Source organism: Scyliorhinus torazame, unplaced genomic scaffold (assembly GCF_047496885.1).
Source record: "Scyliorhinus torazame isolate Kashiwa2021f unplaced genomic scaffold, sScyTor2.1 scaffold_715, whole genome shotgun sequence".
NCBI lineage: Eukaryota > Metazoa > Chordata > Chondrichthyes > Carcharhiniformes > Scyliorhinidae > Scyliorhinus > Scyliorhinus torazame.
Window position 1 is genome coordinate 1 of NW_027308442.1, and position 105,000 is coordinate 105,000.

The window sequence follows — 105,000 nt, forward strand, 5'->3', positions numbered from 1 at the left end:
GGCTCTGTAGGTTACATTGAAAATCTAAGCCCAGCAAGGTGGGGGCACAGAGTTGGGGAAGGACGTTAAGTTTGTAGTTTTTGAATTCCCTCCCCTGTACCGTTAGGGTAACTATGCAGAATCCCTGGATCTGTACGGAGTGGGATCCTGCAGCTAGGCAAATCTTTTGTGCGCTGGGGAAGGTAGTTAAGGAACAGCGTCTTACCGTGTCGGGATGTATAAAACTTTCCGTGCTCCCGGAGTCGACTAGGCATGGCGTCTCGTGGCCGTTAATTAGGACCGTTGTCGTCGTCGTCTGGAGAGTCCGGGGCCGAGCCTGATCGAGTGTAACCGAAGCGAGCCGTGGTTGTAGTAGTGGGGTGAGGTCCGTTGTTGCGGTCCAAGATGGCGTCGGGGATGGACAAAATGGCCACCCCCATACATCGCCCGTGGCTGAGGGGTCACAAGATGGCGTTGGGGGTGGACAAAATGGCCGCACCCATGCGTCGTACAGGTCGGGGGCGGTCCAAGATGGCGGGGCCCCTCCTCCTCTCGTGGTGGTCGGGACCCAAAATGGCGGCGTCTGCGGGTTGCACATGGTGTGCTGGGGGGTCTGGGGGGCGCTAGGACCGCGCGGAATTCCTGCATTGCGAGCGCCCGGGCGCGGGCGCTAGGACCGCGCGGAGTTCCTTGACTGCGAGCGCCAGGGCCGCGGGCGCTAGGACCGCGCGGAGCTCCCTCGCCGGGGACAGCGGTGGTCGGGGCCCAGGCCGGCGGGCCAGTACCGCGAGCGCTGGGACCGTGAGGAGCTCCCTCGCCGGGGACAGCGGTGATCGGGGTCCAGGTAAGTTGCGCCGGCGGGTCAGGCGTAGGGCGCAGGACGGGGGTGAGGGCCCAGGTCGGTGGCGCCGGCGGGTCAGGCGTGGGGCGCGGGACGGGGGTGAGGGCCCAGGTCGGCGGCGCCGGCGGGTCAGTCGTGGGGCCGCGAGCGCTGGGACCGCGCGGAACTCCCTCGCCGGGGACAGCGGTGGTCGGGGCCCAGGCCGGCGGGTCAGGCGTGGGGCGCGGGACGGGGGTGAGGGCCCAGGTCGGCGGCGCCGGCGGGTCAGTCGTGGGGCCGCAAGCGCTGGGACCGTGCGGAGCTCCCTCGCCGGGGACAGCGGTGATCGGGGTCCAAGTAGGTGGCGCCGGCGGGTCAGGCGTGGGGCGCGGGACGGGGGTGAGGGTGGCGTTCGGGATGCGAAAAACCCCCTCCTCTCCGTGGAGAGTGTTGGCCGGCACCCAAATCGGGAGCGCCGGCGGCGGGTCGTACATGGACTGCGGGGAGGGGGGTTGGGGAGCGTAGGCGGCGTGCAGGGCTCCCAGTTCTCCCGGGACCGCGGTGGTCAGGACCCAAAATGGCGGCGCCTGCGGGTCGCACATGGCGTGCTGGGGGGGTTGGGACGCATAGGCTGCCTGTAGGGCTCCCTGTTCTCCCGGGACGGCGGCGACCACGCGGGATCGGCACACCACCGCATAGTGGCCCTTTTTCCCGCAGCTTTTGCAGATGGCTGCGCGGGCCGGACAGCGTTGTCGGGGGTGCTTCGCCTGGCCGCAGAAATAACAGCGGGCGCCCCCGGTGCGACTCGGCGTTTGGACTGCGCAAGCCTGTGGGGTGTCCGTAGGGGGGGTAGGGGGGTTGCCGCGGCGGGTAGGTACGGGGCCCAATGGCCTGCCGCGCGGTCGGGGCCGTAGGCGCGGGTATTACGCGCGGCTACGTCCAGCGAGGCTGCCAGGGCCCGTGCCTCTGAGAGTCCTAGCGACTCTTTTTCTAGAAGTCTTTGGCGGATTTGGGAGGATTGCATACCTGCCACAAAAGCATCGTGCATTAACATGTCCGTATGTTCATTTGCATTCACCGACGGGCAGCTGCAGGCTCTTCCCAAAATCAGCAGCGCGGCGTAGAACTCGTCCATCGATTCTCCGGGAGCTTGCCGTCTTGTCGCGAGCTGGTAGCGAGCGTAGATTTGGTTAACTGGGCGAACGTAGAGACTTCTCAGTGCTGTGAACGCCGTCTGGAAATCGTGGGTGTCTTCAATGAGGGTGAAAATCTCCGTGCTCACCCTCGAGTGCAGGACCTGCAGTTTTTGTTCATCTGAGACTCGGCCTGTAGTCGATGTGATGTAGGCCTCAAAGCAAGTCTGCCAGTGTTTGAAGGCTGCTGCCGCATTCACTGCGTGGGGGCTGATCCTCAGGCATTCTGGAATGATCCTGAGCTCCATAGTCCTTTTTAGGCACGCTTAATAAATTGTGGCGCACAAAGACTCCGTGAGACGAATAGAGTGAAGTCGATGAGGCTTTATTAAGCGTGTCTGTTCCCCAGCAGCCTGATAGTAAACTGGCCTGCGGGGGAAGGCACCGGCTTCTTATACTTCGCCTTCAGGGCGGAGTATGAGGTCAACGGCCAACCAGGACCCGGGATCTGTCAGCCAATGACATTAGGGCTTCCAGTCCCACATGACCCCCAATACATACTACCACACCTTGCACATTTTAATAACCTCTTGAATGCCTTGAATGAACCTGCCTCCAGCATCCTTCCAGGCAGAGCATTCCAGACCCGACCCACTCGCTGTGAGAAAAAACATTTTCTCAGATCACATTTGCTTCCCCTCCCACTTCCTCGCTCATGCCAACTCCCAAACATCCACTGCCCAGGCAGACAGTGACGTTGTGGGGAGGCAGTGGCATAGAGGTATTGTCACTGGACTAGTAAACCAGAGATCCAAAGTACTGTTCTGGGGACCCAGGTTCGTATCCCAGCACTGCAGATGGTGATATTTGAACTCAATAAAAATCCGGAATTAAAAGATGACCATGAAACAATTGCCGATTGTTGTAAAAACCCATCTGGTTTACTAATGTCCTTTAGGGGTGGAAATCTGCCGTCCTTACCTGGTCTGGCCGACATGTGACTCTTACTCCAGACCCACAGCAATTTGGTTGACGTTGACGTTTCACTGCGCCCTCAATGACAATTAGGGATGGGCAATAAATGCTGGCACAGCTTGTGATGCCCACATCCCATGAACGAATAAAAAGAAAACTTCCGCTTTTGGCCAACATTGCTTGAGTTTCAAATTCTTATCCACGTGTTCAAATCATTCCAAGGCCACACTCCTCTCTATTTTTGTGACCACTTGTAGCTTGACCATCTTCCAAGACCTTTGCACATCACCAATCCTGGCTTCCTGCGCATCTTCAATTCTCATTGTTCCACCACTGCTGGCTGTGGCTCCAGCTGCCTCAACAGTAACCATAGAATCCCAATGTGCAGAAGGAGGCCATTCAGCCCATCAGGTCTGCACCAACCCTCTGAAGAGCACCCTACCGAGGTCCACTCCCCAACCCCATCCCCGCAACCCCACCTAACCGGCACATCCCTGGACACTATGGGACAATTTTAGAATGGCCAATCCTCCTAACCTGCACAACCCCTGGAATCCCCATCCAAACCTTTTGTCCCCACTAAGCCTGTACAGTAATGGGTTAATAGTTACGTTAATGAGACTATGATATGAACGATGCACAGGTGACATCAAGATTCAGATAACCAAAAAGCACCAAGAGAGCAGGTTGCAGAATAGTCTGTGTCTCAGAAACTATGTGCTTCTCCTGAAGTCTTTGTAAATAGTTCTAAATGAATAGTTTCAAGAAAAGCTATATCCTGGCAGTAGCTTAAGCAAAGTCACATCAAGGCATGGTAAGATATCAAAGCATGGCAACAGTAAAACCCCATTGAGACACAGGGATAACGTGAAACATGCTGGCAGCATTGGCGGTCACGGTTTAAAGAAACTGAGGCCAGAGATCGGTAACCCAGGGGTGAAGAGCTTGGAACAGATTGACTTTGGAGAGCATGAAGATCAAAACTGAAAAAGTATTGTGATGACGGGAATGAGAAACATGAACAATGTCAACAGCTGCTGAACAGCCACTACCTCTTCCTACACCTTTCCCACACACAGAGGGTCTGCAGAAAGGGCAACAATGAGCGTTGGAAGTGACTTCATGGCCCGGGAAGACTTGATCCAGTACGTATTCCCAACTTGGGAGGACTGTCACCAAAAAGCCAATGAAAAATCCTGACAAAACTGCCAATGAAGGAGAGAGCCATTGCACTTATGACAAAATGTTCCACGTGCAGCAGCAGCAAAACAAAACTGCCACGAACGTTGCCCATCAGGGGCAGCCAAACCCTTTCCCCTCGGCAGAATCAGATATTTTAGCAGTTTTGTGGATAGTTCTGACCGCAGCAGTTGTTAGTTGTTGATCATAGCAAATCCCAGAGAATAATGTGGCTAACGGGCCATACCTTCTTTTTGTATTCTGAAAACAAGATTTAAACAACACAACGAGCTACAAAGCAAAGCCGAGTAGAATCTCTGGCGGCAGCGCGCCCCTCCCCAATGAACTCAATGCATTCTATGATTGTTTCGAACAGAAACCAACAAATCGTTATCAACTGCCCCAACTGTTGCTCTCTTTATTTGGTTCTAAATATGGCGGTCAATATGGTCGCCTTCCTTAATCCTAAATATCTTTGCTTTAGAGTCGCCAGATATATTTCGATACCGCCACAAGGTTCAAACTCGAATACTGAACAAAGAGCCGATACACCAGTTAGTTAGTTCAAAGTCAATGGTATTTATTGACATACACAGCAATATTTACTCATGCACAAAATACTACAGACTAAACTATCTCTAATGCTAACGCCTATATTTAGCTTCGGGTGCCCACTCAGTCAGAGGAACAATGGCCGCTGTTCGGATCTGAGGCTGCTGGGGTCAAAGTGGTACAAGGGAACAGCTAAGGCCATCCGCCTGGTAGTGAGCGTTGACCTTGGACTTACTTGCTTCTGGTGTAGCTGATGGAAGGGTCTCTCCGCTTTGAGAGCCGATTCCAAGAGAGCGATTCTCTCCTGGGGCCTTCTTCTTATACTTGAATGGGCTTCGCGCGCTTTTGGGTGGGCCTTGAACTTGGCCCCAATCAATTGGGCCGTATCTTGATCACTCGTATTGATTTTGACCAAAAAAGGGGTGGGTGCCCTGATGGCTGAGTGTGTCCTAGGTGGCCATTGGCCTGGCTTTGTTTGTGCTTTCGGTTTGGGGAACAGGCGTCGCGAGGTCTGGAGCCAGATCGGTTACTTGAGTATCTCCCCTTTGTTCCCGGAGATGGGCCATCAATATGCTAATAGACCTACAGTTTCAGTCTCGTCTGGGAGCTGCGGTCCCAATACACGTGCCTGATTGTTTTCTTAACATTGTCTATAGTTCCCTGCAATCTTTGCAAACATCCATTTTATATTCTGGAAGTGGCCATCCCAGATGGCTACACTCCCTCCTTGTGATCCTCAACACGAAGCGTGAAGGATCAAAATACTGCGTCTTCTTTGTTCTCCTTCCAAGTCGGGCACCCATAAGCACTGGCAGGCTCTACACTGCTCTGTCCTATGAATTGAAACTTTTACCTAAATTATTTTATGTACATACATTATAAAATTCTACGGGGCGCTATGACATTCAGGCATGCATTACAAAATTAAAAAAAACTGGAACCTCTAACTGTCCTTAACTAAACTATACTCAATCAATCAAAATAATTTACAACATTTTAAACTGTACAATAGCAGCAACACAGGTCTCTCAGGCTTGGCATTCAAGCACAGAGTTTTACATTTCTTTATTAGAGTGTTATGGGCGAGGTGTTTTCAGAACCCCAAAATGTATCATGGAGTTCAACCAACCTCTCCCTTTAATGTATTTGTTGCTTTTCCTAGCACACGGCTTGTCCCCTAGGTGTGATATTACAATTATGGACACGTGGGTTTTTAAACACAAAACACTGTTTATTCCATGAACTCAACTTAACATCTTAAATAAACATTGGATCTCTTAACACCCCTTACTTCAAAGATAACTGAAAAAATATTGCAACAGTAAATAATTCCTTAAAATGTTCCTTCAAACTTCCAAGAGACTTAACACCTTTAAACAAAATCACATCAGGTTAAGGCTTTTCTTTAAATCACCCAAATGATCCAGAGATGGTCTTTTATGGCAGACATCACAGCAAATCCAGGTCACTGCAAAACACAGACACTCACAAGCTCTTTTCAAACTAACTGCAGCTCTCTGGAAACACAGACACACACCAGCTCTTTTTCAAAACTACCAAAACTAAACTGCAAAACTAAACTGCAAAATGGCCGACCTGAGCTGAGCTCCACCCACTCTATGACATCACTGTTTTCTTAAAGGTACATTGCTTAAACATCCAGTTCTTAAAGGCACTCTCGCATGACAAGTGCAAAACAAACACACACAAAAAACCGTGTGTACTTCAATTCACTTAAAGGGGTTGGGGGGGTTTGTTGAAGTTTGAAAATAGGGGATCTGAAGGTGTATACCGGGGTGCAGGAGGCTTTCCTTAGCCATTTCCTGAGTCTCAGGGTCTGAACGACACTGCAGAGTATCGCAATTACTAGCAGTGTTTCCACAACGTAGGACAGGGAATACCAAGTTATGAACTTATCACACCAGGTCTGTGTATCGGTTACTATCTCGGGGTACAGTGCATGGCAGGGGTGGGAAACATTCATGGCCTGTGTGGTAGGGGTCAGGGGGTTAGCGTCCGCGCGCAACTGGAGGGATCCCGCTAAGATCCAACTGTAGAGCATGATGGTTGTCTTCATCTTTTCTTCTTTCTTTCTTCCTCTTGAGGCTTCCGTGGTTCCGGAGTTCTATGGACACAAACAATTTCTGTTATTATCTAGTTTCAGATCTTGTATGTCTGTCCTTTATTGTCAATTACCAGTTATAATTGGTCACCATCTGTGACTCACTCATTTTTTTTTTTAAACCAAATATTTAGGACAAGACATCCGAGAAAAATACTGACACAGTGCGGGCTGTCTCGCAGCCTGTGCGATCTACCATCCCAGTGTTTGAGGATGTAAATAGCATCTGGAAGCAACCTAAGGGTAGCCGTAAACAAAGAAAAGAGTTTTGAACTAAAAGTGCCAAAATGGGGTGTGTATGGGCCGTGGAGGTTAAGAATGGGTGGAATCCCCGGGTAGGACGGTGACCAGTGCCATATGTGCTCTACCCGAGCATAGCTGACCAGATGGGGGTCCTCAGGCAGGGCGGGGACCAGTGCCGGTTCTCCACTGCCTGAGCGACCGGCAAGAACGGTAAGAATTTGTGGTCGTCGTGGGGGTTGCATTTGTTGCTAACTTCTACCTTCAAAGCAGAAGAGCAGTTATGATCGGTTTGTCTGTGGACAAACTAGTTTCATTAACTGCCAGTGGGCATTAAAAGAGTGGTGGCATGGGGCCATGAAAACATTAAGTGGACCAACAACATTTAACATTCACAGTAACAAACAAACATACATAACAAATATGGTGCAGGTTCCATCAGAAAGGACACCGTAACTCTCCATCAGTTCCTTTTTATCATCATCTGGACACCTCATTGCTCAATAGCGAACAGAGTCACAAAGGGATTCATTTGGTGGGAGTCAGACTCTATGTCATCATCTTCTCCTGGCTGCCATACCCCTGGCTGGAGTAGGTTTGCTAAAGCTATGTGGGGCAAATTGGGGTCCATCTCATCATTCCGGATGTGCCTGAACAAATTGTCTCGGTGCCAGAATTTTGTATCGAGGGTGGAGCTGCTAGGGGTCAATCCATAATCGTCGGGCGGTGGGTCTGGATCAGGGGCTTTAATGTACGTTATCTCGAAGGGGTCGCTGTAATCATGTTCGGAATCACTGGGAGTGGGGCCTGGTGCAGGGGTGTAATCGTAGCGTGGTGTGTTGGGGGCTGTCGCTACCGCTATCGCTGTTGGTTGAAGGAAGGGAGAGGCAGAGTCGTGCCTCTGGGGGTGGAGTCGAAGTTGTGTCTGAAGACGGGTTGGACAGATTGGGGGAGGGTAGGAATACATCGTTCGTGGGCGGGGCTTGCTCATCTGCTGCTGCAAGTGAAATGTGGTGTGAATAGTTATTCTGCGAGGCATAAGGTGGTTTATGTGGGACCACACAGACTTGCCATTCGGATAGGTGATCTTGTATACAGAGTGGCTGACTTTAACAGAGATGAAGTACGGTTGGAAAATTTTGGGGAAAGGAATGAACTGGGGTCGTATAGGGATAGCATAACTTGCTGCCCTACTACAAACTCGGTGCCGTGTACTGTTTTATCAAAGCAAACTTTGCTTTGTTTCTTGCGGGTTCCAAGCCTGACGGCTGCTGCAAGCTGGGCTGCTTTCACATTTTCAATTAGCTGTTGTACTGCTTTCTCATGCGTGAGGGCTGTGACTGTGGGGCTGGCCAAATCCAGTCCTAACAAATATTCTGTCCCTTTCACGGGGCGTCCGGTCATGAAGGTGTGGGAGGTGTATCCTCTGGACGTGGATGCTGTGTTTCGAATGAACATTAATGCAAATGGGAGAACTGTGTCCGAGGTGCTGTTGTGTTGTTGCACCATTTTTCTGAGGGTCGCTTTTAAAGTTCTGTTCATTCTTTCTGCTATGCCGCTTGATTGGGGGTGGTATGCAATATGGAACTTTTGTTTTATGCTGAAAATTGTAAGGACGTTTTTCATCACTTGTCCTGTAAAATGTAAGCCTTGACTGGACTCCATGATGCGTGGGAGTCCCCATCTTGTAAAGATGTGCTGAGTGAGGATTTTAGCTGTCGTTTTGGCAGTGTTTGTTCTGGATGGAAACGCTTCCACCCATTTTGTGAAGGTGTCGATGACGACCAACACATACTTGAAACCATTCCTGCAGGGGGGGTAGGGGTCCTATATAGTCAATTGGCAAGTTCGTCCAGGGGCCATTAACGGGGCGGGTGTGACTTAGCTGAGCTTTTCTTGCATATATGTCCGGATTGTTCTGGGCACAGATTAAGCAATTTTCGATGTAATGTGTGACATTGGATTTTAAATCAGGCCACCAGCAGAGAGGTCTGAGGTGGGCGAGGGTGGGTTCAATGCCCTGGTGTCCATGGTTGTCATGGAACTGACAAATAATTTGATTCCGGTCCTGGCTCAGGACAACATAAATGCCGTCTTTTAAAATCGCACCATCATGTGTGGTTAACGTGTGTTTAAACTCATCATAAGGGGCTGGGAAGTTGCTTTTAAAACTTCCCTGAGCTGTGTGTCTTCTTATTGGGCCTGTGCTAAATCTTGAATGTTGGTCTGTGAGACCTGAACTGCGTGTACTAGTGCGCTTTCGGGAGGGTTCCAAAAGTGACCATGTCTGGAACCTGCCTTTGCGAGGGGGGCTGCTTTAACAGTACCGGGGGTGGGGGGGGGGGGGGGGGGGGGAAAGAACGATGATGACTACGAACTTTGATGATTTCTATCTTTGGCCGTTTTCAGAATATGCTGGAGTAATGGGGCTGAGGGTAGGGGCTTTCCGTCTGCGGAAACAAATCCTCTAGTTGCCCACAGGGGTAGGAATTTGGTTAAACTGTTGCAGACATATAGACTATCAGAATATATGTCGGCTGGGGTCGGAAACGAGTCAGGGTGATCTACAATATAAGCTATGGCTGCCTGCGAGCCTAAATGTCCTGCCAATTTTAACGAAATCTCTTCTAGGGCACATCCCTGCGTGTCCTCTACATAAATACCGTAACCGGTAATTCTTTTCCCGTTTAGGAATGTGGAGGAGCCATCCACATAGATTCTAAGGGGTGTGCATGTGTCTGTGGGCTGGGATCTCTGGGGTGTAGTACCTGCTTTTGGGGGAGCTGACTTTGGTACAAAGGGTCCTGTATTATGCTTAGTGGATATTATTTCACACTCACGTGGGGTGCCTGCATATTGTAAATTGTCAGCGAGGAAAGTGTGGGTTTTTGTCTTCTTAACTGTTATGTCCCATCCCTGTAAAAGAAGGGTCCAACGGGCCGCGCGGACCTGGCTGACTGTGCCATCCTTAAGTCTACCATCAGGTAGGAGTTATGTGGAGTGTGTTCAGTGAGAATGGTGATGGGATTGAGTCCTGTAATGTCGGCAAAGTGTTGTACTGCCCAAAAAACCTCGAGCAGGTGCCTTTCGCAGGCAGAAAATTCTTGCTCGACTGGATCTAATACACGTGAGGCGTATGCCACAGGGCCAAATCGATCATGTCATTCTTGGAGGAGCACAGCCGAAAGGGTTCAGTCGGTAGTTGCAACCTCAATTGCGTACGGGGAAAGTGGATCTGGGACCTGTAGTGCGGGGACTGTGCTGAGGGCTCTTTTTAAAGCATCCACGGCATCCGTGTGCTGTGGAAGCCATTCCCAAGGTGGCTGCTTCTTGAGAAGTTCGGATAGGGGCGCTGCTTTTGTGGCAAAACCGTCGATATGGTTTCTGCAGTAGCCAACCAGTCCTAGAAACGACCGGAGGGCTGTGACATTATGGGGCAGGGGTAATTTGATGATCGAGTCAATTCTTTTCTGCTCGATCTTGCATTTGCCATGCGTGATTACTGATCACTTTTTCCTTCAGAATCTGGGCCTTCTTGGGGTTTACTTTACAGCCAATTTGTTGTAGAAGTCCTAAAAGTTTGGCGAGAAGCAAAATGTGCTCTCCCTTTGTGTCCGTCTGTAGTAGCAGATCATCTACATATTGGACCAAACAATCGGGTCGGGAAAATTTTGCTAATCTATTTGCCAGCTGTCGGTGGAAAATGAAAGGGGAGTTGTGGAAGCCTTGTGGAAGGCACGTCCACGTATACTGCTGTCCCTGGAATGTGAATGCGAATTTATATTGGAACGGTCCAATGGAATGGACCAAAAGCCGTTGCTAATGTCCAAAACCGAAATTTTGTTTGACTGTAGTCCCTGTATGAGCATGGCTATGGTGGGGGCAGCTACTGGGGTTACTTTGTTCAGTTCCCGGTAATCAATGGTCAGTCGCCATGATCCATCGGGTTTCCTGACGGGCCAAATCGGTGCATTATTCGTGGAGGCTACGGATCGGAGTACGCCTTGATCAAGCAAACTCTATCACTTTTGATATTTCTCCCTCTGCATCTTTGGGAAAACTGTACTGCTTTTGGGGTCTGGGGTTGGGACCTGTAATATTCACCAAGCCAGCAATCTTGCCACAGTCGTGCTTGTGCTGTGCAAATGCTGCTTTGTGTTGCTGCAGGACTGCCCTAACTTGTTTGTCCTGACTAATGGCTCGGGGATCGAACCAGAAGTCTCCTACTGCGCTGATTTGATTTTCATACTCTCCAACTGTGAGCGTGGCGGGGGCTCGTGCTGCCTTTGCCATTCTCCACACACATATATTCACTGGATCGAATGAGAGGTTGTGGGAGCTCATAAAGTCAATTCCTAAAATCTGTTCAGCTGTCTGGGGTAGATCGGCCAGAACTACGGGGTGTTTTGTTTAAATGTTCCCTATCTGGATTGCTACAGGGGCTGTGATGTGTCCCTGCTCTAAATGCCCTGTAAAACCGCTGAGTGTAATGGTGTCAGTGGTGGGCCACGTGTCTCGCTGAAACATCGTGGAGGAATTGAGCGTGGGGCGGGCCCTCCTGTGTCCCAAAGGAATTCTACGGGTTGTCCCTGGACTGTGCCTGCCACTACCTGTCTACCGGACTTGTCCCAAAGGGTGTCGCAGACCCAAGCTGGGGAGTCCGATCACCGTCAGTCGGTGCCGTTCATATCTGCGTTCTCAGAACGGGCGCTAACGCTGTGAATTGGCTTTGCCCTATTCTTATTTAGGGTGCATGTCTGCTGGTTTTTCTGCTACTTCTGGGGCGCATTGCATTCTCTTGCATAGTGTCCCAATTGTCCACAATTATAACACTCCTGGGATTTGGTTTGCTGTGGGCTGCTCCTTCCTCATTTACCCATGCGGGGTTCTGGTGCGTCCTAACTGGATGCATGTCTGCCTGCTCTTCCTCTGCTTTAACAAACGTGGTTTTGCCTTGGATGGACGGTTCAAGTGCGGGACAATCTTTTCAAAACCCATTTCTCGTTGTGGGTCTCGTCAGAGGGGTCGTAATTTGCGCAAGTTCTCTGTCCTGCCTCTGTTGCATGAGAGACTAGGATGCGGATCCATTTGGCCATATTATCTGGGGACAAATGGGCGCGGGCTAACTCTCCAAATACTGCCATGAAATGTATCCACAAGCGTCCTGCAAACGCTGTGGGGTGCTCAGTTTTCTTTTGCCTACACTTATTTAGGCCTTCCACGGGGTCTCCTTTGTTATAGCCGATTGCGTCTAGGATCGCTGTATGCATTCCTTGGTGTGTGCCTCCTCCTACATTTTATGGGTCGAGAAGGGCTGCCACGACTGAAGGGTCGAGGCTCAAAACAGTGAGCTTCACTTGCTCCTTTTCATCCAGGCCGTACATGGTCACCTGCTGTTTTACTCGAGCAAAGAACTGGTGGGGGTCCGATGTGGGTAGAAACGGTGTTATTTTATCACACGCATCCCATAATTGAGTGGCGGTTCGCGGGGTAGTGTAGAGGAAATCTGGGTCTCCTTCTGTTGTGGCCCTGCGCGGTATGGTTACTGGGTTCATTGGGGTGTGCACTGCCTGTGAAGTTGGGGTTTGGGGCGCTTTTCGTTTCTGGCGTTTGTCCTGTGTGCATGTGCCATGTACATATCTGTGGGCAGTCTCGTTTAACTCCTGCCAATCGGGGCCGTTTCCTTGGTCTAATTGGGGCCCAAACGTGCTGTGGAACCCATTCTGAACAGAAAGCAGAGATTGCAATTCTGCAATTTGCTTCCGGCACTTTGCGTGATCTACCGAGCTCAGCCTTTGTTCCGTTGTGCAAGTGTGGAGTGCTCGTAGGCCTCCTTTTAAGTCGTTGCAGTGTTTCTGTAACTGCTCGACCTGTTGTTCAGGTTTCTGTCTTACCAACACCGTGCGTTGCGTGTCTTGGTAGGCTTTGTCATATTGGGACTGAAAGCTGCTCAAATGGGCGAGTCAAGATTGGTGTGCCCGCTTGGCATCCTCCACCTCCTTGTCCCTCGCCGCTAACTGCTCTCTCAGTTCCTTGTTCTCTCTCTCATATCCACTTACATCTCCTTCACTATTCATCTCTCTCTCCTCAATCTCTCTACGGAGCGTCCTAACGACCTCCTCTGTGCCCCGCAATTGTGCCAAGCAGAACACGATTGATATTGGCTTGCAAGCTTTCCCTAAGCTCTTCCTATGGATCTGTCAGGTTCTCCCACCAAGTATGCCCTCTACTTCCGGGACCTGTTTCTTCATTCGCGCAGAATTCACTCCAAAGGGGCCATCCTTTCCCTTTGAGATATTTTCTGATCTCTTCTTCCCATACGGGACACTGTCCCACTCTATTGGTCACTGCAACCTCGAATACTTGGGGGTTCATAAGGCGTTCCATTGCCTTCATTGCCATTTCTCTCTCTATCTCTGTGATCTCTACCGAATTTGGAACAGGGGGTGATAAAGTGGTGATGGAACACGGGTACGGCTTACGCTAATTTCCGGCCTACAAAACTCCCGACAGTTTTACGCGACAAAATCTCTCAGGTTTACCTTATATCCCTATTAGTACGCATGCAAATAACACACTTCCGAATCATGGAGGTTTGATCAGTATTGTTCTTACACTTGTGGTTTTCTGTTTCCAATTGGATTCCAATTGAAATTTGGGTTCTCTTGGAGTGACTAGGCCACTTCTAGGTCGAGTCCCGTCAGAGGTCGCCAGTAAATGTTGCTCTCTTTATTTGGTTCTAAATATGGCGGTCCATATGGTCACCTTCCTTAATCCTAATTACCTTTGCTTTAGAGCCGCCAGGTATCTTTCAGGTATCAACGTTCAAACCCGAATACTGATCAAAGAGCCGATACACCAGTTAGTTAGTTCAAAGTCAATACTATTTATTTACATACACAGAAATATCTACTCATGCACGAAATACTACAGACTAAACTATCTCTAATGCTAAAGCCTATACTTAGCTTCTGGTGCCCACTCAGTCAGAGGAACAATGGCCGTTGTTCGGATCTGAGGCTGCTGGGGACGAAGTGGTACAAGGGAACAGTTAAGGTCGTCCGTCTGGTAGCGAGCATTGACCTTGGACTTACCTGCTTCTGGTGCAGCTGGTGGAAGGGTCTCTCCGCTTTGAGAGCCGATTCCAAGAGAGCGATTCTCTCCTGGGGCCTTCTTCTTATACCTGAAAGGGCTTCGCGCGCTTTTGGGCGGGCCTTTAACTTGGCCCCAATCAATTGGGCCGTATCTTGATCACTCGTATTGATCTTGACCAATAAACGGCTGGCTGCCCTGATGGCTGGGCGTGTCCTAGGTGGCTATTGGCCTGGTTTTGTTTGTGCTTTCGGTTTGGGGAACTGGCGCCGCGAGGTCTGGAGCCAGATCGGTTACTTGAGTATCTCCCCTTTGTTCCCGGAGATGGGCCATCAATATGCTAATAGACCTACAATTTCAGTCTTGTCTGGGAGCTGCGGTCCCAATACACGTACAGGCTCTGTGCCGGTTTGTTTTCTTAGCATTGCCTATAGTTCCCTGCAATCTTTGCAAACATCCATTTTGTATTCTGGAAGTGGCCATCCCAGATGGCTACACAACAGCCTTGGACACACCCACCCATCACAGCTTCCAAACTCAGATCGGCCTTCTTGAAAGTGAACCCTTGGAACCCTTCGAAAGCGACGGGTCCTGACATTGTCATTGGTCGTGCACTCAGATCCTGCGCAGACCAATTGGCGGATGTGCGCGCAGACATCTACAACCTCTCCCTACTCTGTTCCATGGTTCACACCTGCGTCAAGAGCACCACCATCATATCAGTGCCAAAGATGAGCCAGGCAATGTGCCTCAATGACTACCATTCAGTGGCCTTGACATCTATCTTGGCAGCACGGTAGCATTGAGGATAGCACAATTGCTTCACAGCTCCAGGGTCCCAGGTTCGATTCCAGCTTGGGTCACTGTCTGTGCGGAGTCTGCACATCCTCCCCGTCTGTGCGTGGGTTTCCTCCGGGTGCTCCGGTTTCCTCCCACAGTCCAAAGATGTGCAGGTTAGGTGGATTGGCCTTGATAAATTGCCCTTAGTGTCCAAAATTGCCCTGAGTGTTGGGTGGGGTTACTGGGTTATGGGGATAGGGTGGAGGTGTTGACCTTGGGTAGAGTGCTCTTTCCAAGAGCTGGTGCAGACTCAATGGGCCAAATAGCCTCCTTCTGCACTGTAAATTCGATGATATATCATTATGAAGTGCTTCAAGAAGTTGGTCATGAGACACATCAACTCCATACAGCCAGAAATTGATCCACTGCAATTCACATACCTCAACAACCGATCCACAGCAGATGCCATCTCCCTGGCCCTACACTCTACCCTGGAGCATCTCAACAACAATGGCTCCTACGTCAGACTCCTATTTCTTGATTACAACTCTGCCTTCAACATCATAATCCCAGCGAGCTCATATCAAAGCTCCAAAACCTAGGACTTGGCTCCTCCCTCTGCAACTGGATCCTTGACATCCTGACCCATAGACCACAATCAGTAAGGATAAACAACAACCACCTCCTCCACGATAATCCTCAATATTGGGGCCCCTCAAGGCTGCGTATTTAGCCTCCTACTATACTATACACACGAAGCGTGGCAAAATTCGGCTCCAACTCCACCTATAGGTTTGCTAATGACACGACTGTAGTGGGTCGGATCTCAAACAACAATGAGTCAGAGTATAGGAGGGAGATAGAGAAACTAGTGGCATGTGCAACGACAACAACCTCTCCCTCAATGTCAGCAAAACTAAGGAGCTGGTCATTGACTTCAAGAAGCAAAGAGTAGTACACACCCATTTCTATCAATGGTGCCAAAGTGGAGATGGTTGACAGCTCCAAACTCCGAGGAGTGCACATCACCAACGATCCGTCCTGGCCCACCCACGTCGACGCAACGACCAAGAAAGCACAACAGGGCCAATACTTCCTCAGGAAACTAATGAAATTCAGCATATCTATATTGACTCTTACCAATTTTTACATATGCACGACAGAAAGCTTCCTGGGGGCTGGTTTAGAACACTGGGCTAAATCGCTGCCTTGTAATGCAGAATAAGGCAACAGCGCGAGTTCAATTCCCGTACCGGCCTCCTCGAACAGGCGCCGGAATGTGGCGACTACGGGCTTTTCGCAGTAACAGGGGCTGGTTTCGCACACTGGGCTAAATCGCTGGCTTTTAAAGCAGACCAAGGCAGGCCAGCAGCACGGTTCGATTCCTGTACCAGCCTCCCCGAACAGGCGGCGGAATGTGGCGACTGAGGGCTTTTCACAGTAACTTCATTGAAGCCTACTTGTGACAATAAGCGATTATTATTATTATTATCTGGCTGCATCATAGTCTGGTATGGCAACTGCTTGGCCCAAGAATGTAAGAAACTTCAGGGAGTTGTGAACAGAGCCCAGTACAACATGCGAACCCCCCTCCCATTATTCAATGACTCCATCTACACCTCCCGCTGCTTGGGGAAAGCGGGCAGTGTAATCAAAGATCCCTCCCACCCGGCTTACTCACTCTTCAAACTTCTTCCATCGGGCAGGAGATTCAGAAGTCTGAGAACATGCATGAACAGACTCAAAAACAGCTTCTTCCCCACTGTCACCAGACTCCTAAATGACCCTCTTATGGACTGACCTCATTAACACTACACCCTGTATGCTTCATCCGATGCCAGTGCTTATGTAGTTACATTGTATATGTTGTGTTGCCCTATTATGTATTTTCTTTTCTTCCCTTTTCTTCCCATGTACTTGATCTGTTGAGCTGCTCGCAGAAAAATACTTTTCACTGTACCTCGATACACGTGACAATAAACAAATCCATCCATCTGTCTGGACTGAATGCCGAACAGTAAGTTTCACTGCACCTCTGTACACATGACAAAAGAACAAAGAAGAACAAACAAAAGTACAGCACTGGAACAGGCCCTTTGGCCATCCAAGCCTGTGCCCATCATGGTGCCCTTACTTTAAAAAAAAAACTTCTGACCTGACTCGGTCCGTATCCCTATTCATGCATCCATCCAGATGCCTCTTAAATTATGCTAATGTGCCTGCTTCCATCACATCCTCTGGCAGCACGTTCCAGGCACCCACCACTCTGCATGAAAAACTTACCCCACACATCTCCCTTAAACTTTCCCCCTTTCACCTTGAACCTGTGGCCCCTTGTAATTGACACTTCCACCCTTAGTAAAAGCCTCTTTACTGTCCACCCTGTCTAGGCCTCTCATAATTTGTAGATCTCTATCAGGTCTTCCCTTGGCCTCTGTCTTTCCAGTGAAAACTATCCTAGTTTATTCAACCTCTCCTCATAGCCAACACCTTTGAAACCAGGTAACATCCTGGTGAATCTTCTTTGCACTCGCTCCAAAGCTTTCGCATCCTTCTGTTAATGTGGTGACCAGAACTGCACGCAATACTCCAAATGCGGCCTATTCAAGGTTTTATATAGCAACAACATGATTTCCCAAATCTTGTACTCAATGCCCTGGCTGATGAATGCAAGCATGCCATAAGCCTTCTTAATCACTTTGGCCACCTGTGTTGCCACTTTTCGGGAACAGTGGATCTGCACGCCCAGATCCCTCTGTATGTTATGTTGATGTTCCTAAGGGTTCTGCCATTTACAGCATAATTCATACCTAGATTTAATCCTCCAAAACGCATCACCAATCCTCCAAAATGCATTACCTCGCATTTGTCCGGATTAATCTCCATCTGCCATTTCTGTGCCCCAAGTCTCCAATCTATCTAAATCCTGTTGTATCCTCTGACAATCCTCAGCATTCTCAGCAACTCCGCCAATCTTCGTGTCACCCGCGAACTTACTAATCAGACCACCCACATTTTTCTCCAGATTATTTATATGTACAACAAACAACAGAGGTCCTATCACTGGTCCTCGCGGAACACCACTCGCTACAGATCTCCATTCAGAAAAACACCCTATCACTACTGGGAACAGACGAAGCCTGTGTGGAATATAAGGAAAGTAGGAAGGAACTTAAGCAAGGAGTCAGGAGGGCTAGAAGGGGTCACGAAAAGTCATTGGCAAATAGGGTTAAGGAAAATCCCAAGGCTTTTTACACGTACATAAAAAACAAGAGGGTAGCCAGGGAAAGGGTTGGCCCACTGAAGGATAGGCAAGGGAATCTATGTGTGGAGCCAGAGGAAATGGGTGAGGTACTAAATGAATACTTTGCATCAGTATTCACCAAAGAGAAGAAATTGGTAGATGTTGAGTCTGGAGAAGGGTGTGGAGATAGCCTGGGTCACATTGAGATCCAAAAAGACGAGGTGTTGGGTGTCTTAAAACATATTAAGGTAGATAAGTCCCCAGGGCCTGATGGAATCTACCCCAGAATACTGAAGGAGGCTGGAGGGGAAATTGCTGAGGCCTTGACAGAAATCTTTGGATCCCCACTGTCTTCAGGTGATGTCCGGGAGGACTGGAGAATAGCCAATGTTGTTCCTCTGTTTAAGAAGGGTAGCAAGGATAATCCAGGGAACTACAGGCCAGTGAGCCTTACTTCAGTGGTAGGGAAATTACTGGAGAGAATTCTTAGAGACAGTAGATCCTGTCTCTAAGAATTCTCTCCAGTAATTTCCCTACCACTGACTACCTATTTGGAAGCAAATGGACGTATTAGTGAGAGGCAGCATGGTTTTGTGAAGGGGAAGTTATGTCTCACTAACTTGTTAGAGTTTTTCGAGGAGGTCACTAAGATGATTGATGCAGGTAGGGCAGTGGATGTTGTCTATATGGACTTCAGTAAGGCCTTTGACAAGGTCCCTAATGGTAGACTAGTACAAAAGGTGAAGTCACACGGGATCAGGGGTGAGCTGGCAAGGTGGATACAGAACTGGCTAGGTCATAGAAGGCAGAGAGTAGCAATGGAAGGATGCTTTTCTAATTGGAGGGCTGTGACCAGTGGTGTTCCACAGGGATCAGTGCTGGGACCTTTGCTGTTTGTAGTATATATAAATGATTTGGAGGAAAATGTAACTGGTCTGATTAGTAAGTTTGCAGACGACACAAAGGTTGGTGGAATTGCGGATAGCGATGAGGACTGTCAGAGGATACAGCAGGATTTATATTGGAGACTTGGGCGAAGAGATGGCAGATGGAGTTTAATCTGGACAAATGTGAAGTAATGCATTTTGGAATGTCTAATGCAGGTAGGGAATATACAGTGAATGGTAGAACCCTCAAGAGTATTGAAAGTCAAAGAGATCCAGGAGTACAGGTCCACAGGTCACTGAAAGGGGCAATACAGGTGGAGAAGGTAGTCAAGAAGACATACGGCATGCTTGCCTTCATTGGCCGGGGCATTGAGTATAAGAATTGGCAAGTCATGTTGCAGCTGTATAGAACCTTAATTAGGCCACACTTGGAGTATAGTGTTCAATTCTGGTCGCCACACTACCAGAAGGATGTGGAGGCTTTCGAGAGGGTGCAGAAGGGATTTACCAGAATGTTGCCTGGTATGGAGGGCATTAGCTATGAGGAGCGGTTGAATAAACTCGGTTTGTTCTCACTGGAATGAAGGATGTTGAGGGGCGACCTGATAGAGGTCTACAAAATTATGAGGGGCATAGACAGAGTGGATAGTCAGAGGCTTTTCCCCGGGGTAGAGGGGTCAATTACTAGGGGGCATAGGTTTAAGGTGAGAGGGGCAAGGATTAGAGTAGATGTACGAGGCAAGTTTTTTTACACAGAGGGTAGTGGGTGCCTGGAACTTGCTACCGGAGGAGGTGGTGGAAGCAGGGACAATAGTGACATTTAAGGGGCATCTTGACAAATACATGAATAGGATGGGAATAGAGGGATACGGACCCAGGAAGTGTAGAAGATTGTAGTTTAGTCGGGCAGCATGGTCGGCATGGGCTTGGAGGGCCTGTTCCTGTGCTGTACATTTCTTTGTTCTTTGTACTTTCTGTCTTCTATAACCAAGCCAGTCCACCTCGAATCCCATGTGATTTTAGTTTTTGTACCAGTCTGCCATTTAGCATCGTGTCAAACGCCTTACTAAAGTCCATATAAGTTACATCCACAGCCTTCCCTCAATAATTTTCTTCGTCACTTCTTCAAAAACTCAATCAAGCTTGTGAGACATGACCTTCCCCAAACAAAACCATGCTGCCTGTCGTTAACTAGTCCATTTTTCACCAATTGTGCATACATTCTGTCCCACAGTACCTTTTCCAAAAGCTTCGCACCACCGATGTCAGACTCACCGGACGATAATTTGCTGGATTGTCCCGGCTTCCTTTCTTTCTTTTAAAAAAAAATTAAATTTAGAGCACCCAATTATATATTTTTCCAATTAAGGTGCAATTTCGGGTGGCCAATCCACCTAAGCTGCATATCTTTTGGGTTGTGGGAGTGAACCGCACGCAGACACCGGAAGAATGTGTAAACTCCACACGGAGTGACCCAGGGCCGTGATTTGAACCCAGGTCCTCAGTGCTGTAGTCCCAGTGCTAACCATTGCGCCATGTGCCGCCCTTCATGGGGCTGGTTTAGCACAAGGCAAAATAGCTGGCTCTGAAAGCAGACCAAGGCAGGCCAGCAGCATGGTTCGATTCCCATACCAGCCTCCCCGAACAGGCGCCGGAATGTGGCGACTGGGGGCTTTTCACAGTAACTTCATTTGAAGCTTACTTGTGACAATAAGCGATTTTCATTTCATTTCCCGCTTCCTTTCTTAAACAAGGGACTAACATTGGCTATTCATCAGTACTCTGGAACCTCACCTGTGGTCAAAGAGAACATGAAGATATCTTTCCCCTTGCCTCCCGCAGTAACCTGGGATAGATCCCATCTGGCCCCAGGGCCCTGTCTACCTAAATGCAATTTAGGATACTCAACAATTCCTCCTTTGATATATTGATGCTCTCAAGAGAGTTCACGCACCTATCCCTGACCTCAACATCCGTCATGTCCTGCTCCCTGGTGAATACTGATACAAAGTACTCATTAAGGATCTCACCCACTTCCTGTGGTTCCACTCATAACCTCCCTCCATTGACCTTAAGTGCGCCTACTCTTTCTCTTGCTACCCTCTTGTTCCTAATATATGCACAAAACGCCTTGGGATTCTCCTTGACCATGTTTACTAAAGACATTTCATGGCCCCTTTTAGCACTCCTAATTCCACGTTTAAGTTCTTTCCTACTTTCACTGTACTCCTCAAGGGCTTCGTCAGACAATAAATCTAAATGTAACAAGACGAAAGTGTACTGACCTCAGCAGAACAAAGTCCAGTAACACTTCTAGGATATTAAAAATTAAAATTGGGAACCTGAATTGTAGCTCCAGTATACAGGAGGTTGAGAGTAGTGAGGTCATGAATAAGGTTTCAAAGTTGCAGGAGTGTACCGGCAGGCAGGAAGGTGGTTAAAAGTGTGTCTTCTTCAATGCCTGGAGCATCCGGAATAAGGTGGGTGAACTTGCGGCATGGGTTGATACCTGGGACTTCGATATTGTAGCCATTTTGGAGACATTGATAGAGCAGGGACAGGAATGGTTGTTGCAGGTGCCGGGGTTTAGATATTTCAGTAAGCTCAGGGAAGGTGGTAAAAGAGGGGGAGGGGTGTCATTGTTAGTCAAGGATAGTATTGCGCTGGCAGAAAGGACGTTTGATGAGGACTCGTCTACTGAGGTTGTATGAGCTGAGGTTAGAAACAGGAAAGGAGAGGTCACCCTGTTAGGGGTTTTCTATAGGCCTCCGAAAAGTTCCAGAGATGTCGTGGAAAGGATTGCAAAGATGATTCTGGATAGGAGCGAAAGCAACAGGGTAGTTGTTATGGGGGACATTAACTTTACAAATATTGACTGGAAACGCTATAGTTCGAGTACTTTAGATGGGTCTGTTTTTGTCCAATGTGTGCAGGAGGATTTCCTGACACAGTATGTAGATAGGCCAACGTGAGGCGAGGCCTTATTGGATTTGGTACTAATGAACTAGGACAGGTATTAGATTTGGAGGTAGGTGAGTACTTTGATGATACTGACCACAATTCGATTACGTTTACTTTAGTGATGGAAAGGGATAGGTACATACACCGCAGGGCAAGAGTTATATCTGGGGGAAAGGCAATTATGATGCGATGAGGCAAGACTGAGGATGCATCAGATGGAGAGGAAAACTGCAGGGGATGGGCACAATGGAAATGTGGAGCTTGTTCAAGGAACAGCTACTGCGTGTCCTTGATAAGTCTGTACCTGTCAGGCAGGGAGGAAGTGGTCGAGCGAGGGAACCGTGGTTTACTAAAGCAGTCAAAACACTTGTCAAGAGGAAGAAGGAGGCTTATGTAAAGATGAGACATGAAGGTTCAGTTAGGGCGCTCAAGAGTTACAAGTTAGCTAGGAAGGACCTAAAGAGAGCTAAGAAGAGCCAGGAAGGGGCATGAGAAGTCTTTGGCACGTAGGATCAAGGATAACCCTAAAGCTCTCTATAGATAGGCCAGGAATAAAAGAATGACTAGGGTAAGACTAGGGCCAGTCAAGGACAGTAGTGGGAAGTTGTGCGTGGAGCCCGAGGAGATAGGAGAGGTGCTAAATGAATATTTTTCGTCAGTATTCACACAGGAAAAAGACAATGTTGTCAAGGAGAATACTGAGATTCAGGGTACTAGACTAGAAGGGCTTGAGGTTCATAAGGAGGAGTTGTTAGCAATTCTGGAAAGTGTGAAAATAGATAACTCCCCAGGGCCGGATGGGATTTATCCTAGGATCCTCTGGGAAGCTAGGGAGGAGATTGCTGAGCCTTTGGCTTTGATCTTTCAGTCATCTTTGTCTACAGGAATAGTGCCAGAAGACTGGAGGATAGCAAATGTTGTCCCCTTGTTCAAGAAGGGGAGTAGAGACAACCCCGGTAACTATAGACCAGTGAGCCGTACTTCTGTTGTGGGCAAAGTCTTGGAAACGTTTATAAGAGATAGGATGCATAATCATCTGCAAAGGAATAATTTGATTAGAGATAGTCAACACGGTTTTGTGAAGGGTAGGTTGTGCCTCACAAACCTTATTGAGTTCTTTGAGAAGGTGACCAAACAGGTGGATGAGGGTAAAGCAGTTGATGTGGTGTATATGGATTTCAGTAAAGCATTTGATAAGGTTCCCCAGGGTAGGTTACTGCAGAAACTACAGAGGCATGGGATTCAGGGTGATTTCGCAGTTTGGATCAGAAACTGGCAAGCTGGAAGACAAAGGGTGGTGGTTGATGGGAGTCCAGTTACTAGTGGTGTACCACAAGGATCTGTTTTGGGGCCACTGCTGTTTGTCATTTTTATAAATGACTTGGAGGAGGGCGTAGAAGGATGGGTGAGTAAATTTGCAGATGACACTAAAGTCGGGGGAATTGTGGACAGTGCGGAAGGATGTTACAAGTTACAGAGGGACATAGATAAGCTGCAACGCTGGGCTGAGAGGTGTCAAATGGCGTTTAATGCAGAAAAGTGTGAGGTGATTCATTTTGGAAGGAATAACAGGAAGACAGAGTACTGGGCTAATGGTAACATTCTTGGTAGTGTGGATGAGCAGAGAGATCTCGGTGTCCATGTACATAGATCCCTGAAAGTTGCCACCCAGGTTGAGAGGGTTGTTAAGAAGGCGTACGGTGTGTTAGCTTTTGGAGTATTGCGTGCAATTCTGGTCGCCGCATTATAGGAAGGATGTGGAAGCATTGAAAAGGGTGCCAAGGAGATTTACCAGAGTGTTGCCTGGTATGGAGGGAAGATCTTATGAGGGAAGGCTGAGGGACTTGAGGCTGTTTTCATCAGAGAGAAGGTGAAGAGGTGACTTAATTGAGGCATACAAGATGATCAGAGGATTAGATAGGGTGGACAGTGAGAGCCTTTTTCCTCGGATGGTGATGTCTAGCACGAGGGGACAAAGCTTTAAATTGAGGGGAGATAGATATAGGACAAATGTCAGAGGTAGGTTCTTTACGGAGAGTAGTAAGGGCGTGGAATGCCCTGCCTGCAACAGTAGTGGACTCGCCAACCTAAGGGCATTCAAATGGTCATTGGATAGACATATGGACGATAAGGGAATAGTGTAGATGGGCTTTAGAGTGGTTTCACAGGTCGGCGCAACATTGAGGGCCAAAGGGCCTGTACTGCGCTGTAATGTTCTATGTTCTATTAACAGGAAGGAAGCTTAAGCACACAAGGTCAGTTACAGTTAAAATTAGTCATACAAAAGATGCTCCCTGAAAGATTCTCTACTTGGTCAGACCCACAGGTAAACACCTTCCAGGCTGCACACCCTTGTATGTGTTCCAATGATATTACCCAATAACACTGCTGTCACTTAAATAAAAGTATACCACAGGATCTCTCAAACTTTCTTCCACCCAGCTGTGGCAATTCAAGAACATCCGAAACAAGGCTCCTTTTAACAGCCTCATGCTTTTCTAGCTTGACTGGATAACTGATTCAAATGTTACCTTTCAGCCCGGAAATGTTTCCTGGAGACTGTTTCACATAGCCCACCCCAAATCAGCCCAACATCTCTCCTTACATTTCCCTTACCCCTTTTCTCTTCAATTCCTTTGTTTTCAAAACTCATTCAAACTTAAAAACTTTTCCATAATCTAAAAATCTTTCATGTCTTTCTTAGTGCCCCCAATTTTGAGGTCAAATAAACCGTAATAATCTTCCCTTGTTCACTTGGGAAACGTGTGCAAGCTGTAAAAGCCACTGATTCCCCTTGAAATTTAAGGGCCACAAATAGGACCCCATCTATCCCATAATGCAAATTCCTAGACTTTATTTGTCGACTTATAAAATCTCTGATTGTAGTCTCGTTACAAATGCATGCATTTGACACCTATACCTCTTCTCATCTCTCAATTCGTCAGACAAGCTGACTCTATTATAGGAGCTGGTTTAGCACAGTGGGCTAAACAATTGGCATGTAATGCAGAACAAGGCAGCAGTGTGGGTTCAATTCCCATACCGGCCGCCCCGAACAGGTGCTGAAATGTGCCGACTAGGGGCTTTTCACAGTAACTTCATTGAAGCCTATTTGTGACAATAAGCGATTATTAACCTTTCCCCAGATTAATTGAATCATTTACACAGCCACAGTCTTCTTTATTGAATAAGACAATATTCACCAAAAATATTTTTAAAAATACCATCCCTGTCACAAGATCCAAAACACAATTCAAGGGAAGAAATCCAACCCAGGTTCGCAACCATTTTGAGATCCAAGAAATAGCAGATACACCTTTCCAACCTGATGGTTCCGAGGAGAAATCAAAGAGGCTGGTAAACAGTTCTGGTCATTAGAGTTCAAAGTCCAAGGATACAGAAACGAATTTAGTTGGGACATCAGAGTAGGAGTCTCCTTCTTATCTGACAAATTGGCTTCAGAACTGGCTTGAGGTAGTAAAAATCCAATCATTTGAATTGATGCTGCAAGGGCCAGGAGACATAGATCTCAAAGTGAAGGGTCAGTTTCATACAGCCCTTAGACATGAGGATAAAGAAAATAATGAACCCCTTTATATTTTACAGAACCAATAAATTCCGCTGCTTAGTAGGTTAGTGTGTTTTAAGACTTTGTCTCCAACAGAATCTCGATGAGGTATCAATCGAGGACAGCAACGCAATGTTCAAGGATGAATCTCCACTGTTGGTTGAAGGACTGACAGACTCCAGTTCCACTTGAAGTTCAGTCTGAGTTACTCATATTTTTTATGCAATGGGGCGTGGTCATCCAAATCCTGAAGATTTCTCTCAAGTCAGTTTTTCATTGAATGGATTTGTGGTCAGGTGACCCATGAACTCCAGGATTGCAACAGAATATACAGATTCACCACTCTCTGGGTGAAGAAATTTCTCACCTCAGTCCTAAAAGGTTATCCTCAAACTATGGTACCTAGTTCTGCACTCCCCCACCACTGGGAATATTATTTCTGAATCCACCCTGCCTAATCCTGTTAGAATTTCATAAAGGTTTCTTGGAGGTCCCCTCTCATTTTTCTAAACTCCAATTAATATATTCCAAACCCACTTAGTCTCTCCTCATTTGACTGTTCTGCCATCCCAGGTATCAGCCTAGTCAACCTTCACACCACTCCCACCATAGCAAGAGGGGCAGCACAGTAGTTAGTGCTAGGGTCACAGGTTTGATTCCTGCTTGGGTCACTTGTCTGTGCGGAGTCTGCACGTTCTCTCCGTGTCTGCGTGGGCTTCATCAGGGTGCTTCAGTTTCCTCCCACAAGTCCCAAAAGGTGCGTTTCTTAGGTGAACTGGATATTCTGAATTCTCCCTCAGTTTACCCGAACAGGCGCCGGATTGTGGCAACTAGGGGATTGTTACGATAAATTCACTGCCGTGTTAATGTAAGCCTACTTGTGACAATAAAGATTATATTATAATAATTATTATTATACCAGTGTGGCTGAAGTGATATGCACATAAAGCAAGGGCAAGTGAAGTGCTTGACGATTGCACACACCTGTTGGCTGTAAGAGTCGTGCACTCCCATTGCATCCAATCAATCCGAAATATCTTTTGCTTTAAATCACTTGAAGTTGATTACAGTTCTATGAACGATTGAGCATTTTCCGAAATGTATGAAATATTCACCATGTATTCAATCTTATTCAAGGGTCATAGTTAGTGAACAAGCCAAATTTCAATCTTGTGGCCCACTGACTAGATTAGATTTAGATTTGTCATGTGTACCGAGGTACAGTGAAAAGTATTGTTCGGTGTACAGTCAAGGAGATTGTTATAAACATTAAAAAATCCGGACAATGTAAATATATAGACATCAGATATCGGCTGAAGCATACGGAGTATAGTGCAAACAACAGTAGAGAAGATGCATAGAGATCAGTTCAGTCCATAATAGGAGTCTGGTATCAGCAGGAAAGAAGCTGTTTATCAATTGTTACTGCGTTTTCTCAGACTTTTGCATCTTGTGCCCAATGGAAAAGGTTGGAGGTTGGAAGGTCTTCACCATTGTCTTCACGGTGGAAGACACAGTGGGATGCCAGAGCTCCAGGAGAACCAGGGGGCAGAGGTAAGTGCAGTGACCATTACCATGGAGAAGGTTCTGGGGAAACTGAAAGGTCTGAAGGTGGATAAGTCACCTGGACCGGATGGACAGCACCACACGGTCCTAAAAGAGATAGCTGAGGAAATTGTGGAGGCATTAGTGATGATCTTTCAGGAATCATTCGAGGCAGGAAGGGTCCCAGAGGACTGGAAGGTGGCGAATGTAACACCACTGTTTAAGGGGGGCAGAAGACGGGAAATTATCGGCCGGTTAGCCTGACTTCGATCATTGGTAAGATTTTAGAGTCTGTTATTAAAGATGAGATCGCGAAGCACTTGGAAGTGCATGGTAAAATAGGACTGAGTCAGCATGGCTTTGTCAAAGGGAGGTCGTGTCTGAGTTCTTTGAGGAAGTAACAAGGAAGTTAGACAAAGGAGAAACCAGTGGACGTGATTTATTTAGATTTCCAGGTCTTTGACAAGGTGCCACATAGGAGACTATTGAATAAGTTAAGAGCTCATGGTGTTCAGGGTAAGATCCTGGCATGGATAGAGGATTGGCTGACTGGCAGAACGCAGAGAGTGGGGATAAAGGAGTCTTTTTCAGGATGGCAGCCAGTGACTAGCGGTGTGCCTCAGGGGTCTGTGCTGGGACCACAACTTTTTACAATATACATTAATGATCTGGAAGAAGGTACTGAAGGCACTATTGCTAAGTTTGCAGATGATACAAAGGTCCAAAGAGGGATAGGTAGTATTGAGGAAGCAAGGGGGCTGCAGAAGGACTTGGAAAAGCTAGGAGAGTGGGCAATGAAGTGGCCAATGAAATACAATGTGGAAAAGTGAGAGGTTATGCACTTTGGAAGGAAGAATCTCGGCATAGACTATTTTCTAAATGGGGAAGTGCTTCGGAAAGCAGAAGCACAGAGGAACATGGGAGTCCTTGCTCACGATTCTCTTAAAAAGTTAATGTGCAAATTCAGTCAGCAGTTAAGGCAGCAAATGCAATGTTAGCATTCATGTCAAGAGGGCTAGAATACAAGGCCAGGGATGTACTTCTGAGGCTGTATAAGGCTCTGGTCAGACCCATTTGGAGTATTCTGAGCAGTTTTGGGCCCCATATCCAAGGGAGGATGTGCTGGCCTTGGAAAGGGTCCAGAGGAGGTTCACAAGAATGATCGCTGGAATGAAGAACTTGTCGCATGAGGAACGTTTGAGGACTCGGTCTGTACTCGTTGGAGTTTAGAAGGATGAGAGGGGATCTTATTGAAACGTGCAAGATACTGCGAGGCCTGGATAGAGTGGACGTGGAGAGGATGTTTCCAATTGTAGAAAAAACTAGAACCAGGAGTTCACCATCTCAGATTAAAGGGACCATCCTTTAAAACGGAGATGAGGAGGAATTTCTTCAGCCAGAGGGTGGTGAATCTGTGGAACTCTTTGCCGCAGAAGGCTGTGCAGGCCAATTCACAGGTCTTTAAGACAGAGATAGATAGGTTCTTGATCAATAAGGGGATCAGGGGTTATGGGAAGAAGGCAGGAGAATGGGGATGAGAAAATATCAGCCATGATTGAATGGCGGAGCAGACTCGATGGGCCAAGTGGCCTAATTCTGCTCCAACGTCCTCTGCAAGAAAGAATAACCCAGGTGGGAGGGGTCTTTGATTATGCTGCCCACTTTCCCAAGTCAACAGGTGTAGACATAGTCAATGGATGGGAGGTAGGTTCGCGTTATGGACTGAGCTGTGTGCACAACTCTCTGTAATTTCTCACCATTGTCGGTCGGCTCTCAAACAACAATGAGTCAGAGTACAGGAGGGAGTTGGAGAACCTAGTGGCGTGGTATAACGACAATGAACTCTCCCTCAATGTAAGCAAAACTAAGGAGCTGTCATCGACTTAAGAAAATGACGTGTTGTACGCACCCTTGTCTCCATCAATGGTGTCAAGATGGAGATGGTTGACAGCTTCAAATTCCTAGGTGTGCACATCAACAATCTGTCCTGGTCCACCCACGTCAACGCTATGACCAAGAAAATACAACAGCATTTGTACTTGCTCAGGAAACTAAGAAGATTTCTTCCCAATTTTTACAGATGAACCATAGAAAGCATCCTATCTGGCTGCATCACAGCCTGGTATGGCAACTGCTCGGCCCAGACCTTCTTCCCACTTGCTCGTGATAGTGAATGTTCAATGGTGGTGTTCTCAGCAAACTTCTAGAAGTGTAGGTTGCCCATCACTGCCATAGGGGGAATTCAACAAAAGTTCACAAGACTTGTTTCAGGGATGGCAGGACTGTCTTATGATCAGAGGTCGGTCAAACTGGGCCTGTATTCTATGGAATTTTGAAGATTGAGGTGATCTCACTGAAACCTACAAAATACTTAAGGAATAGATGTTCCTTTGGTTGGGGACCAGGGAACACTACTTCAAAATAAATGAACATGTCATTTAGGACAAAGATGAGAAGTTTCTTTATAAGACGATTGTGAATCTTTGGCATTCGCTGCCCCAGAGAGCTGTGGAAGCCGAGTAATTTGTATGTTTAAGGCAGAGATTGATAGTTAAGAGTTATGGAGAAAAAGCAGTGCGTCCAATCAGCCATAATGTTATTGAGTGGCAGAGCAGGCCAGATAGGCTGAATGGCATACTCCTTATGTTCCTATCTGTGCTGAAATGGTCTAGACACAGCAGAATGCCATCCAAAGTTGTGTGAAGCACATCGGCACGACAACCTCGCAAACAAATTTACATTTAACAGCCCATCTGTCAGCTTAATCCAAATTGCTTTTACTCATTAAAATAGATTAGGAACCTACCTGGTAAACGGCCTCCGCAATCTCCACAGACAGCAATAAAGTTGAAAAACAGCCGTGTTGTGCTGTTGCTCAATGTAAACACACAGGTATTTCTCGAGTTCTGTCCAAAATCGATTATTGGCCAAATCATGAAAAGTGGCGTTTTTTTTTTTTTTAAGTAGGGCAAGGGGACAGGCCCCGAGTTTATTTTAGCTATGTCTACCTCATACGCTGCAAGAAAGGATGTCCTGAAATGTGGTACATTGGCAAGAACATGCAGACGCTGCGACAATGGATGAACGGACATCGCACGACAATCGCCAGGCAGGAATGTTCCCTTCAAGTCGGGGAACACTTCAGCAGTCAAGGGCATTCAGCCTCTGATCTTCGGCCTGGGCTTTCGCAATCCTACCAACTGTCCTGGCTTGAGACAATTTACACCTCTTCAAGCTGTGATTATCCCTCTCTCCAGTTGCTCCGTCTGGATCTGTAGACTTAATTACCTGCAAAGACTCGCATTCAAAGTATCGTATTGCATCTTTGACTCTGTCATTATATATATATATATATATATATGTTTCTGGAACCCACCTCTTCATTCACCTGAGGAAGGAGCTGTGCTCCGAAAGCTAGTGATTCGAAACAAACCTGTTGGACATTAACCTGGTGTTGCAAGACTTCATACTGTGCTCACTCCAGTCCAACGCCGGCATCTCCTCATCATATTTTAGCTGGACCAGAGACTGAATGCTGGGCTGTTGGCATTAATCTAATGCAGACACTACCATGAGATGTTAAACCAAGGCTTGCATGTGCACCCACAAGTAGATGTACAAAACACTTCTTGGAAGAACAGCAGGGAAAGTATTCTCCAATGTCCTGGCCAATATTTATTTTGCAAATCAAAACAGATCATCAGGTTATCACACTGCTATTTGTGGGAACTTGCTGGGTGTAAAGTTCCACAATAGTCACACATTTGAAAGTATACCTTTTGCTGTAAAGTTTTTTGGGCTATTCCAAGTTTCTCTATATAAATGATCTTCTTTCTTTACACAAAACAGAGTAATAACTGGAGTCACTATTTTAATTAATTGTTGAGATTCTGTTGGCTACTGGATCAAATCTGTAGCTTCCAGCATTCAAAACCAAGTGAAATTGTAAGTTTAAAAAAGTCCCATCATTAAAAATATTGTACAGCCTGCATTGTGGTTTTGGATAGGGCAGATGATTGGCTGTTAATCTGCTTCAATAGCCCAGAACAATGAAACAACTTGTATTATATACAATTCCCTTTCATAACCACGGCATCCCAAATCAGGGAATCAATTACTTCTTAAATATTGTCAATCAGCACCAGTGTATAAAATTCTGCAAACATCAATTAGATGAATTAGTGATATGATTGAGGAATGAATGCTGGCCAGGACACCGTCAGAATTTGTTCCTCTTCAAAACACACACCTGAAAGATAAATGGAGTGTTGCTTTAGCTTTTCTTTTAAAGTTGCTTTCTAATGATGCACCATTCCACCACCGCCAACCCATCTTGAGTGGGAACTGACCTCTGGATATAGAAGCAAATGTGCATTGCTAATGGAGTCAGGTTGACACTCTCGGAATTAGAGCTCCGGCGAACAAACATGTACAGTGGCTAAAACTTGGACCCTCTCTGGTTTGTATTGCCTGGGAAAATGTCTTCCAAACAGAGGCATGTGGCAGAGAATCTACGCTGTCAAATTAGGAGCAAACTTGCATTTGGTGAATAAAATAAATCTCCACAGATACAATTCAATATTTTATTGAATATTTTAGACTTGTATGAAGTCACAATGCTGCAATGCACCAATTATTGCAAGGAGCGCATCCCCAGCATAACCAACCCAAATAGATTGATAATGAAGATTAATACAGTTTTACACCGTATGACAAAGAAAATGTAATCCTCCGCAGTCCGGTTTACACAAACCTCCCTTCATAAAATAAATTTTAAAATGTAAATTGTTAACTGCACAATCCTGAAAAAATTATATACATAATTATCAATTTATGTATTTTGATTCAAGATAAAGATGTTTACAGTGGCAGAATGAGGCAGACACAAGAGGAATGGGTAGAGTAATGTGATCCTTTCCAACAGTTCACACCATCTTTAGGTCAGTTCATTTAAAGCTGTGTTCTGTGCAAAGGCTCTTGGTGGCAAAGCACAGTCACAGGTATTGCACTTAGAGGGGCACATCACAAACTCTACCAAATATGTTTATTAAATACACAGTTTACAAACAGGGCATCGGGCATCTTAAAAACACTGAATCAAGATACGTTGTAAGAGGGGAAAGGCTACTTCCAGTATAAAAAGCACCGTCCTACCCTATTAAAACAAATAATAATTCCTGGGATGTGGACATTTGTTCCCAATCCTTAATTCCCCTCAAGGCCGAGGTGAGCTACCTGCTTGAATACAGCCAAATGGTTTGCCAGGCCATTTCAGGGGCTCTTAAGGTTCAGCCACAAAGTAGGAAAGATAGATAGATAGATTTCCTTTCCGAAAGCATGTTACTGAATCAGATAGGCTTTTACAACAAGCCATCAGTTTCATGGTGACTATTCCTAGCATTTTGTTCCAGGTTTATTTCACTGGATGAAATTCACCAGCTGCTTTAATGGAATTTAAGCCATTTGCTAGCCCAGTAACGTAACCACTGTTACCATACCTCCATCCTCTCCCCAGCTCCACCCCAAAGCATGTACATCTCCTGCTGTAAAGTAATAAATTTAGTAACTCTTCTCCAAGCGCTTCAGTTCTCCCTGCCCATAAGTCTGATGGAAACCCAGCCAGACAGTGCCACCTTAACAGGGGACGTGTCCTTTCTCACTGGACTGAGTTCTAATGCTAAAGGCCCCTAATCAGGAAAAGTTGACACCAGTTTGACTACCAAACCCATCGGCTCACACCAACTTGTCCAAGTTACAATGTTTTTGCATCATGAATCATTACAGACTGTGCCCACAGCCATCAAAATATCTGCCCCTGCTTGAACCCACAGGAATCATCAGGAGCAAACAGTTTTATTACATGCCCACAATACAGGTACTTTTTAAAAGAACCATTTAGGCTAGTGCTCATCCCAATTTCATATTTTGATCCTGAAAAGAGCGAGCTCATGATTAAACATTTTAAGCATAACACATATATACATAGTTCATGGGTAAAAAGTGCATTTATAAAAATTCATAGTCACTCGGGTGTGAAAAATCTACCGGGAAACTTGCATGGCATAAAGAATGTGCACTTCGAAATGTGACATGCCCAACGCAAGAAAGTAAGTTTGTAATCCAGGTAGGACTGCATAGCAATAAATGGTTGTGTACTGTGTAAGGCATATTATAGCTTCAGTTACTGAGCAGTCTTACCAATACACTTCAATTGTTTATCTGACCCCCCCCTCCCCCCGCACCCAGACAGCACAAACATTGTTCCACTTAAGAGTCAGGAATATTAAGGGCGTCACACCTGTGACAATCACCTGGCGACAGACAATCCTGCTGCGCAAATCCTTAAAAGGTTACTTCAGGTGGTCCAACCCAATCTGAATCCTGGGAAAGTATAGGAGTGACATTTGATATGTTTTTGCATAATCTGAAAAGTAAGGTTAATGTAAAATGGAGCTTGGTTGATTTAAAGGGATGGTGCAGGCGGGAGGGATTCAGATTTCTGGATAACTGGGGCGCTTTCTGGGGAAGGTGGGACCTCTACAGACAGGATGGTCTACATCTGAACCTGCGGGGCACAAATATCCTGGGGGGGAGATTTGTTAGTGCTCTTTGGGGGGGTTTAAACTAATGCAGCAGGGGCATGGGAACCTGGATTGTAGTTTTAGGGTAAGGGAGAATGAGAGTATAGAGGTCAGGAGCTCAGATTTGACGTCGGAGGAGGGGGCCAGTGTTCAGGTAGGTGGTTTGAAGTGTGTCTACTTCAATGCCAGGAGTATACGAAATAAGGTAGGGGAACTGGCAGCATGGGTTGGTACCTGGGACTTCGATGTTGTGGCCATTTCGGAGACGTGGATAGAGCAGGGACAGGAATGGATGTTGCAGGTTCCGGGGTTTAGGTGTTTTAGTAAGCTCAGGGAAGGAGGCAAAAGAGTGGGAGGTGTGGCGCTGCTAGTCAAGAGCAGAATTACGGTGGCGGAGAGGATGCTAGATGGGGACTCATCTTCCGAGGTAGTATGGGCTGAGGTTAGAAACAGGAAAGGAGAGGTCACCCTGTTGGGAGTTTTCTATAGGCCTCCAAATAGTTCTAGGGATGTAGAGGAAAGGATGGCAAAGATGATCCTGGATATGAGCGAAAGTAACAGGGTAGTTATTATGGGAGACTTTAACTTTCCAAATATTGACTGGAAAAGATATAGTTCGAGTACATTAGATGGGTCGTTTTTTGTTCAGTGTGTGCAGGAGGGTTTCCTGACACAGTTTGTTGACAGGCCAACAAGAGGTGAGGCCACATTGGATTTGGTTTTGGGTAATGAACCAGGCCAGGTGTTGGATTTGGAGGTAGGTGAGCACTTTGGGGACAGTGACCACAATTCGGTGACGTTTACGTTAAGGATGGAAAGGGATAAGTATACACCGCAGGGCAAGAGTTATAGCTGGGGGAAGGGAAATTATGATGCCATTAGACGTGACTTGGGGGGGATAAGGTGGAGAAGTAGGCTGCAAGTTTTGGACACACTGGATAAGTGGAGCTTGTTCAAGGATCAGCTATTGCGTGTTCTTGATAAGTATGTACCGGTCAGGCAGGGAGGAAGGTGCCAAGCGAGGGAACCGTGGTTTACCAAAGAAGTGGAATCTCTTGTTAAGAGGAAGAAGGAGGCCTATGTGAAGATGAGGTGTGAAGTTTCAGTTGGGGCGATGGATAGTTACAAGGTAGCGAGGAAGGATCTAAAGAGAGAGCTAAGACGAGCAAGGAGGGGACATGAGAAGTATTTGGCAGGAAGGATCAAGGAAAACCCAAAAGCTTTCTATAGGTATGTCAGGAATACTTCTTTGAGTTCTTTGAGAAGGTGACTGAACAGGTAGACGAGGGTAGAGCAGTTGATGTGGTGTATATGGATTTCAGCAAAGCGTTTGATAAGGTTCCCCACGGTAGGCTATTGCAGAAAATACGGAGGCTGGGGATTGAGGGTGATTTAGAGATGTGGATCAGAAATTGGCTAGCTGAAAGAAGACAGAGGGTGGTGGTTGATGGGAAATGTTCAGAATGGAGTTCTGTCACAAGTGGAGTACCACAAGGATCTGTTCTGGGGCCGTTGCTGTTTGTCATTTTTATCAATGACCTAGAGGAAGGCGCAGAAGGGTGGGTGAGTAAATTTGCAGACGATACTAAAGTCGGTGGTGTTGTCGATAGTGAGGAAGGAAGTAGCAGGTTACAGAGGGATATAGATAAGCTGCAGTGCTGGGCTGAGAGGTGGCAAATGGAGTTTAATGTAGAGAAGTGTGAGGTGATTCACTTTGGAAGGAAAAACAGGAATGTGGAATATGTGGCTAATGGAAAAGTTCTTGAAAGTGTGGATGAGCAGAGGGATCTAGGTGTCCATGTACATAGATCCCTGAAAGTTGCCACCCAGGTTGATAGGGTGGTGAAGAAGGCCTATGGAGTGTTGGCCTTTATTGGTAGAGGGATTGAGTTCCGGAGTCAGGAGGTCATGTTGCAGCTGTACAGAACTCTGGTACGGCCGCATTTGGAGTATTGCGTACAGTTCTGGTCACCGCATTATAGGAAGGACGTGGAGGCTTTGGAACGGGTGCAGAGGAGATTTACCAGGATGTTGCCTGGAATGGAGGGAAAATCTTATGAGGAAAGGCTGATGGACTTGAGGTTGTTTTCGTTAGAGAGAAGAAGGTTAAGAGGAGACTTGATAGAGGCATACAAAATGATCAGAGGGTTAGATAGGGTGGACAGTGAGAGCCTTCTCCCGCGGATGGAAATGGCTAGCACGAGGGGACATAGCCTTAAACTGAGGGGTAATAGATATAGGACAGAGGTCAGGGGTAGGTTCTTTACGCAAAGAGTAGTGAGGCCGTGGAATGCCCTACCTGCTACAGTAGTGAACTCGCCAACATTAAGGGCATTTAAAAGTTTATTGGATAAACATATGGATGATAATGGTATAGTGTAGGTTAGATGGCTTTTGTTTCGGTGCAACATCGTGGGCCGAAGGGCCTGTACTGCGCTGTATTGTTCTATGTTCTATGTTCTAAAGCAGGCAGGAGTGAATCAGTGGTAAGGAACTGGAACAAAATACAATTGCACATAGGTTTCATACTGGATAGCAACTTGTGGCTTTTCTCAGCTCTCAGATCAATATTAATGCATCAATAGATGTACAAGGTAGGTATGTCAATGGTTTTAATTGTGAGAAACTAACCAGGGCAAGAAATCAAAGGAAAAGTGAGAATACGTAAAGCATAATAAACATTTTTAAATGCAATGCTGGAAGTGAAGACAGAAAATGCTGTGAATACAAGTCAGATCAGAAGGCAGAATGCTGAGTTAGCAACCACACAGGATATAGGGCACAGAAACAAACTACTTGCCTCAACTAGTCCAACACCAGTCGTCATGCTCCTCTCAAGCCCCCTTCCATCTTTTTAAAAAAAATTATATCTATATTTTTTTAAATAGAGTGCCCAATTCATTTTTTCCAATTAAGGGACAATTTAGCGTGGCCAATCCACCTACCCTGCACATCTTTTGGGTTGTGGGGGTGAAACCCACGCAAACACGGGGAGAATGTGCAAACTCCACGCGGACAATGACCCAGAGCCGGGATCAAACCTGGGTCCTCAGTGCCATGAGGCAGCAGTGCTGACTACTGCACCACCATGCTGCCCTTAAGCCCCCTTCCATCTTTATCTTTTTTGTCACTCACTCATGTGAGCATCGCTGGTGAGGCCAGCATTTATTGCACATCTCCAATTGCCCTCAACATGGTGGTGGTGGAGCTGCCTTCTTGCAATCAGTACACCCACAATGGGTACACCTGGCTCGTTACGCTTCACGAGATCTAACGTGATCGCGTGAAGCATCGCGATCTGGATCCTGCCCACAGATTTGCATGTTTAAGTGTGCAGTCAGGCTCATTTGAATATGTTCTCACCGGAATTACCCAAGGCACGGAATTACCTTGCGCCTCAGAGACACCGAGTGAGTGCCAGTTAGCAGTAGTCTCCACCAATGTGGCCCAGGCAGACCAGCAATTTGTGGGTCCCCCAGGCGATTGAGGGACCCCCGGTGGTCGGGCCCTGGGCAGAGTGGTATCCTGGCAAACGCACCAAGGCACTGCCAGAATTCCCAGGTGACACTGCCAGTCTGGCACCCTGGTAGTGCCCTTGCCAGGTGGAATCATGCCCATGCCAGGGATTGGGCCAAGGGGTGGCCTGCCCTTGTGGAATGCAGGGAACTTGATGACCCCCTACGGGTCTAAAGCTGTGTTCATTAGTGCAGGAAATGGGACTACATGCGGCCTCGGTCGGTCTTACCTCACCTAGTCCCCGACAAAGCAGAGCCCCATTTATTAGCAGGGTCGTTCTCAGCATTGCCAGCGCCGGGAAACACCCGTCTAAGCACGTTCGCCATGGGACTCCGTTTCATTTCTTGTTCTCTCTACAGATGCTGCCAGACCGGTTGACTTGATTCAGCACTTCTGTTTTATTATGTTTAAGGTTGTGGATGGGGTTCCAATCAAGCGGCTGCTTTGTCCTGGATGACGTCAGCATGCTCGAGTGCGGTTGGAGCTGTACTCAAGGCAAATGGAAAGTAATTCATCACACTCCATGAAACTCCTCCACCTGCAGCCTCTCCTTCAAACCACTCACCATACTGACTTGCAACCTCATCAGCACTGCGGGTGTACCTGCACTACATGGACTCCAGCAATTCAAGGAGGCAGTTCATCACCTTCAAGAGCAATTAGGGATGAGCAATAAACCTGGCCGAGGCAGCGACACCCACATACTACAAATGAGTTAAAAAATTCAGCCCATGAATTTCCTGTGATTGCAGCACCTATAATTTTATAGTTACCTCCCTCCAGTTTTGCTTTCCTACAATTCTTAACAAGATGCTTGGTTATTCTCACTTTTGCTTGGGACGATTAATCCTCCAAGGTTACTAGATATCTCTCCGTGGATACTGACAGATCTGCAGGTTTTGAATTAAGGCTCACTTTGCTCAACTGGAAAGGTGACAATTTTCCAGCAAGTACTTTTTATGACATGGAAAGAACAGTAACAATAAAGACATTTCAATCTGGTAACCTGTTCACCTCCCGAACTATCTACTCAACTGTTAATTCCAGCAGCACTTAATCTATTCCATTTCTGCTCTTCCCTGCATATTTTCATTTCCCAGATCATAACTCAGGAGGGTGACATTTCTGTATCGAAAGAGAAAATGCTGGAAAATCTCAGCAGGTCTGGCAGCATCTGTAGGGAGAGAAAAGAGCTAAAGTTTTGAGTCCGGTAACTCTTTGTCAAACTCTTTGTCAAAGCTAACAGACAGAGAAAGTGGGAAATATTTATATTGTGGAGTGAGAATGAAAAATGAGTCATAGCCACAGAAACCCAGGGAAACGGGGTGCTAATGGTCACAGAAACCAAGAGGAAAGAGTGCTAATGGCAGTCCCCAGAGAGAACAAAAGATGTGAAAGGTCAAACAGCAGGGAAACTAACATCAGAGGGTGAACTGTAGATGTGGGGGGAGGGGAAGGGGGAAGCAAAGAGGAGAAAGGGTAAGGAAAGGTGGATAAGATGGGGGCGGGTTTAAATATATATTAAGACAAGACAGAAAGAAATGGTACAAGACAGTTAAAATGAAATGGGATGATTTCTGTATGCTTACTGAGAACGAGCGGTGCCATTTTTGTTGCTGAATGTGTTTTTGATTAAGGTAGGTTGCTTATTTTCATTGGTGACAATCTCATATTGGTGACAATCTCATACATGAAACATCTTTTCCTCCGGCTGAATCTGAACATCAATTAAATGAGTTCCCTTTATTAGCCAAAATAATGGCTAACACACTTCGGGTCTAGGTCTTGTGAACTGACAACATTTTAACAGGTTTACAAACAGACTCAGGAAAACACAATTCTGCAATCTTAACTGTGCACAAAATGATACAGGCACCAGATACAATCCTGCAGGAATATGTACTTTGGAAGCAGACTTCTAAGCACAGATGATTTATTACTTTTTAAAAAAATTTATAGTACCCAATTATTTTTTCCAATTAAGGGGCAATTTAGTGTGGCCAATCCACCTACCCTGCACATCCTTGGGTTGTGAGGGCGAAACCCGCGCAAACACTCCACACGGACAGTGATCCAGGACGCGGAGCGAACCCGGATCCTCAGCGCCATAGGCAGCAGTGCTATCACTGCACCACCGTGCTGCCCACCGATGATTTATTACAATAAGTGTTTTTTTTTTTTTTTTTTTTAATTGTATGGGTCTATAGGCTGAAAACTGTTTTGATAAATAACAAAACAGCTGGATTTAAATACTCAATTGCAACCATGAGCTTGAATCAACCTGACCAACATGATGAGAGAAATGAATTCAGTTTTCACTTCACTTTGATGGGCATGATATATCACAATGAGTGTGCTTTAAGTCTCTACAAGATAAGCCTTCTTGTCAATGAGGAGCAGGTATCCTGGCTGATATCGTTCCTAAGATAGCCCACAGATGCTGAAGCAATAGCACCACAATTAAGAGCAGCCGATTGAACACTGATGGAAACTAAGCCTGGAACCGTCTGGCCTTTACTGTTTAGCCCTTCACAGGGTCTGTGCTGTTACCCATCGGGACACTGGAGAGCTATAGAGAGATAAGCATCATGACACACAGGCAATTTCAGTATGTTTATGTTATTAGTTGATCAGAAACTCAGTGAACTTGTTATATGACAAAAATCGAAGTACCTTCAATCAATACAGCAATGTTAACAAAATGACAACTGTGAAGGCATATTTTGCATAATTAATTTAGAAATTGCCTTTTCATTATGAAACCTGCACAGCAAGACAAAGTTGAAAATCCATTAGCTCCTCTTGACCAGTTTTGATGAGGTTGCGTAACAGTGGCTGTGTCTATGTCATTATGCCCTCGCGGTCACAACACATTCCAACTCCATCATTCTCTAAATCCAGTCGAACAAACCCACAAAAAGCACATGGGTGGGGAGGGCGGGGGAACTGTTTTAAAACCATGACTTAAATTCAAGTGACAGCGTTACTTGCATTTCCAACAATTGGGGCCTAGAAATGCAAATATGTCGTGTGACAGGAGGACGCAATGAGCAGTGTAAGCACCACCCAGCCCGCTCAGCAGTTTAAAGCTACAAATGTTCCAGTTCTCACTTTCCCTTGAAATTTACACATCTCATCCACTGTGCGTGCTCATTGCACAAAAGGGACTCACTCCACAGTATGTGCTTATGGAATTGGTGAAGAATTAACTGAAGCCTGTGTAACTGGAGTTGGGTCTTCGATCAGTTGAGCTGTCCCCAGCATCACTTCAGAGACGCAAATCTTTCAAATGGTCACGTTTTTGACAAACATTTCAGATTTCAGTTTGGATGTACAATTTATGCAGCAGAAGAGTCTCAGCGTTGCCACCACCTGGTCTTGGCAACTTTTCTTTCAACAAAAGAGTTGTGTGAATGTGGCTTGTAATCTTCTGCAAATACTGACTGCGCAGCGATAACTGGGAAAAGATGGGGAAATCAAGAACCTTCCACCTGCCTGGTCGATGTTCCACCGTTAAGAAACAGATCCCCTCAAAGCCTTGACTCCGCTGGAACTGAGCGTCCGTGATCTCTGTCTCAGCAACTGCTTTTCCGGGATGTTAAAGCTCTCGAAGAGTGGGTTGTTGACAATGTCTATGGCCTCGGGGCGCTCGGCAGGTTCGTGAGAAAGCATTTGCTGCACCATTTCATACTGCACCAGAGGAGTTTCAAAAATTCAGATAAGTTAATTTCTGCAAGAGGCTTGCTAATTCACCTGACTTCCATCATGTTTTATATAAAGATTGCTAAAAACCTCAGCTGAGTATTGTGCCCAATGCTGGGCAGAGCCTTAAGATGTTTGTAAAGGCTTTGGAGAGCACGCGGAGCTGAGTTATGTCAGAGTTTCAATTACCAGAGACTGGGGAAACTGCATTTGTTCTCCTCAAAGCAGGGAAGGGAATATTTAATAAGGAAGTCGATATGACAATAGTTTTAATAACAGATGGGGAGAAACTGTTTCCATTGGTTGGAAGGTCAGCAACCAGAGTAAAATAACTAGTTAAAAAAAATGAGGAAAAATGTTTTCACTCATGAACTGTGATCAACAACTTACATTTATAAAGTGCCTTTAATGTAGTAAATTGAACCAAGATGCTTTGCAGGAGTATGAAACACAATTTGAAACCGAATCACGCAAGGTGATATTTCAAAGAGCAGCATCTTAAAGGAGGTAAGAGAAATTGAGAGGCAGAGGGGTTGGGGAGGAATTAGAGAGGTTAGGACTTAGGGGGCTGATGGTACTGCTATCAATGGGGGGGGTTATTCAGCAGGCTGGACAGCTGATTCATGATGCAGAGCAAAGCCAGCAGCACAGATTCAATCCCCGTAACGGCTGAGGTCATTCATGAAGGCCCCGCCTTCTCAACCTTGCCCCTTGCCTGAGGTGCGGTGATCCTCAGGTTAAATCACCACCAGTCAGCTCTCCCCCTCAAAGGAGAAAGCAGAGAAAGCAGCCGATGGTCATTTGGGACTCAGTTGTGGAACAATTAAAATCAGGAATGTTAAAGAGGCCAGAATTGGAGGAGTTCTGGCATTTTGAGGGTGAGGGAGCTGGAAGAGATCAGACAGAGGCTGTGGAAGAGACCATAGGCAGATTCAAAGGCAAAGATGAGAAATATAAATTGTGGCATTGCTGGACAGGGAGCCAATGTAGGTCAGCGTTCAAGGGATTCTGCACAAGATAGGGTACAAAGTTTGGGATTTCTGTCAATTGCAAACTGGGAGACCAGCCCTGAGAGCCTTCGAAAAGTCAAGTCTAGTGGTAACTAAGCAGTGGATTACTCAAAATGGGGAAAAAAAGCATGGCTAAGGGGAAAGACCAGGGAAGACACATTTAATTGACTGATCTGCCGAGGACCCAGCATGTGAACAATGGGCACAGTACCTTCCTTCTGCGCTGTATGACATTAACAATAATAATCCTTACTGTCACAAGTTGGCTTACATTAACACGATGAAGATAGTGTGAAAATCCCCTAGTCGCCACACTACGGCACCTATGATCGTATTGCCACTTAGAATATTCATGCACTACAGATTGATACTTCCAACAGCAACTTTAATCAACTATTTATAGCACTGTGCTCGGGGCTGGTGCGCAACATGCAAGGCGATAGATTAAATGCACAAACATAACCACAGGGCAAAACAGCAGACCGAAATGTGGAAAGCGTTGAGCTGATGATAATTAACAGTTGAGGCTAAAGACGTCCCCCTGTGCTCACCATCTGTCAGCCACTCATTCACTTACACCATTCAGGTGGTTCAATGTTGAGGAATTAATTTTCTGACCAGGGGTTCTGTGACTAATTCTGCTCCTGCCAAAACAACTCTTCTAACCCCTCGAGCCAGCCCCAGTCGACAAAAATGTGAAATAGTCAGTGATGCTCAGAAGTTAACAGAAATCATGCACAAAATATCTGGCCACCAACTTCTGGAATGACATACTCCTAGCTTTGAGCTCATAATAGATGGTTATCGTCAATAGAACCACAGAATTCCTACAGTGCAGAAGGCTGTTTGGCCCATCGAGTCTGCACGAAGCATCTGAAAGAGCACCATACTCAGGCCACCCCCCCCCCCTCCCCCTCCCCATAACCTAATCTGTGCATCCCTGGACAATTTGGTATGGTCAATCCACCTAACCTGCAAATCTTTGGATTGAGAGAGGAAACCCGAGAACCCGGCGGAAACCCACTCAGACATCCAAGGCCAGAATCAAACTCAAGTCTCTGTCACTGTGAGGGAGCAGTGCTAACTGTGGGCAGCACAATAGCACAGTGGGTACCACTGTTGCTTCACAGCTCCAGGTTCGATTCCCGGCTTGGGTCACTGTCTGTGTGGAGTCTGCACGTTCTCCCCGGGTCTGCGGGGGTTTCCTCCGGGTGCTCTGGTTTCTTCCCACAAGTCCCGAAAGACGTGCTCTCAGGTAATTTGGACATTCTGAATTCTCCCCGTGTACCCGAACAGGCACCAGAATGTGGCGACTAGAGGCTTTCCACAGTAACTTCATTGCAGTGTAAATATATGCCTTCTGGTGGCCACAAAGGTTATTATAAAAAGCCACTGTGCCACGGCGAGCTGATTGATATTTAAATATTTAATCATTAAGCAATACAGATATTCGTTTGCATACCTTGCCGACTATTGTGGAGATTTATTATGGAGGTTAGGAAGTCACTGTGCATGTGCATAAATACATCTCAGTCGTCTGCATTATTCTAACCCCATTTTATTTACCACTGAAATGGACTTAATAAATAAGCCTCACTGTCTACAATCACAGATTATCACTTTATGAAGCCATTCACTTTTTATTCATCTCCACTTAGTGCAGCAAGAAACATTAAACTAATAGTTCATAACATTTTCATGGAAGATTGCCTCAAACCTCTGATGAACATAAGAGGATAAACAATCCATTGATTAAAAGCTAGTTCCAGAGTCAATTACAAATTGATTTTAAAATTCTCAGTGCGTGAATCTCTCTATGGCCCTATCTCTAATCTCATCCATCCCTAAAACTCTTGGAAGATCTCTGCGCTCCTCCAAATGCGGCATTTTGCACATCCTCAATTTCCACCTGGACCCAACGCCCTGGAATTCCCAGCTTATCCTGCTCCACCTTTCTCTTTTTGACATTTTTTCAAATTTACCTCCTTGGGTAGGTGACCAAAAGAGAGGCCAGCTGTCCCAACAGCTCCTGCAGCTGAGTGTAAAATTTTGACAGACAATGAAATGATTTGGGGTGACCCACATGAAGAGATACCATTCAAACACAGGTCGGTGTTAGTTGAGGAAACATAGAAAATAGGTGCAGGAACAGGTCATTCGAGCCTGCACCACCATTCAATATGGTCATGATCTTGCAAATTCAGTATCCCACTCCTGCTTTCTCTCCATACACTTTGATCCCTTTAGCCGCAAGGGACACGCCCATCTCCCTCTTGAATATATCCAACAAATAATAATCTTTATTAGCATCATAAGTAGGCTTACATTAACACTGCAATGAAGTGACTGTGAAAAACTGAAAACCTGGCCCCAAGAGCTTTTTGCGGCAGAGGGTTCCACAAGTTCACAACTCCGAGAAGAAGTGCTTCCTCCTCCCATCCCAAATGGCTTACCCCTTATTCTTCAGCTGGGATTCCTAGTTCTGGACAGCCCCAGCATCGGAAACATTCTTCCTGCTTCTAGTCTGTCCAGTCCCATCAGGATTTTATATGTTTCTTTGAGATCCCCGCTCATTCTTCTAAACTTCAGTGAGTACAAGCCCAGTCGATCCAGTCTTTCTTCATATGTCTGTCCTGCCATCCCGGGAATTAGTCTGGTGAACCTTCGCTGGACACCCTCTACAACAAGCATGTCCTTTCTCAAACTAGGAGACCAAAATTGCATTCAAGATGTGGTCTCACCAAAGCCCTGTACAACTGCAGCAAGACATCCCAACTCCTATACTTAAATCCTCTCACTATGAAGGCCCTGTTCCACCATGCCACCCAGGTCTCGTTGCACTTCACCTTTTCCTAAACTGGCACCATTCAGATAATATCCACTGGTTCACCCTTGTCCACTCTACTGGTCACATCCTCAAAATTCCAGAGGATTTGTCAAGCATGATTTCCCTTTAGTGAATCCATGCTGACTTGGACCAATCCTGTCCTCATTTTCCAAATGCTCAGTCATTTCTTCCTTAATAATCGATTCCAGCATTTTCCCCACCACCGATGACAGGCTGCTCGATCTAGAATTCCCTGTTTTCTCTCCCACATGGGGTTACATTAGCTATCCTCCAGTTTATTGGAACACTTCCAGAGTTGATAGAATGCTGGAAAATGATCACCAATGCATCCACTATTTCTAGGGCCACGTCTTTAAGTACTCTGGGATGCAGAGCATCAGGCCCTGGGGACTTATTGAGCTTTAATCCCATCAATTTCCCCAATACAATTTCCTGACATAGAATTTTTACATAGAATTTACAGTGCAGAAGGAGGCCATTCGGCCCATCGAGTCTGCACCGGCTCTTGGAAAGAGCACCCTACCCAAGGTCCACACCTCCGCCCTATCCTCATAACCCAGTAACCCCACCCAAAACTAAGGGTAATTTTGGACACTAAGGGCAATTTATCACGGCCAATCCACCTCACCTGCACATCTTTGGACTGTGGGAGGAAACCGGAGCACCCGGAGGAAACCCACGCACACACGGGGAGGATGTGCAGACTCCGCACAGTCAGTGACCCAAGCCAGAATCGAACCTGGGACCCTGGAGCTGTGAAGCAATTGTGCTATCCACAATGTTACCGTGCTGACTAATAAGGAATTCCTTCAGTTCCTCCTTCATGCTAGACCCTCTGTCCCCAAGTATTTCCGGAAGGTTATTTGTGTCGTCCTTAGTGAAGACAGATCCAAAGTAATTGTTCAAATGGTCTGCCATCTCTTTGTTGCCCATTAGGATTCTAACTGTAAGGGACCTACATTTGTCTTCACCAATATTTTTCTTTTCACACATCTATAGAGGCTTTTGCAGTCAGTTTTTAATGTTTTCTGCAAGCTTACTCTTGTAATCTATTTTCTCTTTCCTTGTGAGGGGCATAGACAGAGTGGATCGTCAGAGACTTTTTCCCAGGGTAGAGGGGTCAATTACTAGAGGGCACAGGTTTAAGGTGCGAGGGGCAAGGTTCAGAGTAGATGTACGAGGCAAGTTTTTTTTTTTATACAGAGGATAGTGGGTGCCTGGAACTCACTACCGGAGTAGATGGTGGAAGCAGAGACAATAGGGACGTTTAAGGGGCATCCTGACAAATACATGAATAGGATGGGAATAGAGGGATACGGACCCCGGGAGTGTAGAAGATTTTAGTTTAGACGGGCAGCATGGTCGACGCTGGCTTGGAGGGCCGGGGGGCCTGTTCCTGTGCTGCACTTTACTTTGTTCTAATTAAACCCTTTGTCTTCCTCAGCTGAATTTGAAATTTCTCCCAGTCCTCAGGCTTGCTGCTTTTTCCGGCCAATTTATAAGCCTTCTCTTTGGCTTTAACACTATCTCTGATTTTCCTATTTAACCATGGTTGAGCCACTTTCCCTGTCTTACTCCTGTGCCAGACAATTGTTGAAGTTCATCCATGTGTTCTTTAAATGTCTGTCATTGCCTATCCATTGTCAACCCCTTAAGTATCCTTTGTCAGCTTATCCTAGCCAATGCACGTCTCATACCTTCAAAGTTAGCTTTCTTTAAGTTCAGGACCCTAGTCTCAGACAGAAAGGGGTGCATGCCAGGTGACTGCAGTTGGCAAATGGATTTCATCCCAGCTTTCCATGTTGGAATTAAGTTCCAATAGCTGAAAGAACCCAGGATTCCTCACTCCTATTTAACAACTAGGTTTTTTAGAATCTTTCTCACACTGTCAACCTCTTAGGTGAGCACATTATATCAGACAGTGTCTGCACAATTAAATATCATTGGGTATTGTATGTTCAATACTTACCTCCTGGAGATATTCCTCAAGAAATAAAGGAGGGAACCTTAAATTCCGAACTCCTGTTAACGTCTGTAAAGGGAAAGGAATTATTTAATCATCAAAAACAATCCTTGAAATTCAGGGGTGATTCAATGAGCAAACACACTGTTGTGCAATCAATGCAGGCGTGAGTCGTTGGAGGTTGGATACTTGATGTACACAGCAATAACTAGTGTCAATCAGGACAGCAGTGGGAGCGGCAAAGTTAATGAACAAAAGACAAAGCCACAAATTGAGCCAAAATCTCGGTCCCAATGCCTCACTTCGGAAGCAAAGCCTTTTGGCCTGTTCCCTGGTTGTCCCTCATCACCTCTGTCCTTCTTTCAAAATGCTTCTCAAAACCCAAAGCTTTGGCTCAACGGCACCCTTTTTCTGGTGGCCCACTCCCTCTCATTTGGGGAGATGGTGGCTTTGTGGCATTGTCATTGGTCTGGTAATCCAGAGGACCAGGCAAATGCTCTGGTGACATGAGTTCAAAGCCCACCATAACAGCTGGTGGAATTCAAACTCAAAAAAACAACTGAATATAAAGCTAGTTTCAGTAATGACGACCTTGAAATTATCATAAAATTCCATCTGGTTCACTAATGTCCTTCAGGAAAGAAAATCTGCCATCCTTACCTGGTCTGGTTTACATGTGACTCCAGACCCACAGCAATGTGGTTGATTCTTAACCACCCTCTGCAACAGCTGAGCCAACCACTCGGTTCAAAGACAAGTCGGGATGGGCAACAAATGCTGGGCTTGGTCAGCAGTGCCCACATCCCGTGGAAGCATTGAAAAATAGGAATATGCAATTTAGAGAACTGCATAGATTGTATGGAAATCTACATTTGAATCTGCTGAAAATAACTGCACTGATGAGCTGAGAAACATAGAAACATGCAAAATAGGAAGGAGGCCATTCGGCCCTTCGAGCCTGCTCCGCCATTCATTATGATCATGGCTGATCTTCCAACTCAATAGCCTGATCCCGTTTTCCTCCCATATCCTTCAATCCCTTTCGCCCCAAGTGCTGTATCTAACCGTTTCTTGAAAAGAGACAATGTTTTGGTCTCAGCTACCTCTGTAGTAATGAATTCCACAGGCTCACCACTCTCTGGGTGAAAACATTTCTCATCTGTCCTAAATGGTCTACCGCGTATCCTCAGACTGTGGTCCCAGGTTCTGGACATACCCACCATAGGGGACATCCTTCTTGCATCTACCCTGTCTCGTCATGTTAGAATTTTATAGGTTTCTATGAGATCCCCCATCATTCTTCTGAACTCCAGCGAATACAATCCTAACTGACTCAATCTCTCCTCATACGTCAGTCCCGCCATCCCAGGAATCAGTCTGGTAAACCTTCGCTGCACACCCTCCACAGTAAGAACATCCTTCCTCAGAGAAGATCAAATCTGCACACAATATTCCAGGTGTGGCCTCACCAAGACCGTGTTTAATTGCAGAACCTCATCCTTGCTCCTGTACTTCAATCCTCTCACTATGAAGGCCAACATACCGTTTGCCATCTTCACCGCCTGCTGGACCTGCATGCTTACCTTCAGCTGGGGTCCGAGCACCGAACCCTGCAGTACCCCACTAGTCACTGCCTGCCAATTTGAAAAAGACCAGTTAATTCCTACTCTGTTTCCTGTCTGACAACCAGTTTTCTATCCATCTCAATACACTATCCCGCATCCCATACGCTTTAATTTTCCACACCTTCTGCCTTGCCCAGGTATTGCAGCAAGTTGGTCCCTAACAAATTTAAAAAAAAACATTTTTTTAAATAATCTTTATTGTCACCAAGTAGGCTTACATTAACACTGCAATGAAGTTACTATGGAAAGCCCCAAGTCACCACATTCCGGCGCCTGTTCGGGTACACCGAGGGAGAATTCAGAATGTCCAAATTACTTAACAGCAAGTCGCTCGGGACTTGTGGGAGGAAACCGGAGCACCCGGAGGAAACCCACGCAGACACAGGGAGAACGTGCAGATTCCGCAGACAGTGATCCAAGCCGGGAATCGAACCTGGGTCCCTGGAGCTGAGAAGCAACAGTGCTACCCAGGTGCTACTGTGCCTGCCCTTAATGGCTCAATCCATTGGTAAACAGAAAAGTTGCACATTCTGCAGGAACATTTACCTGGACTCTCTCCATTTGCGTGCTGAATGGATACAATAACTCAAACAGGATCAGGCCCAAAGAAAATATGTCCACTTTATGAGAGTAAGTGTTTCCAGATATCTACAAAGCACAAAGACTTATTTTTAAATATATATATATCTATATATATATAGCCATAATTTCCATTTACCAGATGTACTGGAAAATATTGTGAATGACTTTACTGACCTGCTCTGGGCTCATATAGAGCTTAGTGCCCACTTGTCCCGTGTGTCTTGCATACACTGGCATTGGTGTAAGTGTAGACCCTTCCTCTTCCTCTTGGTCCATTGCAGTCACCAGCCCAAAGTCACCCACTTTCACCACATCATCCAACGTAAAGAAAATATTTGAAGGCTTCAAAGGGAAATGAAGAAAGGAGGCCATTTCAAATAAGAGTCCTTGAAACATGGTGACCGTTGAGTGAAACGGTCAAAAGAAATGTAAGTAAAATTTTGAATGCAACAAAATTAAATCTTTTCCAAAAGTCGCAAGGTTTTGTGCCACCCCAGTTTAAGAGTGCTTTGCAATGCGCTATTTAAACAATACAAATTCTGCAATAGGAGAGTAGGAGTGATGCTGTTTATCAACAATTCCAGTGTTCAGCTCAATTCTCATCTCTTCTGCTAATGATTGGATCCATGAGAGCCAACAGCATATCATTCAAAACAAGGCTGAAGGGCAACAGAAAGCATCCATAAGACCATAAGACATAGGAGCAGAATTAGGCCACTCGAGTCTGCTCCGCCATTCAATCATGGCTGATATTTTCTCATTCCCCTTCTCCTGCCTTCTCCCCAGAACCTCTGATCTCCTTATTGATCAAGAACCTATCTATCTCTGTCTTAAAGACACTCAGTGAATTGGCCTCCACAGCCTTCTGCAGCAAAGAGTTCCACAGATTCACCACCCTCGCTGAAGAAATTCCTCCTCATCTCGGTTTTAGATGATCGCCCCTTTAATCTGAGATGGTGTCTACTGGTTCTAGTTTTTCCGACAAGTGGAAACATCCTCTCCACGTCCACTCTATCCAAGCCATGCGGTATCCTGTAAGTTTCAATAAGATCCCCCCTCATCCTTCTAAACTCCAGAGTCCTCAACCCCGTTCCTCATACGACAAGCTCTTCATTCCAGGGATGATTCTTGTGAACGTCCTCTGGACCCTTTCAAAGACTAGCACATCCTTCCTTAAATACGGGGCCCAAAACTGCTCACAATACCCCAAATGGGGTCTGACCAGAGCCCTTGTATAGCCTCAGGAGTACATCCCTGGTTTTGTATTCTAGCCCTCTCGACATGAATGCTAACATTGCATTTGCCTTCCGAACTGCCGACTAAACTGCACGTTAACCTTAAGAGAACCGTGAACAAGGACTCCCAAGTCCCTTTGTAGGTCTGATTTCCTAAGCATCTCCCCATTTAGAAAATAGTCTATGCCTCCATTCTTCCTTCCAAAGTCCATATGCTCACACTTTTCCACATTGTATTCCATCTGCCACTTCTTTGCCCATTCTCCTAGCCTGTCCAAGTCCATATCATTCAAGGTGACAGGTAATGATCATCACACCCACAAACTGGCCATAACGTTCCAGTCTTCTCTAGACTCGGGGAGGGGGGGCTGAAAAATTGCAAATGTTACACCCTTATTCAAAAAGAGCTGCAAGGATGGATAGGCCCAGAAATTACAGGCCAGTTAGTTTAACACCAGTGGTGGGCAAGCTTCTCAAAACAATTATTCAGGATAGAATTAGGAGTCAGATGGAAAAATGTGGGTTGATTAGGAAGAGTCGGCATGGATTTCTAAAGGAGAAATCGCGATCAACTAACTGTCTGGACAGACAATATAAAATAAGGGGTAAAATTCTTAAGGGGGTGCAGCAGCAAAGGGACCTGGTGTGTATATGTGCTTAGGTCATTGAAAGTGGCAGGACAGGTGGAGAGGAGGAAATGTTGTACAAGAACTTTGACATAGTGCCACACAACAGACTTTTGAGAAAAGTTATGGAATAAAAGGGACAGGAGGAACTTAGTCATTAGGAGAAGTAAGCAATTCAGCCCCTTGAGCCTGCTCCGCCATTCAATCAGATAATAGCTGATTTGTTGCTGGTCTTAAAGGCACCTCCCTATCTGTTCCCCATGTTCCTTTAACCCGTTTTTCATTTCAATCAGAAATGTATCTATGTCCCTCTTGAAACCATTTAATTATTCGGCCTCCACTGCACTATGGGCAACGAGTTTCATAAATTCACCCTCTGCAAGAAGTAGTTCCTCCTCATTTCAGTTTTAAAACTACCGCCTCTCAACCTATATCTATGACCTCTTGTTCTAGATTGCCCCACAAGGAGGAACATTGGATCTATGTTTACTTTATCAATCCCTTTTAGTATTTTAGATACCTCAGATCCCCTATCATCCTTCTAAACTCCGGCGAGCAACATGGATACAAAATTGGCTAAATAATAGGAGGCAGAGAGTAATGGTCAATGGCTATTTTTGGGTGGTGTAGCCATTAAGATGGCCACCTGCAAAGGACCATGGGAATTATGGCCAACCCAGGACTCAGACAGATACAGAGCCTATGTGTATCTGAAACACAGGTAACCAGACCTGATCGAAACCCCCGCTCGTTGGCAATTTAATGGCCCATTTTCCCAGGACAATAGAACTCCAATCAAGAAACCGGTACAGCCACAGACTGATCGGCGCCACTCTCCTTACCTCAGAAAGCCCAACTGCCAAGGTCAATGACCGCTAAGGTCCCGCCCAGCCACCAAGGCACCCACCCCTTTATTGGTCAAAATCGAAGACAGTGATCAGAGCCCTGTCAAACTATTGGGTCCAAGATTAAGGACCGCCCCAAAGAGTGCAAAATCCCAGAGGGATAAAAGAGAGCACAGCCATGTGTTCTGTCTCTTTTGGATCCGGCCTGTGCCAACCCAATTGCAGCAGGAACAGCCAACCAAGTTCAAGACCAACGATCACTACCTGACGGATGAGCCCAGCAGAGACAGAGCCACTTTCTTCGAACCAGCCAAGTGAAATCCAGATAAAGGCCTTATCCATTTGCTCAGTGCCGGTTGCCCTGAAGTTAAATATAGGTTATTGTAGCTGATAGGTGTAGTTTAACTCGTAGTAGATATTGTGTTTGCATGTCGAGATAACTCTTGTGTATGTAAATGAACCATCTTTTGAACTAACTAACTGGTTGTGTGGTCATTTGATCGATATACGGGAAGACTTGTGGCTCACCATTATTAATAGAGCAACAGTGGGGTGTGTGGGGAAGGTCGGTATTGGGACTGTTGGTTTTCCGGATATATATTAATGATCTAGATCTTGGTATGTATGAGACAATTTCAAAGTTTGCGGGTGATACTGTGAAGACGACAGTGTAGAGCTTCCAAGAACAGACAAATTGGTAGTGTTTACAGATAGGTGGTAGATGACGTCAGTCGCTTCAACAATGATATCCTTCTAATAATACATTTTGTCAACTTTAGGTCCTTGATGTTGCCCTACTGCTCATGTCCATTAAATTAATGTGCTGAAACTACGGTGCCAATCAGCTGCTTCAGTGCTTAAAAAATGGCAGATTCTCGACTGAGAACAGACAGGAACTTTCTCATTTCTGTTCAAGTTACCAGCTCTGTCACGAGGGACACATGCTTGCTCCCATGTTTGGACTTAAAAACGAGAATTATCCATGTTGGCAGCCAAGAGATTTGAAAGGATCTAAAGTATTTGCCAAAGGAAACAAAAATGGGAAGAAAGAGTTTTGCCCCAAGTTTAGACAGTTTAAATGGAATTTGGGAGGGGGGTAGGGAGCACGCATTTCAAAAATACACATTCAACACAAACTCGACTTGTTTTGTTAGGATCCACTGGAATATAGCATAAAATAAGCCCACACTCCTCTCTCTACTCTATAATATCAATTCAGCACATAAAGCACCACTGCATAACTCCTCAAAGGCATATTGCATTAAAGTTACTTGTACTGTAATTCCAACACAAAATAGGACACTCGAATGTCAATCGAAAATATAATTCCACACTGCTCTTGCACAGAAACATCAGAGCATTTTTCAACACCAGGCAAGAGCGAAACACGGACAGGAAGAGGAGTCATACAGACGCAAAACATCAACTCTTTCTCTCCCAACAGATTTGCTGAGATTTTCCAGCAATTTCTGTTTTTATTATGGACAGGAAGAGGTGCAAACAAGATTGAGACTGAAGAGAGGGAGTCAACAGACACATGTGCTGAGAGGGGGCAGCACAGTTCATTATGCAAGTAGTTAATACGGTTTAGTTCCAAAAACACAGACAAAAACCACCAGAGATGAATGCTTCCATAGCAGAAGGGCATCTTCAAAGCAAATGGTGAGTTTAAGCCAAGTGACAGTTAGTCAAGCTGGTAAAAGGGGTACTCAGGACTGCAGCTAAGCAGTTCTACTTCACACACAATGAGAACTGACAGCCAGGTAGGTAGGGGGCGGGGAGAGAGAGAGAGAAAAGAGACAGATTACAGGATTCGTCTGGATACGTCAACTAAAATGGGCCAAATACCATTCACCCATCACCCCTGTGCTTATGATCTACACCAGCTCCCAGTTAAACAACACTTCGAATTGAAAATTTCCATTCCTATTTTCAAATCCTCCCATGTCCTAGCCCCCCTCCCCCTCCCGTCCCACAAGCCCCATATCTGTGCTTCTCGCCTCCAGGCCAGGCTTTACCACCATTGGTTTGCCTCGTCCTGGGGGGCTGGATGCTGGGACCATCCGCGCCCCCCAACCTCAGGTTAACACAGGGCATTTTTAAGCTAGTTTTTATCGCATCTGTCACAACTGTGAAAACTGATCGCAAATGTACTTTCTAATCACATTCGGTTCAAGGATGCATTTTATTTGTATCTATTTTGGTAGATACAATTGCGTACTTGGGTTGTGCGTTTGATATGTTTGTCTGTCATGAATGAAAATTTTCAATTAAAGTATTTTTTTTTTTTACATCTGTGCTTCTCGAATTGTGGACTTTTGAACATTCTGAAATGAAATGAAATGAAAATCGCTTATTGTCACAAGTAGGCTTCAAATGAAGTTACTGTGAAAAGCCCCTAGTCGCCACATTCCGGCGCCTGTTCGGGGAGGCTGTTACGGGAATTGAACCGTGCTGCTGGCCTGCCTTGGTCTGCTTTCAAAGCCAGCGATTTAGCCCTGTGCGAAACAGACCCTGCTCATTCTAACTGCTCCACCACTGGTGGTTCCGCCTTCAGCTACCTGGGCCCCAAGCTCTGGAATACCTGCCCATTTCTCCTTTCAGGCACTCCTTAAAACTTACCTTTTTGACCGACACCCAAAAATATTAACCGGTATTCTCCAGTTTCATAATTAAGTGCTTACAGAATTTCGAGAGTTTCAAATCATACCCTTTTCACAGGTAAGGCAGACAAAGCATGAGAAGTTCACATGCCCACCCCACCCCTTTAAGGATTTAGTGGCAACATTGCGGCCTGTGCTTAAGTTTACAATACCTTAAGATCCCGGTGCATTAGTCCTTTGATGTGCAAGAAGCAGACAGCATCAGCCATTTGTAAAAATATCTGTAGACATTCAGTCCGATCCCGGTCCTCCATTTGGCATCGGACGCTCATCCAGTCTTTCACAGTCTCTTTCCTGCAGAGCTGCATCTGAATGTACAAGTAAACTTTAGGCGAGTTTGGTTTTGCTTTCTCCTCTGGGTTTTTGCACGGGCCCAGATTTAACGAGGTGGGTCTTGGCGGGGAACTTGATAAAATATTGCTGGAAACCAGACTCTCAGTTCTGCCCTCCGTGTCTAACCGGGAGGCAGTGGTATGTTTCTCACCACAGCTCATACTGTGGCATGATGGTTCCAAGTCTAGATCGTGCTCGGATGCTCGGTCACAGCCAGAATCTTCAAATATCACATCAAAAGACGTGGTCCTGTCCTCGTTCACAAGACTTCCGGCAGCTGAAGGGAATACTTCGAAGGAATGGGCCAGGTCAGAATTGCCCTCGCTTTCAGCTTCTGACAGAAGACTATCTTGGCCACAGTGGGGGTGCTCTCCCAGAGGCTGGCTGAAGTCTGTGGCGAGGTCTAAACATACACAGGGCTCCGAAGAAGAAGGCTGATCGGCAGCAGTCACAGAGCAGGAACGGAAATTCACCAAAGGCACAGAGCTCCCTGAACAGTTTCCCGCAACTGGAAGCTTTGGTCGGTTGATAGAGGGAATATCTGGAGAACTCGCAGGCCATTCGGTACTGGGAAAGTCAAAGAAAATATAGAATGAAACGCAAGATCACTCTGCCTGGTAATTAAATCATACCACAACATTAAACAAAAATGACACTTGCCATTGCAAACATGAACACACAGGAGCATAATGCCATTAAAAAGTGAGACAAAAAACATGACAGGAGGAAGAAAGTGTGCACCCAAATGCAGTTACATAGTTATATATAGCCTGTATTTGTAAACAAAATTTGCACTAAGCAAAGACAATGAATTCTAATGGATAGCAGAAATTGATGAATGGACAGAACAAAGAACAAAGAAAAGTACAGCATAGGAACAGGCCCTTCAGCCCTCCAAGCATGTGCCGACCATGATGCCCTAACTAAAAACAAAACCGTCTGACCTTACTCTGTCCGTATTCCTCTATTTCCTCCCTATTCATGTATCCATCCAGATGCCTCTTAAATGTTGCTAATGTGCCTGCTTCCACCACATCCTCTGGCAGCACAGTCCAAGCACCCACCACTCTGAGTGAAAAGTTTACCCCACACATCTCCCTTAAACTTTCCCTCTCTCACCTTGAACCTGTGCCCCCTTGTAATTGACACTTCCACCCTTGGAAAAAGCCTCTGACTATCCACCCTGTCTTTGCCACTCAATTTTGTAGACCACTATCAGGTCTCCCCTCAGTCTTTTCAGTGAAAACAATTCTAGTTGATTCAACCTCTCCTCATAACCAACACCCTCGAGACCAGGCGACATCCTGGTGAACCTTCTTCGCACTCTCTCCAAAGCTTCCATGCCTTTCTGATAATGTGGCGACCAGAACTGCAAGGTAAATGGATTTATTGTCTAGTGAGCCAAATACTCGGTACAAAGATACTTAGTGGTCCAGGCAAACAAACTATTTAAACAGCTGCTTGTAGATGCGAAAAAGGCCAATGGGATGGTAGATGGCAAAATGAAGTACAGAAGCGAAGAACTGCTACTGCAAAGACAAAAAAAGCATTAAGACAGCATTTGGCACATTAGACTTAATTCTGGATATCTCTACTTGAGGAGAAATTGGCCTTGGAGAGAGTTCAATAATAAGTCAGTGACGATCCTGTGATGAAGAGATTGGACTGTGAAAAGACACTAGATAATTATGGATAGAGTTCTTTGGACATGAGCTTGACAAAGGAGAGACATGGCCAAAGTGTTTTAAAAATGAAAAAAACTGTCACATCAGATAAAGAACGGATCTTCGAGGTATATTCTTGCCCAGATCTTTTAGAGTCCAGATTGTCAGAGGTCAGACATAGGACCAATATGCACGTCAGGACCCTGCGGAACTCCTGACATGCTGATCTGTGGGACTTGCCCAGGAAGTTTGAACTACTGACGGGCAATTCCTCTGCTCTCCAGGACCCTCTGTAAAGGTCTCCGACTCTCCAGTTAGAGTCAGAGACTTTCAGACAGTTCCATGGTACTAACCCAGGAAATGTTAAAACAGATTAAACTGAGCCTAACTCCTGGGTAATAGGTATTCTGGCGAGTGGTAGCATCCCTAGCTCTGGGCTAGAAGCTCTGAACTACTACTTCAGAACTTGAAGGTCATGGAAGGTGCATTCATAACTTGGCCAAACAGGTTGATTATCAGCCTGTAAATCCTTCCATCAAACCTGATGGGCAGGCGGCGGGAGTGTTTCCTGGTCATTCTGCAGAAGGCAATAGCAAGCATAATCACGGGCCGATCAAATGGAAATCCAGAACCGCCAATGCTTTCTTCAAGCATGGTACCTGAAGGAGGAAGAGGAACTCTTGGGTAACTACTGAACTTGCCCGCACACCCCCCTACACTATATACCCCACTTGCCTCTCACCCACCGACTCACCCGACTACTTACCTCATCCACCCTACCCATTCACTGTCATTCAAACTGGATCTATAACCCGAGCATACAGCAGTTCATGCTGTAAAATGTGGGCTTGTCCTGTCTTCCCCTGATACCACAGCACTGGATGGAGTTCTTTGATGTGCTCCATATTTCTGGAGAAGCCAGGCTCAAAAAAACAGCAAGAAATATAGAGCAGCATTAAGGTGTGGAAAAGTTCCGAGTGGAGCGGCAATCCAATAATGATTGCCATTTCACGGAAGATCCAGGCCTGGACAGCCTTAGAATTTAAGATAAGACAATTAAAAGCAAATTAAAGAAAATGTTCTTTATACAATGAGAGTGAGGCGGCGTGAAACATTGTCCCAAAAGGCGTCAGACACAAAATGAAGGTGCTAAAGAGGTCTTATTGAAACACATAAAACCCTGGGGAGGGCTCAATAGGGTAGATACCAGGGGAATGGTTCACCTTGTGGGAGAAACTATTATTCGGGGATACAGTTTAAGAATAAGAGCTCTGCCATTTAAGACAGATATTAAGGAGGAAGTCTCTCCGAGGGTCCTTAGTCTGTGGAATTCTCTTCCACAAGAAAACATTGTAGGCTGGGTCATTGAATTTCTTCCAAGGCCGAGTTATATAGATTTTTGATAGACAAGGAAGTCAAGGGTAATGGGGACAGGTGTCAAAGTAAAGTTGACACCATAACCAGACCAACCACGAGCTTATTGAATGGCAGAGCAGGCTCGGAGGACAGAATGGCCTACTCCCGCTCCTTTGCTCTACCAGTGTTTATTTGAGAAGTTGGGTTCTGAAAAAGGAGTATAGAGAAACAGGAAATTGGGACTTAAACAAAAGAGCATAGGAAATGCGCTCCCCCACCCCGGTTTTTACGGTGTGTGGATAAGATTATGCCAATCGATCATCCTGTTTCCAAGTCATTTAACAAGAGCGTTCATGTGTGCTTACTGACCCCAGTAGCATTGGAGCTATTACCCTTCATCTTTCAGCATCTGCTTGTCCATCTCATCCTGCCAGCCTTCGGGTGGTGTCTCCAGCCAGGCATTAAAATAGCGGACGATCCCCGGATGCTCCAGTTTAGCCAGTGCCTTTACCTCTCGCATCACCTTCTCTCTTGCTTGATCACTGTGGAATTATGAACAGTTAGAAGACTGAAGAAAATTCCCCAAGCCAACACCATACTCCTTACTACAAAAAGTGAGAATGGTTTCATCATTTGGTTTGAAGTTGCAGGACTGTGAAAGCTTCAGACTTAATTTATGATATCACGATTCGTATATATATATTTTTTTTAATGCAATTTAAGAAATATGTGGGTTTTTAAAAATTTCATTCACAGGACATGAGTATTACTGGCAAGGTTGGCACTCAATCGCCCATCCATAGTATCACAGTTGTACAGCAGCTTGTAGTTAAGAGTCAGTGGAGAGTTGGGACCATGTGCAGACCAGACCAGTTAAGGCCAGCAGGATTTCTTCCCAAAAAGTCATGTGAGCCAGGGATTTTTTTTGTAAAGGAATGACGATCCAACAGCTCCATGGTCACTTTTAGTAACACTGGTTCTTTAAAGATTTACATTATTTTTAAACTCAATTTAGCCCTGAAAGGACATTTAACAACTACAACAAAACCGCATTTATGTTTAGTGGCACAATGCACACACACATACAGACATGCGACTACTCAAAAGACAGCGCAACTCAAACATTAGTTTGAATAGGACTCACGATCAGCCTGCTCAGCATGTAATGAAAGCTCAGCAGCTTAAACAGCATCTGGATGTGATGGAGGCAAGCCGACCCAACCCAGGCAAGTGTTAAAAGAGCAGGACTGATTTTTTTTTTCATTTGCAGGATCTTGACATCACTGGCTCGGCCAGCATTTATTGCCCACCCCCAATCTCCTTCGAGGTGATGGTGGTGAGGAGCAGCATTTGTGAACCCCTGCAGTCCACATGGTGTATGTACACCCACAGTGCTGTTAGGGAGGGAGTTCCAGGATCTTGACCCATCGTCAGTGAAGGAACAGCAATATATTTCCAAGACAGGATGGTGAATGACTTGGAGGGGAACTTGCAGGTGGTGGGGTTCCGAAGTATCTACAGCCCTTGCCCTTCTAGATGGTACGGATCGCAAGTTTGGGAGGGGCTGTTGAAGACGCCTTTCTACAGTGTCGTTTGTAGATGGTACACACGCCTGCCACTGAGTGACGTTGCTGGAGGGAGTAAATGTTTGTGGATGGGATGTTAAAGAAGCAGGTTGCTTTGTCCTGGATGTTTTTGAGCTTCGAGTGTTGGAGCTGCATTAATCCAGGCAAGTGGACAGCATTCCATCACACTCCTGACTTGTGCCTTGTAGATGGTGGGCAGGCTTTGGGGGAGTCAGTAGGTGAGATACACACTGCAGAATTCACAGCCTCTGACTGCTCTTGTAGCCACAGTATTTATGTGGCTGGGTCAGTTCAGTTTCTGGTCAATGGTAACTCCCAGGATGTTGACAGTGGGAAAATCAGCTATGGTAATGCCACAAATGCAGAAACAGTCCTCGGTGCAGTCTGACATTGGCTTGCTTGGTTACTCCTGCTGTTGGTTTTTCATACCTGGCAACAATCTCAGGTCAGCAAATAAAAAGACACTTCTGAAGTCAATTGTCTCAGACCTGACAGAACATAGAGAGCCATCCTCACTAAATGACTCTTACATTATTGAAGACGAATCTTCAGTGAGTAGGCAGCACGGTGGCACAGTAGGTAGCACTATTGCTTCACAGCTCCAGGGTCCCAGGTTCGATTTCCAGCTTGGGTCACTGTGCGGAGTCTGCACGTTCTGCCCGTGTCTGCGTGGGTTCCCTCCAGGTGCTCCGGTTTCCTCCCACAAGTCCCGAAAGACGTGCTTGGTAGGTAATTTGGCCATTCTGAATTCTCCCTCAGTATACCCGAACAGACGCTGGAATGTGACGACTAGGGGCTTTTCACAGTAACTTCATTGCAGTGTTAATGTAAGCTGACTTGTGACAATAAAGATTATCTTATGTTGGGATTGCTATTGAGTGCGAGATGGACGAGATGGGAACCTGCAATGGAAGTACCCTTCAAGACCAATACTTTTTAAAGCACGGACACGTGCAGCCATGCATCCAATTTAACTGTGAAAACTGGAGGGACTCGCCGACCAGGCAACCTTTAACAACGGCGGAATTGGAAACATTTTCTCACCGATTGGGGAGTCGAATCCTCTTGATGGCATAATTACAATCATCGACTTTGTTTTTTGCCTCAAATACGACACCGAAACCTCCACGCCCAAGACACTGTACCAACTCAAAGTCAGTAAGGCATCTGAAAGAGGTTCAATCAGCATTATTGACACCACTTACATGGATCCTTTATATGTACATATGTGAAAGACCAAACAACTTAAGGGAGGATCCAAACTCTAAATACTGTAAATTAAGCAGAAACAGTCACAGGCCTTCAGCCTCTCTAGTCCAAAAAGATCGTAAGAAACAGGAGCAGGCGGTTATTGGGCCATATTTCTCACACAACTCCAAAATGAAGACCAAAAAGTCGTTATTTCAGTGATACCAGTTGAAGAAAAACCTTTGACACAGGCGAGGAACTTCTTGCTGTTTTCCAGATAGTGCAGACGGGAGGAATGGCCATTTGAATTTTAAGGACAAGCAGACGGCTGACATAGCTTAATGTTGGATTCAAAAGAGGGAAACTCTGTAGGGCCCTCTCGTGCTGCACTGATGTGTCAGCCTTATTATGTGTGCTGAAGTCTTGGGAGTGGGGTTGGAAACACTGATGTTTCAATTCAGAGTGGGAAAAGGCAGCAGCCAGAAGCAGATCTAAATTAGGATGACATTATCAAGAGGACGGCAATCTGGCTGCAACATTTTGACAAGACATCTCAACTGATTCTCGCTGTGGGAAGGATTCAATACAATACATATACCTTCAGTCATAAACAACACTAAAGTACAACAAAGTTTAATTTTGTTTGCTTTTACCTGGACACGTAGTCAGCTGTCCCAGAGGAATTTCCCACCTCAACTTTGACCTCTCCCATCGATGACTCACTTGTGCAATCAGTCTGGCATGGTGACTCTGACTCCTTCCTTTGCTGCACCGTACAGACAATAAACACGGGTCAGTGTGTTAAGTCAACACAGGGCCTTTGACAAGGTGCCACTTAACAGACTGGTTAAAAAATATAAAAGCCTATGGGATCCAGGGGATTGTAGCAAGCTGGACATAAAATTGACGCAAGAAACAAAGTGAAATTGTTGATGAGTGCTTTTGTTACTGGGGCGCTATTTCCAGTGGGCTTCCTCAGGGAAGGTCAGTGACAGGTCCACTGCTTTTTGTGGTATAGGTTAACAATTTGCACGTAATTGTAAACGGAATGATCAAGTCTGCAGGCAATACAAAAAATTAGCTGTGCAGTGATACATGAAGATAGCAGGATTTGGTGGTTAAGGCATATACAATCCTTTCTTTTATTAGCCGAGGCATAGCGCATAACAGCAGGGAGAGTATGTTGATACTGTACAAATCATTAATTAGGCCAGAACTTGAGGACAGTGTGCCGTTCTGGTCACTTCATTACAGAAAAGGTGTCCTTACATTAGAGATTCAGGAGGATGTTGCCAGGACAGGAAAATTACAAATGAGGAAAAATTGAATAGACTGGGATTGTTCTCCTTGAAACAGAGATAGAGGGTAGATTAGATTGAAAGGCTAAAGAAGTAATCTGACTGGAAACGGGACGAAAACCGAAAATCTTGGACAACTCTTTCAAAGTGCCGACATAAAAACGATGGGCCGAATAGCCTTCTGCAGGGCTGCATTATCCCATGGTGCTCTTGGGAGAACGGCACATTTGACTACCTCATAGAAGCCAGGGCTAGAGCTCTGCACCCCAAATCATTTACCTCCATTGCCTGCAAGTGTAAAGCCACCTTGTGTCAATGGGATAGTTTACAGTAAATTAAATTGGAGGAGGAGGACTGACTGGATAGCAATAGCAAGGCCAGTAACTTGGGTCTCCACTCCCTGGAGCTTAGAAAAATGAAAGGTGATCTTACTGAGGCATGCAAGATTCTGAAGGGGCTCAAGTGTGTGGAGGCTGTTACCCTGGCTAGGGAATCTCAAACATTGACTCAACATAAAGGTTGGATTAAGATCGAGATTAGGAGGGACCTTTACTTAAAGGGTTGTGAACCCATTGAGCCTGCTCCACCGTTGAAGACATTAGAGATTGAGACGGACATATTTTTGGTCTGTCAGGAAATATGGGGAGTGGATAGGAAAGGAGGTGATGCAGATCATCAGCCATGCTTGTGCTGAATGGTGAAGCAGGCGCGACAGATCGAATGGTTAGCACCTGCTCCTATTTTCTTATACACTGGCAGAAGGCATTGTGCCAACAATATCAACACTATTTCACAAACAGCGGGTCAGTCAACTGCTTCCCCTGTACTCACTGCTGTTAGCTTCCTGACAACAGGATTCACTAGGAAACAGAGTGCCCCCACAACCACCTCCAGCCACAGTTAATAAGGCCAGGGAGCAAGCCATAATGTAGCCTCTCAGACTTTTGAAGGGAAAAAAAAACCCAAAAAGGACAAGATTCTTAAATTCTCTCCTGTGTCGCTACTCGGAGCCGACATGGTCATGAACCGGGGTTCATTTCAGGTCCTGTCCTGAAGGAGCCCCTAATGCGAGGCATGGATGTTGTGATAGTTCGCACATTTAACAACCTGCATCTATATAGCACCTTTACAGTGGTAAAAATGTCCCAACGCACTTCACAATGAGTCATTGTTTTAAAACTTCAGATGCCGAAAGCTGTGTAGAGGGATCTGGGTGTCCTTGCCCATGAATCACAAAACGTTGGGATGCAGGCACAGTGAGTAATCAGTACGGCAAATGGAATGTTGGCCTTTATTGCAAGGAATATGGAGCAGGGAAAGCTTTCTACCATTGTACAGGGCATTGGTGAGACCACATCTGGAGCGTTTATATAGTTTTGGTCTTCTCACTGAAGGAGGAACATACTTGCACTGGAAACAGTTCAGAGAATGTTCAGGAATGAATGTGTTGTCTTTTGAGGAAAGATTGGGTTTATACTCAATAGTGGTGTTAAGAATCAGAGGTGATCTTATTGAAACATCAGTTTGAGGGGGTTTGATAGGGTAGAAACAGAGAGAATGTTTCCCCTTTTGAGGGAATCTAGACCTAGAGTTGGAAAATAAGGAGTCACCCATTTAAGATGAATGAGAGGGATTTCCTGAGGGTCGATGGTCTTTGGAATTCTCTTCCCCAGCAAGCAGTGGAGGCTGGTTCATCAAATAGATTCAAGGCAGAGTTAGACAGAATTTTGATCTACAAGAGAATCCAGCACTATGGAGGGGGCAGGAATGTGGAGTCAAGGCCACATTCAGATCAGCCTGATCTTAGCAAATGGCGGAACAGGCTCACTGGGTTGAGTGGATCACTCCTATTTGTTGTGATCTTCGGGAGGTAATCCCACAGTCTAGCCCCACAACAGCTGAAGGCATGACTGCTAATAATGGAGGTATGGGGCGGGGGACCTCAAGAATCCACCAATGCAGAAATCTCAAAGTTGGGAGGCTGGTGGAAGGTCCACCAAAGGGGGAGGGGGGGGGAGAGAACACGGACATGGTCACCATGACAGTTCAAAGGGGGAAATATTGCAGAGGAAAGGAGAGGGCTAAACCAGAACATAAGTTGCACCGCATGCACAACAATAAAAAGCATCCATTCAAGCTCATGGGACTCCTGCCAACTCATCAAAATAATTTTAAACCTGAATTTGCAAAGATGTCTCTGCAAGAATAAAATCTCTTGAACTTTTCACCAACCAGCAGAATAGCTTAATTGAGAAAATCATTTTAAAAACATTACAGAAGCAAGGGCTGAACATAGACAGAACCTAGAAATTATTTAATAATTATATTCAGAACAAGACTACTTTTTAGTGACAGTGGACTCAATAAGGGTGGATGCAATGGCATTCCAGACGAGCACATTTATCCAGAGTAGACTAACACCGGAATTAAAAGCCTTTCTGCAAGTTATATTGACATTGATTTGCAGCACATACCATGTCTGCAACTGGTTGTCGGACGAGCTTACGAACAACGTACGTAGTTGCAAAGATGCAGAAGAGGATAGTGCCAACAATTTCCCTCCACCATTCCAGCAGAAGAACAGGGTCTTTACGTTTCATTTTCTTCTTCACCCTCGTGGAGTCGAAGAGTCTGATGGAAATCTGGGTGCCCCGCTTGCTTCTCTCTCTCACATAGGAAGGCAAATGAAAACCATTGTCTGTCAACACAAACAGATTAACCAGATTAAAGTGGAGACTGATGGGTAATGTCACTGGCTAATGCTCTGGGGTTCTAATCCCTCCATGACAGCAGGTGGAATTGAAATTCAATTAATATAAAACTTGGAATTGAAGGTAGTCTGTTATGGTGATTGTGAAACTATCAATTGTCATAAAAACCCATCTGGTTTACTAATGTCATCCTTACCTGGTCTGATCCACATGTGACTCCAATTCCCCCCCCCCCCCCAAATCACAGAATCATAGAATCCACAGTGCAGAAGGAGGCCATTTGGCCCATCGAGTCTGCACCAGCCCTTGGAAAGAGCACCCCACTTAAGCCCACCCCATCCCCCATAACCCACCCCACCTAACCTTTTTGGACACCAAGGACAAGTTACCATGGCCAATTCACCTAACAAGCACGTCTTTCGGGACTTGTGGGAGGAAACCTACGCAGACACAGGGAGAACGTGCAGAGTCCGCACAGACAGTGACCCAAGCTGGGAATCGAACCTGGGACCCTGGAGCTGTGAAGCAACTGTGCTAACCACTGTACCGGCCCTCTGAAATAGCCGTGCAAGATACTCAGTTTCAGGGCTGCTAGGGATGGGCAACAAGTGTTGACCTTGACAGTGACGCCCACGACCCACAAAAGAATAAATAAAAGATCAAAGATGCTCACCAGCAACCAATTCAAACTTATCTGAAGCTCTGCTGGGTCGTACCCTGGCTCATACCAATTCCTGTTCAGCCACACACACCCCTCCCCCAATCCTGCGGGGTTCACTAACCTACACTGGCTCCTGGACTGGCAATGCATCAATTTTAGAATTCCCATTCTTCACTTCAAATTTCCCCGTGGCTGCGCCTGCTTTAATCTCTGACCTGCTCTGGCCTGCCCACTCTCCCAAACTCAACTAATTCTGGTCTTTGGTGCACTCATGCTTTTCACTGCATTATCAGTGGTAACCATGCCTTCAGCTGCCTAGCCCCGAAGCTCTGGAATTCCCGAACTGCTTTCAGGATGCACCTTTAAACATCTTTGGTTACGTTTTCGGTTACCGTGTGGCTCAGCGTCATATGTTATTTGATGGCCTTTTTATGCAGCACCTCATGATTCCCTTTGAATATTAATTCATTATTCGCCAAAGAGCAGCAATTGTCACAACCCGTCCCTTCAGGAAAGCATTCCTTGCTCCAAACGGCTTCTCCTAAAATGGCTCTCCACCCTCAATTCAGTTTTAACCTGGCGACAAATTAAAACTACGGAATCACAAAACACAACTCCAGTTTACCCAACAGCAAACTTTTCAGAAAATAGGAGAAGTGGTGTTATCCCAGCTCTGCTGAATTTGGAGGTTATTTTCCTGTGTGGATTACGAAGAAACTTGCACACACCTGAGTATGGACAGAACCACCGCGTTCGCCACTCTTGGCAGGCCTGACGTTGTAACCTCCGGTTTCTACCTTTCCCGTTGTCAAGCTCGGTAATGTATAGGTTTAAACTTCGGGCAAACGGGCACAATATTTGCAATTACCAATCCGTGCACAGAAGAGGCAATGAACTTGGCCTTTGTGATCATTAGAAATTCCGAAGATATAGGACTCCTAGAGTCCCTGTGCCATGCCAAGTCCCTACCAAAGCAGGAAAACGTTTGTCTATGCTATACCAAAAAGCACAGTCAGTGCCAGCATCAGCACACCCACATGAAGTGCTGTACTCACTTACACCCTTCAGTGCAACGGTTATTTTTGAAGAAACCAAATGCAATAAGGGATTGATTATTGCTTTCCTGAATCTGGTCTCCGAGCGCCCTCTGCTGTTCCACCAATGGCAATGGGGATTTTACTCTCTTAATCAGTTATGGGCAACAAGCGGGGATTTATTCCCCATTTCCACTGCCGATGTGCTGGTAAAGTGTCTTCGTAAGTGGCCAGTTTGAGACAGATGACTGTTCACTAAGCTATCGCAGAAGTTACACACAACTCAAACCAGGTAAAGAGAGTACACTTCCTTCTCTAACTGGTTTGTGCTAAGCTGAAGGCCTCATGGTCACTTTGACCTGACTCCGGTTTTACTCCAGATTCAAACTGAATGGTATGATTTGAGCAGGCGTCCTCTGAATCTAGTCCAAGCACGAGTCGAGGAAGACTACCACTACATTACCGTATCCAAGAATGCTGAGAATACAAACAAAGCACAAACATGGTTGAAAACTATGCAGGGGTCTCAGCAAGATTAAAACTTCTTTTGGAAAATGTTACCACAGCTCACAGTCTAGGCCCACACAGCTAGCAATCTTTCGAGCAAGTGATGCTGCACACATGGAACTGTACTTCAACAGAGTCAGCAGAGAGAGAATATGGAAAGGGGAAAAAATTAGGACAGACAAAACTAACCATACGCTAATCTTAAAACATTTGACATTTTGTGCAAGAGTACACATGGGTGAAATCATAGAGCTTCACCCACATCAAACTGGACAAACAAATAAAAGCAAAATACTGAAAATGCTGGCGACCGGAAATAAAAACAGAAAGAACTGAAATGCTCAGCAGGTCTGGCAGCATCGGTGGAGAGAGAAACAGTGACCAATGAATCTGGAGGACTCTTTACCAGAACTGGAGAGGTGTAGGAACATGGTGGGTTTTTATGCTGCCGAAACAAGGGGATTGGGCAAGTGGAGCAAAAAAAGGTGGGGGGGATAGTTTAGCAGGCAGGAGAGAATAAATGACTGGGACACCATCGATAACACACGAGGCGAGACGTAGAGAAAATCAATCGAGACTTTATTGAGCAGACTTGTTCCCCAGCAGCTCAGTTACAGAATGCAGCTGCTGGGCGAAACAGGGTTCTTATACCCCGCCTTTCTGGGTGGAGCCCAGTAGGCGGCAGATCCAATCAGGACCCGGTATCTGTCCACCAATAGCTCCTCGGCATCATGGTGTACCGTATTACCCCTAATCCATACCACCACATTCACCCCTTGTTAAAAAAGAACCCGGCGGGGTGGTGGATGGTATGGTGGTAGGGGTTTACAGGGTCGGTATGGTGCCTTAACCATTTAACTATATACAACCATGCCGCTTTTACTGGGCCACTGAATTATTTACATCTTAAACCGATTCGCACCATTAACTATCTACAACAATGCCGCTTTACTGGGCCATTGAATTATTTACATCTTAAACCGATTCGATGAGTCGAGATGGTGCCCTGGTCACCCTTTCCGATATTCTCAGCCCGGGTGGTGGTGGTGGTGCTGGCTCGGGTTCGGTCGACTCTGAGAGCATCGCACTGTCAATCCCGGTTTCGTTACTCCTGGGCGGGCCTGGGAGGAGAACCAATCTCCCCAGGAAGGGGGTGGCTGTGGGGTGCACCGGCGGGAGTGAGGGGGTGGTGATTGGTGTTGGGGGTGTGTGGGGAGCTCCGGCGGGCGCCAGGTCCTGCAGAGAGACCATGTCCTGCCGGCCGTCTGGGTACGCTACGTAGGCGTATTGGGGGTTTGCGTGGAGGAGATGTACCTTTTCCACCAGTGGGTCTGATTTGTGCGCCCGCACATGTTTCCGGAGCAGGATGGGTCCCGGGGCTGCCAGCCAGGTCGGAAGTGACGTCCCAGAGGCAGGCTTCCTAGGGAAGACAAGGAGGCACCCGTGAGGCGTTTGGTTAGTGGTGGTGCACAGCAGGGACCGGATAGAGTGAAGGGCATCCGGGAGGACTTCCTGCCAGCGGGAAGTTGGGAGACTCCTAGACCGTAGGGCCAGTAGGACGGTCTTCCAGACCGTTCAGTTCTCCCTCTCAACCTGCCCGTTCCCCCGGGGGTTGTAGCTGGTCATCCTGCTCGAGGCTATGCCCTTGAGGCTATGAGCAGGAATTGACGCAGTTCGTCACTCATGGAGGACCCCCTATCGCTATGGATGTAGGCGGGGAAACCGATCAGGGTAAAGATGGTGCAGAGGGCTTTAATGACCGTGGCCACGGTCATGTCGGGGCAGGGGATGGCGAAGGGGAAACGGGAGTATTCGTCAACGACGTTAAGAAAGTACGTGTTGCGATCGGTGGAGGGAAGGGGGCCTTTGAAATCAAAACTGAGGCGTTCAAAGGGACGGGAAGCCTTTATCAGTTGCGCTCTATCTGGCCTGAAAAAATGTGGTTTGCATTCTGCGCAGATTTGGCAGTTCCTGGTGACTGTTCGGACCTCCTTGACGGAGTACGGGAGGTTGCGGGCCTTTATGAAGTGGTAGAAACGAGTGACCCCCAGGTGGCAGAGGTCCTCGTGGAGGGCTTGGAGACGGTCCACTTGTGCGTTGGCACGTGCCGCGCGCGAGACAGGGCATCGGACAGCTCGTTCAGCTTTCCGGGACGGTATAAGATCTCATAATTGTAGGTGGAGAGTTCGATCCTCCACCACAGGATCTTGTCGTTTTTTTATCTTGCCCCGCTGTGCATTATCGAACATGAAGGCTACCGACCGTTGGTCAGTGAGGAGAGTGAATCTCCTACCGGCCAGGTAATGCCTCCAATGTCGCACAGCTTCCACTATGGCTTGGGCCTCCTTTTCTACTGAGGAGTGGTGAATTTCTGAGGCGTGGAGGGTTCGGGAGAAAAAGGGCACGGGTCTGCCCGCTTGGTTGAGAGTGGCCGCCAGAGCTACGTCGGATGCGTCGCTCTGGACTTGGAAGGGGAGGGACTCATCGATGGCGCGCATCGTGGCCTTTGCGATATCCGCTTTGATCCGGCTGAAGGCCTGGCGGGCCTCTGTCGACAGGGGAAAAGTGGTGGACTGGATTAGTGGGCGGGTCTTGTCTGCATATTGGGGAACTCATTGGGCGTAATAAGAAAAAAAGCCCAGGCAGTGTTTCAGGGCTTTGGCACAGTGGGGGAGAGGGAACTCCATGAGGGGGCGCATGCGTTCAGGATCGGGGCCTATCACTCCATTACGCACTACGTAGCCCAAGGTGGCTAGACGGTCGGTGCTAAACACGCATTTTTCCTCGTTGTAGGTGAGGTTGAGGGCGTTAGCGGTCTGGAGGCATTTTTGGAGGTTGGCGTCGTGGTCCTGCTGGTCGTGGCCGCAGATGATGACGTTGTTGAGGTACGGGAAAGTTGCCCATAAACCGTGCTGGTCAACCATTCGGTCCATCTCCCATTGGAAGACCGAGACTCCGTTCGTGACGTCGAATGGAACCCTTAAGAAGTGGTATAGCTGCCCGTCTGCTTCGAAGGCAGTGTACTTGCGGTCACCGGGGCGAATGGGGAGCTGGTGGTAGGCGGACTTAGGTCCACGGTGGAGAAGACCTTGTACTGTGCAATCCGATTGACTATGTCGGATATGCGGGGACGAGGGTACGCATCTAGCTGCGTGTACCTGTTGATGGTCTGACTGTAGTCTACGACCATCCTCTGCTTCTCCCCGGTCTTCACAACTACCACCTGGGCTCTCCAGGGACTATTGCTGGCCTGGATTATGCCTTCCTTCAGCAGACGCTGGACTTCGGACCTGATAAATGACCGGTCCTGGGTGCTGTATCGTCTGCTCCTCGTGGCGACGGGCTTGCAATCCGGGGTGAGGTTCGCAAACAAGGAAGGCGGTTCAACCTTGAGGGTCGCGAGGCCGCAGATAGTCAGTGGGGGTACAGGGCCACCAAATTTGAATGTTAAGCTCTGGAGGTTGCATTGGAAATCCAACCCCAGGAGGGTGGGAGCGCAGAGGTGGGGGAGGACATACAGCCGGTAATTTTTGAACTCTCTCCCCTGCACCGTTAGGTTTGCGATGCAGAACCCTTTGATTTCAACGGAGTGGGACCCCGCCGCCAGGAAAAATTTTTGGGTGCTTGGACGAATTACAAGGGAACAGCGTCTTACCGTGTCCGGATGAATAAAACTCTCCGTGCTCCCCGAGTCGATCAAACACTGTCTCGTGCCCGTTCACCAGCACCTTCGTCGTTGCTGTCCGGAGCGTCCGGGGCTGCGACTGGTCCAGGGTAACCGATGCCAAACGTGGTTGCTGCATCTGGTCATTGTCTTCAGGCAGCGTGGAGCCGTCCACGCTGGGGTCCTTGCCTGTCAGCCAAGATGGCGGCGTCCATGGACCGCACGTGGTCGGGGGGTGGACAAAATGGCCGCTCCCATGGGTCGCACACGGCCGGGGTGGACAAAATGGACGCTCCCATGGATCGCCCACGGGTAACAAGATGGCGGCGCCCATCCCCCCCCTCGTGGCATCCGGGGTCCAAAATGGCGGCGCCCGTTGGCCGCACATGGGTCGCTGGGGGGGGGGGGGGGGGGGGGGTGAGAGTCCGTGGTCCCGTTTCTTCCCCGGAGATATGGTCGGGGGCATAGGCACGGGCATTTTGGGAGGCCACGTCAAGGGAGGCCGCAAGGGCCTGTGCCTCTGTGAGTCCAAGAGAGTCTTTCTCTAAAATTCTCTGGCGAATTTGCGATGATGCCAAGCCTGCTACATACGCGTCTCTGATCAGGAGCTCAGTGTGTTCATTTGCCGTTACAGCTGGGCAATTGCAGTTTCTTCCCTGGATCATTAAGGGCATTGTAGAATTCGTCTAGCGATTCCCCGGGGATTTGTCGTCTCGTCGCGAGCTGATAGCGTGCATAGACATGGTTAACGGGCCGGATGTAGGTCTCTTTCAGCAAGGTGATCGCCGCTGGGAAATCTTCCGCGTCCTCGATGAGCGAGTAGATTTCGGGACTCACCCTGGAGTGTAGGACCTGCATCTTCTGGTCTTCTGTTGGTCTGCCGGGAGCCGTTCGGAGGTATCCCTCAAAGCACGCCAGTCAGTGCTTAAACGCCGATGCTGAGTTAGCTGCTTGGGGGCCAATTCGCAGGCACTCCGGGGCGATCCGGAGCTCCATATTCCTTTTTTTAAGTCTGCTCAATAAATTGTGGCACCACCGATAACACACGAGGCGAGAGGTAGGGAAACTCAATCGAGGCTTTATTGAGCAGACTTGTTCCACAGCAGCTCAGTTACAGAATGCAGCTGCTGGGAGAAACCGGGTTCTTATACCCTGCCTTTCTGGGTGGAGCCCAGTAGGCGGCAGATCCAATCAGGACCCAGTATCTGTCCACCAATAGCCCTTCGGCATCATGGTGTACCGTATTACCCCTAATACATAACACCACAATGACAAAGATGTCAAGGCGACAAGGCAAAGAAGTGGTAACAATAAAGACACAAAGCATCAGTCCAGAGTAGGTGTTAGAAGCAGAATAAAGGGCAGCATTGCCAGAAAGCAAAACCATGAGAGCTCTGAAGTTATTGAACTCAATGTTGAGTCCAGGAGACTGAAGTACCTAACTGGAGGATGAGGTGCTGCTCTTTAAGCTTGCGTTGGGCTTCACTGGAACATTGCAACATGCCAAGTGCAGAAACATGAGCTTGTGAAGATAGTGAATTGAAATGATAAGCGACAGGAAGATCTGGATCATAATAGTATAATAATCTGTATTGTCAAAAGTAGGCTTACATTAACACTGCAATGAGGTTACTGTGAAAATCCCCTAGTCGCCACATTCCGGCATCTGTTTGGGTACCCAGAGGGAGAATTCCGAATGTCCAATTCACCCAACAAGCACGTCTTTTGGGACTTGTGGGAAGAAACCGGAGCACCCGGAGGAAATCCACACAGACCTAGGGAGAACTTGCAGACTCCGCACAGACACCTATTATGGTCATTGCTGTGTCCTTAATACCATCATTACCTCTCTTTGTAGGTCCACTTGACCGACAACCTTTATGTTGAATTTGGCTAGGATGAGCACAAGAGCTAGTGTCTTCAGAGAGTCTTCGTAGACACTTTAATCAAAACAAGCTCTATTCTAAGAACTTAGTTAACATTTATATAAACACAGCAAGAATTTTTATCAATTACAAACAAAGGCACCACACAGCCACAGTAATCTATGCATAAAATTTAATGAACTTAACTGTTCCAATTCAATAACAAAATCCAATAAACCAAGAACCCCTTTTCAGGGGTGTGGCCCAGCACACTATTCTCAGTTGACGAAAACTGGTCTTGTTACTGAAATTCTGATCCAATTTTTAACCAGCAGATTCAACACCTTCCGGAAAGCAATTATATATTCAAAGCCACCACCAAGGTGATTTCTACTGCAATAAATATTTGAAATGAAAATGGAGTGAGACAGGCCAAAACACTTTTTTTCTCTGTCTGTAATCCACAGCAGTCAAAAAGTGAAAATGAAACAAACCTCCGAACCACAGCTCAACTCCACCCACAAAATGACATCACTGAAGCCATGTGATAAGACAAAAGCCTTTCTTAAAGGGACATAGAACATAACAGCGCAGTACAGGCCCTTCGGCCCTCGATGTTGCGCTGACCTGTGAAACCACTCTAAAGCCCATCTACACTATTCCCTTATCATCCATATGTTTATCCAATGACCATTTAAATGCCCTTAATGTTGGCGAGTCCACTACTGTTGCAGGCAGGGCATTCCACGCCCTTACTACTCTCAGTAAAGAACCTACCTCTGATATCTGTCCTATATCTATCTCCCCTCAATTTAAAGCTTTGTCCCCTCGTGCTAGACATCACCATCCGAGGAAAAAGGCTCTCACTGTCCACCCTATCTAATCCTCTGATCATCTTGTATGCCTCAATTAAGTCACCTCTTAACCTTCTTCTCTCTAACAAAAACAGCCTCAAGTCCCTCAGCCTTCCCTCATAAGATCTTCCCTCCATACAAGGCAACATCCTGGTAAATCTCCTCTGCACCCTTTCCAATGCTTCCACATCCTTCCTATAATGCGGCGACCAGAACGGCACGCAATACTCCAAATGCGGCCGCACCAGAGTTTTGTACAGCTGCAACATGACCTCATGGCTCCGAAACTCAATCCCTCTACCAATAAAAGCTAACACACCGTATGCCTTCTTAACAACCCTCTCAACCTGGGTGGCAACTTTCAGGGATCTATGTACATGGACATCGAGATCTCCCTGCTCTTCCACACGACCAAGAATCTTACCATTAGCCCAGTACTCTGTCTTCCTGTTATTCCTTCCAAAATTAATCATCTCCACTTTTCTGCATTAAACTCCATTTGCAACCTCTCAGCCCAGCTCTGCAGCTTATTTATGTCCCTCTGTAACTTACAACATCTTTCCGCACTGTCCACAACTCCACCGACTTTAGTGTCGTCTGCAAATTTACTCATCCATCCTTCTACGCCCTCCTCCAGGTCATTAATAAAAATGACAAACAGCAGTGGTCCCAAAACAGATCCTTGTGGTACACCACTAGTAACTGAACTCCAGGCTGGACATTTCCCATCAACCACCACCCTTTGTCTTCTTCCAGCTAGCCAATTTCTGATCCAAATTGCTAAATCACCCTGAATCCCATGCCTTCGTATTTTCTGCAATAGCCTACCATGGGGAACCTTATCAAACACTTTACTGAAATCCATATACACCACATCAACAGCTTTACCCTCGTCCACCTGTTTGGTCACCTTCTCAAAGAACTCAAGGAGGTTTGTGAGGCACAACCTACCCTGCACAAAACCGTGTTGACTATCGCTAATCAAATTATTCCTTTCCAGATGATTATAAATCCTATCTCTTATAAACCTTTCCAAGACTTTGCCCACAACAGAAGTAAGGCTCACTGGTCTATAGTTATCGGGGTTGTCTCTACTCCCCTTCTTGAACAAGGGGACAACATTTGCTATCCTCCAGTCTTCTGGCGCTATTCCTGTAGACAAAGATGACAAAGATCAAAGCCAAAGGCTCAGCAATCTCCTCCCTAGCTTCCCAGAGAATTCTAGGATAAATCCCATCTGGCCCAGGGGACGTATCTATTTTCACACTTTCCAGAATTGCTAACACCTCCTCCTTATGAACCTCAAGCCCTTCTAGTCTAGTAGCCTGAATCTCAGTATTCTCATCGACAACATTGTCTTTTTCCTGTGTGAATATTGATGAAAAATATTCATTTAACACCTCTCCTATCTCCTCGGACTCCACGCACAACTTCCCACTACTGTCCTTGACTGGCCCTACTCTTACCCTAGTCATTCATTTATTCCTCACATACCTATAGAAAGCTTTAGGGTTATCCTTGATCCTATCTGCCAAAGACTTCTCATGTCCCCTCCTGGCTCTTCTTAGCTCTCTCTTAAGATCCTTCCTAGCTAACTTGTAATCTCGAGCACCCTAACTGAACCTTCACGTCTCATCTTTACATAAGCCTCCTTCTTCCTCTTGACAAGTGATTCAACTACTTTAGTAAACCACGGTTCCCTCGCTCGACCACTTCCTCCCTGCCTGACAGGTACATACATATCAAGGACACGCAGTAGCTGTTCCTTGAACAAGCTCCACATTTCAATTGTGCCCACCCCTGCAGTTTCCCACCCCATCCTATGCATCCTAAGTCTTGCCTCCTCGCATCATAAATGCCTTTCCCTCAGCTATAACTCTTCCCCTGCGGTATATACCTATCCCTTTCCATCGCTAAAGTAAACGTAACCGAATTGTGTTCACTATCACCAAAGTGCTCACCTACCTCCAAATCTAACACCTGTCCTGGTTCATTACCCAGTACCAAATCCAATGTGGCCTCGCCTCTCGTTGGCCTATCTACATACTGTGTCAGGAAACCCTCTTGCACACATTGGACAAAAACAGACCAATCAAAAGTACTCAAACTGCGGCGTTTCCAGTCAATATTTGTAAAGTTAAAGTCCCCCATAACAACTACCCTGTTACTTTCACTCCTATCCAGAATCATCTTTGCAATCCTTTCCTCTACATCTCTGGAACTTTTTGGAGGCCTATAGAAAACTCCCAACAGGGTGGCCTCTCCTTTTCTGTTTCTAACCTCAGCCCATACTACCTCAGTAGACGAGTCCTCATCAAACGTCCTTTCTGCCACCGTAATACCGTCCTTGACTAACAATGCCACCCCTCCCCCTCTTTTACCATCTTTCCTGAGCTTACTGAAATATCTAAACCCCGGAACCTGCAACAACCATTCCTGTCCCTGCTCTGTCCATGTCTCCGAAATGGCCACAACATCGAAGTCCCAGGTACCAACCCATGCCGCAAGTTCACCCACCTTATTCCGGATGCTCCTGGCGTTGAAGTAGACACATTTTAGACCACCTTTGTGCCTGCCGGTACACTCCTGCAACTTTGAAACCTTATTCATGACCACACTACTCTCAACCTCCTGTATACTGGAGCTACAATTCAGGTTCCCAACCCCCTGCTGAATTGGTTTAAACCCTCCCGAAGAGCATTAGCAAATTTACCCCCCCAGGATATTGGTACCCTTCTGGTCCAGGTGTAGACCATCCCGTTTGTAGAGGTCCCACCTACCTCAGAATGAGCCCCAATTATCCAGGAATCTGAAACCCTCCCTCCTGCACCATCCCTGTAGCCACGTGTTCAACTGCTCTCTCTCCCTGTTCCTCGTCTCGCTAGCACGTGGCAGGGTAACAACCCAGACATAGTAACTCTGTTTGCTCTAGCTCTAAGATTCCACCCTAGCTCCCTGAATTCCTACCTTACATTCCTATCCCTTTTCCTACCTATGTCGTTGGTGCCTATGCGGACCACGACTTGGGGCTGCTCCCCCTTTAAGGTTCCCGAAAACACGATCCGAGACATCGCGGACCCTGGCACCTGGGAGGCAACACACCAACCGAGAGTCTCTCTCGTTCCCACAGAATCTCCTATCCCCCTAACTACGGAGTCTCCAATGACGAATGCTCTACTCCTCTCACCCCTTCCCTTCTGAGCAACAGGGACTGAATCTGTGCCAGAGACCTGTACCCCATGGTTTACCCCTGATAAGTCCGTCCCCCCCCACCAGTATCCAAAGTGATATACTTGTTACCAAGGGGAACAACCACAGGGGATCCCTGTACCGATTGCTTCCTCCCAGCCCCTCTCACCATCACCCATCGAGCTTCATTCCCAGGAGTAACTACATCCCTGAAGCTTCTATCTATGACCACCTCTGCCTCCCGAATGATCCGAAGTTCATCCAACTCCAGCTCCAGTTCTCTAACACTGTTTCTGAGGAGCTGGAGTTGGGTGCACTTCCCACAGGTGAAATCAGCAGGGACACCGACGGCGTCTCTCACCTCAAACATTCTGCAGGAGGAACATTGCACTGCCTTCCCTGCGATCCGCTCTAGATAAAACAAGAAAAAGAAAGGACGAGCTTACCTGATATTCACTCAACCCCTTAAGTTAGAGGAGGTGGAAGGGTGGGGGACACTACAAGTGTAGTGTCTCGGGTTTAGCAACCGCCCAACTTATATACAGGTACTAACAAGGCAAGATTTTAAATAGGGAAACTTACCTTCCCGACAGACCTCTGGCCACTGCTCACGCCGAAAATCTGAAGGCCGCTTCTCCTGCAAGGTATGTTTTTAAATAGGGACACTCCCCATGATATCTCCCAATAGAGCTTCATGAACTCTTACAATATGTATTAGACTGTAGGGTCAAGGATGCGAACAAAGGCCATTTGCGACCACGAATTGAAAGCATAAATTGTACTTCTTAAACTTGAGGAGATATGAAAAGCACAACTACTGAAAAAAAATGGAAACTAGAATTTCATAGTTTATTTTAAGTTGTGAATTATCTGATAAAGTATACATTTCACAGGGTGGCATGTGGCGCAGTGGATAGCACTGGGACTGCAGCACTGAGGACCCAGGTAAGAATCCCAGCCCTGGGTCATTGTGCAAACTCCACACAGACATTCTCCCCATGTCTGCGTGGGTTTCACCCCCACAACCCAAAGATGTGCAGGGTAGGTGGATTGGCCATGCTAAATTGCCCCTTAATTGGAAAAAATAATAATTGGGTACTCTAAATTTTAACAAAAAGTATACATTTCACAAGATCAAGATGCTTAAGCTCAGCAGACAGGTTGCAACTTACCATATGGATACTGCAAAATCGACAAAGCCCCATTACTATATTCATCGTGAGAGTGCCTATCGTTGTTGAGGCATTTATCATGCTCGTCAGACCTAATCAATGCTGGCGTTCTAGCTGGGGAATCTTTAAAAAAAACACAAGAAACAAAACTTTAAATGACTCTTGTCCCTGGTCTGTCATGACTCAGTAGGTAGCACTCACCCCTCCAAAGAACATGGGTTCAAGTTCGAAGCAGATCACCTAGGCTGGTACTTCAGTAGAGTATTCAAAGCACATATCACTTAGAGGTACCATCTTTCAGATCAAATACTAAATCATGGTTCCATCTGCCATCTCAGGTGGTCGTACACATTTGCTGAGCAGGACAGGAACTTGTTTCCCATAAATTGGCTGCTGTTATTTCCTACAATACAACAGTAACTGCAAAAGACGAGGGGGCGATTTGGAACATGCTGAGCAAAGCTCACATTTATACAGTGCCTTTCCTCTTTTCAAATATGCAGCAAGCAGAATGGTGCAACACTCCCATCTGGTGTACAAAATGCCAACTGCACCCACTGCTGGGACCCACTCCACGCCAGTCAAATACTAATCCAAACTCATGTTAAATAATAATAGTCTTTATTGTCACAATGAAATTAATGTGAGAAGCTCCTAGCCGCCACATTCGGCACCTGTTCAGGTACACAGGGAGAATTCAGAATGTCCAATTCACCTAACAGCACATCTTTCGGGACTTGTGGGAGGAAACGGGACTTGTGGGAGGAAACCGGAGCACCGGGAGGAAACCCACACAGACACCGGGAGAATATGCAGACTCCGCACAGACAGTGACCCAAGCCAGGAATGGGACCTGGACCCAGGATCTGTGAAGCAACAGTGCTAACCACTGTGCTACCATGCCACCCATAACATGCCCCACCAAAGTGGGATACAAGTGAAGCTAGTCACCAAACACGGTGCAAGTCACAATCGAGCTGATCTGCCAGGCAGCACCTTTTTTTAAAAAAATTGCATTGCAAAATATTTGAACAAGATATAACTTGGAATAAAAGAGCACACAAAGTAAAACACAACAGACAGCCATCAGGGAAGCTGACCACACTAGCACTGCGGATGGGAGATTACAGTTGGGGTGGGGGTTTAAACTGGAAAAGGAGTAACATCTGAATAGGAATATCAGCCCGAGGACCACGGAGGCAAGACAGTGGAAGATGGGAACAGCTTCTGTCGCCTGCAAAACGGCTGGGGCGGGGGCAGGAAAGATACAGCAGCTGAACAAATTAATGAGAATATGAGCCAGCTGAGATCTTAGAATTCAATCTAATTAACAAACCACTGCTTACTGTGGGACAGGGGAGTGTCGGGCGGGGGTGGGGGTATTCTGGGGTGCAGGTGTTGTGTGGAGAGTTATATTGCTGCCTTAATTCCAAGCAAAAAACAATAAATAGAAAGACTATCGAGAGGCAGTGCGCACCACAAAATATCAAAAGGCTTCACTAAATTTCCTTTATAAACTTCAGTCTTGTAGACGGAGCAGATTTAGATGGAAAAGCAGGATACTGCCAATGCTGAAAAGCTGAAGTAAAGACAGACAAGGCTGGAAATACTCAGCAGGCCCGGCAGACTCTGTTTAAATCGGCTTGAAATGGTCGCAGAATGCAGTGGATGGGGATTCATTCACTTAACTAAGGCTCAGAGAGTGGTTCGAAGTTGGGCTTTGCTAACACAAAGTAGTTGAGGCGAGTGGCACTGAAGTATTTAAGGAGAGGTTAAATCATTACAAGGGGGGGGGGAAAAGGAAAAGGTTAGGCTGATAGTGAGATGAAGCAGGGAGTGAAACGAACACCAGCAGAGACCAATAGGGCAGGGCGAGATGAATTAAGGTTTGAAGCATACCAGCCTGGCTGAATGCCGTGTCTCTGCTCTAACACAAGGTGTATTAAATACAGGCACTGAAAACGAGAACACTGCATTTCAGCTGTACTTGCTGGGAAAATCAATTTTCAAGGGAAATTAAAGTCAAGCGATTGAAGCCTTGCTTCAGTATCGGAGTAACTTACGGATTAGAGGCTTCCATCTGACGTTAGGCAAAGGCATGACTTGATTGTCCCCACGGTCCTCAATGGCCGACATCAGTGGGAATTTGTCGCACAATTTAACGGACGACTGCATGTACAGCTGTCCCTTGTACATGCCTGGAATAACAGTGAAAGAAAGGTTTAGAAATGGCAGGAATGTACAAGTGTTCAGTGCGCTGGAAAGTTTATCCAGTATTTTGCTGTTAAAATTGCAGCTGCCTCAACTTCACAAAACACAGTATTTTTGTTAAAAATAGATCAACAGAAAAGGTCAGAAATGCACCAGTTAGCACCTGAAGTGGAAAGACAGTGGTCTGGATCATCATCTGAACTGATAAGGATGGGGATGGCTGTGCAAAGCTGATGTGTGTTCCTCTTTCAAATGCTGATTAACTATCAGCGGATTTCCTCACTGCACTCGACTTCAACTTATTATAAATCACAAGCAGTCATCTGCTGCTGCTCTCTGCTATCCCTGCACCTTCCATTACACCAAATGCAACATTTCATCATACAGTATTTACAACAAAGAGGCCATTCAACCCTTTTAGGTTTACCTCATCCAGCCTCCTCCAACCATTCTCCACCTGACCCCTTCATCTCCTGGAAGCCATATCTTAACCAGGAGCAATGATTCCCTGCAACTTCTTCCAACCAGCAGAGCCTCCTCCTTACACTGTCAGAAATGCTGCCTTTCAACTGTCAAAAATTGGCCCTCTCAGGGTGGGTGATCTCTTGATGGTATCTTGGAGGTGTAGGGCAGTCTTTCTTGGTGCCCTGGCCACTATCTATCGTCCAGCCAACTTCCAGAAAACAGTGTGGAAATAGGCTGTGTGCAAATTAGCACTCATGGCTTCCCAAAAGCTTTTCACCTGCAACTTTACCTTTCAGTAGTCTTTCCAAAGGCCATTTCTTCGAGGTTATCAGGCAGGACCTCGATTTTTTCCTTGTATCCAACTACAGTCAGGAACTCACTATGTGGATAATTACACCATTAAACCGGCATCATGCCAACACATGCTAGCATCATTTCAAATGCTGCCAGCTTATTCTGCATTGACCACTGCGGTTTTGGCTTCACCCCCTTACCGAGGTAGATGCCAGACTCTGCCGACTCGGCTGCTCCCCTTGCCGCCTCCACCAGATCTTCCTCGTCGTCCATTTTGTTTCCCTGACTAGCCGAGTAGCTGGCATCGTCGAAGAGACTGACCGGGGTCACTTCTCCATCCTCTACCAACCAGGCGGATGCGACTGGCGTACAGAACTACCGGGCAAAGGGAGAGGGCAAGAAGACGCCTGCATTAGTCACAAACCACTGAACAGAGCGGTACAGAATTTTGAATTGACAGATTCTAAAGACAATTCTCTTGATATCAGACCCGTGCATTAGGAATACCTGGTGCTCCCACTCCAGCTTCCCACCTCCTTGGTTGCGAAAAGACATCACCTTCCAGTCCGAGACAGAGACCTTTATGACCCGGTTTTTAATGGTGTCTTCCTTGGCCCTTTCAGAGAAGATCTTTGATTGGCCATTCTTACAGGTATCACTGGAACTACTCCCGATGTAGTTGATCCTCGATGTGGTGTCTCGAATATACCTCAGCTCATAGTGCCCAACACTGAAGTTCCATCTCAAAAAAATAAAGCACAAAAGTTTGTCACACACAGGGCAACAACGTTCATTTGCATAGCACCTACAATGTAGTAAGAGGAGCTTTGTAGGAATTATCAAATTATCAAACACAACTTCACACAGAGCTACACGAGGGGCTATTAGAAACAGAAAGCTAAAAGCTTAGTCAGTTTTAAGAAGCGTCTTAAAATGGAGTTGGGTCAGGCAGGTGGAGGCAGGAGATTCCACAGCTTCAGGCCTTTACAGCTGGCGGAATGGCAAACAATAGTGCAACTATTAAAACAGGGGATTCACAGAGGCCTGAACTGGAGTAGGGGAGGGTTGTAGTGATCAGGCGGTTTGAGGCCATGAAGGCTATGAATTTTAAAACGGAGGTGTTGCTGGAAAGGAAGTCGATGGAGCCTCTCAGAACATATCCAATTACAATACAGGCAGCAGCTTATGCATACCTAATCATCCCTCAAAGGTCAGTTAAATGTTAATTTCAGCTGGCACCCAATGCCCTAGTTGGTTTCCCAATATGTAGAAAATATGTGAGATGTTTCTAAAGGTGGTCCCATCAAACTGCTTCACCAGGCATTTAAAAAATTATTTCACAGGATGTGGACGTCGCTGGCTAGGCCTGCATTTATTGCCCATCCCTAGTTGCCCTCGAGAAGGTGGTGGTGAGCTGTCTTTCGTGAACCGCAGCAGTCCATGTGTTGTCGGTAGACCCACCGTGCTGTTAAGGAAGGAGTTCCAAGATTTTGACACATCGAAAGTGAAGAAATGGCGAGATCTTCCCAAGTCAGGGTGGTGAGTGACTGGGGTGGGGGGAGAAGGAGAGAAGGGGAGAGAATCGCCAGGCGGTGGTGTTCCCGAGTGTCTGAAGCCTTTGTCCTTCTAGGTGGTGGACTGTTGTGGGATTTACTGAAGACCCTCAAATACTTAATTCCTTGTCATAGTGTGGGCTGTAGTCGGATTATCCATCCAACTCCCAAGTTTCTTCTTGTGCTAATGACAGCTCAGCGCGGATGCCAAAACAGTGGAACTGGCTCAAAAAAAAACTGCTTCAAACCAAACGGGGTGGATGCAGAAAGGGTGAAAATATTTCTCCAGTGAACACCCTCCTCCAATACTAAGCACCACCCCCCACCTCCCCCCAAACCCACCCTGTTGTAAAACATTCTCCTCCAAATAGTCCGATCGTAAAATATCCTCTTGCGAGCCACCCACCTTAAATCAGGAGTTGAACAAAACGGTAAACTCAACTCACTTCTCCACACCGGACCGAGGGCCCACAGCCCTGACCGTTTTCTGTATCCGCTGCAGCAGCAAGAGGTCCGATTCCTGTTCAGCCTTCTCTTCCGAGCGATGGCAACCGCCCGCTGAGCAGGCGTATCGCATCTGTTTGGGGGGGGTGGGGGGGGGGGGGGGAAATGAGAGAGAAAAGGAGGAACCCTTTCAACAAAGCAGACAGCGCAATGCCGCAGAGCAATGTTGACTTTTACCATTCACTACCACAGGCAGCACCCAACCAGGTGCAGAACAGCGGAATACAAATGGAGCCTGATGCGAGGGTCTCATTTCCCACCCGGTCATGTGCAAGAGGGCGGTGAGGACCGCAAGATGTCATCCAAGCCTATGGATGGTGGGCTCAAACCCCACAACAGCACTTAATGCAAACAATTAATCCTTGGGAGAATAGCTCTGCTGGGAGAGGAGTTGATTAACTTGTTCCAACCATTCAGGTGGACTTAAAAGTCTAAAACATGAGCAGCCGGATGTTCCTATCTCTCGAGCAGCATCCGCCAACAGGCAGAAGATCTTGCTGCCTTTGTTCCCACATCACTAACTGGGTCTTTTTCTGTCTGGCTGGGCTCAATTGCTTGGAACTGGCATCAGTTTGGATGTTTGTTAAAAAGAACTGCAGAATGAACCTCAATTCATTACAGAACATGACACAATGAGTCCTTCAGACTTGAAAACGCAAGAAAATTGATGTTTATTAAAAAGTTAAATTTGCACAGCTTTGGGGAAGGAGCCAAAGGGTGGAACTAACTGGTAACCCTTACAGCACAGGCACAACGAAACAAGATCATGGGTCACAGAATTTAAAGTGCAGGAGGCCATTTGGCCCATCGAGTCTACACCGGCCCCTGAAAGAGCAACCTACCCAAGCCCACACCTCCACCCGATCGGCGTAACCCAGCAACCCCACTTCTGAACACTACAGGGCAATTTAGCGTGACCAATCCACCTAACCCTCACATCTTTGGACTGTGGGAGGAAACCGGAGGAAATCCATGCAGACACGGGGAGAACGTGCAGACTCCGCACAGACAGCGACCCAAGCCGGGAATCGAACCCGGGTCCCTGGCGCTATGAAACAGTGCTAACCACTGTGCTATCTTGCCGCCCCTTTCCTCCTGTGCTGTTATCAGTCTAGGTCTTCCACAAAAAGCAAACCCACAGATTTCCTTACCTTTCCAGTGTGCACGTCCAACCCATAGCTCATCCGTGACTTCCCTCCAACCAAGACCACGTCGTCTCCAAGTCGGTAGGAAGATTCCAGCAGCGACTCCACTGTAAAAGGAACGGCATCCATGCTCTCCCGATCTCGGTCCCATTGGAAAAGGTCACCGTCCAGGGATGGAATTATTACTTTGTTCCCAAAGACCTGCGGGTAAGTACAGCGGTTACATCCAATGTGCCGCTTAAGCTGTGGACACAGCACCAGTCAAATACAGCATGTGTTTACACCCACAGAGGGCAGCTGAGCAAGTTTCAGAACCACTGGTTTGCAGAGAGAAAAGAAAGCACTCTTTTGGTGCTGCATATTCCAAAGTAGCTTCTTTCAAAGCACAAGTGACAGAACGGGGAAAAAGGGCCTATGGAGAGAAAGAGGAGGGGGAAGAATTTCCAGCCAGGAAACTTCCCAACAGAAGCATTAGAGTATAGTATGCAGAAACCCCCATCAAGATACACTTGTTTCAGCGACCCAACCCCACTTTATTGAAGAGAGCAGAGACACACTATGGGGTTTAATTGTACATTCATCCCAAGAGCTTAGGGTATCCCTGAACCAGTTTAAAGTGTATGTGTTTTTTCTGGTATGAGGAACAGTGTGCAATCGTGAGAACAGTCCAGTCGTTGTGTGAATAATTAATAAAGAATATTTATTAACTTAAAAGACAAAAACACACACAAGGAGGACTCTAATGCGCTGTGACACTTAAGGACACTGATGACTAGGCACACAATTTTACATGAAACTACCTCCCTCTGTAAGGGAGTTCCAGGACTTTGACTCAACAACTGTGAAGGAACGGAGGCATAGTACCCAGTCAGGATGGTTTGGAGGGGAACTTGCAGGGGTTCCCATGGATCTGCTGTCTTTGTCCCTCTTAGTGGCAGTGATCGTAGGTTTGGAAGGTGCTATCAAAGGAGTCTTGGTGAATTACTCAGTGTATCTTGTATATAGCACACGCTGCTGCCATTGTGCATCAGTGGTGGAGGGAGTGAATGTTGGTGGAGGGAGTGACTGTTTGTGGAAGGGGCACCAATCAAGCAGATAAAATTGAGAGTTGTTGGGAGATGCACTCACCCAAGAAAGTGCAGAGTATTCTATTACACTCCTGACTTGTGTCTTGTAGAGTTGGACAGATGGTGAGGCAATCTAGTCCAGGTGGGAGCAGCAAGTTAGAACAAAGAAAAGTACAGCACAGGAACAGGCCCTTCGGCCCTCCAAGCCTGTGCCGACCATGCTGCCCGTCTAAACGAAAATCTTCTACACAGAGGGTAGTGGGCGCCTGGAACTCGCTGCCAAAGGTGGTGGTGGAAGCAGGGACAATAGTGACATTTAAGGGGCATCTTGACAAATACATGAATAGGATGGGAATAGAGGGATACGGACCCCGGAAGTGTAGAAGATTGTAGTTTAGTCGGGCAGCATGGTCGGCACAGGCTTGGAGCGTCGAAAGGCCTGTTCCTGTGCTGTACATTTCTTTGTTCTTTGTTTCCTGGGTCCGTATCCCTCTATTCCCATCCTATTCATGTATTTGTGTAAAAAAAAACTTGCCTCGTACATCTCCTCTAAACCTTGCCCCTCGCACCTTAAACCTATGCCCCCTAGTAATTGACCCCTCCACCCCGGGAAAAAGCCTCTGACTATCCACTCTGTCCATGTCCCTCATAATTTTGCAGACGTCTATCAGGTCGCCCCTCAACCTCCATCGTTCTAGTGAGAACAAACCGAGTTTATTCAACCTCTCCTCATAGCTAATGTCCCCCATACCAGGCAACATTCTGGTAAATCTCTTCTGCACCCTCTCTAAAGCCTCCACATCCGTCTGGTAGTGTGGCGACCAGAATTGAACACTATACTCCAAGTGTGGCCTAACTACGGTTCTACACAGCTGCAACATGACTTGCCAATTCTTATACTCAATGCCCCGGCCACTGAAGGCAAGCATGCCGTATGCCTTCTTGTTGTAATGGGGCAGAGGTTAAGTGAGAAAATGGTGGCAAATGAAACACAATTTTAGAAAGGTCTTAAGTGGGGAGAAGCTGGAAATGTGGATGCTCACAGAGAAAAATTAAAAGCTGGTAAACAGGTATAAAAGGCAATCAGAACGACCAACAAAAGGTTGAACTCCAGACTAGGTAGTTCTGCTTCGGTTGTAAAAGCCTGAAGAAAATCCTTACAATCACAGAAGATAAACCTAGAACGAAGCATCATTTTTCACTGAAGTAAAGTTACTAATTTACTAAGTGCTATTTATCTGTGAAAATGTGCAAGTAGTAGGAGTGCTTTCTAGAATGTTGAGTCAGGAATTTTCTTCCACCCAATTGGAAACTAATCTAAATCAGCAACGAGTCTTCAGATCTTTTAAGGGCCAGAGATTCCCAAGATAAACTGAAGGAACCAGCAGAGCATAACATACAGTAGCACAGTGGTTAGCACTATGGCTTCACAGCACCAGGATTCCAGGTTAGTTTCCCGGCTTGGTACATTGTCTGTGCGGAATCTGCACGTTCTCCGTGTCTACGTGGGTTTCCTCCGGGTGCTTCGGTTTCCTCCCACAAGTCCCAAAAGACGCGCTGTTAGGTGAATTCTGAATTCTCCATGTACCTGAACAGGCGCTGGAATGTGGCGACGAGGGGCTTTTCACTGTAACTTCATTGCAGTGTTAATGTAAGCCTACTTGTGACAATAAAGATTGTTATTATGTACTCTTACCCACTGTGCATTTTTGAAAATATCCATAAAAACTAATTACATCGAATGGTCTGTTGAACTTCAGCAGATATGACTTAACTGCTGAGATGCATTCAAATTCACTACTGACCTGCTTCTTGGAAATGAGGTGGGCCAGGTAGATCAGAAGATGAACATTTAGGAAACCGTGACCATTGCATCATAAGGTTTAGGATGACGGTAGAAAGGGGCAATGGGCAATCCAGAGTAAAAATAATTAACAGGGAGGATTGTGGCAAGAATGGCACTGGGCCGGATAGACTGGAGTGAAAGGTTGGTGGGGAAAACGGTAGCTGAACAATGGGCTACCTTCAAAAACAGAAATGGATCGGGCACATACAAGGTACATTTTCTTGACTTCTAACAGCGGCTATGTAGTGAGCAGTCGCATACGGGGTGGCTCCCACCAGGGTACTTGTTTTTTGGCCCTTTTGGCCAAGGCAGCGCTGTATTATAGTTATGGTGAGATTTGGCGTTGTGTACCCGGTTCGTCTTCGAGTGACCTTCAAAGGACAGACTATTATTTTGATGCGCCAGAGGATGCAGAGGAGTTTGTCAAAAGAAGCACAAGGCTGGGGATGAACAAAAGTGCTTAAGGATTATGGAGTTTTTGTGTGTTCATTGTTGACTTCAGCTGCATTTATATTTTTGGTGGGATTTTAGCAGTGGGGGAGAGGGGAGGGTTTGGGATTTTTAGTGGATGTTTTTGAAATTGAGGTTTGTATATTGTATTGTTGGAGTTGTTTGGGGGAGGAGGTTGGCCATTGATTTTCCTCAAATATTTTGTATTAAAGTTCAGTTCATGCGGAGGCTGATCATTGGTATACTGTTTGGTTGACTTTGATTTCTACCCTGCTAGCAGTATAGCTAGTTAACGGGAATGAAGAAGGGGAGAGATCTGCAGCGCGTTACCATGGGGAGGGGTTGGTGTTTTTCCAAGATAATGAGCTTAGGTTATCGGTTTCCGTTTTGGTTCAGGTTGGGAAGGGGGTTCTTTGTTCATCGGTTGGCTGTTTGGTAGTCAGAGTGGGGTGGGGTTGGAAGCACGGTAGGGGTAGACTGCTAACAGGTTCCTTTGTTTTGGGATTGGTTTTATGGCAGAGGTGGTGGCCATCATGGGTGGGACTGGAGCCGGCAGAGCTAACCAGCTTTCTATCCATCTCAAGACACAACCCACAATTCCATGTACTTTAACTTTACATAATAATCTGCCACGTGAAACCTTATCAAAAGCCTTCTGAAAGTCTAAAAAAAAACACATCCACCGGTTCTCCCTGGTCAACTCTGCCAGTTAAATCGACAAAGAATTCTAGTAGATTTGTCAAGCATGATTTCCCGTTTGTAAATCCATGCTGACTTTGTCTATTATACCACTACTTTCCAAATGCTTAATAACAAACTCCAGCAAATTCCCTACAACCGATGTTAGGCTCGCTAGTTTCCTTGTTTCTCTCTACCTCCCTATTTGAATGGTAGCTTATATTAGGTACCATTCCAGAGTCCAAAGAATTTTGGAAAATGATCTACTATTTCTAGGGCCACTTCCTGAAGTACTCTAGGATGAAGATTATCAGGCCCTGGAGATTCATCCATCCTCAATCCCATTTAATTTCCCCCAAACCATTTCTCAACTAATACTAATTTCCTTCAGCTCCTCTTTCAGCTCCCTGCGAGCTTACTTTCATATTGTATTTCCTTCAGCTCCTCTCTCAAACTTTGTTTCTCAGAACTTCCAGTACATTATTCATGTCTTCCTTTATGAAGACTGAAGCAAAGTACGAATTTAGTTCCTCAGCCATTCCTTTGTGCCCCATTATGAATTCCCCCGTTTCTGACTGTAAGGGGCCTACATTTGTTTATCAATCTTTTTCTTTTTACTGACCTATAGAAACTTTTACTGTCAGTTTCGGTTTCCCACGAGGTTACTTTCAAATTGTATTACCCCTTCTTAATCAATCCCTTTGTCTGCCTTTGCTCAATTTTAAACTGCTTGCAATCCTCAGGTCGATTGCTTTTTCTTGCTAATTTGTTTGCTTCTTCTAATACTATCACTAATTTCCCTTGTAAGCCATGGTTTGGTCACGGTTCCCTTTCTACTCTTACATCAAATAGGAATAAACTTTTGGAGTTCACCTATTTGTTCCTTGAATGCCTGCCTTTACCTGTCCGCTATCCTTCCTTTTGGTAATGTTTCCCAGTCCATCATAGCCAACTCATGCCTCTACCATCATAGTTGCCTTTATTGACATTCAGGATCCTAGTCTCAGAATCAACTACCTCTCTATCCTTGATAAAGCATTCTATCATATTATTGTTTTTGAAGAATAAAGGGATTAAGGGTTATGGTGTTCGGGCCGGAAAGTGGAGCTGAGTCCACAAAAGATCAGCCATGATCTCATTGAATGGTGGAGCAGGCTCAAGGGGCCAGATGGCCTACTCCTGCTCCTAGTTCTTATGTTATGTTATTATGTCACTCATCTCCAAGAGTTCTTTCACAACTAGACTGCCAACTAACCCTTTCTCATTTCACAACACCCATTCAAAGTTGGCCTGTTCCCTTGTTGGTTCCTTAATGTACAGGTCCAGAAAACCATCCCATATACACTCAAGAAATTCCTCCTCTATTGTACTGTGAACTCACCCAATCTATATGCAGATTAAAGTCACCCACAATCACAGATGTAGCTTCATCACATGCATCACTGATTTCTTAACTAATGCTATTCCCAACATTACCACTGCAGTTTGGTGGACTGCAATTTGTTTTTGCCACTTGCCGTTTCTTAGCTCGACTCAGAGATTCCACTTCGTCTGTGCTAATATTTTTCCTCAATATTCTATCAACACCTTCTTTACTCAATAATGCAACTCTACCATCTTTTCCTTTCTGTCTGTACTTCCTAAAAGTTGAATAGCCCTCAATGTTTAGTTCCCATCCTTGGTCGCCTTCGAGCCTAGACTCCGTAATCCCAATTATGTATCTCTTTTCATCTATCTACACAACTAATTCATCCATTTTATTTTGAATGCTCCGCGCGTTCAGGTGCAAAACCTTAAGGCTATTCCTTTGAATGTTCCTTGTCCCGTCCGTATTGGTTTTAGTGTCATTATTGATACAGGCCCTTGATTTCGCTACCTATCACTTTTCTTATTATCCTTGCTGTCTTTTACTCTTGTTCTTGATCACCCCCTTCCCCTGCTCTGAATCCTTACATAGGTTCCCATATAATAATCCTTATTATTGTCACAAGTAGGCTTACATGAACACTGCTATGAAGTTACTGTGAAAATCCCCCAGTCGCCACATTCCGGTGCCTGTTCGGGTACACGGAGGGAGAATACAGAATGTCCAATTCACCGAACAAGCAAGTCTTTCAGGACTTGTGGGTGGAAATTAGAGCGCCCGGAGGAAACCCACGCAGACACGGGGAGAACGTGCAGACCCAAGATGGGAATCAAACCCGGGTCCCTGGTGCTGTGAAACAATAATGCTAACCACTGTGCTACAGTGCTGCCATCTTAGTTTAAACCTTTCCCAACCACTCTGCTAAAGTACTGCCCCTCAAGGACATCAGTCCCGGTTCTGCCCAGGTGTAAACTGTCCAGTTTGTTTAGGTCCCACCTCACCCAGAACCAGTCCTAATGCACCAGGAATCGGAAACTCTCCCCCTCACCATCTCTTCGGCCACATATTCATCCGATATAGCCTGTTACTTCTACTCACACTACCTTGGATCACTACCTTTGAGGCCCGACTTCAACTTTCTTCCTAACTCCCTACAGGAAACTCATTTGAGAATCAAGGATCACCAAGATTGCAGAAGGGATGAGTGAGGCAGTTATATCACTAAGGTTTTGATTGTAGGGTGTGGGGAACTGCTGTGTTGATTAATAAGAGGGTGTTTTTTTCAGCGGTTAATATTGTAACAGACCCAGGCAAGAGGTATGTAATTGTCAGTGGGTCGTTGGCAGTGTTGGGCAATATATATATGCTAAATTGGGATCACATGGCATTCAATAATGTGTTGGCATCGATCCCAGATCTCAATTCACATCAGCTAGGGCGGCACGGTAGCTAGCACTGTTGTTTCACAGCGCCAGGGTCCCAGGTTCGATTCCCGCTTGGGTCACTATCTGTGCGGAGTCTGCACGTTCTCCCTGTGCCTGCGTGGGTTTCCTCCGGGTGCTCCGGTTTCCTCCCACAAGTCCCGAAAGATGTGCTGTTAGGTAATTTGGACATTCTGAATTCTCCCTCAGTGCACACGAACAGGCGCCGGAATGTTGCGAATAGGGGCTTTTCACAGTAACCTCATTGCAGTGTTAAAAGAGATCATCTGTGACAATAAAGATTATTATAATAAAGATTATTATAATTATTTGGAGGGGCGCGGACTTCAATTGTGTTCGGGATTCGAGTTGGACAGGTCGAGTCCCAAGTCCCCGAGTCCAACAAGAGTGGCAAAGGAGCTATTGGAGTTGATAGATCAGGGTGGGGGGTGCGGAGAGAGAGAACTGGGCCACACTCACCGATCCCTGTGGAGAATGGACATGGCGTTGCTCGCGGATAAGCTTTGAGAGCAAATGTCCTCGGCCATTAGGGGGTACCTGTAATTTACAGAAATGAGGCAGTCTCGCCATGCACACTTTGGTAAGTTTTGGGGAGAGGGGTGTGGGCGATGATCTCTTTTAAGGCACAAAGGATTAAATCTAGGAGGGAAGAAAGGCAGAAGCTGGTGGACTCCATTCTCGAGGTGGATTGCCAGTACACGATCACCCCTACACCAGAGTTATTGCCGAATGGAAAGAAATTGCAAATGGATTTTGACTTCTTGTCAACAGGCAAGGCAGTGAGCCAGCTTCAAAGCTTGAGTAGGTAATTGTAAGAGTATGGGGGGAAGGCCAGTCATCTTGTTAGTCCACCAGCTGAGATGCTGGCTGCCTCCTGGGAAATAGAGCAGGTTAGGGACTCTGGCAGCAGGCTGGTTTCTGCCCTGGAGAAGGTTAATGAAGTGTTTGAGGCCTTCTCCTGTGGGCTGTATAGGTGGAGTCCTTAGAGGCGAGTTCATTAATGATCAATTTTCAGATGGGTTGGCATTCCCGGAGGTGGAGCAGGAGAGAAGGCAGGAGTTGGAGGCGCCAATAGGGCCGGATTTCATGAACTGTATTTGGTTAATGCAGATGGGCAAAGCAGCGAATTTTACAAACAGCTTGCTTGTACAGTCAGTGGGTCCCACTCCTGCCGGCCACATTGGCGCAGGCATCTATTTCCTTGATGCTGAAGAAGGATAAGGATTCTACAGAATGCGGGTCGTATTGGCCTATTTCGCTGTTAAATGCTGATTTATGCAAGCTGTTGGCTAAGGTGGGGCAATGAGTTTGGAGGCCTGCCGACCTGGGGTGATCTCAGAGGAGCAGACAGGTTTTGATAAGGGCCAGCAGTTGTCTTTGTCGCCCAATATTAGGAGTTGATGTTGTGTTGTCATCCCCCTTGGAGACGGAGCCAGAGGTGATTATTTCAAAGGACGCAGAGAAAGCGTTCGCCAAGGTACCCCTTAGATCCTGGGGCGATTTGGTTTTGGGACAAAAGTTATATCAGGGATTAGGCTTTTCTACAGGGACCCCCACCACGAGTGTGCGTACTAATGCCCTGAGCTCGGGCTATCTTCAGCTGAACAGGGGTACAAGGCAGGGGTGTCCATTGACTCCGCTTCTGTTTGCCTTAGCAATCAAGCTGCTGGCCATTGCGTTGAGGTCTTCTACCAAATAGAGGGGGATAGAGCATGGGAGCAGGGAGCATACAGTCTTCTTCTATGTGGATGATTTATTATATATTACCGATCCGCTCTCCAATGTGGGAGAGATAATGAAGTTTCTCATAGACTTTGGCTCCTTTTTGGGGTAAAAGCATAATTTGGGCAAGAGTTAATATTTTCCGGTGAATCCCCCAGGAGGGAAGCTGATCTGGGATGGCTGCCGTTTCGTCCTGCCAGGACTAGCTTCCGGTATCTGGAAATCTAGGTGGCCCATGATCCCTTCAAGATTATAACGATTTATGTGGAGAGAGATAATGGCAATATTCAGCAAACTGCTCAATAAGAGATACCATTCTCTCTAACTCCTTTGCAGCTTCAGATTCCATCAATCCCCAAGGATTCCAGACTAAGTGCAGCCATGAACTTCAGAGCTGTCACTCCCTCGGACTTCCCTCCATCCTCCACATTCATTATTCCTCGGACTCGGCTTTCATTCAAGTTTAAAGCACAGGGAAAGGTCAGTCAGCTCAACTAGTGTTTCTACTACCCAACCCTCAACCCTTTATTTATTATTTTGTCACTGAATACTATTAACATATCCTTCTCTCCCTTTCGCTCACTTAGTCACCTTCCTGTGCACCTCTACTGGGCAATTAACAACATAAAATCCTTTATGGTCGGCGGTAACTTAACCACAAAAAAAGCATTCATCTTCATTAATATATAAAAACAACTTAAGTTTAAAATACAGCATGGGCTCAAAAACAGGAGCAGTTAGTTGAACATAGAAATAACAGTAACAATAGAATTAGAACGGCAGTTATATACGGATATATACAGGTAACTAATAACGTCACAGCACTTACTGATGACATCAGCCACGGATTTAAATAAGATGCATAATAATAACTCTATAATATGGCCATTAAATATAAAAGCATTTCTAATCTGCAGTGCAGTGTCACAAGAGTTACAATGTACAAACTGAAGATCAAATTGGCACATATGACAGTACAAGCATATGATCCTCTAGCCAATATAATTTCTGGACTAGCATCTCCGTGCCTGCACATTTTATGAAGAAAGGTTCTATGAATTTATTTTCTATTCCCTTGAAGGATTCTCCTGTGGCTGAAGACAGTCTTCAGCAAATTACATCAGTGGGCACTGATGCTGCACTGCATCTGTCACAAAAGGCACAGGGCTAAACTTAAAAGCTGAGCACAGCAACATATTTTATACCGCTGCCGCCAGCGGGGATCTTAGTGAAAAGTTTCAATTCTAAGGAACAGAGATCAGCATTGAAATGTATCAATGACAAAATCCTCTAGTCTATAATCAGGTCTGAGCTCACTGCAGGTAGTATTGCTGAAGGTGCAGTGTGAAACAAGGTGACATCATCCACTTCCACTCTCCTCTCTTTCTTTCTCTCTTCCCCCCCCCCCCCCCCCCACCTCTGCAAAGACCATTACCTCACCGGCTAATCTGCTAGTATGACTCATACCAGACTGAAGGCTTCAAAGTGGCACCTCATTCAAACTGAAATCCCTTCTTCACAGAAGTCTGTCACTGTTTCAGAATGCCAGAGGGCAGCAGAAATTAAATCCAGCACGATCAGGGCAAACGTTCAAGGAAGGAATTTTTGCAGGTGGCATTCTTTAGATTTCATTACTCACAAAAGATCCCCTAAAAAACTACCCACAGGAGATATGTGCCTCTTCATTTGCTGCCTAATGATGCAAGTGGAATAAAGATACCATTGCTGAATTCCCAGTCTATTTTCTAAACAGTGACAAAATTCATAATGCTGAAGTGCAAAGGGACTTGGAGTCCTAGTCCAGGATTCTCTAAAGGTAAATTTGCAGGTTGAGTCCGTAATTAAGAAAGCAAATGCAATGTTGTCATTTATCTCAAGAGGCTTGGAATATAAAAGCAGGGATGTACTTCTGAAGCTTTATAAAGCATTAGTTAGGCCCCATTTAGAATACTGTGAACAATTTTGGGCCCCACACCTCAGGAAGGACATACTGGCACTGGAGCGGGTCCAGCGGAGATTCACACGGATGATACCAGGAATGGTAGGCCTAACATACGATGAACGTCTGAGGATCCTGGGATTATATTCATTGGAGTTTAGGAGGTTGAGGGGAGATCTAATAGAAAACTTACAAGATAATGAATGGCTTAGATAGGGTGGACGTAAGGAAGTTGTTTCCATTAGCAGGGGAGACTAGGACCCGGGGGGCACAGCCTTAGAATAAAAGGGAGTCACTTTAGAACAGAGATGAGGAGAAATTTCTTCAGCCAGAGAGTGGTGGGTCTGTGGAATTCATTGCCACAGAGGGCGGTGGAGTGTGGGTTTGGGTCTAGGTAGGTGCGCTCTATCGGAGCAAGATGCAGACTCGTTGAGCCGAATGGCCTCCTTCTGCACTGTAGGGATTCTATGAAGCAATTTTATGAATGCAAGTCTTTGATTTCTTTCTCCAGACCAAGGGAAGGGTGGAAGGAAACCACTCCTGCTCATCATCTTGTGACCCATGCTGGCAAGCAACAGCTTAGCCCGACAACGCACCTGCACAAATAGTCTCTTCAGCAAGGAGCTGGCGAGCTGCCAGCGTCTGTGAAACCGGACTGCAATGCAGTCATTCTGAACAGAATGCAACAGGTGTAAAGCTGCACAAACGGTCACAAACCTAGCAAAACGGTCACAACCCTAGCAATTCCTATGGTAATTTTCAACGGTGTTGAATGTGAAATTAAATACAAAAGGACTGCATCTGACAAAGCCAAGCTTACCTGCAGGCTCAGTTCACCAACCACCAGCGTGGAGGCCAACTTCCAATAAAAGTTTCAGTTGAAGGTAACAACGGCAAGCGTGGTCAAAGGTAAAAGGTTCTCGGAAAGTTTTTTTATGACAAGAAATCATGCAATCAGAGCACTTTAATGATCTGTAGCACTTTAATGATTTGTAGCGAAGTGCGACTGTTTCCAGCTATCTCAAATAGTTGAAATTATTTGCTTCAGGTGGATCTGAAACATGAGTTTTCCTTTGCCTTCTATTACTGTCTGGATCAAAGTATTATAACCAGTGAGCTCAGTATGTAAGGTAGCTCGAGACAGGTTGAAGTCCAGATAAACAATAGAATATGATCTTGCTGAATTATGAACATACAAAGCAAAGAACTGTGGCACTGATTCAGAAACTATATTCCAATGTGACCCCATTTTAACTCATCGCCTTCTCAAAGGCAAATAGGGAGGGGTAAAAGGCCAGCTTCTTCACTGGGCACTTTGTTTGACTTTAGTTCATCTTACCTGGCATGTGGTAGCGTTGTTACATTTCCCTGAAAACACTTGGATCAGAGATGGAAAAGTAAAATCTCTAGCTAAAATTTCAAACGGACTGCCGCTCAGTAACTGCTGCTGGAAATACAACATATGGGCATTGGGAAAGGAAAAGGTCAGACTCAGTTGAGACCCCTGTGACTGCAGACCCGACTAACACTCACAATCAAGGAACACTCTTTGGACATGACAGCAGTGGGCGATCTACACCCATAGGGTTGTATCCCAGGAAGCAGAAAGGGGAGAAAACCAATGTCTCAGGAACTAGCTATGTGACAAATGGGAGAACAGCGGCCACTTGGATATTCAAAATTCTACTTCAGTTGTGCTGAAGTGGAGATTATACTATTGTAACGTCAATAAATTGCAGAGCCACAGCATGTCAGGAGGGATTGAATTTTGTATCAGAATTGGAATCCAAATTCAGGGGGGGGCCCAAGGAGCACACAAATTTTGTAAAACTCATCTTTGTCCTTACCACTCCCCCCCTCTAACCTCAAGCCCCATGCCCTCGAGATACCCGTGCCCTGATTCTGGCTTCTCAATTTTACGGATTCCACTGCTGCCGGCTCCGCAAGCCCAGGTTCTGCAATTCCTGACAAAGGGTCATCTGGACTCGAAAACGTCAGCTCTTTTCTCGCCTTGCAGATACTGCCAGCCTGCTGAGATTTTCCAGCATTTTCTCTTTTACCTGTTAAAACCTGTCACGTTGACCAAGCTTTTGGTCATCACTTGGCTCACTGTCAAATTGTTTGTGGATGACACCCCTGTGAAGCACTTTGGGACTATGTTACAAGTTCTATATAAATAGAAGGCTGTTGTACCTGGGATGGCCAAGTACCTCTGGAACATTTACTATCCAGGCTGACCCACAGTGACAGTCAACTGTTGTGGAGCCATCTGGTCAGGGTCACCAGCTTCGGAGAAAGTGCACAATGAGAAAATTAGAAATTAAAGCCCAATTTTAAAATATTAGCAAATTAGGCACCACAATTATTGTAAGAAACACAAAGTCACATGCATTCAAGCATCTTAAGCTGCGATATGCACAGTTGAACTGTGATGAACAGAACACAGAGGGACTCTGCTGGCTTGATAGGTGGGAGCAGTAACCTTCAAGCTACCAACTCAATAGGTGCTGGGATATCAGATTATAATGGCTTTGCAACTATCCAATTGAATGCAAAACAATGTCAACACTCCAAGTCACAAGAATACTGTTTACAGGCAGTCACATACAATACCACATGAAAGCAAAACAAGGTTGACAAGAAATTTAACTTCAAGATAGTGAAAAAGGTATGAGCTCAACTGTTTGAATTGAAAATGTACAAGCCCACAGCCAATGATAGAATCACACACCACAGCAATTGGTCCACCCACCATTCAGCTCAACTGCATTTAGTTGGCACAATAGTCAATGATTAACCCAACTGTAACTTGGCTTACTTAGTTGTTTCAGTGCAGCTAAAACACTGGCATCTGCTCGACAATGTGCAATCTGGCCAATTACCTTATTAGTGTATGTGCAATCATCAGCAAAGTCATGGAAAAGGTTGTTAACATTATTGCTATGCGATGATACTGAGAAGCAATGGTGCTTGCCAATGCACAGTTTGGTTTCACCAGGACCCTATTACAGCCTTGGTCAATTATGAATGAAAGAGCTGAACAACAGAGATGAAGTGAGTGTGATTTCCCTCAACACTATCTAACCGAGCATGGCATCAAGAGGCCCCAGTTAAGATTGGAAGTCAATGGGAATCGAGGGAGAAAATACTCACTGGCTGGTGGTGTATCGAGCACAAAGGAGATTTTGATTATTCATCTCAGCCCCAGCGCATTAACACCAGGAGTTCCTCCAGGTAGTGTCCTACACCCAACCATCGTCAATGACATTCCTTTCATTTAATTAATAAATCTGGCATGAAAAGGTAATGGTGGCCACAAACTATCAAATGTTGCTCCTGGTTCACTGTTAGCCTTCACCAACATTGGGCATTCCTCAACCGTTCCAAAGCCTTTGTGTGCAGCAAATTGGCAAAGTGGGATCTTGCAGAGGAGCGGAATTACAGCAATGGTGCACCTCAATCAATGACTCATCACAAAATTCAGCAGAGGGCTCAGAGCTCCATTCAGCAACTGCGGAAGCTATTGCCTGGCACACACAAAAGAACATCCTTGAGGAAAGGAATCTGCCATCATAATCCGGTCTAGTTTACACTCCAGACCCACAGCAATGTGACGGACTCTGCATTGTCCTCTGAAATGGCCCAGCAGGCCACTGAGCTGTATTCTCAGGGGTAATAAATGGTGGCCTTGCCATTGATGCCCACATTCCATAAATTAAATTGAAAAATCCCAAACCTTGTGGCAATGTTGCAAAACCAGCACATCACATGTTTAAATTCGAGCCTGACAGCAAACTGCTGCATGTGCTCCCTCTGTTACCCATTCCCAAGCACATTGCAACATGCTGCGCGCGCCCGAGAGCAACAGGGAGCGGGCGCGCGCGCCCGAGAGCAACAGGGAGCGGGCTTGCGCGCCCGAGAGCAACAGGGAGCGGGCGCGCGCGCCCGAGAGCAACAGGGAGCGGGCGCGCGCGCCCGAGAGCAACAGGGAGCGGGCGCGCGCGCCCGAGAGCAACAGGGAGCGCGCGCCCGAGAGCAACAGGGAGCGTGCGCCCGAGAGCAAAAGGGAGCGTGCGCGCCCGAGAGGAATAGGGAGCGCGCGCGCCCGAGAGGAATAGGGAGCGCGCAGCGCCCGCCCGAGAGCAACAGGGAGCGCGCCCGCGCCGAGAGCAACAGGGAGCGCGCCCGCCCGAGAGCAACAGGGAGCGCGCCCGCCCGAGAGCAACAGGGAGCGCGCGCGCCCGCCCTAGAGCAACAGGGAGCGCGCGCGCCCCGCCCTAGAGCAACAGGGAGCGCGCGCGCCCGCCCTAGAGCAACAGGGAGCGCGCGCGGCCGCCCTAGAGCATCAGGGAGCGCGCGCGGCCGCCCTAGAGCAACAGGGAGCGCGCCCGCCCGAGAGCAACAGGGAGCGCGCCCGCCCGAGAGCAACAGGGAGCGCGCCCGCCCGAGAGCAACAGGGAGCGCGCCCGCCCGAGAGCAACAGGGAGCGCGCCCGCCCGAGAGCAACAGGGAGCGCGCCCGCCCGAGAGCAACAGGGAGCGCGCGCGCCCGCCCGAGAGCAACAGGGAGCGCGCGCGTCGCCCGCCCGAGAGCAACAGGGAGCGCGCGCGCTCGCCCGCCCGAGAGCAACAGGGAGCGCGCGCGCTTCGCCCGCCCGAGAGCAACAGGGAGCGCGCGCGCTCGCCCGCCCGAGAGCAACAGGGAGCGCGCGCGCTCGCCCGCCCGAGAGCAACAGGGAGCGCGCGCGCTCGCCCGCCCGAGAGCAACAGGGAGCGCGCGCGCTCGCCCGCCCGAGAGCAACAGGGAGCGCGCGCGCTCGCCCGCCCGAGAGCAACAGGGAGCGCGCGCGCTCGCCCGCCCGAGAGCAACAGGGAGCGCGCCCGCCCGAGAGCAACAGGGAGAGCGCCCGCCCGAGAGCAACAGGGTGCGCGTGCCCGAGAGCAACAGGGAGCGTGCCCGCCCGAGAGCAACAGGGAGAGCGCGCGCCAGAGAACAACAGGAGCACGCGCGCCCGAGAACAACAGGGAGCGCGCGCCCGAGAGCAACAGGGAGCGCGCGCCCGAGAGCAACAGGGAACGCGCGCGCGCCCGAGAGCAACAGGGAGCGCGCGCGCCCCGAGAGCAACAGGGAGCGCGCCCGCCCGAGAGCAACAGGGAGCGCGCCCGCCCGAGAGCAACAGGGAGCGCGCCCGCCGAGAGCAACAGGGAGCGCGCCCGCCCGAGAGCAACAGGGAGCGCGCCCGCCCGAGAGCAACAGGGAGCGCGCCCGCCCGAGAGCAACAGGGAGCGCGCCCGCCCGAGAGCAACAGGGAGCGCGCCCGCCCGAGAGCAACAGGGAGCGCGCCGCCCGAGAGCAACAGGGAGCGCGCCCGCCCGAGAGCAACAGGGAGCGCGCCCGCCCGAGAGCAACAGGGAGCGCGCGCGCCCCGCCCGAGAGCAACAGGGAGCGCGCGCGCCCGCCCGAGGGAAACAGGGAGCGCGCCCGGCCCGAGGGAAACAGGGAGCGCGCCCGCCCGAGGGAAACAGGGAGCGCGCCCGCCCGAGGGAAACAGGGAGCGCGCCCGCCCGAGGGAAACAGGGAGCGCGCCCGCCCGAGGGAAACAGGGAGCGCGCCCGCCCGAGGGAAGCAGGGAGCGCGCCCCGCCCGAGGGAAGCAGGGAGCGCGCCCGCCCGAGGGAAACAGGGAGCGCGCCCGCCCGAGGGAAACAGGGAGCGCGCCCGCCCGAGGGAAACAGGGAGCGCGCCCGCCCGAGGGAAACAGGGAGCGCGCCCGCCCGAGGGCAACAGGGAGCGCGCCCGCCCGAGGGCAACAGGGAGCGCGCCCGCCCGAGGGCAACAGGGAGCGCGCCCGCCCGAGGGCAACAGGGAGCGCGCCCGCCCGAGGGCAACAGGGAGCGCGCCCGCCCGAGGGCAACAGGGAGCGCGCCCGCCCGACGGCAACAGGGAGCGCGCGCGCCCGAGAGCAACAGGGAGCGCGCGCGCGTGCCCGAGGGCAACAGGGAGCGCGCCCGCCCGAGGGCAACAGGGAGCGCGCGCGCACCCGCCCGAGAGCAACAGGGAACGCGCGCGCGCCCGAGAGCAACAGGGAGCGCGCCCGCCCGAGAGCAACAGGGAGCGCGCCCGCCCGAGGGCAACAGCGAGCGCGCCCTGCCCGAGGGCAACAGGGAGCGCGCCCGCCCGAGGGCAACAGGGAGCGCGCGCGCCCGAGAGCAACAGGGAGCGCGCGCGCGTGCCCGAGGGCAACAGGGAGCGCGCCCGCCCGAGGGCAACAGGGAGCGCGCGCGCACCCGCCCGAGAGCAACAGGGAACGCGCGCCCGCCCGAGAGCAACAGGGAGCGCGCCCGCCCGAGAGCAACAGGGAGCGCGCCCGCCCGAGAGCAACAGCGAGCGCGCCCGCCCGAGAGCAACAGGGAGCGCGCCCGCCCGAGAGCAACAGGGAGCGCGCCCGCCCGAGAGCAACAGGGAGCGCGCCCGCCCGAGAGCAACAGGGAGCGCGCGCGCCCGCCCGAGAGCAACAGGGAGCGCGCGCGCCCGCCCGAGAGCAACAGGGAGCGCGCGCGCCCGCCCGAGAGCAACAGGGAGCGCGCGCGCCCGCCCGAGAGCAACAGGGAGCGCGCGCGCCCGCCCGAGAGCAACAGGGAGCGCGCGCGCCCGCCCGAGGGCAACAGGGAGCGCGCGCGCTCGCCCGCCCGAGGGCAACAGGGAGCGCGCGCGCCCGAGGGCAACAGGGAGCGCGACCGCCCGAGGGCAACAGGGAGCGCGACCGCCCGAGGGCAACAGGGAGCGCCCCCGCCCGAGGGCAACAGGGAGCGCCCCCGCCCGAGGGCAACAGGGAGCGCCCCCGCCCGAGAGCAACAGGGAGCGCGCGCGCCCGCCCGAGGGCAACAGGGAGCGCGCGCGCCCGCCCGAGGGCAACAGGGAGCGCGCGCGCCCCGCCCGAGGGCAACAGGGAGCGCGCGCGCCCGCCCGAGGGCAACAGGGAGCGCGCGCGCCCGCCCGAGGGCAACAGGGAGCGCGCGCGCCCGCCCGAGGGCAACAGGGAGCGCGCGCGCCCGCCCGAGGGCAACAGGGAGCGCGCGCGCCCCGCCCGAGGGCAACAGGGAGCGCGCAGCGCCCGCCCGAGGGCAACAGGGAGCGCGCGCGCCCGCCCGAGGGCAACAGGGAGCGCGCGCGCCCGCCCGAGGGCAACAGGGAGCGCGCGCGCCCGCCCGAGGGCAACAGGGAGCGCGCGCGCCCGCCCGAGGGCAACAGGGAGCGCGCGCGCCCGCCCGAGGGCAACAGGGAGCGCGCGCGCCCGCCCGAGGGCAACAGGGAGCGCGCGCGCCCGCCCGAGGGCAACAGGGAGCGCGCGCGCCCGCCCGAGGCAACAGGGAGCGCGCGCGCCCGCCCGAGAGCAACAGGGAGCGCGCGCGCCCGCCCGAGAGCAACAGGGAGCGCGCGCGCCCGCCCGAGAGCAACAGGGAGCGCGCGCGCCCGCCCGAGAGCAACAGGGAGCGCGCGCGCCCGCCCGAGAGCAACAGGGAGCGCGCGCGCCCGCCCGAGAGCAACAGGGAGCGCGCGCGCCCGCCCGAGAGCAACAGGGAGCGCGCGCGCCCGCCCGAGAGCAACAGGGAGCGCGCGGCCCGCCCGAGAGCAACAGGGAGCGCGCGCTGCGTGCGGCCGAGAGCAACAGGGAGCGCGCGCGCGTGCGTGCCCGAGAGCAACAGGGAGCGCGCGCGCGTGCGTGCCCGAGAGCAACAGGGAGCGCGCGCGCGTGCGTGCCCGAGAGCAACAGGGAGCGCGCGCGCGTGCGTGCCCGAGAGCAACAGGGAGCGCGCGCGCGTTCGTGCCCGAGAGCAACAGGGAGCGCGCGCGCGTGCGTGCGTGCCCGAGAGCAACAGGGAGCGCGCGTGCGTGCCCGAGAGCAACAGGGAGCGCGCGTGCGTGCCCGAGAGCAACAGGGAGCGCGCGCGTGCGTGCCCGAGAGCAACAGGGAGCGCGGTGCGTGCCCGAGAGCAACAGGAGGCGCGCGTGCGTGCGTGCCCGAGAGCAACAGGGAGCGCGCGGCGTGCGTGCCCGAGAGCAACAGGGAGCGCGCGCGTGCGTGCGTGCCCGAGGCAACAGGGAGCGCGCGCGTGCGTGCGTGCCCGAGGGCAACAGGGAGCGCGCGCGTGCGTGCGTGCCCGAGGGCAACAGGGAGCGCGCGCGTGCGTGCGTGCCCGAGGGCAACAGGGAGCGCGCGCGTGCGTGCGTGCCCGAGGGCAACAGGGAGCGCGCGCGTGCGTGCGTGCCCGAGGGCAACAGGGAGCGCGCGCGTGCGTGCGTGCCCGAGGGCAACAGGGAGCGCGCGCGTGCGTGCGTGCCCGAGGGCAACAGGGAGCGCGCGCTGTGCGTGCGTGCCCGAGGGCAACAGGGAGCGCGCGCGTGCGTGCGTGCCCGAGGGCAACAGGGAGCGCGCGCGTGCGTGCGTGCCCGAGGGCAACAGGGAGCGCGCGCGTGCGTGCGTGCCCGAGGGCAACAGGGAGCGCGCGCGTGCGTGCGTGCCCGAGGGCAACAGGGAGCGCGCGCGTGCGTGCGTGCCCGAGGGCAACAGGGAGCGCGCGCGTGCGTGCGTGCCCGAGGGCAACAGGGAGCGCGCAGCGTGCGTGCGTGCCCGAGGGCAACAGGGAGCGCGCGCGTGCGTGCGTGCCCGAGGGCAACAGGGAGCGCGCGCGTGCGTGCGTGCCCGAGGGCAACAGGGAGCGCGCGCGTGCGTGCGTGCCCGAGGGCAACAGGGAGCGCGCGCGTGCGTGCGTGCCCGAGGGCAACAGGGAGCGCGCGCGTGCGTGCGTGCCGAGGGCAACAGGAGCGCGCGCGCGCGTGCGTGCCCGAGGGCAACAGGGAGCGCGCGCGCGCGTGCGTGCCCGAGGGCAACAGGGAGCGCGCGCGCGCGTGCGTGCCCGAGGGCAACAGGGAGCGCGCGCGCGCGTGCGTGCCCGAGGGCAACAGGGAGCGCGCGCGTGCGTGCCCGAGGGCAACAGGGAGCGCGCGCGTGCGTGCCCGAGGGCAACAGGGAGCGCGCGCGTGCGTGCCCGAGGGCAACAGGGAGCGCGCGCGTGCCCGAGGGCAACAGGGAGCGCGCGCGTGCCCGAGGGCAACAGGGAGCGCGCGCGTGCCCGAGGGCAACAGGGAGCGCGCGCGCCCGCCCGACGGCAACAGGGAGCGCGCGCGCCCGCCCGACGGCAACAGGGAGCGCGCGCGCCCGCCCGACGGCAACAGGGAGCGCGCGCGCCCGCCCGACGGCAACAGGGAGCGCGCGCGCCCGCCCGACGGCAACAGGGAGCGCGCGCGCCCGCCGACGGCAACAGGGAGCGCGCGCGCCCGCCCGACGGCAACAGGGAGCGCGCGCGCCCGCCCGACGGCAACAGGGAGCGCGCGCGCCCGCCCGACGGCAACAGGGAGCGCGCGCGCCCGCCCGACGGCAACAGGGAGCGCGCGCGCCCGCCCGACGCAACAGGGAGCGCGCGCGCCCGCCCGACGGCAACAGGAGCGCGCGCGCCCGCCCGACGGCAACAGGGAGCGCGCGCGCCCGCCCGACGGCAACAGGGAGCGCGCGCGCCCGCCCGACGGCAACAGGGAGCGCGCGCGCAGCACCGCCCGACGGCAACAGGGAGCGCGCGCGCCCGCCCGACGGCAACAGGGAGCGCGCGCGCGCCCGCCCGACGGCAACAGGGAGCGCGCGCGCCCGCCCGACGGCAACAGGGAGCGCGCGCGCCCGCCCGACGGCAACAGGGAGCGCGCGCGCCCGCCCGACGGCAACAGGGAGCGCGCGCGCCCGCCCGACGGCAACAGGGAGCGCGCGCGCCCGCCCGACGGCAACAGGGAGCGCGCGCGCCCGCCCGACGGCAACAGGGAGCGCGCGCGCCCGCCCGACGGCAACAGGGAGCGCGCGCGCCCGCCCGACGGCAACAGGGAGCGCGCGCGCCCGCCCGACGGCAACAGGGAGCGCGCGCGCCCGCCCGACGGCAACAGGGAGCGCGCGCGCCCGCCCGACGGCAACAGGGAGCGCGCGCGCCCGCCCGACGGCAACAGGGAGCGCGCCCGCCCGCCCGACGGCAACAGGGAGCGCGCCCGCCCGCCCGACGGCAACAGGGAGCGCGCCGGCCCGCCCGACGGCAACAGGGAGCGCGCCCGCCCGCCCGACGGCAACAGGGAGCGCGCCGCGCCCGCCCGACGGCAACAGGGAGCGCGCCGCGCCCGCCCGACGGCAACAGGGAGCGCGCGCGCCCGCCCGACGGCAACAGGGAGCGCGCGCGCCCGCCCGACGGCAACAGGGAGCGCGCGCGCCCGCCCGACGGCAACAGGGAGCGCGCGCGCCCGCCCGACGGCAACAGGGAGCGCGCGCGCCCGCCCGACGGCAACAGGGAGCGCGCGCGCCCGCCCGACGGCAACAGGGAGCGCGCGCGCCCGCCCGACGGCAACAGGGAGCGCGCGCGCCGCCCGACGGCAACAGGGGGCGCGCGCGCCCGCCCGACGGCAACAGGGGGCGCGCGCGCCCGCCCGACGGCAACAGGGGGAGCGCGCGCGCCCGCCCGACGGCAACAGGGGGAGCGCCCGCGCGCGTGCCCGAGAGCAACAGGGAGCGCGCGCGCGCGCGTGCCCGAGAGCAACAGGGAGCGCGCGCGCGCGTGCGTGCCCGAGAGCAACAGGGAGCGCGCGCGCGCGTGCGTGCCCGAGAGCAACAGGGAGCGCGCGCGCGCGTGCGTGCCCGAGAGCAACAGGGAGCGCGCGCGCGTGTGCGTGCCCGAGAGCAACAGGGAGCGCGCGCGCGTGTGCGTGCCCGAGAGCAACAGGGAGCGCGCGCGCGCTGTGCGTGCCAGAGAGCAACAGGGAGCGCGCGCGCGCGTGCGTGCCCGAGAGCAACAGGGAGCGCGCGCGCAGCGTGCGTGCCCGAGAGCAACAGGGAGCGCGCGCGTGCCCGAGAGCAACAGGGAGGGAGCGCGCGT

At 48.5% G+C, this 105,000-nt stretch overlaps 1 protein-coding gene across 5 annotated transcripts; it reads right to left on the reverse strand.

Moving 5' to 3' along the window:
* Positions 1–6,613: 6,613 nt before the first annotated feature.
* LOC140406617 (eukaryotic translation initiation factor 2-alpha kinase 3-like) lies at positions 6,614–83,712 on the reverse strand. Of its 5 annotated transcripts, XM_072494618.1 has the most exons (16): positions 83,534–83,711; positions 82,325–82,455; positions 80,833–81,067; positions 80,526–80,700; positions 79,419–79,553; positions 77,356–77,478; positions 64,173–64,396; positions 61,054–61,166; positions 60,257–60,379; positions 58,019–58,168; positions 54,426–55,173; positions 49,079–49,246; positions 48,869–48,970; positions 46,704–46,766; positions 13,965–14,023; positions 6,614–6,763 (listed from the first exon to the last, which is right to left on the reverse strand). In XM_072494618.1, the coding sequence occupies exons 1-16, from the start codon at positions 83,654–83,656 to the stop codon at positions 6,712–6,714; spliced, it is 2,724 nt and encodes a 907-aa protein (XP_072350719.1). In that variant the 5' UTR covers positions 83,657–83,711; the 3' UTR covers positions 6,614–6,711. The 5 variants fall into 5 exon arrangements, with proteins under 5 accessions (XP_072350719.1, XP_072350716.1, XP_072350720.1 ...); XM_072494615.1 differs by lacking the exons at positions 6,614–6,763; positions 13,965–14,023 and adding an exon at positions 39,775–40,864 and having other exon boundaries at positions 83,534–83,710; XM_072494619.1 differs by lacking the exons at positions 6,614–6,763; positions 13,965–14,023; positions 48,869–48,970 and adding an exon at positions 39,775–40,864.
* Between the last annotated feature and the right edge of the window lie 21,288 nt (positions 83,713–105,000).

What these genes read in the sequence shown, in the direction of transcription:
- LOC140406617 (XM_072494615.1), bottom strand. Translation starts at nt 83,656, where the DNA reads ATGGATGCCGTTCCTTTTACAGTGGAGTCGCTGCTGGAATCTTCCTAC. An exon ending in AGGATTCGACTCCCCAATCG is followed by an intron (nt 58,169 to 60,256) that starts GTGAGAAAATGT and finishes ATAATTCCACAG; the next exon opens with TGATCAAGCAAGAGAGAAGG. An exon ending in TTGAGGAATATCTCCAGGAG is followed by an intron (nt 40,865 to 46,703) that starts GTAAGTATTGAA and finishes CCTCTGGTGCAG; the next exon opens with TATGAAATGGTGCAGCAAAT.